The following is a 144,179-nucleotide window of genomic DNA, read 5'->3' on the forward strand; positions in this document are numbered from 1 at the left end:
ACCTAACAATATTGCCTTTTGAATCCCGCTTGGTTTTAAAAATCCATTTACAACCAATCGGTTTTACACCTTTAGGCAACTCTACTAGGTCCCAAACACCATTGTCTTTCATTGATTTCATCTCATCCTTCATGGCTTCTATCCACTTTTTAGAATCAGAACTTTGTTTGACTTGACTTACTGAAATTGGATCGTCTTCCAGACCCATGTCAAACTCATGTTCTTGGAGATATACAACATAATCATCTGAAATTGTACTCCTCCTTTCTCTAGTGGATCTCCTTAGTGGCACTTGTACTTGAGGTTCTTGAGGTTGTTGAGTTACCTCTTGATGAACTTGAATCGGTTCCATAACTTGAGTAGGAGGAATCTCATGTGTGTCTTGAATCCCTGTTATCGACTGTACATTCTGAATAGTGTCATCAAACATAATATGCCCATGTCCAGTCGTAATAATAGGAATATTAACATATTCTTCTTCAAAGACCACCTTTCTTAATGACTCTCTCCCACTTAACTCAACATCCTCAATGAACTTAGCATTGCCCGTTTCAAAGAAGAATCTAGTTGAGGGATCATAAAATTTGAAACCTCTCGACCTTTCAGAATACCCTACAAAGTAGCAGCTCACTGTTCTAGAGTCCAATTTCTTTTCATTTGGCTTGTAAGGCCTAGCTTCAGTTGGACAACCCCAGACATGCAAGTGCCTAATACTAGGTTTCTTGCTAGTCCATAACTCATATGGGGTTTTGGCTACTGCTTTGCTTAATACTCTATTCAAAATATAAACTGTAGTTTTAATGGCTTCGCCCCAAAGTGATTCTGGTAAGGTGGAATGACTGATCATACTTCTTACCATATCCTTAAGAGTATGGTTTCGCCTCTCTGCTACACCATTTTGCCTCGGAGTCCCTGGCATGGTGTATTGAGGAATGATACCACACTCCATCAAATATTTGGAGAATGGCCCTGGACGTTGTTCTCCGGATCCGTCATATCTACCATAATATTCACCTCCACGGTCAGATCTGATGACTTTTATTTTCTTACTTAGTTGGTTCTCAACTTCAGCTTTGAAATTCTTGAACACATCCAATGACTGAGACTTTTCATGAATCAAATAAAGATAGCCATAACGCGAGTAATCGTCAATGAAAGTGATAAAATATTGTTGTCCATTCCAAGAAGGGGTAGGAAATGGACCACAAATGTCTGTATGTATCAATTCCAAGACGTCACTGCACCTATTAGCATTCTTTTTCTTCATATTTGTTTGTTTTCCTTTAATGCACTCTATACAGACTTGAAAGTCTGAGAAATCAAGTGGATCGAGAATTCCATCTGACACAAGTCTTTGTATTCGTTGATTTGAAATATGACCCAAACGTTTGTGCCATAACATTGATGAATTCTCATTTATTAATTTTCGCTTAATGCCATAATTACTTGAATGCAAGGTTTCATTTCCATTAGTGGCCTTTATGTTTAATTTATATAGTTTGTCTGTTAGACTACCTGTACCAATAATATTTGAATTTAGATAAAGACTAACCATTCCATTTCCAAATGAACAACAATATCCAAATTTATCCAAACATGAAACAGAAATTAAATTCCGTCTAAATGACGGTACTACAAAAGTCTCTTCCAAATCCAATGTACATCCAGAGTTTAACTGTAATCTGAAAAGACCAATAGCCTTGACTGCAGCCTTGTTGCCATTTCCCACATAGATGTATCTTTCACCATCAGTTGGCATTCGGCTCCTTAGGCAACCCTGCATAGTGACACTTATGTGAGTAGTTGCACTCGTATCTATCCACCAAGTGTCAGTAGGCACTACAGCTAAATTAATTTCTGAACAAACAAAATTGAGAAGTGTAACTTTCTTTTCACGCCAAGTAGCGTATTTGGTACATGTCTTCTTCATATGACCAACCTTCTTGCAAAAGAAACAAGTGAGCTCCTTATCTTGTTTCTTTTGCTTTGATGTCCTAGAAATTGCAGTTTGTTTTCCTTTATTGTCCCTCTTTCTTTTCTTGTTGGTACCAAATCCCTGAGATGTGGAAGCCAAGTGAGCACTTTCTATCTTTTCTTGCTTCAATCTCTCCTTCTCTTGCACACATTGAGCAATAAGCTCATTCAAAGTCCATTTTTCCTTTTGTGTATTGTAACTGATTTTGAATGGACTAAATTGTGTAGGCAGAGAGATCAAGACCAAGTGCACGAGTATGTCTTCCAACAACTCTAACTTTAGTGCCTTGAGTCTCGTCACAAGATTAGACATTTCCATAATGTACTCCCTGATATTCTCTTTCCCTTTATATCGCATAGAGACAAGCTTACTAAGAATAGTGCTTGTCTCAACCTTTTCGTTTGCAGCGAATCGGTTTGCTATCTGGTCCAAGAATGCCTTGGCTTGGGTTTCCTCAGGTATTGCACCCCTTATTGCTTCTGGAATTGAGTGCTTCATAATCATTAGACTCATACGATTGGATCGCTCCCATTTTTCCATAGTAGACCTTTGCTCAGCAGTGCTGGCACTAGTAAGATCTGAAGGGCGATCCTTCCTTAATGCAAAGTCTAAATTCATGCACCCGAGCATAATTATAACGTGCTCTTTCCATTTCTTGAAATTTGTGCCGTTAAGCACAGGAATGTTATTAACATTTGTAGATATAGAAGATGCTAAATTCATAATAATAAAGCTCACAATCAATCACATAAGCATCATACATACATGAATAAATAAACATCATGCAAAATACCTAGCACAAACATTAATATTCAGTCTTTGGACAAAAAAATATTAACTTGTAATTGGTATCCTTATACAAAATTAATTCATAAATATTGACAACAAAATCGAAAACAATATGTCTGTCTTTGGACTAACATATCGAATGCAAGATAAATATTATATGTCAGATATTTATGACTACTTTATCTATTATTATATTAAAATAATCTTCCTTTGGGCCGATTATTTTAAATAATAATAATATGTTTAGATATTGTAAAATAAATAAATTATATAGTATAAGTTACTTTGGCAACCGATATACATAATTCATTTATTTTAAAATATAAAACACAAATATAACAAAAAATAATTTAATTAAAATTATTCATCTATTTATTTATGCATAAACTTATGTATATATCCATACCAATTGAAGCATAAAAGCACGTATATATATATCAATTAAAGCATAAATACAAGAATATATATATATATATATATATGCATATATACCCATTAATGCATAAAAAATAGAGACTTAGTGTAGTGGTTCAGTTGTGGCCTTGAAAATAAAGAGGAGCAACCCAGGTCATGGGTTCAAGCTCCCTTGGTGGTCTTTCCTCCATTTTCCACCTTTTTTTTTTTTTTAATCAAAAAACGCCATTCATGGCTTTGGGAGCCTGCAACTGCACGCCACCTAAAGTGCGCCCTAAACGGTGCTTAAGACGGAGACTGTGCCTTAACAGTACCAGCGACTGCGCCTTAATAGCGCCGAGAATGGCGCCCAGAGAACACTCTGTCGGCGATGCAGATGGCGCCTCAACGGCGCTTGGAAAAGCGCCCTAATGGCGCCAGAGTGGGTCGCTTGAACCGCGCATGAAGGCGCTAGAATGGCGCGCCTGAAACGTGCCTGAAGGTGTGCCTGAAACGCGCCTGAAGGCGTGCTTGAAATGCGCCTGAAGTCGCACCTGAAAAGCTCCCTTGGTGGCCTTTCCTCCATTTTCCACCTTTTTTTTTTTAAAAATCAAAAAACGCCATTCATGGCTTTGGGAGCCTGCAACTGCACGCCACCTAAAGTGCGCCCTAAACGGTGCTTAAGACGGAGACTGTGCCTTAACAGTACCAGCGACTGCGCCGAGAATGGCGCCCAGAGAACACTCTGTCGGCGATGCAGATGGCGCCTCAACGGCGCTTGGAAAAACGCCCTAATGGCGCCAGAGTGGGTTGCCTGAACCGCACATGAAGGCGCTAGAATGGCGCGCCTGAAACGTGCCTGAAGGTGTGCCTGAAACGCGCCTGAAGGCGTGCTTGAAATGCACCTGAAGTCGCTCCTGAAACGCGCCAGTAGCGCTCCTGAAACACACCTAAACCGCGGCCTTAAGCCGCACCTGCAATGGCGCTGCCTGATCCGCGCCTCAATGGCGCCTAAAGGCGTTGGAATGGTGCGCCTGCAATGGTGCCTACATCGTGCCTCCAAGGCACGTGAACAACGCCTCCAAAAGGCGCCTGAATTGCGCCTTGACTGGCGCCTTAACGCCATAGAAGAGACGCCCTGAAGGCCGCTGCATAATAGCGCCTTTACGGCGCTGAATAGGTGCCTTAACGGCATCTGAGGCACCTGCACTGGCGCCTTCTCTGGTGCCTCCAAATGCACGTGAAACGCACTTCCAATGGTGCTGAATCCAATCAAAAGGAAAAACAAAGGCAGTACAATTTTTATTGCCCTAATTTACCATTTCTAAGTGATTCAACATTGGGCTCTGATACCAATTTGTAAGATTCCATATTCTGAACAATCATCATACAGGATCGCATGTTGAATCACATGAAATTATACCATAAATCTCTATGCCAAATGGTACCTACCTAATTCCATTTGTGTGTTTGATGAAGACGGTATGGATCTTCTAAGAGCAACGGAGGGCACCACCTCTTTCATTGTATTCTCTCAGGCAATGGGAGCGGGAGAGAGAGCGGTTCTGTTCTTTCAAAAAAGATGTGATAGATCCAAAAGACACAAGTCTAAGCCTTTTATACCCTCCTGCCTTAGGGACCATACCCATTGGTTATTAGGCCTCACGGGCCTTAGGCCCATCATTTAAAGCACGTGATGGCATTGGGCTCTACACATTAGGTGGCCTATACTCAAGATTAAATTAGAAATTGCATGTTAAAAGATAGCTTAATCCTGGACAATGTTTAATATATTGTCGGTCCACGTTTATTCTATCAATCCGAAGCATCACAAAGTGTTCGCACACATTCCCTTGTTGGAAAAGAGAAAAGAAGGCTTTTTGAAGTTTCTTTCATGAGTTCCTATGGTCATTTAATGGAAAATAAAGAATATTGGAAGTTCTTGATTTGATATCCTTGGCAGCACAGTTTCGTCATTTTTAACTTAAAATTGGGATGAATTCCCATGAGTTTCTTAGAGCAAGCCACCTATGGTTTTGAATCTTAGGAAGTCACAAATCCAAGGCTTCAAACGGATTGCAATTTGGAGTCGAAAAGAGAGAGTTATAGCTGATTGAATCAAGGTTATGCAGAGAGCATGACAACACAATGATGCTGACTTCAACTCAAAATCGGGGCTACCTCTTGTGAGCTTTTTGGGGCAAACCAGATATGGTTTTAAACTTTAGGATGTCAGGAATCCAGTGTTTCAAATGGATTTCAATTCAGAGTTGAAACTAGGGAGATATGATTAATTGAAGTAAAACTACGTAAATGACATATAATTATGAGATTGAGTTCAGACCAAATTGTTTTCGGTTGTTTGGGCTTAATTTTTGGGTCTCTTTATAGTTTATATCCTTTCTATCAATTATATTATCTGGAAGGATGTTTGACCCATTATGAATAAGTGGACTCCATTAAGAACAATTCTCCCCCCAAAAAATCTAGCATTGCCGTCGACTCCATGTTCAAATCTCGGTGGCCATATCTCCTTAGAACAACAACCATAGAAAAATGAACACCCATCATAACTGGTGGCAACAATCATAGCATTGTCGTCAATTATTTCCTTTTGTTTTTTTTTTTTTTTCTTTGCAAACTAGAATTTTTTGATTTGTCCACCATCTAAATTAAATTTTTTTTGCTTTGATTGCGACTTTAATTGGAAGTGTTAGGGAAAAATTGGTGAAAAGTCACTTAAACATAACTACACACCATGCGTTAGTCAATACAATTTAAATGCTATATAACTAATTGATGTATCATTTCTTTATGTATGTCTTAAAAAAATATTAATTTTATGATCGAATAGACTGATATCTTTCAGGGACTGTCCTTGGACTCCCAAAATAATTTTCTAAAAATACATAAATTTATGTTACAAGATTCATAATTGAATTTAGAAATCAATTTAATATCGTTGACATCACTACATATATATAGATAAGCATAAATTAAATGTTAGTAGTCTCATTCATAAATACAAGTTTCTTAGAGCAAGCCACCTATGGTTTTAAATCTTAGGAAGTCACAAATCCAAGGCTTCAAACGGATTGCAATTTGGAGTCGAAAAGAGAGAGTTATAGCTGATTGAATCAAGGTTATGCAGAGAGCATGACAACACAATGATGCTGACTTCAACTCAAAATTGGGGCTACCTCCTGTGAGCTTTTTGGGGCAAACCAGATATGGTTTTAAACTTTAGGATGTTAGGAATCCAGTGTTTCAAATGGATTTCAATTCAGAATCGAAACTAGGGAGATATGGTTAATTGAAGCAAAACTACGTAAATGACATATAATTATGAGATTGAGTTCAGACCAAATTGTTTTTGGTTGTTTGGGCTTAATTTTTGGGTCTCTTTTTGGTCTCTTTATAGTTTATATCCTTCCTATCAATTATATTATTTGGAAGGATGTTTGACCCATTATGAATAAGTGGACTCCATTAAGAACAATTCTCCCCCCAAAAAATCTAGCATTGCCGTCGACTCCATGTTCAAATCTCGGTGGCCAAATCTCCTTAGAACAACAACCATAGAAAAATGAACACCCATCATAACTGGTGGCAACAATCATAGCATTGTCGTCAATTATTTCCTTTTGTTTTTCTTTTTTTTTTCTTTGCAAACTGGAATTTTTTGACTTGTCCACCATCTAAATTAAATTTTTTTGCTTTGATTGCGACTTTAATTGGACGTGTTGGGGAAAAATTGGTGAAAAGTCACTTAAACATAACTACACACCATGCATTAGTCAATACAATTTAAATGCTATATAACTAATTGATGTATCATTTCTTTATGTATGTCTTAAAAAAATATTAATTTTATGATCGAATAGACTGATATCTATCAGGGACTGTCCCTGGACTCCCAAAATAATTTTCTAAAAATACATAAATTTATGTTACAAGATTCATAATTGAATTTAGAAATCAATTTAGAGCCCGTTTGGCAGTGATTTTTAAAAGTGTTTCTACCCTTAAAAACACTTTTAAGTGTTTTTAGGATGAAAATAAAGTGTTTGGCAAATTTTAAAAAACACTTTTGAAAATCTGGAAAAACACTTGAAGTGATTTTTAGAGAATCACTTGACAGGTGTTTTTTTAAAAAAAAACACTTCAATTTTTTTGAAATATTCCAAAAATGCCCCCCAGTGATTCCCGATATCTTTCTTCCCTTTCGTTCATACCTCTCTCCTTTATTCTCCTCCTCCATCGCTCTCCATCTGAGACAACACAGTAAACCTCTATTTTCATTCGAGATCGTGGATCGAAGGTAACCCTCTATTCTTTTTTTGTTTTCCTTTTCCATTTTTTTTTAATGTCTGATTGCCTTGAAATGTTAGTTAGGGTTTTGGGTTTTAGGATTGTTTGGTTAGGAGGAAAGTATGAGAAAATGAAATCTGTAAATCTTCAAATGTTTTTACACGAAATCTTGATGTTGCCTACGATCACCGTATCTCAGGTATGATTAAAAAAAAAGAATGAAAAATAGAAATCAGGATCTTAACTAACAAAACGGAGAAACTTATCGGCGAAGAGAGAAGATTCAATGCCAAAAACGAAAAGAGAGAAGAAGATTCTTTTTTATTGATTTAGATATTTTTTGTAAATATTTTTAAAAATTTTAGTATATTGATAAAAAAAATTATTATTTTTAATTAGAAATTTTTTTTTTTTTTAGAAATTAATAGGTGGTCATATATTGTTTTACTTTTAAAATTATCTTTTATTCAATGTTCTTTTTTTTTTATTGATTTAGATGTTTTTTGTAAATATTTTTTAAAATTTTAGTATAGTGATAAAAAAATTATTATTTTTAATTAGAAAAGTCTTTTTTTTTTTTTAAAGAAATTAATAGGTAATCATATATTGTTTTAATTTTAAAATTATCTTTTATTCAATGTTATTTTTTTAGTGATTTATATGTTTTTTCATTAATAAAAAGTTTTTTTGTTTATCATACCATTTTTTTTATTAAAATTGTATGTCTTTTTTGGTAATTTATTAATATTAAAAGTGTTTTTATATTTATACAATATATTATCAAAAACACTTTAGAATCGTTTTTTTTTATTATCATAAAAGTGTTTTTCACATAAACACTATAGTAGAAAACACTTTAAATAAAAACACTTCCACTAGAATCACTACCAAACGGGCTCTTAATATCGTTGACATCACTACATATATATAGATAAGCATAAATTAAATGTTAGTAGTCTCATTCATAAATACAAGTCATGGGGGTGGTGATTGACTTGCTTTTGTGCTTCTATATGAATGAGCGATTCCCTCCTGGAACTCGCCCTTCCAAGTTTCTGAAGTTTCTCTTCTCTTCCCACCCAGCACCTATCTCTCTGTCCTTGGTCTGTATCAGTTTAACTTAATTTTATTTCAAAGAAAAGCTTGTCTTACCTTTCTGGTGATTGCATGATCAGCAGGTGTTTTTGGAAGGGAGACACATATTTGCAAACTTATATATATATATATATATATATATATATAGAGAGAGAGAGAGAGAGAGAGAGATATCTCGTCAGTTTGGTGAGTTAGAAAATGTGGAGGCTCAAGGTTGCAGATGGGGGCAATGATCCCTACATCTACAGCACCAACAACTTCGTGGGAAGACAGATATGGGAGTTTGATGCTGATTATGGAACCCCAGAAGAGCGAGCTGAGGTCGAAGCAGCTCGTGAAAATTTCTGGAAAAATCGATTTCCAGTTAAGCCCAGCTGTGATCTTCTCTGGCGAATGCAGGTGATCCCATCTGTGTCAAAATATGCCGGAACACAAAGGAACATGAATATATAGTATATGTAGGGCATGCACGCTTATGTGACTGGAACCAAAGAAATCGTTTAGCTTCAAAGAAAGTCTCCTTATTCTACTTCTTTAATTAGTTAATTTAATACACTGAAGACTAATATAATGAGAAAGTGCCAAGTGGGCATCGGGTGAACACCTTGAGCTTAGATTAATTAATTAGTCTTGTTCTAGCTTACGTCTTCAACTTCTTATATGTACTAGATGAGTGCATATATATAAACAACATGTGAAATGAAGTAGTATATGGAAAGAGAGAAGGAAAACATGAATTTTGGAGTTATGCTTTGTGCAGAGGGTTTGGATTAACTTCATGCTGTACCCTAAACCCAAATCCAGCCCAGCCCAACTGAATTGGACAGATCTAAAGCCCATTGGCCAGAGAGGACTTCTGTGACAACCCATATATATAGAAAATTTAGTACTTGAATTAGAGCTGTTTTGATCTTAGTCCATCTTATATTTATTGTGTGTATGTCTTTAATTGGTAGAGAGACTACAATCTTTTCATATTTAAAGCCAGAAGAATTCTCTTCAATGATTCTTAGAACTTGAGGAAGAAACAAGAACCGAACCTATTGTTGTTTTTTTACTGTTTTTATTGTTATTACCTACTATTATGTCATGATCATGGTCATCAATATGTTAGATTTTAGTTGCTTATAGAATATTCATTTGTTTTGAGGTTTAAAGAACTTTTGCATTGATGCTAATTAATGAAGATGTCTTTTGTAAAGCTTTCAAACGGGTTTCTGACTGCATATGATGCTAAAAGAGAGATGTTTTAGAAATCGGGCTTAGTTATGATGCTAATCTCCAAATTAACTTGATATGCCAAAATATTCCCGTGTAAGAAATGCTAGATTGTATACTTTGAAAAAAATAGCTCACAAACTTGAGAGATATAGACTTCTTTTATGTTGAGGTTTTATCCAAGTTCCTCAATAAAATGAGATCGAACACCAATTTAAGCAAACAAAGAAAAAAAATTCCAGAAATTAGAAAAATAGAGCAAGACAAGTAGAATTTATGTGGTTTGGATCCAAGATTGGAATCTTACATCCACGGATCAAGATCACCTCCAAAAATCCACTAAGAATGAACCATTTTACATCCTTTGGAATCTCTGAAAATTTTCAAGCTCTCTATACAGTACAATGAAGAAGATTCAAACTCTAAAATCCTCTCATTCTTGTTCTATAAATTAGAAAACTCACACCTCTGTTCTGTTTTTTTTTTCTTCTTCTTTCACCCTTTTATACAAGTACATGGAAAAACTAAACAAAACAGGTATGCTTTCAGTTAGTTAATCAACTAACTTTGCTTATGTGGCCAATCACTTTTTGGACCATCAAATTCCACATTCTCCACCTCGGTTCAAAAAATTGAATTTGGATTCTTCAGATGAAGATCTGACTTAAACATTAGTTGCACATTACCTAGACCAAATCCAAGCAATACCTATATTTGCTTACTGGTAGAACTTTAGTTGCCATGTTAGCTGGATTATCAGTTGTAGAAATCTTCTCCAGCTTCATTGCTCCTGAGCTTACAGTTTCTCTAATGAAGTGATATCTAACATCAACATGCTTGGTCCTTTCATGCAACATGAGATTTTTACATAACTCAATTGCACTCTGACTGTCTGAAAATATTTCCACTACAATATTCAGCACTCTAAGCTCCTTAACATGTCCTTGCAACCAGAGAGCTTCTTTCATGGCTTCAGTAGCTGTTATATATTCAACTTCAATTTTTGAAAGTGCCACTATCGATTGTAGTTGTGACTTCTAGCTAATAGGTTCTCCAAATAAGCTGAAAATATAACCTATAGTTGACCTTCTCTTATCAAGATCCCAAGCATAATCTGAATCCACATAACCTGTGATACCAACACCCTCTTTAGAAGATCCAAACTTCAGCCCTACACCAAGAGATCCTCTTACATATTGTAGCAACCATTTAACTCCATTCCAATGTTCTCTACTTGGGTTAGCCGTAAACCTGCTCAAAACACTTATTGAATGAGAAATATTTGGCTGTGAGCACACCATTGCATACATGAGTGACCCTATAGAATTAGCATATGGAACATAATTCATCTCATTCCTTTCAACTTTATATTGAGGACATTGTGTCATTGATAATCTAAAATGTCCTGCTAATGGTATACTTATAGGTTTTGAATTCTCCATGGAAAACCTCTTCAAAACCTTTTCTAAGTAGCCCTTTTGTGAAAAGAATAAAGTAGAATCCTCTTTGTTTCTTACAATTTCCATGCCAAGTATTCTTCTTGCATTCCCAAGATCTATCATATCAAATTCTGACTTTAGAATCCTCTTCACCTCTTGAATTTGTGACTTATCTTTGCAAGCTAATAACATATCATCGACATATATTAGAAGAAACATCATCAGACTTTCTTGTAACTTCTTGTAATAGAAACAATCATCATAACTACTCCTTTTGAAACCAATCTTTAGTATAAAGGTGTCAAACCTTTTATACCACTATCTTGGGGATTGTTTCAATCCATATAAGGATTTTTTAAGTAAACACACTAGATGTTCCTTTTCTAGCTCTTCAAAGCCTTCAGGCCGAGTCTTTAGAATTTTTTCTTCTAAGTCTCCATGTAAAAAGAGAGTTTTAACATCTAGTTGCTCCAATTCCCAATCAAACTGAGCTACAATGGACATCAATACTCTAATTGAGGTATGTTTCACCTCTAGAGAGAATACTTCGATGTAGTCAAGGCCTTCTCTTTGAGTACTCCTCGAGCCACTAATCTAGCTTTAAACCTTATGGGTTCATGCTTAGTGGCACCTTGTTTCCTTTTAAATATCCATTTACAACTTACCACTTTTTGATTTGGCTTTCTTTCTACAAGCACCCAGGTCTGATTTTTTCTGTAAGGATTCAAATTCTTCACTCATTGCTATGAACCATTTCATTGATTCATTGTTGTTTATAACTTCCTGGTAAGAGAGTGACTCACTTTCTTCATATTCCATAGCAGTCAATAAAGCATAGGCAATCAGATCTGCCAAACCATACCTGTTTAGGGGTTTTATGTTCCTTTTAGCTTTATCCCTTGACAAGAGATAATCAAGACCAGCTTCTTGTGAGTTGGTTCCTGCACCACCTTCAACATTTGAACCTGTCACCTTAGTATCTTCTGTCTCTAGGCCACTATGTGCTAAATCATTTTGTTGATCATGACCATCTTGAGATGATAACTCCACCTCAAACTCAAAATGGTCTTTGTCAAGTGTCAAGCTCCTATTTTCAGAATCTTCCTTTGTACCTGCAGTGTTAGTTCTCATAGAAAGCATTTCATTTTCATTAAACACAACATCACGACTTATTATTATTTTAACACCTGGAGATTCCTTATTCCATAGCCTGTAACCTTTAACACCCTCTGGATGACCTAAGAAGATACATTTTATTGACCTTGGTTCTAATTTTCCTTCACTTTGGTGAACATAAGCTGTGCACCCAAAGATTCTAAGGTGTTCATAGTTAGAAGGCTTTCCAGACCAAAGCTATTCTAGAGTTTTAAAGTCTATTGCACTAGATGGAGTTCTATTTACTAAATAGCAAGCTGTCAATACAGCTTCACCCCAAAAATGTTTAGATAAGCTAGAACTATATATTACTCTATCTAACAGTGTCTATTCATACTCTCTGCTAGGCCATTTGGTTGAGGTGTATTCCTTACTATTTTATGTCTTAAAATACCTTGATTTTTACAAAACATTTCAAATTCCTCATTGCAAAACTCTAGCCCATTATCTATTCTTAACACCTTTACTTTTTTATTAGTTTGATTTTCAACTAAACCATTCCACTCCTTAACCTTTGTTAAGACAATATGTTCATCTTTAGTTTTTAACAAGTATAGCCAAACTTTTCTGGAGTAATCATCAATCAAGGATAGAAAGTACCTGTTTCCACAATGAGTAAGACTCTTGCAGACCCCCATAAATCTGATTGCACATATTCCAATACATCCTTTGACTTGTGTATTGCAACTTTGAATGCCAACCTGTGTTGTTTGCTAAGAATACAATACTGACAAAAAATCAATCTTGCTGATGCTATCCCCACATAGTAGGCCATGTTTGTGCAATTCTTTTGGACCTCGATCACTTAAGTGACCAAGTCTTCTATGCCAAAGAATTGTTTTATTAGTTTTAGTTCTTAACACTGATCCTACTAAACCTTTTAATGTGTGACCTTCTAGGCTATATAAGCCATTTCTCTTCTGACCCTTCATGATAACCATGGCACCTTTTGAAATTGTTAATTTCCTATTTTCTGCTTTGAAGTTATAACCTGATTCGTCCAAAGTTCCAAGAGATATTAGATTTATCTTCAGGTCTGGTACATGCCTGACTTCTTTGAGAGTGCTTTTCATTCCGTCAAACATGTTAATAGCCACCGTGCCAATTCCAACCACACTACAGCTCATGTTGTTTCCCAGTAGCACATTTCCACCATTAAATTCTTGATAGGATGAAAACCAATCTATTCTTGGACGCATATGATAGGTGCAACCCGAGTCTAAGACCCATTCTTCATGATTTTGATTCAATGTAATAGTGAGAACCTTTGCACTGTCATAACCATCATCTATAATGGAAAAACTTCCTTATGCTTGAGGTTTTTCTTCTTCTTCTTGTTTATCTGGGCAAATTCTTCTTATATGTCCCATCTTGTTGCAATGATAGCATTTGACATTCCTATAATCTTTCTTGCATTTAGACTTTGATCTTGAATGTGATTTTCCTTATTTTCCATTGTTATTTTTATTCTGAGGTCTTCCTCTAGCAGTTAAACTTTCACCATTGTTAGTTTTGTCAAAGGATTTCATATCTAACACCTTAGCATTCAAATGTAATGGCATCTCTACCATATTTCAAGGTTTCTTTAAAATGCTTCAAAGATTTAGGTAGAGAGTTTAAGAGAATGATTGCCTTATCTTCATCCTCCACCTTGATATCTAAACTCTCTAAATCCAACACCAATTTATTAAACTCATCTAAGGCATCATCGATTGGCTTGGATTCTTCAATCTTGAAACCATATAAATGTTCCTTCAGATAAATGCGATTTGGTAAAGCTCAAGTTCTGTACAGTTCTTCCAGCTTTTTCCAAACCCCAGCAATAGTTTTCTCATGAGATATTTTTCTTAGAACCTGATTAGAAAGACTTAATATGATCGTGCTGTAAGCCTTTCTTTGAAATTCTTACATTTCCTTTTCAGTCACACTTTTTGGAAGATCTTTATCAGGCAGTAAAGCTTTTTCAACGCCCTGTTGAATCAAAATGGCCTTCATATTCATCTTCCACAACTCGAAGTCATTTCTGCCATTGAATTTCTCAATGTCATACTTTGTAGTTGACATTCTTCTTTCTTTGTTCTTGATTCAGCTCTGACACCAAATGTTGAGGTTTTATCCAAGTTCCTTAATAAAATGAGATCAAACACCAATTTAAGAAGACAAAGAATTTTTTTTTTCAAAAATCAGAAAAACAAAGCAAGACAAGTAGAATTTATGTGGTTTGGATTTCCATGTTCAAGTAAAAAACACGTTGGATATTGACACTTCTCTAGCAGACCTTGGGCATGCTTCGAACACACTGTACATGTGTTTCAAGTATTTAAGTTTGTAATTTCCTTGCATTTCTTATTTATGTTTGCATCCTGAATTATTTATATTTATAGAATTTTCTTTCTGAAATATAGTTTGCAAGGGAGAACCCATGTGCCGCAAACTTGCCACAAATCAAAGTTCAAGATTTGGAAGAAGTGACGGAGAAGGTGGTGACGACTACCTTACAAAGGAGCTTAAATTTCTATTCAACTATGCAGGCACACGATGGTCATTGGCCAGGAGATAATGGGGGTCCTATGTTTCTACTACCCGGATTGGTAAGAGCCGACTTTATGAATGACACGAGTTCCTTCATTTGTCAATTAACCAATGTTATTTGTCAGGGTTGAATCTGGTGAGAACCCTTTTTATTTTTTCATTTGATAATATCGTTTCATCTCAATTGAAGTTTATGCAAGTCTTTTCAAAACCTATTGGAGAAGACCAAATATAATTTTTTTCTATATATGATTTATTCATGTGTCTCAATTTCCATTTTATCTAATCCTTATTTCCTCACTGAATAAGTGACAATTGGGTGACAAAATTGCGACAGGTCATTACTTTACATATTACAGGAGCTTTGAATATTGTCTTATCAATAGAACATCAACGTGAAATGTGCAGATACCTTTTCAATAATCAGGCAAGATTATATTCCTATATTTTGGCACTCTTAAAGTATTACGGTCTTTTGTTGTTGTTAAACTACCATTTGCATAAGAACTTTAGCTTTTGGGTCAAATAGTATTCTAACATAATATTAGAGTTCTGGTTCCATGATCTGATACCATGTTAAGCTTTTGTAGAAGTGTGGTTTAACTGTCACTTCTCTTTCATTTTATAGGATTCAGGAATCTGATGATAGAGATATTAACATAAATTATTGTGTTGTCATAATTTTCTTTTGATATCATTTTGAGACGAGTACTTCCTCAACATTATTCTTCCTACATACTGATGTAAAGTGCTATTATTTTGATGGGAAGCTAAAAAATTCAACCAAATGAAGCCTTTTACCATTTACTTGGCTAGCTTTGGCATTTCTAGTGAAGAAACAAAAACAATTAAAGGGATAACACGTTTTGTTGCAGAATGAAGATGGAGGTTGGGGGCTACACATTGAGGGCCCGAGCACCATGTTTGGTACTGTGCTAAGCTATGTTACTCTAAGATTGCTTGGTGAAGGAGGTTTTGGTGTAGAAGGAGCAATGGAAAAGGGACGAAAATGGATCTTGGACCATGGGGGTGCAACTGCAATAACTTCTTGGGGGAAAATGTGGCTTTCTGTATGAACTCAAAAACTTTTGGCTTGACCTAAAATATTAATTTTTTTGCAACTGTGAGTTGACATTTGATTTGCTTCTGATGGCCATAGGTACTTGGTGCATATGAATGGTATGGAAATAATCCACTCCCACCAGAAGTGTGGCTATGTCCTTACATTCTTCCAATTCATCCAGGTTTCTCTCTCTCACTGTGTGTGTGTGTGTAAATATAAATATAAATATAAGTAAGGAGGTGTAAAGGATCATGGTTAATTGCAGAAGAAGTTATTAATCATACCAACTTGATGCATAATAAAGATCCTAACTAGTGGGGAAAGTCAAAGGGTTAGAAAATATAAGTGGAGATGATTGTAACGCATAATGAAGGATTAGAGAATTAAAATTGCTTTTGGAGCACTAGGACAAGAATCTTATGTTAGAGAAAAGTTGTAGTATCGAATTTTATTCTTCATGTTAGAGAATAGAAGCAAACTATGGAGCAAGGTGGCTTCTTTAAATATAATCCTAGCCTTTGAAAGGGCTAGTTTAATTTTTTTTTTTTTAAATGTTTTCCGCTCATATGGGTTCTTGCTAATTTTATTTATATTTTTGGGGATTTTCCCCTAAAGTGTCCTCTTTATTCCTTAATTCATTACCATTAAAGCTTTAACTGATTGTTTAATTACTTTGCTCTGGTTTTTTTCTCCTCTGTTAATAGATCTGGGTTCTGTTTCCACTTTATTAAAGACTTTAACTTTATTCTCCTTGACAAACAAGTTACCAATAAATTAGGCAGCTTTTCAGGTTGATTTTATCTTACTGCAAGCAGGATTTTATTTGTTGGTGATAAACTTTCAAATTTTTATCTATAGGACGAATGTGGTGTCATTGCCGAATGGTGTATTTGCCCATGTCGTACATATATGGGAAGAGGTTTGTTGGTCCAATTACACCTACAATTATTTCTTTGAGAAATGAATTGTACATAGTCCCTTATCAAGAAGTAGATTGGAATCAAGCCCGCAATCAATGTGCCAAGGTTGGTTAGCATATTTTCTCCTTCCGAACTTATATTTTTAACTTTTACCATCCCCTTATGATGCTATTTTAGCCCTTGTACTGTGCTTCTGATCAATATCCTTGCATATTTGGATAATTTACAAGTTTATCCCCTAAAAGTTTATCCTATTAGTTGATGATAGATTTTATGTTAACTATCATCAGGATGTCTATAAGTTTCTCTCCATTCTGAAGCATACTTGTATCTATTAGAAGATCAAGGACAATATCTATTAGAAGTAATTTTCCCCATGTCTTGATCTCATTTCTCCTGTTCCAAGGAGATATTGTAACGACCCACACTCAATCATGTAGATATTGTCCGCTCTAGGCCCAAAGGGGTCCTCACGACTTTAAAACGTGTTTACCAAGTTATGAGAAGCCTCTAGATATATAGCATCATGTGCTTTCTCCCCATCCGATGTGGGATATCACAAACACCTCCCATGTAGACATAATGTGCTCGTTGTGGGGCTAAACAGACAAATACTCTATGCAGGGCCAAAAAAATCCCCAGACCAGGGTTGGGGATCGGCTCCGATACCATTTTTAACAACCTGCTCCCAATCGTGTAGAGATTGTTTGCTCTGGGTTTAAAGAGGTCCTCATGACTTTAAAACATGTCTACAAGGTTAAAATGAGCCTCTACATATATAACGCTATAAAATTTCTCCTCTATCTGATGTGAGGCATCACAAACACTTCCTTATACAGACACAACGTCTTCATTGTGTTCCACAAGATTGAGAGAGCAAATAGACTAACACCCTCTTATGAGGCTAAACAAACCTCCACATTGGGGTCAAGGATTGACTTTGATACCATTTGTAATGACCCACACCCAATTGTATAGATATTGTTTGTTGTGGGCCCAAAGGAGCTCTCACGACTTTAAAACACGTCTATAGGGTTAAGAGAATCCTCTACATATATAACACTAAGAACTTTATCCCATATCTGATGTGGGACATCACAAACACCCCCTATCCAGACACAACGTCCTCATTGTGGGGCCAAACAGATAAATACCCCTTATGAGATCGAGGATTGCCTCTAATACAATTTGTAACGACTTGCTCCAAACCGTGTAGATATTTTTTACTCTAAATCCAAAATGACCCTTTTGGTTTTAAAACACTTCTACATGGTTAAGAGGAGCTTATACATATATAGCACTAGGAACCTTTTTCCCCTATTCGACGTGGGACATCACAAACACCCCCTATGCAGAGAGAACACCCTCGTTATGGGGCCAAATAGACAAATACCTCTTTGGGCCCAGAGTAGACTATTTCTACACGGTTAGGAACGAGTAATTACAAATGGTATTAAAACTAATCGTCAACCCTGGTATGGGGATTTGTTTGGTCCCGTAGAGGGTATTTGTCTATTTAGCCCTACAATGAGGATGTTGTGTTTGTATGGGGGGTGTTCTTGATCTCCCACATCAGATAATGAAACAAGTTCCTAGTACTATATATGTAGAGGCTCATTTTAACCCTATAGACAAGTTTTAAATCCGCGAGGGCCTCTTTAGGTTCAGAGTAGACAATATCTACATGGTTAGGTGCAGGTCATGACAATTTGTATCAGAGTTGATTTTTGACCCTAGTGTGGAGGTTTGTTTGGCCCCATAGGGGTGTTTGTCTATTTGGTCACGTAATCCCATGAGGCATTATAAGGATGTTGTGTTTGCATAAGAGGGTGTTTGTGATGCCTCACATCAGATAAAGGAGAAAGTTTCTGGCGCTATATATGTAGAGGTTCCACTTAACCTTATAGACATATTTTAAAGCCGTAAGGGCCCCTTAGGGTCTAAAGCGGACAATATCTACATGGTGGGTGCAAGTCGTTATAAATACATTGATTGGATCTATGTGAGAAATCCAATAGATGTTTTCCTGACCTTGAAAATTTTATTTTGTGTTGTCAACAAGTATGATAGTCACAAAAGTAGTGGTTCAACTATGGGCTTGTGTTGTATTGTCTAATTGAAACTTGATTGCTAAAAGTACAAAATGTAACACCAAAGTGTGCTTTAGTGGATTGCTTTAAGCCCATACCCTATGCATAACTCTCCTTTCACTAAGAATGAAAAGGTGGTGATAAATACATTGATTGGATCTATGTGAGAAAGCCAATAGATGTTTTCCTGACCTTGAAAATTTTATTTTGTGTTGTCAGCAAGTATGATAGTCAAAAAAGTAGTGGTTCAACTATGGGCTTGTGTTGTATTGCCTAATTGAAACTTGATTGCTAAAAGTACAAAATGTAATACCAAAGTATTCCAATTGTGCTTTAGTGGATTGCTTTAAGCCCATACCCCATGCATAACTCTCCTTTCACTAAGGATGAAAAGGTGGTGGTGGTGCCATATATGCTTCTTCTTGAAAATAACACGAATATAAGCAAGAGTTGCTTTGTCATGTTGACATCTTGATCTAGTTATGAAGTTCTTTTTTGTTTTTTTGTTTTTTTTTTTTTTTTTTTTTGTCATTGTCTATTTTAACTCCATGTGAAGTTTACTATATTTAACATTTATATATATATATATATATATATATATATATATATATATATATATATTTTAACTCCAATAGAGATAATATTTTTAGACTAAAGCTTGTTCCTTGATCAAGTCTTTCTTCTGCAACAAAAAAAAAAAAATTCTTTATGATGGCTTTGATTATTAACATGCGTATGACCCATTTTAAAATATAATATAAGCATTTTATCAATATGTAATTCGATGTGTTTATTGACAGTTTGGTTAGTTAGGTGTAGATGTTAAAATAATATCAATACTTTGCAGATATTAATTAAGACGTCTAACATATTATGAACACCATGATTTTCATTTGTCATTGAAAAAAATCTCTAAAGTAAGGTTATATTCTTGAATTTGGGAATTTAATGGAAATTTACAATGCAACACATATGAATCTTTTTATACATAAATTTCATGTATTTCCTATTGAGTTGTCGATTGCAGTGATACTTTATGAATAATAATTGTAGGGGTTGGTTATATTTTTTTTTTAAGCTTATTGTTGAGTAGCCAAGGGTCTAAGAGAAGTTTTTTGGTTGTTGTGAAAAGAAATAGGTTCTCTTGTAAAGATGAGCCAATATTTTGAAACTTGTTGAGAATCTCAATCAGATCAATTTTTATTTTATTTTATTTTATTTGGTTGTTACCTATTTTTTAAGGGATAATTTGTTGTATTTTTTTAGGGATAAGTTGTATATTTTAAATTTATTTTATTCCTAAAAATCTGGGTGTACAACTGTAGATTTAGTTTTATTTGTTGTAGTTTATCTATAAAAGGAAGCATGTTTCCTTTCCCTATTCAATTAATATGCGATATTTTTTTTACCCTATTCTAGATGGTATCAGAGATAGGTTAATTGGTTATTCCCTTTCTTTTTGCTTTAGTTCTATTCTTCTTCTCTTTCCTTTTCTATTTCTATGTCTTTACCATGTCAGAAATTTATGAATCTACTGATTTCATTATTACTAGTTCCAATTCCTCAAATTACCCACATCCAATTCTCATTCCCACTTTGCCCAAATTACCACATTAGCCTTAATGAGACCAATTTTCTCAGATGGCCACAATCTGTTCAGATGTACATTAGGGGTCGAGGTAAAATTGGTTATTTGACTGGTGACACCTAAGAACCAGCAAATACCGACTATAGCTTTGCCACTTATGATGCAGAAAACTAAATGATCATGGCATGACTAGTAAATTCCATGAAAGAGAATATTAGCTCGAGTTATATGTGTTATCCTACTACCAAGCTCTTTGGGACAACATTATTTAGATGTATTCAAACATTGGAAATCAATCCTAAATCTATGAGTTACAACTTAAATCGGGCAATATTTGTCAAGGTGAGAATTTGGTTACCAAATATTTTAATGTGCTTAGGGTTTTATGGTAAGATCTTGACTAATTCGATGACTATGAGTGGAAAAATCAGGACGATTTTAACTATTTTAAGAAGATGGTAGAAAGTTCACAAATATTAAAATTTTTAGGTAGACTTAATGTTGAGTTAGATGAAGTTTGAGGTAGACTCATTGGTCGACAATCTCTCACTTCTCTAGGTGAAGTGTTCTCTGAAGCGCGTTGAGGGGAAATTTAGAGGAATGTTATACTTAGGAAGAAGCTCTTTGGACCTATGGAAAACTCAACCTTATTAGGCACTGCAACATGGGCTTCTTGCAATCCTAATGACCAACGTTATCCGGATTACAAGCTAAGAGTTTGGTGTGATTATTGTAATCAACCAAGCCACACTTGTGAAACCTACTGGAAATTACATGGGAATCCAATTGGTTGGAAGCCGGTTGAATGGAAGACTAATAAGCAAGGTGACCCTAATCGTTTCCCTACTAAAGCACATGCTGCTAAGACACCCTCATTGAGTAAAAAACAATTAGACTAACTGCTACAACTGCTGAAACCTGCTCCGTTGACTCTTGGTACTCCTATAGCATCTCTAACTCAATCAGGTAGCCTTTTGTGTACATATTCTTTCATTATTTGCACATTGAATCATAGATTCAGGTGCCTCTAACCACATAACTAATTTATCTCATTTGTTTATCTTTTATACACCTTGTTCTGGAAATAAAAAAGTATGTATTACAGATGGAAGCTTATCTTCTATTATTGGGCAAGGCTCTATTCGTTTGTCTAATAAGATTATTTTACAATTCGTTTTACATGTCCTAAGACTCTCTTGTAATCTCTTATCCTTAAGTCGCTTATCTAAGGATTCTAATTGTTATGTTGTTTTTTTTATGAATTCTAGGATTTGAACTCAGGGATGATGATTAGTAGTGCTAGATCGATCAACAATATCTACTATTTTGATGACAACTAGTTTGAGAATAAACAAGCTCAGGGTTTTATTGGTAGTGTTTGTTCAATCTCTATGCATGATCAAATAATGCTATGGCATAACATATTAGGACGTCCTAGTTTTTTCTATTTAAAACATTTGTTTCCAGGTTTATTTAAAGGATTGGATTGTACTTCTTTTGATTGTGAAACTTGTTTTTTTGGCCAAAAGCCATCATAATTCTTATAAAATAAAACTATATTGTACCTCAAAGTTTTTTTCTTTGATACATAGTGATGTTTGGGGTCATTCTAGGATTGCTACTTTAACTAGGAAAAAAATGGTTTATGACTTTTATTGATGATCACAAACGCCTATGCTAGCTTTATCTAATGAACTCTAAATCTGAGGTTGCAAAACTTTTTCAGCATTTTTATTTTATGGTTGAAAACCAATTTCAAACCAAAATAAGTATTTTTCGGAGTGACAATGGAATAAAATTTTATAATGATTGTTTAGGTGATTTTTTATTTATTTATTTTTTATTTTTTTTATAGAGAAAGGTATTTTACATCAATCAACTTGTAAGAACACTCCTCAATAAAATGGAATTGTAGAATGTAAAACAGATATTTACTTGAAGTAGGTAGAGTTCTTATGTTTCATATGAATGTTCCTACACACCTTTGGGGGAATGCAATTTTAACAAGTTGTTTTTTGATTAATAAAATGCCTAAAAGGGTTTTAAACTATGCAACACTTTTACAAACTCTTAAGAATACTTTTCCAAACACACACCTCACTTTAGATTTACCCTTCAAATTTTTGGCTGTATAGTGTTTGTCAATGTGCCAACTCATTTCCGATCCAAATTTGATCCAAGAACCAAAAAAATCATTTTTCTAGGTTATTCTCCTAATAAAAAAAGGTATAAGTGCTTTAATCATACCACTAGGAAAATTCATGTTAGTATGGATGTCAACTTTATTGAAAAAATATATATATTTTTATAACAAAACTACTCTTCAGGGGAAGAGCTCTAATGAAGATCGGTTTTGACAACAAGAACAACCAAAACCTAGTATTTTTCTTTCTAAAATATTTAAAAAAAAATGTTTTAATTAGTGAAAAAGAGGGAAATACTAATTTATTTATGCCAAATAAAATTGCTTCACAAATAGAAGGAGAAACTCTACGACCTATCTTCACTGAGTTTTGTGTTTAAACTAGGCACATGTTTAATTCTAATACTAAGAATAATGAAGTCAATCTTGAGCATGGTCAATCATCATCTCCTAGTTCTCAAAATCATGGTAATCTTGGTAATCTTCCTATGGACTTCACTCTTTTACCTCTTCCTGATCTTGATATCCCTATTGCAATCTGAAAAGGAGTTGGGAATTGTACCAAATATCCCATTTCCAAATATCTGTCTTATCAAAGACTCTAAAAAAAATATAGAGCTTTCACTTCAAATATTTCACTTATTCATTCCTAGAACTATACAGGAAGCACTAGGACACTCGAAGTGGAGGTTAGTAGTTCAAGAAGAAATGAATGCTCTTTTGAAAAATAGAACATGGGAAATTATTGATTTACCTAAGGAGAAGAAGACAATGGGATGCAAGTGGGTTTTCACAATCAAGTGTAAGCCCGATGGTAGCATTGAAAGATATAAAATAATGTTAGTAGCCAAAGGTTTCACACAAACCTATGGAATTGATTACCAAGACACCTTTGCACCTGTTGCAAAGATTAAGTCCATTTAGTTTTTACTTTCTCTTGCAGTACATTTTAATTACCCTTTACACCAATTATATGTGAAGAATGCTTTCTTAAATGGCGATTTGGAGGAAGAAGTGTTTATGGATTTACCACTAGGTTTTGAAGAAAAGTTAGGAAAAGAAAAGGTTTACAAATTGAAGAAGTCCTTCTATGGTTTTAAGCAGTCTCCTAGGGCTTGGTTTTATAGATTTGGAAAGGTAATCAAGCTTCAAGGATATATTCAAAGTCAAGCTAACCTTACAATGTTTTAGAAACACTTAAGAGAAGGAAAGATTGTTGTGTTGATAGTTTATGTGGATGACATTATACTAACTGGTGATGATAGTCTAGAACTTGAGAGATTGAAGAAAGCTTTAACTCGTTAATTTAAGATAAAAGATTGGGGTCCCCTGAAATACTTTCTTGGTATGGAGTTTGCTAGATCCAAGAAAGGTATTTTCATTTCTCAAAGAAAATATATACTTAACTTATTAAGTGAAATAGGTTTACTTGGATGTAAGGCTGTAAAAACTCCTATAGAACCAAATTTGAAACTCCAACCAGCAAGTCCAATAGAGGTGATTGACCAAGAGAAATATCAATGCCTAGTTGGGAGACTTATTTATTTCTCTCATACTCGTCCCGATATTGCATTTGCGGTAAGCATGGTGAGTCAATTCATGCACTCGCCAAATCAGGAACACTTTGATGTTGTGTACAAAATTTTAAGGTACTTAAAAGGGACTCCAGGAAAAGGACTTCTATATGAGAACCAAGGACATCTCCAAGTGTATGTGTTTACTGATGTAGATTTGGCAAGAAGTATAATTGATAGGAGATCAATTTTGGTGTATTGTACTTTTGTTGGAGGCAGTCTTGTCACTTGGTTGAGTAAAAAGCAGAGTGTTGTGGCTAGAAGTAGTGCTGAAGCTGAGTTTAGAGTTGTAGCCCATGACATTTGTGAAGTTTTGTGGATTAAACAATTACTTGAAGAACTTAAGGCTGCTAACCCTTTACCTATGAAGGTCTTTTGTGATAATAAAGTTGTCATTGCCATTGCACATGATCCAGTACTCCATGATAGAACTAAACATGTCAAGGTTGATAAACATTTTATCAAGGAGAAACTAGAAAATGGATTGATTATTATACCTTATATGCCTACAGTTGAACAAGTTGCAAATATACTCACTAAGGGATTGCCAAAGAAGCAGTTTGATGATTTAGTAAGTTGCCATGAATGACATCTTCAAACCAACTTGAGGGGGAGTGTTAAGAATCTTAATTAGATCATAATTTTTCTGATTTGGTTGTTACCTATTTTGTAGGGATAATCTGATTGTTACCTATTTTTTAGGGATAATTTGTTGTTGTTTTTTAAGAATAAGTTATTGTTGTTTTTTAGGGATAACTTGTATATTTTAAATTTATTTTGTTCCTAGAAATTTGGGTGTACAACTGTAGATTTAGTTTGATTTGTTGTAGCTTATAGCTTATCTATAAAAGGAAGCATGTTTCCCTTCCTTATTCAATTAATATAAGACATTTTTTTTCTCCCTATTTTAGAAAACTAATTCACCTAATGAAGAATGAGAGTCTGTTGTATGTAACTTACAACTAAATTCTGGTTTTTGTTGGGGTTCAACTGTTATATTTCCTTAAAATTCTAAATCAAGTCAACCAGAAATATACATTTCGATTAATTTGTATCATTTTTCTCCTTGGAGTTTATTTGATTTGCAGTTTCATGATGATGACATCATTTTAATAAGCATTTAAGACGGAAATTTATGAAGAAGATCAATTTCATCTTTCTTATACTTTTGGCTCCCAGTTGATTTTGATATTTGTCTTTACAATTATTGCCAGGAAGATCTATACTATCCACATCCACTGGTTCAGGATATTCTATGGGAATCTCTTCACAAGGTGCTTGAGCCTATTCTGGGGCATTGGCCCGGAAACAAGTTGAGGGAGAAGGCTTTATGCACTGTAATGCAGCATGTACACTATGAAGATGAGAATACACGGTATATATGCATAGGGCCTGTGAACAAGGTACATGTGAAGTATAGAAAGCTCCTTTGAACTGCAATAAATATACTGATTACTAAGTTCAATAAATGTACGGATTACTATTAATTAAGAATAAAACCAGTTAGCTTCTTTAATTCTACCACTCTACTCAGGTGCACTTGATCTAATTGTCTGTTCTTTTCTGTTTCATGAAGCTCTTGATTTCCTGTTATCTGATTTGTACAGGTGTTAAATATGCTTTGCTGCTGGATTGAAGATCCAAACTCAGAGGCCTTTAAGTTGCATATTCCAAGAATTTTTTATTATTTGTGGATTGCTGAAGACGGCATGAAAATGCAGGTCCGTAAGTAGTCTTAGTCTCTTTCTAGTTTATCTCAGCATGCCATTTCCATTTTATATGTTACGGAGAATTGTGATATTACTTTTTCTGGTGGATGTAGCCATTTATAGTGGTTGTATCCATTCATAGTGGTGTGTTGTAAAGGCAGATTTTGTATTTTATTCCTTGGAAATTATTGAATTTTATTATCTATCTGTTTACTGCAGGGTTCTAATGGAACTCAATTATGGGATACTTGTTTTGCTGTTCAAGCAATTATTTCAACAAACCTATGTGAAGAGTATGGTCTGACTTTAAGGAAGGCACACCAATTCATAAAAAATTCTCAGGTTCATGTTGCTATTGAAGTTTGATCTCATAAATCACCTACATATATTAGCAGTTGTCCATAATGATTTTACTTAACTATTCCTACTTTGTTTTCAAGGTCTTAGAAGATTGTCCTGGAGATCTGAAATTTTGGTATCGTCACATTTCCAAAGGTGCTTGGCCATTCTCAACTGCTGATCATGGATGGGCGGTCTCTGATTGTACAGCAGAAGGATTGAAGGTAACAACTGAACTAACTCAAAATACTTGTTATATGGACACTTTTTATTGTTTATTTCTCGTGCAGGCTGTTCTACTATTATCTAAACTTCCATTGGAAACAGTTGGGGAACCATTAGATATGGAGAAATTATTTGATGCTGTAAATGTTATCCTTTCATTACAGGTATGGACATATTGAGTGGGTATAGGTATGGGTGTTGGAACTGACTTGGAACAATGAGTGTTTTTGCATTTTAAAATTAGGATTTTTGGAAAGTGCAGAATATAGTCTATATTCACGGCAGTGGACAAATAACTTTATATGCATGATTCGGAGTAACTTTATAGACATAGATGCCTCTTCTATACAAAGCTTTACACATTATGAAAAACTGCACATAAAAAGGGATTTGAGCGATTTTCAAGTATCTTCCAATTTCTCTCCTGCAAAATTGTTCAGAAAAGATACAAAAGGGCAGCCAACGCTCTCTCTTATGTCCCTCTCTGACATAGAGTCCATTCCTACTTAACAATTATTGAAGAGTGGATCATGCAATCTATCCCAAACCACTGAAGGTATTATTTTGACCTGTTCTTCTCTAAAAAATTTATTATTGCCTTAAAAGTTCTAGGCCACAAAACTATTCCAATAATTATATGACTTCAGATCAGATTTTACAATACTTGTATACTACAAATTTATGCTTGTTGGCTGAAACTTGTTTTTGAATCTTGCTAGCATACCTAGAATGGGATTCTCAACTCAAGTTTTGTGTTGAAGATTTTTACAAGTGTGTGCTTTGGGAACCAGTTATAATTCCTTGTTCAGCCTGTTCTCCCGTCTTTTCTGATTATCAATATTTAAGATTCCTGCTGTCTGACTTCAGGCAAGTGTTGTACTGATTTTATAGATTTTTCCTTGGAATCTCAACAGAATGCAGATGGTGGTTTTGCATCATACGAATTGACAAGATCTTACCGATGGGTGGAGGTAACTTTGATAAATACTGATGCCATTTTATTATTTTCACCTGAAGCTGCCCCATGAATGTGGCATATACAGTCCATGACACATTCCCTCCCAATAAGTAGGAAATTGGGTTCCAAAATGAATGTCCACATTAAAAGCATCCATGTGAAACGTTTCACTGAGTATGCTAGATTTCTGGCTCTCTTTTTGTGATTTCTGGTAATGAATTCAGTGTTCTATAAATTCTGTTTTTTGCTCATTCTCAATCATCTTCCTTTTAGCAATGAATCTGCTTTTCCATCTTACTGATGATTATTGAACCAGGATAGAAAAATTTTCACAAACTATGTGAACCTTAAAGATAAAGAAAGTTCCATATACCATAACTAGGGAACAACATTATGTAAACTATTGTGACCTTAGTTCTCATGGAGAAGCCTTCTCCACAGCTGATTCTCTAAATAAAATGAGTTGTCATCTAGTTTTATTATTGAAAATAAGGTGAGATGGGCTTGTTATTGAAATCCAAAGATAGATGGAATAGGATTTTTTTTTTCTTTCCCTCTTTTTCCTATCTTTTTTTCCTTTCTTTCTTCTTTTCTTGAAGGCAAAGTTGCACTTGAAACAACACCTTGATTTGCTTATTGATTGAGGAAGGTCATATTACATACAGCAGCTCCATTGCTACTTGATAATATGTGTGGGATTGGAACCGGCCATTAAGTGGTATGTCATACTCCGGAATCTGCTATAATTTGGATAGACTTGCTTAGGTCACTTAGGTCATTTTTGGATTGGTTTTATGTGAGTCAAAAGTTCTTTAAGTCCAGAAAAGAGCTTATATGTGTTTGGATAATTTTAATAAAGCTGCTTCTAACTTTAGGAGCTTAACAGAAAGCAATGGCAATGTCACTTCTTATAAAGCCATTCTTTTAAACTTATATTGTACGCTATTTTATGTTTAATGAAACTTTCATGATTCCAAGATTGCCATTTTAAAATCACGGGTTCAGAATCTCGCTAAAGCTAAAGCTAGAAACTATCCCAACGAGGCCTTAGATAGATACTATATGTCATAAGCTTCATTTGAATAATAGAATGTCTTCTTTCCAATAGTGAAGGATAATGGATAAAGATTATATTTGAATTGCAAGTTTATGTTAATTAGAAGCTTGGGAGCTAAATAGCATATGGCACTCCTAGGAGGGCATTGCAATGAAAGGAGTCCAAAGGAACTAAAGATAAATTGAGATAGAACCTAGGATGGCCTCGCAATGATGGGAGTCCAACGGAACTAAAGATAAAGTGAGATAGAACTCAAGATGGCGTCACAAAGACGGAAATCTGAAGGAACTAATTGAGCAATGATCTTGTTAAGGTTTGTGATAGAACTAAACATTTTAGAAAATTGAAAGTGTATGTGAAAACTATAGTTTTCAACTTTTCTTTTTCTTAATTTCTTTGCATGTTTGCACATTTAGAATGTTCCGAATATTTGCTATGCTGAAGCTGAAGAACTAAACCTCATGTGGGCATACAACACCATTCTTCTCCTTATTTCCATCAACACGTGATCTCATCTTTGCTTGATTAAATAAATTTGTGGTGCTATCAAGGCCCTCCACATCTTAAATTGTAGTTTATTTTAATTGTGTTGGGAATAAATTCAAACTGTTTGTTCTTTTTGTTCTATCTTTCAGTTAATCAATCCTACTGAAACTTTTGGTGACGTTGTCATTGATTATCCGTAAGATTTTAAGCACTCTTTAGTTTCTAATGTTTACTCATAATTCTAGTTTGTTTTCACCCATCTAGAAAAAAAAATGAAGAAAAAAAATAATAAAAAAAGAGGTGGGTTGTTGGGGGAAAGGGGTGGGTGGGGTTGTGGGTTGTCTTGTAGTTCGATTTGATGGAGAAAATCTTATATGCTGTTACCTGGGTGGCACTGCAGATGTGTGGAATGTACCTCAGCTGCAATTCAAGCATTAACATCGTTCAAGAAATTATATCCTGAGCATAGAAGGCACGAAATAGAAAATTGTATTTCTAAGGCTGCCAAGTTCATTGAAGACATACAGGCTCCTGATGGCTCTTGGTTAGTTTTAATTTATTTAATTAATTATTTTTGCATCTCTGCACAAGCCCTTGAAATTGTTCTTTTGCCATAGCTGCATGCTCTTGCTATTTTGTTATATCTGTTGAGTATTAGGAATACTTTCCTTGTATCATTCTTTCCTTGAGGGGGAGTGTTGAGATATTAGGAATGTTTTCCTTGTATCATTCTTTCCTTATATCATTCATTTCCTTGTATCATTATTTCCTTATATCATTCCTTCCTTGTATCATTCTTTCCCATTCTTAGAATGATACTTACCCTTTATATATACTTTGTACATGAATGAATAAAAGTATGAATGAAAAAAAAAAAAAAAAAAACTCATTCATCAATTTGAAGATGGTATCAGAGCCATGAAACTGAAATCTTGGATATTTTGTCAGTAAGGCCAGCCACCACCCAAGATCTAGTTCGACGCCTTAGCTATGGTAGTCCGACAACGATCAACCCAGAATTGGCAGGACCAATCCAAGACCAACCATCCTAAGACATGCCCTAATATTGATAAGTCAATCTTCAAATGCACTCACTACAATAAGACTGGTCATACCAAGAGTCGTTGCTTTGAAATTGTGGGATATCCAGACTGGTGGGATCATAATCATGATCAACAGAAGAAATATTCCAAGAAAACCTCGATTGTAGTTGTTGTCGAAATAAAAACAAAGACTGATTTTACTGAGAATGCCTCTGCATTGGTAGCCACTACAAATTATGATGGTAAGTTTTTAAATACTTCTACACCCGTTATTAATAGTACATGGATAATTGATTCTGGTGCTACAGATCATATGACTTTTGATTCTAGACAAGTCTCACCCCTTAAACCTTCCTCACAAAAAATTGTTTCCACAGCCAATGGTAACACAACACCAGTCATTGGGGAAGAATCCTTAACTCTTATTGATACTTTGAAATTGGATTCTGTTTTAGTTGTTCTATCTTTAGATTACAATCTTTTGTCAGTTTCTCAAATCACTGCAGCCTTATCTTGTATTGTCATTTTTTGGCCTGAATTTTGTGTTTTTAAGGACATCCAAACAAGATAAACGATTGGTTATGGTATTAAGCGGGGAAAACTCTATTACTTGGACTTTCAGTCAAAGGATTCCAATAAGTTGCGACAAGCCTTGATGGCAAATGGATCTGAGGGGGAGAAGAAAAAGTCTGAAATTTGGTTGTGGCATCGACGTTTGGGACATGCTTCCTTTAGTTATTTAAAAAAATTGTTTCCTAGTTTGTTTGCAAGGTGTGATATTTCTGGTGTCCGTTGTGATATTTGTGAAATGGCTAAAAGCCATCGTGCTTCGTTTCCGTTAATTTTGAATAAAAGTCCGCTTCCTTTTATGGTTATACATTTTGATGTTTGGGGCCCATCCAAAGTCCCAACTTTGAGTGGCTCGCGTTGGTTTGTTACCTTTATTGATGATTGTACCAGAATGACCTGGTTATGCTTGATGAAGACCAAAGATGAAATGAACTTGTTATTTCAAAATTTTCATAAAATGATTGAAACTCAGTACAATGCAAAGTTCGGGTTCTACGTAGCGATAATGGTGGAGAATATCATAATTCTGATCTTCAAAAGTATTTGGAAGGACATGGAATCATTCATCAGACTACTTGTTCCAATACACCCTAGCAAAATGGAGTCGCTAAACGAAAAAATCGGCACTTGTTAGAGGTTGTTCGTGCTTCTTTGATAACAGCAAAAATGTCGATATCTTATTGGGGAGAAGCAATCACATCTGTCGTATACTTGATCAATCGGGTACCTTCCAGCTCAATTGACTTCAAAACACATCTCCAAGCTCTTATTAATGTCGTAGTTGCCTCAACCGTCCCAAATCTACCTCCTTGTGTTTTTGGTTGCGTGGCATTTGTGCATCTACACAAACACCAACGCACCAAGTTAACTTCTCGTGCATCGCAATGTGTGTTTGTCGGATATGCATTGCACAAAAAGGGATATCGATGTTACCATCCTCCAACTCGACGAATGTTTATTACAATGGATGTGGTGTTTCATGAAGATTCGATGTATTTTTCATTTGAGTCTGAACTTCAGGGGGAGTACCATAAGGAAATTCAGACTTTCGATTATGATTATCATATCTTTAAGGAGGATGAATCTGGACAATCTGAACTAGTGAACCAAGAAGTGGGTGAACCAAGTAGTAATGACCACCTAGAAGCTGAAGAGGTGATAAAAGAGGGGAAAGATAGTACAATTGAACCATCTGAACAATTTGGGTCCGAAGATGCCTTCACTGAGATACTAAACCAATCGTCGTCTGCTGAGGATGTTCTTAATTTGGAACCTGATCCATTCATGAAACGGTTACCACACCGTCATAATAGAGGTATTCCTAAACCCACATATGAACTTGAATTGTCTACCAAAGTCAAATATCCCATGAGCAACTATGTGTCTAACCATCGTTTGTCTAAATCAAATAAGTCATTTGTAAATCATATCTACTGTAGTTATTCCTAATAGTGTGCAGGAAGCCTTAGCTGATCCAAGGTGGAAAGCAGCCATGAATGAAGAGATGAAATCATTGCAAAAGAATGAAACATGGGAACTCGTAGAATGTCCAGTAAAGAAGCCAGTTGGGTGTCGTTGGATCTATATTGTGAAGTACAAGGCAGATGGTAGTATTGAACGTTTTAAAGCAAGATTGGTAGCAAAAGGGTACACTCAAACTTATGGAATTGACTACACAGAAACATTTGCACTTATAGCTAAAACCAACACAGTTCGAATATTACTGTCTTTAGCTACAAACCTGGATTGGCCATTACAACAATTCGATGTAAAAAATGCCTTTTTGCATGTCGAGTTATCTGAAGAAGTATATATGGATCTTCCACCAGGATGCATGGGGTCAGAAAAGCAATGTCAAAAGGTGTGTAAATTGAAGAAGTCACTGTATGGGTTGAAGCAATCCCTGAGAGCATGGTTTGGAAGGTTCACAAAGTCAATGAGAGCTTTTGGCTATCGTCAAAGTAATTCAGATCGCACTTTGTTCTTGAAAAAGCAACATGGTAAGATTACGAAACTCATCGTATATGTGGATGACATGGTAGTTACAGGAAATGATCCTAAAGAAAGAAAAGCTCTACAAATTATCTATCTAGAGAATTCGAAATGAAAAATCTAGGTCCTCTGAAATACTTTCTTGGGATTGAAGTTTCTCGATTGAGTGAAGGAATTTTTTTGTCTCAAAGAAAGTATGCCTTAGATCTTTTACAAGAGATTGGAATGTCGGGATGTCAACTTGTTGATACACTAATAGAAGAAGGTCTGAAATTGTGTGTTGAGTCTAATCAAGTATCAACCGATAAAGGAAGATACCAGAGACTTGTGGGGAGATTAATGTACTTAGCTCATACAAGACCAGATCTTGCTTATACACTGAGTGTAGTGGTCAATACATGTATAATCCTGGAGAACAACATATGAATGTAGTCGTGCGTATTTTGAGGTATTTGAAGAATGCTCCTGGGAAGAGAATTTTGTTCGCTAAAAATGTTGATCATTGGAGTATAGAAATATATACTGATGCTGATTGGGCCGGTGCAGTGGATGATAGGTGGTCTACATCTGGTTACTTTACCTTTGTAGGTGGTAATCTTGTGACATGGAAAAAGTAAGAAGCAGAATGTCGTCACTCGTTCAAGTGCAGAAGCAGAATTTAGGGGTATGGCTTTAGGACTTTGTGAGGCATTATGGCTAAGACTCCTCTTACAGGAATTAGGTTACCTATCTAGGCAACCAATCTGATTGTTTTGTGACAATAAAGCCGCATGTGACATTGCACATAATCCAGTACAACATGATCATACAAAGCATGTCGAGGTGGACAAATTCTTCATTAAGGAGAAGTTGGATGATAAGATTGTGGAATTGCCTAAAATTCGATCAGAAGATCAATTGGCTAATATCCTCACCAAAGCTGTCTCAAGACAAGTGTTCTAAAAAATTTTAGACAAGTTGGGCATGTGTGACATCTATGCACCAACTTGAGGGGGAGTGTTGAGATATTAGAAATACTTTCCTTGTATCATTCTTTCCTTGAGGGGGAGTGTTGAGATATTAGGAATGTTTTCCTTGTATCATTCTTTCCTTATATCATTCATTTCCTTGTATCATTATTTTCTTATATCATTCCTTCCTTGTATCATTCTTTCTCATTCTTATAATGATACTTAACCTTTATATATACTCTGTACATGAATGAATAAAAGTATGAATGAGAAAAAAAAAAAAAAAAACTCATTCATCAATTTGAAGAATATCAATCTCTTAGCTTAATGTAAGCAGTACCTAATATTTGTAGGGGTTACAGGGCAGTCATTATGTGTGCAATTGATTTTGAGTACTTTTGACAGGTATGGATCGTGGGGAGTTTGTTTCACTTATGGTGCGTGGTTTGGAATAAAGGGATTGATAGCTGCTGGAAACACATACAGTAATTGCCCCTGCATTCGTAAGGCTTGTGATTATCTGTTGTCCAAGGAGCTTGCTTCAGGTGGTTGGGGGGAGAGTTATCTGTCATGCCAGAACAAGGTTTTGATTTCCATTCTATGTGGAATTTCTTTCCTTTATAGTTCTAGTGTGCCTCATGATGTTTGTTCTTAATAAATGCTCCTTATAAATCAGCAAAGTCGAGCTTTTATGAAGATTGCTATCTTCTTCGTGGTAGCTCAGCATAGAATTTATTGCAGAGCACCAATAGTGCACCTTTTCTTTGGAATTAAGTAGAGTTTTTTCCCATAGATCTTACTTGCGTTGAATAACAATAAGAACCTTGATTTATCATGTAACTTGACACAAGTTAATGAACTTCAGTAAGATGTGTTTGGCTGCATTGTAACCAATTTTAGGAATAGCCTAATCCAATTCACATTGATTTATTATCTGTCTTTGTCATCTATCTTGATACTATTTATAATAATTCATATCTTCTACCTTGTATGGTTGATTATTCTAATGCCTCTTTAAACAGGTGTACACAAATCTCCCTGAAGATAAGCCACATAATGTCAATACTGCTTGGGCTATGTTGGTTCTCATTGATGCTGGACAGGTAAAGTTGGAGACTAGTGGTGCTGTTTGATGCTAATTTAGCGTCCTCAAGGTTTTTTATAATGCGTAGTTAATTAAAGCTGCCCATACCATTTTTCTCTGTTTCTCCATATCTGGTATGTTTGTTCTTTGTTGGTGAAAAGAAAAGAATCAATCTATGGTAGGACATTCTAATAAGTTGGGATTTTAGTTAGAAGTCTGGGGTATTATGATAATTTCAGTGGGAGAGGGTCTAAAATATCTAAATTATTTGATTTAGCTCTTGGGCTATGCTGTAGGGATACCTCACTGCAAGATTTCCCTCTTTCTAATAATTTGGAATATTTATATTTAAAGTTGGCTTCTGCGTTTGGTGTTTTGTGCACTAAGGCAGGCATTTGGATCTTTTTCTTTTTGTTCACTGATACAGATTTTGTCGCGATTTTCACCTATAGATGCATACATTTGTTCTGAAGAAATAGTTGCACCAAAAAGAAAGTAGCAGTTATTCTTTCATTAGACATTAATTCTTTGCTCCAAACTGTTTCACCTATAGCCTCATCCCTTGAGTTTCTCTTTCTATTGCTTGCGTGTTCATAGAATGCACCAAACTTATCCAGACTAGGTTAGTTCTTTTTCTATTTTTTATCACTCCAGATTGTAATCTTCTTCAAGTAATTGTATGTTCTTCTAGATTTAGACCATAAATCTTCTTCAATCATTCTAGTGAAACATGAGATATTGTGAAAGTTCCCATAAATTGATGAAATCATTTTGTTTATGAGGCAACTGACTGAAAAATGAGTTCCCTATCAGAAGGTACCTTTGGGAGATATGCAAGCATGGGATATGGGGGGCTTCTCCACCCCCTTCGTTTATATGTCAAATCTGCTTTTCTGCTTTTCCATGACTGGATATGGTTTCAGGGCTTTTGTGAATTCTTAGTTGTTTTTAACTTTATTCAATTCATTGCATTACTTTCTATTTTTTGTTGTTCTTTTCCTTTTGAAAGGCTGGGAGAGATCCAAACCCACTACACCGTGCTGCAAGGATATTAATAAATTCCCAAATGAAGAATGGAGATTTTCCTCAGGAGGTAACTCTTATAAATTCCCAAACATCCTCTTGAATATGCCTTAGTTCTTTTTATTTTATTTTATTTTTAATTTTTTCTGTTGTATGCAAAAACTACAATTATGTGGTCACCTAATGGCTGGTTCCCCCTGTGAGAAATCGAAATTATTTAGAATAGGAAGTTAAGGGCTTATCTGTAGTTATTCCTGCCCCATGCTTCTTCCCTGATTTTCAAATTTTTTTCCCTTTATTTTCTGTAATTTATCTGCACACACCAAATGCCTTTTCTCTGGCATTCTTTTTTCTTTTTTCTTTTTCCTTTTTCATGAACAGGAAACAAGGTTCTAAAAACTGCATCCAAACAGGCCTTTGTCATTCTGTTAAAGTTGCTTGGTAAAAGTTAATGGAATAATTTGACGATTGAGTGTAATACTTCAAAGACATTGTAACAGTATCAGGCTTATGACCATTTAATTGATCCTTTGTAGCTCTTGAAAACGTGTACCAAATGTGAAAGACTTGTCATGAGAATCATTAGGAAAACCCCAGGAAGCTCGAAAACAAATGCTTGGAATTTGGATAAGAAAGTTGATCTGCAACCCCATAAATATTTTAGTAATTTGTTTCAATTATATATATTACATGTCTGGTTAGAAAATGAGTATGCATGCTGATTCCCATTGCAACAACTTTGCTGACTCCCATGCCTGAATAGGTTTAATAGTTTCAACATTTCTTCATACAGGAAATCATGGGAGTCTTCAACAAGAACTGTATGAGCAGCTATTCTGCATATCGGAACATTTTTCCTATATGGGCACTTGGCGAATACCGGTCTCGGGTACTTCATTCTTCCTGAAAATGTAATTATAACGTTCCAAAGAATGAGATGCATGCTTGTCTACTGAGTGTAGCCCTTGTCATGTTTATAGCGAATAAGGGTCCCGGTTGGGACTTTTCTGCTTTGTGTTGCTTGAATTTTCTGGGAAAAGAAACATTATTGGGTTTAAGATAATATGTGGCTATAGGGTCTAAGATAATATGTAAGAAACCTAAGCTTATCTTGATTTTGATCCATGGAAAGGCATGTATGCTGGGGAGGCCCTAGCCATCAAATTTATGTAATTGACAATCGTGGAAAGGGTTGTATGTGTAGTTTGATTAAAAGAATTTCACAGGTCTAGAATGTAAAAATCATGCATAGTTTAAAGGAATTCATTACATCTATGATGCTAGGAACTTTTCTTCCCAATCCCCTTCTTGATAGATATTGTCTGTTTTGAATTTGGATTTTAAAATGTATTTGTAAAGAGAAATTCCATATATATAGTATAAAAAATTTCTCTTTCTAGTCAATGTGGGATTTCATATTAAGCATAATTAAGGGTATTGCCGAGTAATGTTAAACATTGATGGTAATTCAATGCCTAAAAAATGAGTGTGTATGCAAGTTTTGCATAGGTATAGCGCACCAAGGCTTAACAATATTAGGCCATAAGGCATAGTTGATGGGTAACAAATGAAAACTTTCTTATTACCCTTTGTCCTTCTTGAGGGATGAAGGAAGTTAGGAGGTTAGATTAATCAAAAGATGGTTATTATTTTAAAAATAAAAGTTAGGCCTGCGTTTCAAGGTTGAAAAGAGATAGAAATAAAATATCTCAAGTTGATGTTGAAGTACAGAATAATAATATAACCTTTCACATACTCTCAAGTAATGCAAATTATTCATGTGATAAAAGTTATATTTATTTATTTTTTCTTTTTTTAAGTTATAAAAAATGGCATAAAACTTTTGGACATATATGAAAATCAGGTTTTGTGAGGAAGAAGGCGAATTGGGAGGTTCTATGTGGGGAAAGGCATTGGATTCACTACAATCTTCTCATTTGGAGTGAGCTTCTCCCACTTGAAACTCTTCACCAAATGATGCATGAACACAAGTAATCTCCAAACGGTCGTACTCTTTTCTAAGGCACATTTGAGGTCCTCCTCCAAATGGTACAAATGTGTATGGTATAGGCCCTCTCCCTTACAAACCTCGATGGGTTGAATTTTTTGGGGTTTGGGAAGTATTTATGTTATATTTGATTCCCAAGAAGTATTAAGGAAAGAAAAAATAATAATAAAAAAATGAATTTTTTTTATGTTTGGTTTCATTATAAAAAATATGAAAGAAAATAAAATATAAATAAAATTAGTTAAAAATTTATATAAAAAAATAAATTATTGACTTTAGATTTTTTTTTTTCCCTTCACTTTTTCTTTTCTTTACATTCTTCTTTTCTATTTTCTTTTTCTTACATTTTCGCTCACTCGGGAACCAAACATGCTAATGAAGCAAACACAGGAAGAAACAAATAGCAAGACTCAACCACAACTCCTTTGATACTATATTAAGTTGTTGATTAGCATTATGTTTGGTTCCTAAAAAGTATTGAGGAAAAAAATGTTATGAAAAATGATTTTATCATGTTTAGGTTCACTACGAAGATATGGATAAAAACAAATATGATTAAAATTAATTAAAAATTTATGTAATTTTAAATTATTTGATTTTTTTTTACATAAAAGAGAAAAAAAAGTAAAATGAATTTAAAATAACATATAAAAATGATTTATTTACTTTAAATTTATTTTTTCTTTTTCTTTTCTTCTATTTTCCTCTTCATTTTCTTTTCCTCGTATGTTTGTCTTAAATTTTCTAGGAACCAAGCATAGGCTTAGGGATTTTTGGTGTGTTGAATTTATACTGCAATATAAATGCATGGTACTAGTTATATAAATCACAAGTTATAAAGAGCTAAATGAGGGAATAAGCAAACAAATAGATTCAAAGTTGAAGCCCATAGAAATTAACCACCTCTTGTGGTACAATACTAAGTTACTAATTAATGGAAGAACTAATGATATAAGGTAATGATATATATTAAGTTAAATTATTACACAATCATATTAGTATTTCATTGTAATTAGATGGTATGGTTATATAGATCACCAACAATAGATAAATAAATGAAGAAATAAATAAGCAATGAGACTTAAACTTAGGACTTGTAGAAATCATATCTTAATGCTATATATTTTAAGCTAGCAATTCATTTAGAAACCTAAGATATTATGTAATGAACAAAAAATATATATCAAATTAATATAATGATCACATAATTTTATTTTACTTAATGTAATATAACTAAGTGGTAAAGGTTACACAAAATATAAATAATCGAGAAATAAATAGACAGATTAGTAAAAACTAGAACACCTCTAGTAGAATGTTGACTCACTGCTTAACCTAAAAAACTTATTAATAAGGCTTGTCTTCAAGACATCATCGCGTCAACAAGATTCTCATAGGAATTAGGAAGCGAGCAAAGTAGCAGAACAACCTAGTCCTCATCTTCAATCTTTACATTAGCACTCTTCAAATCAAGAATAGTCTTGTTAGATAGATCAAGATGATCCTTAATTGTATTGCCTTCATCCATCTAAAGTTGATACAACTTGTTTGTGAGAGACTTTGTCATGTACAGACTTTTTAGTTTCAACCAAATTCCCAAAATAGTAGTTTCATCTGAAACTTCCCTGAGAATTTCATTTCCCATATGACAAGATGATTGTAGCTTGCATTTTACTCATCAAATCTTTCATCTCATTTTCTAACAAACTATTAGGAAATTTGTCAAACCATCTAATCATTACCTCCCAATGTTGTTTTCTTGGATTACTCATATATTTGCTCACAATTCCCGTTGCATGTGCTATATTCAGTCTAGTGTAAACCATAGCATACATAAGATTGCCAATAGTAAAGGCATAAGACACTTTGGCCATGTGAACTCGCTCTAGTTTAGTTGAGGGTGATTGATCTTTGGATAGATGGAAGTGACTAGCCAAAGGGTACTCACAGGCTTCGCTCCAACCATATTGAATCTACTAAGTACCTTCCTCACATACTCTTCTTGCAATAGTTTAAAGACCTCCCAGTCCTTAGTAATCCTCATCCCAAGGATTTGTTTTGCAGCATCAAAATTCTTCATGCAAACTCCTCTGATAACTCTTTTTTTTTTTTTTTTTTAGTTTGTCAATCTCATGTATGCTAGCTGCCACAATCAACATATCATCAACATAAAATAGTAAAATAATATAAGAGCCATCAAACCTCTTGATATAGTTGTTGGGAGCCCTGGATTACTTCATTCTCATGCCCTAGATCTCATAGGGTGCATGCATTCTATCCTCAAGGCTCTTTAGATCTAACATAGTGAAAAATAATGGCTTCAAAAACCATTATAAAATAAAGATCTAGAGAAAAGTGCTCATATCTAGATCTGGATGTTCCCAAATCAATTCATTGGGGTGAAGAATAGACCTAGAAAAACTAGAGAATCTCTCTTCATGCTATTATCCACATGGGTGTCTTGTGCGATTCCCGTGTGGTTCTCGTGCATACGATCTATGTGATTCTAGTGTGCTTCTCGTACACACAAGAACTTCCGCTTGATGACTCTTTCTTGTGTTTAGGTATTGAGATGGTGGAGATCTCAAGGGTGGAGGTTATGGTTTCCTCTTTGGACTGAAAAATAGAGAATGAGAAGACCTAGATACCCTAACCCCTAAAGGGGTATTTATAGTTTCCCACTAGGCTTAAGTCACATTTGTATGAACCAACTCCAATTTTTCTTCTTTCACCTCCATGTCGACTTTGGAGAAGCTCACCATTTTTTCTTTTCCAAAAATGCAACTCTCGCATAATTTGTGCTCAACAAATTTCAACCTTGACAATTTACCATTTGATATGAGTACTTTCAATCCTTTCTTACTCACATGTCTAAGCCTACAATGCCACAAATTTGAATTAGCATTACTGTCAACTACATAAACCATATTTCCACAATTAGATGTTATGTATAATGTTCCCATTTGTTCCCTTATGCAACAACCATGACACTTTTCGTAACCTTCCACACACCACCGGTGAAGACCACATTATGTCCTTCATTATCAAGCTACCCTACCAAAACAAGATTACACATCAATTTTGGTATATGTCTCACATTATGAATCTTCCACACAACATTGTTTGACATTTTCAGATAAATGTCTCCAATACTCACAATATCCAATGGTTCGCCATATGCTAAATACACCTTCCCATAAACATATTTTTCCATAAATTCTCAATGTGCAGCTGTGTGGAAAGATGCCCTTGAGTCCAAAACCCAAGAATCAATAAAACTATCAACTCACATAAGTAACATATCCTGTATCTCCTCAGTGACTACATTCACAACATTACCTTTGTTTTCTTCTTTCTTTTTCGATGTTCTACAATGCTTCTTTTTGTGACCTATTTTCCCGTAATTCCAACACTACACATTCCGCCCAGTGTAGACCCTCCATTTTGTCCTTTTGGCACTTGCCCTGATTAAGTACTCTTTCAGTACTCCATAGTAATTCCTAGTAGCCCATCACTACCCATATAGCTTATCTCTTTGAGCCACTTTGGATACTAGGTACACTTTTATGACAGCTTGCTTAAACATATTTTGGCTCATTTGGCATCCTAAGCCCATTAGGCACACTTGGCCCATCTAGGTGTACATTGTTTGCTTAGGCTTACCCCAACACTTGTAAGTCATTTCCATGGCTCACATAGCTTGCATGGCTCATGTAACTTGCATAACTTGCATGGCTTACATAGCTTGCATGATCTTCTTTATGAATGTGTCATGTACTTATATTTATTTATTCATTTTCTTATTTACTTTTTGAGTCATTATTTTTTTTATTTTTTGTTATTATCACCATTAAGATTGCTTTTGTTATTATTGTTTCTATTATTCTTATTATTATTATTACTACTACAATTATTATTATTATTCATTTATTTTATTTTATTTATTTATTCATTTTTTTAAATGGTTCTAAAAGAAGACTTACCTTGGAAGCAAGAGAAGATGAAAGAAAGGGAGAGACATCATGGGAAGTGGTGGTTGCATGGGAAAAGGTGGATTCTCTAGGGTGCTGGGGGATTGGAATAAGAAAACTAGGAGAACGTGAGAGGGGAAAAAATATAAAATAAAAAGAAGGAAGACGTTTGGAAAAGTGAAGAAGAAGAGGAGTTGTAAGAGAACATAAAGAGAGACAGGAGGGGACCAGGGGAGAGATCGGCTGGAGGGAAAATAGGAGAGAAAAATTCAAAATTTTCAGTGGAGAGATTGGAAGATGATGATGAGATTTCTCTTGGTGGTAGACTTGTGAACAAGTCATGTTCGAACATGTAACTTAGAAACTTAAAGGTCCTTAACTGCTAGAAACAATTAGAATAGAGTGACCCACAACTTTCCTTACCTTGGCTCATGGTTTCAAGACATAACATCACAAACTAAAACAAACACTGAAAACTAAACAGATAGACAATTTTAATGGAAAACTAAAAATTCTGACCAAATTGGTAGAAGAAATCCAGAAGCTTTAGAGATTGTTGAAATTTTTACCATCAAAAATCAAGAATAAAGACTGAATGCAACTTCTACTTTATTCTATCCTATCCTAGAACAAGGTACAAAGTGCATTCTTTTACACATCTCCCCTCTCTCTGTGCTTTGAACGCACCAACCGCCTCCTACTTGTAGAGAGACTCAGTCAACTTCTCCAAGAAAAAGTAAACAATAGATGAAGAATGGAAAGGATATTTCTATATGAGGTGACATTCACAACTCAAAGTCATATAAGATAGGAGCTGGCAGTGTGGAAGCAGTATAGCAAATTTTTGAAAGTTAGTTGTAGAGGTAGCTAGATGCTTATAGATAAAATTCTGGTCAGCTATGCAACTGCGCTTAGAGTTAGATGTGCAAGTGGTTACAAAAAGTGTGGATGGAGCAAACTGAGAATGGAAGCAAGGAATTCCTAGCAAAGTGGAAAAAGCCCCGTTCATGACAAGGCAAAAGTTTTCCCTATTCAAAATATGCACATTTAGCCTCTATGCTCATATATTACACTTTCCATATCATACAAATATACAACATAACAAACAAATGAATTGCTTGGAGGACCACATCTTAAAGGGGACAATAACGTTCCCTTTCATATCAAACAAAAAACTTCTTTTTTTATTTATTTAAATTATGAGAACCTTATGTATTTCAACTTCAATAAGAAAGCACAAAGAAAATATTCCATATTTAAGTTCAAATTGAGAATCATTGGTAGTTTGCTCCATCTACAAGTGAAAGACTCTTCTTCACAATCTTTAGTGGGAGATAATGGCTAAAATATGCATATCCTCGTAGGTTTTTATTTTTATTTTTTTTTTATTTTTTTTATTTTTATTTTATGGTTTTGACACTTTTAAGTTTTAACTGTAACTTTTACGCCATAATCATCGTTATATTGTAGTTTAGTTACTAATATAGTTTTTGGTGTTTTTAGGAATAAAGAGTGGGAGATCCATGTTGGTTGCAGTGAGAGGCTTGAAAAGTTGTGAAAGATTGCCAAAAAGTTTATGGAAAGTTGAAGAAACGATGGGCTGATTGAGATTGATGAAAGTAGGTGCAACAAGAAACGTAGGGAGTGGAAAAGCATAGTAAGGTAGAATTGTACCCTACAAGGGAGATTGGACATATCTTTTATCACTTTAAAATGCCTTCGTAAGAGGAAAATGCCCATGAGCCAAGAGATCAAGATTTTGGGAAGTTTAAATCACCCTATCAAGGGCAAAAGCATCCTTGAGGGCTTTTGGCATATTTCATCTGAAAAATACAAGTTTGAATATATGCTTCAAATTTTTGGCACATTCTTCCGAACTTGAGATATAATGAGCCAAGCATAGGTTGCCAAGTGGCTACTTTTTCTTCTAAGCAGAGTAATTGCGTATCCATTTAGATACATAGATTAGAGATTAGAAAATGTTAATTTTTAGAGATCAGTTTCTAAGTTCTCTTCTTCACTTCCCTTTTATTTTCTTTCAATCCAAACAAGTCTTTGGAGCCTTTTTCCATGATTGAGATTAGTCTTTCCTTAATGATTTCTAATATCAAATTTTCAAATTCACCTTCTCTTCTTATGAAAATCCTTATAGAAGCTTGAGTGACATTTGTGAGATACAAGGAATACTTAAGAGTTATATGTGGTTTTTGAAATTGATCTCTCAACAACAAAGTTATTTACAAACTAATAATATAATTCATTCATTTAGATTGAAATGTTAACTACTCACCAAGGGAAATTTGAGGCCAGATACTTAGGGAGTCTCCTTCATCAAGTAAAAGGGCAAACAAGGGTATCTCACTAAACAACTATCCTCCTATCTTGTAAAACCAAAATGCAAATTTAAAGGCGTGCATTTCAGAAACTAAAAAGAGTATTTCGATCAGGACTTGGGACCACCATAAAATGTGTCCAACTTTGATCCACCAAGCTCTAAGCAAAATCTACCAAAACCATGAGAGGAGAGAAGAGAAGAGTTGTAGTGGTCTGTGCTTAAATTTTTCCCAATTTCCTCACTGATTTATCTCGGTATTTATTTTTCTTAAATTTGATTAATTGTGCATTAGTTGAATTAATTTCCTAGAAACATGTTCAAAAGAGTAAGAACTCGTATCTAAACATTGAGACCAAATGTGAGCAAACACTAGTTCATATAACCAAAGCAGAAGTTATTTTGCCAACCAAACAGATTCATATAAAATTACACAACTAAGCATTAGAACAGGTGGTATTTTGTGGCTTCTTTGAGGAAGACATTTCCAAGAAAATTTTGCTAGGCAAGTTATTAATCAGCCTCAATAACACAGCCCAAATTTTCTTACATGGAGAAGAAAGAAAAGAAAAAAACTGTATGCTATACCCCCTGAAAGTTACATATAAATATATAATATTAGAAATTAAAAGGGTCCAAATTACAAAATTGAACAAAAAAAAAAGAAGTCAGTTCAGCTCACAAAGCAGAAGTTTCTCATTTTTGAGACCTGCCTCTTTCCTTCCTAACCACAAGAGTATATGATGCTTACAAACCGAAGTCCAGTTCGGCTCGCTTGAGCACAGATGTCACTCTATTAAAATATTCTGGCTCCTTCTCTTTTATATCATCAAGTGTCCTTGATTCATGTTCATCTGCCTGATTAGACAAAAATAAAATAAAATAAATCCTTAGTGTAATAACAAAGTTGGTTTCTCCAAAAATCAATGCAAAATGAGAACAGAAGTCCTAATAAATTTGAAATGAGCATAAAGACCACATCAAAAGTGAGAATAAGAAATTTTCCAATATTAATATATTCACTTCATCTAATCAGTTACTATATCCTGCCTGTTTTTGTCATTGAGGTTGATTTTAAATGGTTAAAATGGCTATGGCCAAAGGTAGACTGATCAATAATCAAAATTTTCTTTATGTAATAATATATTTCTGAGTTTAGAATATTGATTCTGCTGGTCCAGTCAACTGACAACCATGATCAAACAAGTCTTGTTAGTAGTTTTGAATATGATTCTGCTTGTCCAATTAACTGACAGCAAGAATCCATGAACTTTTTACAATGTGTCTTCCGTTCTTGCCCGCACCACACTGCCAGAAGTGAGCTTGACAGAAAAGCAAATGGCAAAATTATTTCCTTGCATTCATTAATAACACCCTCAAGTACCATCATTATTATATGAAATTATCCTTCTTGTTTACAACATTGTCATCTTTATAATTTCTTTAACGTCCTCCATTTCAAACTGCAGTCTCACATAACATTTTCATATTGAAATTTCACATCGTTAAAATTTTTTCTTCAATTCTTTCTCTATACTCACATCAATGGGCCACCTTTTTTTTTTTCTTTTTATTCTCAAAAACCCCATTCTCCCTACATTTATTCAATGGCATCACCAGTGACAATAATATCTACATGTACAATTAGGGCATTGGCTCTTCCAATGGAGGAACTTTTATGAATAAGGTGTCATCACCTTGACTTTTAAAGTAACCTATCTTTCATATATGACTAAGTGAACCTCCTGAACCAAGCCTGTGGTGACTGCTTTAGATCATATAGGGATTTTTTAAGCTTACGTAACTTATTTTTCCAAGATTTCCACTCATACCCAGTGGAATATCCATATCGACTTCTTATTCTAAGTCTCCATGGAGGAAAGCATTCTTCACATCAAACTGATGTAAGGGTCAATCCTTATTTGCTACCAAGGATAAAAGAATTCAGATTGTATTCATTTTTACCACTAGTGCAAACATTTTATAGCAGTCTATTCCATATGTTTGAGTGTACCCCTTGGCCACTAGTCTCACCTTGTATCTGTCCGAAGTGCCATCAGCTTTGTACTTGATTGTAAAAAATCCATTTACCAACCATGATTTTTTTTGCCTTCCAACATTTCCAAGGTCTGATTTTTTTTTCTTTCCCCCAGCACTCTCATCTCCTCGTTCATGACCTCTCTCCATGGTTTTGAGGTTAAAGCTTCTTAGATAGATTTGAGAACTTGCGAGACAGGACTTGAGAAAGAAAAGTTCAATATTAGGGTGATAAGTTCCTTTTTTTTTTTTTTAGGATCAGAAAAAAAAATTCATTAAATAGCAATTGAAATACATAAGAAGGATGAGAAATCCTTCATAGATATACAAACTCTTATCAAAAGAATAGATCAATATGATATTGCCTATATATTCCCAACACTGTATAAAGAAATGTGGTTCTAGTTGTTTAGGGAAAAATACATCTACTAAAAAGGCAGAATCTTTGCCCTAAGATTTTCACTTCTAACCCTTTTAAACACCAAATTCCAATTAAGTTGAATAACAATGAGAAGGGTGCCCTTGAAAGCTGAAGTTGTTGAAGCCCAAAAAGAGGAATAGAAGTATATCCATATCATCTCTAAACTTCTCCACTTTTCCTTAAAAATCTTTCCATTTCTTTCCCGATACACTATCCAGATCAATGTGCAGCATATAAGTGTCATCATGTCATAAATGGACCTAGGAGGGACCCAATCTAGCCTGGCTAGGTTGAATAATCTATGCCAAAATGCCAAAGTTGTCAAACAGTGTTAAAAGAGATGATCAACCAATTCATCGTTCATGCACATAATGCAGCAGTCAAGACTAAGAGCTTTGTGAGGTCTTCTCACTTGTAGCATGTCGTTAGTATTAACCTTCCTATTTTCCATTAGTCATGTGAAACCCTTGACCTTAGATGGGGCTTTAAATTGCCAAATGAGTTTTTCTAGAGAGAGATGAACCCGACAAGGGTGGGAGGAAAGATTTTACAGTGAATATACCTGGATACAAGGCTGAGGGTGATAAGTTTTGCATGGATACAAAGTAACACATGAGGTGTCGAGTACAAGTTTGCCTTCTCTAAAAGCAATGGGCAAATCAATGTTATTATCAGAGTGAATTTCTGAACTAGAACCAACATTTGGATTATTTTTATTGCTTCTCTCAAGGTTGACAATTGGAGCTGGTGAGGTCATGATGGAGTCTTAGGTCTCTCTACTTCAATTTCTTCATTTGTGGGAGGACCAGGAGGACTTTGTGGAGGTGAAATAACAGGTTCATAGTAGGGAAAGGCACTCTGAGGAGGATTAGGAATAGCACTCAAGTTAGGGCCATAGTCTTCGGCACCTTCCAAAGTTTTTGCAACTCTGTTATTTCCATCAGTTTCTCTAGCATCCATATTTTCTAAGTTTTCCAAATTCCACCACCTATCTTCCATTTCTGAATCATCCTTCCCTTGAAGATGGGAGTCCTCAAAGTAAGGCTAATTTTCTACAATTTCACATCCAAAGTGACATATTTCTTCCTTGAGATAGAAAGGGGGTGAGGGGTTTAGGCAGGTGGGGAGGAGTTGATAGCACTTGTATCCTTCTTAGGTGGACGAGTACCCTACGAATATGCATTTTACAACTCAAGGATCCAATTTTTCACGCATGCTGTTGGACCTATAGATAGGAGACAACCAAAGATTTTAGTGATAACAATCCAACTCCTTGTAAGTTTGGAAATAAGGTATTAGCCAATGAGATTTTTTATTGGTGTTTGAAATTCAAGAAATTTTGTTGGCATCCTATTGATAAGATATGCAGCTGTTAGGATAACTTTCCCTAGAGCACCAAATCTACTTCTAATAGATGTCTATTTTTCTTTTCAACCACCTCTATTTGCTAAGGCGTGTCACGCTTGAAGAATGGTGCAATCACATGCCAAGTATCTTACTAATTATTGGTAGAAGTAGTCCTTGCATTATTAGACCTGAGTGTTTGAATTTTGGCCTTAAACTGAGTGCCGGCTAATTTGTGGAAACTAGGAAAAATGGATGAGATTTCCAACTTGAATATCATTAGGTAAATCCAAGTGGTTCTAGTGCAATCATTTATAAAGGTAACAAACCTATGAGTTCCCAAAATATTGTAGCATGAGAGGGGCCACAAACATCCAAATGAATCAAACTCGAGGCAAAATGCAATTCTCTTATTGGAACATTCACTTGACGATGTCTAGCAATGGTATATGATTCACAATGGAAATTACTAACATCATTATTTTCAAACAACGAAGGAAACAACTTTTTCAACAAGGAAATGAGTCATCAGCCCCCCTTTTATTTTTGGTTTTCCTAAACACAGTAAGTAACTAGAGAAAATGGCTGAATTGCTCATCATATGCTCTAAAGCACCTGAATCTATGATCCAAGCATTGGAATAATTTTTGGAGGAAATTTACACTTTTTTAGTTAATTGAACCATGGAACAAGAACCTGAATTTTGAGTTGAGGTCGCGTTGTTGTCTTCAAGTTGGTTGAGCAATCTCCTATGTCTTTCAATGTCAGCTTTGTTGAACCCCAAAGTCTGATTGCTGGTTTTCTTTCATTGTGTTGGTTTGATTGGTCTCCGCCAATTTTGCTGCAGAATTCCCTCCTTTGCTATCAAGACTTTCCAGTTTTTGATGTTTCCTATGTAGCTTCCAGCACATTTCCATCATATGTCTAGGCTTGTGGCAGTAGTCATACCATATCTTCTCTTTGTCTATGGTTCTTGCTGTCTCTTGAATTAGAACCTAGTTTGGCCACTGCAAGGGCTGACTTCTCAGTTGTAGGACCTCTGGAATTACCACCCTTCAGCTCCTTACGACTCCTTTTCCCTCGGATATGAGCAAAAGCTTCATCAATGTTGGGAAAAAGATCTTTGCCCAACATTTGACCACATGCTTGGTCGAATCTAGGATTTAGGTTCAGCAAAAACTGAAAGATCCACTCCCTTTCCCGCGTGTCTTTCATCTTCTCTGTATTTGCAGCTGATTCTATCTCTACATTTTAATAGAGATCTAGTTCTGTCAACACCTTTTAAGAGCTTAATAATACTCGATGACAGTTGAAGAACCTTGTTAAGTTTTGATAACCTGCCACTTGAGTTGAAATATTTGAGATGCAAAGCCTTCCTAGGAGCAAGTTCTTGTGACTCCTTGCCAATATCCTTGGCTGTGGGCAGGAGTAGTTACGCCTTGCTGATCTCCGGTTGCAATGCATGGAGTAGCCAAGACATCACCATTGAGTTCTCAAGCTCCCAACTTTCTTACTTTGGATCATCCTCTGCTGGAGGCTTTACAGATCCAGTTCATACTTAATTTTTCCTTTACTTCTCAGGGGACTCTTTTGCCGATTAAGACCCCTCCATAAAGTTCCTTCCGTTCAACTTGGAAGAAAAGATTTGCATGGTTAGGTTTTTAGAGTGAATGGAAGCCTAGTTGTGGAGGACAACATGATATTTGGGCTGATTGGTTTGGATGTTTAGACATAAATGGACAGATTGATGATGAAGTCCTTTTGAAAAATAAGAAATAAATAAATAAACAACCACAATCGGGGATGAAGACCAAAAAAAAATATGGAAATGACAATGAACTGCAATGAAGGCCATTTGAAAAAAGTTGACAGCAATGAAGGTTGTCAGAAAAACCCCCAAAGAACCTAGGTAGGCTCTAATACCATGTGAGTTTGTGAAGAATGAAAAAATTGATTCTCATTAATCTAAAAGATTTACACAACTATATAAAAATATAAGAGTTGACTTACTTTTTAGGCTGAACTAGGAAACATCCTAATCCCCTTAAATTAAGAGCAAAAAATAGGGCTAAATTACAATCAAATCTGTATAGCCTATTTATATTTGCAAAAAAAGATGATAATAATAATAGTAAGTCAACTATTTCAACAGTAAGTTTACAATATTAAAAACAAATCTATGAGCGAAAAGGTTGTCTCCCTAACTAGCCTTCCATCTTTTTGAGGAGCCTATCTAGAGATTTAGAGATGTTCATTGCTCCTAAGAGCAATTGCTTAGAAATTTCAATGACATTTAATAGCTATGGAGCTCAAGCATACAGAACAGGAATATTAATTGATTGAACTTTCTCTAACATCAACATATCCCTACACTCACTTAAAAGATTAATGCTCCTATGCACCTCAGCATTCAAGCTTTTTCATATTGGTATCCAAATCCTATTCATGGTCCACCCAATGATCATGGCAGAATAACCACTAATATATGACAGCCAGTGAGTTTTCCATGTTACTTAAGCATTCTAGTACCAGATCTGTTTATGGGATATATATGTTACAATGTTTTTTCAACAGTCTTACAGCAATTATAATTAATATTAGACCAAGAACATCCTCACCAAGTTTTACTAGACAACCATTAAACTCTGCAAAACATAAGGTGTTAATTATCAATCAAATGCTCTCCAAAGACTTGTAACCACACCATCCAAGTCCCTAGTCTCCAAATCAAAGAAATAATGGCTTAACTGACATAGCATTTAACGATGTGCCAACATCGGGAAATTGAAGTTCTAGCAGTCCAAAAGACTAATATACCACATACAATCACAAGAGGACAAACTACTATGAGGACTGTTTTGCACAATTAAGCTTTCCAGAAAAGCCAGCATCCATCCCAGGCACATGCACTTTTTCCAGAACATGATTCTGGAGAAGTCCTAAAACATTGAGTGTTAAATAGCACCAAAACTTCAATGCTATTTCTTAAAATTTTACAATGACCAATAAATATATAGCTAATATAACTCCATTAATAGAACCTATGGATCGGGGTTTTTTATTCAAAATACCATTATCAGTGTCAAGATGTAAACAAAAATTTTCAGACCCTGATATTGTCCTCTAGGATAATATGTACCTCAACTTGGCAAGAAACTAGGCAGCCCCAAACAGAGACCAATTTTCTTTCACATGCAATGTTTATAGAGTAGTAAGAGGGTAATGAATTCAATTTTTCTTAAACTCATGGAAGTTCTGAGTTTCATATAAAAGCATGTACAAGCAGATTCACTTCCTAGATCATTAAGGACTATCAATGAAAATTTCACAGCCCCTCTTTTGGTTGTAAGGATTGTTTGGAGAACAGAAATACATAAGTAGATGAAGGCTTAAAATGAATAGTTGAGAAAGTCCCCAAGAACTAACTTTGTTGGACACCTGTTGGGGAATGGAACCATTCTGACAGCACCTCAACTATATTTTATAGCAATAATTTTCAATTAAGGTGCATTGAGACATCTAATGGAGATGGCATGATTTCATTTTATTTTCTGTAGCTTTTAAATGTAAATATTAGAAATTGCAATGGACCCATTCCATGAAATTTAAGATGACCCTTGACACAACTAATGTCAACCAAGCAGTAATTCAAGAAGTTGAAAAACAATATGAAATTGTTTCGAATTTTTTTGCAAACTACATGTAAATCTTCTCATTTATGAGACATTAAAACATGCCCAGAAAAGGGATTACTATTTTAATCTTCTGTTTAGTTTAGAAGCAAAAGTATCCAATAGTTGATTGTAGCTTCCAACCTTTCATATTCCCCAGAAAGAAGATGGATTTGACGTATGAATTAAGAAGTGGAAATAAATGCAACAAGGTGCCACCAACAGCACAAGCTATGCCAAAAAGAAATAATACATGCCTTCCATAATGAAAATAGAGAAAATCTCCAAATATTTTCCAAAACAGAAATGAAACATACCTCTTTAAATTTTAGAAGAATTAAGTTTGACACAGACGCTGGCTTTCTCTGATCCCACCTAAAAGGTGAATATGGATATTAAAAGTAGCATAGAGAAAATGAAACCAAACCCATCATCAAAGAAATATTGAACTTTATTTATAGGCATCATCCTACTTGTTATATGCACATTGGTACACAGGTGAAATACAATAAGTTATATTATACATACTTTTGCTGAACTATTACCAATACATTAAGATTTTCCTATTGTTCTGGGAAAAGATACAAACACAGAGATAGACATGCACAAGCAGAAAATTTCCCTTATTACAATTTATAAGCTCCTACACATTATTTTCCCTCAGGGAACACAATTGCCTAGCTGATCTCCAGATGTAATTACCATTCGTCTTCTCATCACCATTTCATGTACAAAATGACAACCTACCTCAATACGTTCCCAATGCTTGTGGAACATTGGATTATTTACAAGGTCCCCGTCAGATTGTTACTCATGGAATATCTACATTGCATACAAGTCGAGAGATGGAGATGAGTCCTCCAATATCTACCCAATAAAGGAAAATTTTCCCATTTAGGGCTTTAGAGTCATAATTAGTAAATTTACTCTCAAACTTTTCATTGTAATAAGTTTCTATACTTCAAACTTTTCATTTTCCAAGGCTACTATTTTCTAAAAACTTCCACCTCCAAAAGTTTCTATTTTCTAGAAACTTCCATTCTCTGAAAAATCCTTGTTTTTTGAATGTTTCTATTTCTAACAAACCTTCTAGTTTTTAAAAAGTGTCTAGAAAGTTTAATTGTGTCAAGAAAAAGCTAGGAGTTCTGATAATTACCATATAGATTATGTTCCTTTATCTATAGTCTTTTAGGTTTTCTAAAGCCTACAAAGAGGCCATGATGTAACTCAAAAATTAATGAAGGAATGGTAAATAATACCAATTTTCTACATACCTAGTAGGTGTTCATAAGACTAAGGTTTCCTATCTTTTTCTTATTCATCCTTTTCTTTTTCATCTCTTATTTACTTTTTCCCCGCTACCATAACTTTTAATCACACTTGCTCTCCTTAAACCTAATCCAATTAAGGTTTATGCTACCTATTTTATTGTAGAAAACCACCCTTGGTTGTCCTACATCATAGGGCTACTTTCTATCTATTTCAAAAAGATGTGCAGGTAATTCAAATACATGACAAGAAAGGAATACAATCTACAATAAGATAGAGGAGTTGACAACTGTTTGCCATGTAAATATCACAAGTGTAACGGCAGAAAATCCCCAAAAGTTATGTTGTTTTCAGAACTTTGGCCAAGAAATATTGTGAAAGCTAAAGGGTAAAAAGGTTAAAATGTCAAAAAGAAAAAGAAAACCGATACCTAACAAGCATCAATTCATTAACAGATCGCCACATTCCACGCCCTACATGTTCTATAGACTGTTCTCTTGCGCTTCGTCCACGCCACAAATCCTTCACAATGTACATTACTTCTGCAACATCTACCTTAAAAAGGGGTACAAACAAATGGTGAGAATGATATATATCACAATATTTAAGAAAGAAATGGAAGATCATTATCTTGTAAAAACAAGTATGAAAAAATAAAAAATGACAAAGGAAATTTGGTGGTACTAACATAGAGAAGAAGGAGAACGAAAATCTGCAAAATATCATCGAGATATCCTCAAAAGTTTAATGTTTACCAATATTTTGGCAATATTTTTTTAAAATATCAACATGAAAATCAGAGCCTCTTTTGTACCATTTCTAATTGTAACTTTTGACCGTCAACGACTAATTTGGTCTCCAAATTCCTACAAATAAGTATCCTTTCTCATTTTCCTTTCATTTAGCGCTCATCCTCATTTTTCTCACATTTGGCTTCCCTCTTTCATTTTCCTCTCAATTTTTTTTTCATCTTCTTCTCCTTTATTTTCTCAAATAAAGGTTATCGTACTTAAGTCTGCATTTACTAATCAAGGATTTACTAACTAAACAAGGTAAATTACTAATCTTCTAATCTTAATAGATTGATAATCAATTTATAATTAAAGTATTTGTTTTACTAGTTTACTTAATTCGGTTTAAAGGCATAAAGTTCTAGTTAATTTGTTATATAATATATTTTAAAATGGTGTATTCATGTAAGGTGTAGTTTATTTAACATGTAACTATCAAATAAAATGAGAATAATATAACCTAGGCCAATAGAACAAAGACTTATATTACATAAATCACCATCTTCAACCAAAAACCTCAAGAAGGGTAAAAGGCCGATACCAACTTAAAAAAGGTCAAGCTTCCTTTTCAGTAGAAAAGCCAGCTCCCCAATTAGCTTACCAAGGCACCAACTGAGAGGAAATAATGACCTTAGCTAAATCAAGGGATCACTCCATCCAATGGCATATATTCAAAGGCCTCTAAATACCATAGACTCCCAAGACATCACCACCAAGTATTCTCTTTCCCCCATGAGATCCCTAATCCCCATTTTGGCAGGCCTTTCTCAAACCTACAAGTAAGGTTAATATTTTGCTTCAAAGGTGAACCAAGAAGGTCCAAGTTAGCTCATCAATGTGATCTTAAACAATTCCCTCAAAACCCACAAAATAAACATGTTGAGAAATCTTATCTAAATTGGCATAGTATACAGCCAGTACAGCCTAAATTATTTCCTATTAGGCTGATTTCTAAACTCTATATATCTGCAAAAAATTTTCCTTTCTTGTATTCTTTCCTAGCAGATTTCCAGCCTAAAGTTTAGTTAATCTCCTGCATACATTCAGTCATGTATTATGCATCTTTGTTATACAGCAATAAAAAAATTTTCAGTCCCAAAAAATTCCACATGGCATTAAGCACCTTTTATGGGTTCTAGGCAATGTAGATTTCTTAGGTTCTTCCACCAGTTAACCCTCCTTCATTGCTGGTCAAACTGAGACATCTCAATATCTGAGAGTATATCTAACAAATCGAAAACTCCCATGGAGAAATCAAGCTCCAACTGAAGTCCCACTATCCAGATTACAACCCACAAACATAGTGAACAGAGCTTCTCCTATGAAGAGTGCATGATACCAAACAAGGAAACCAGTCTGTGACAACCTATTACAACACTATGAATCAGTTTTAGCAAAAGATGGATCTCTATCAAGATCATGATTGAAAATGCATCAAGGAGAACATGAGGTCTAAAACCATCCATGAAAAAGATAGGGTTTTTTTTTATTTCCTTGCTGGTTTGAATGCAGAATTTGATCAACTTAAGGGGAGACTTCTCAGCACAGAGCTCTTTGAGGGAAGTTTATGATGCAATAAGGAGAGAGGAAAGCAGGCTGATCATCCTGACGAGCAATCCCAACAACGAAAAATCAACCTTGGTCTCTGCCAAATTTGAGAACACTTCCCTTGGCTCAATGGAATTCTAACAGAACGAATGATGATAAGGACAGATTTTGGTGTGATCATTGCAAAAAATCATGCCACACAAGAGATGCATACTAGAAATTTCACGGGAAACCGCAATGATGGGAAAAGGGAAACAAAGTGGGCAGCAATAAAAGCAATAGCCACAGCTTTCAAGCTGTCGCTGATCAGCAAAAGAATCAGAATCAACAACATGGGCCATCCAAACCTCCTGTTTTCAGAAAGGAACAATTTGAATATCTTCATAAGTTCATGATCCCAAATCATTCCCCTTCTCACTACCTCTACTGCAAATGCAGCCCAGGCAAGTAATTTTTGCACCACTTTATACCAAAAATTCAAAATTGAACCTCTAGATCATTGATTCTTGGGTCTCAGATCATATGACAGGTTCTTCAAAAAACGATTTCTCATATGTTCCATGTTCAAGACAACAAAAGATATAAATATTCGATTTTGAAGATTTGGAGAACCTTTGCCATGTTTTATTAGTGATAGTTGGATGGCCTTACTGTATTGCTTTCATAACAGTGGAGCAGATGATTTTCTTTCCTCCGCTGCTGGAAAAGGTTCTATAATCATCTCTAAAAACCTTGTTATAAATTCCATCCTACATATGTAAACATACTCATGATCTAAACTGTGTGGCTAAATTCTCCTAAAATCATTGTGAACATCAGGAACTATGCACAGGGAAGAAGATTGGCAGTGCTAGGGAGATGGAAACCTTGTTTATTCTTGAAGAACTAAAAATCAAGATGGTTCCACGGGCACTAAAGTGTGAGAGTTCTTCAAATCGTAAGGATGAAATAATGTTGTGGAATCTTAGATTAGGACACCCAAGCTTTACCTATTTAAAGATGTTATTTCCCTCTTTACTTAAGAATAAAGATGTTTTGGATTTTAAATGTGAAACTTGTGAACTTTCTAAACATCATTAAGTCTTGTTTCCTGCTCAAATTTATGTTCAATCAAATTTGTTTCTTTTGTAGATGAGCATACCATGTGTTTTAAGGCATATCTCCTTAAAAGACAAATCTGATGCAGCTAAGATCTTTCAAACTTTTCACAAAATGGTTCAAAATCAATTTCAAAAAAGGAAAAAGAAAATCCAAATTCTAAGAACCAACAAGAAAAAAAACTTTTCAGAAATTCTAGGGAAATACCTAGATGAAAATGGGATTATTAATCAATTTCTTGTACAAATACACCACAACAAAATGGAGTGGCAGAGAGGAAAAATAGACATCTTCTTGAAGTGGCTAGGGCTTTATTGTTAAAATGAGTAACACTATTAGGGTGAAGCTGTGTTGATAGCTTCCTACTCAATCAATAGGATACCAACCCATGTTTTAGTATGAAAATCAGAGGAACATGCTAAAAGGGACATTTCCTTCCTTTAGTCATATTCTTTGCTTCCCTTACACCCAAAGTGTTTGATTGCACTACCTTTGTTCATGACTACAACTGCACCAAAAGTAAATTAAACCCAAAGTATATTAAAAGAGCGTTTGGTAGTGATTCTAGAAAGTGTTTCTAGTCTTTTTAACATTTGAAAATTTTTATTTTTCAAGAATTAGAAAGACTAGAAACACTTTTCAGAATCATTACCAAACACACTCTAAGTGTGTATTTGTGCATTTCCCAGTATTGACCTATTCATGAGCACAATAACACCAAAAGTAAATTAAAACCAAAGTTTATTAAGCGTGTGTTCCTCAATATTCATCAACTCAAAAAGAGTATATAAGTGTTTCAATCCCACATCTTGAAACTTCTTTGTTTCTATGGATTTCACTTTCCTTGAGAGTCAACCTTGTTTCACCCAGGCTTTTCTTCAAGGGAAGAGTAATAGAGAGGAAGATTAGTTTTAGGATGTGTTATCGATACTGATTCCTACTCTTACTCCTATTTCTACTTTTATTCCTACTACTACTTCATTTGATAGCCCTAGAAATTTGAGTGAGGAGGAGCACATAAATCAAGAAGAGAAAAGAGAGTGATTCGGGAAAACAAGTGGAGTTAAAGGTCTATGCTACATGGTTCAAAGTCACAATATTGGTTATTGACTCGGAGTTCCTAAGGCACATTGATCTCGGCATCTCAGATCGGTATCAAGTGATATGCAAAAAATTCCAATTTAAAACCTCAAAACAATTTAAAAATATTGTGAAAATAATAATAAAAATAAATACAAATAGGTAGAGTAAAAAATTAATAAAATAAACTTCTATTATATATAAAATTATTTAAATTGTGATAAAAAGCATACCTTCGGGATGATTTATAATAATATTAAAAATCTAAAAATATTTTAATATAATCACTTAATAGTAAATGTTTCTTATTGCAAATGAAAATAATAAAAGGTAAATTTATTTTTTATAAAAAAAGTTGTTTAAATTAAATATTTCGAATTTTTAAAAAATATTTTCAACTATTAAAAAAATACGACCATGAATCATCTTTAAAAAAACATATATTATTTTTCTTATCAAATATATTCATTAATTTTAATTTTTTATATAAATATCATTTCCTATTTATTTGATATAAACCCAAATATTCATTATTCATTTTCTATAATTCTAATTTTCATCAAATTTTCATTATCCATTTAAGGACAAATATCCACCAAATACTTATTATCCACTTAAAAAACAAATACTCACTATTCAAAACCCAAATCCCTAATCCTGTCAAATACCCATAACCCATTCACCCCATCAAATACCAATTTCCTGCACAATACCCATTTCTCCTCTAAATCCACAACTCTTTATTTCTCTGCACAGTACCCATTTTTTAAGGCTCTAAACTAAAGACAAAATAGCCTTATGAAGATGCAGAAGGATGAAGATGCAAATGGTGATGAGGATGCAATGGGTTTGAACTCTTTATACTTCTTCATTTTCATGGGTTTTGATCTTCTCCTCTTTTCCATCATTTCTGCACCAACATTACATTTTTACCATACCCATTACCAAATAGCTTAGTCTTGACATAATCTTGGAGTTGTCGGAGTTGTCAGAGTTGTCTCAAAGTTGACATGTGATTTACTCCAAGATTGCTCATTTATCTTCAATTTAATCAAGTTTATTTGTGAGTCAACCAAATATCCCACATAGTTATCGATTTGGTACCGACCATGGTTGAGGCGGATATGACTCGGCCGAGATCTTAGGTGAGCTCAGTGTTAACAAAGGCAATTGCCCAGGTCGCCTAGCCATTAGGCCAAGCAAGGCAAATAAAAGTTGCCTCTTGAAGACCCAAGCAAGGCAACTTCAAAGAGGCAATGCCTAGACAATTGTTAGGATAAGGAGCAAGGCATAGAGGTGGTCGCCTTTGACCATGAGTTAAGATTAAACATACTTAGATTATAATTTCATTCAATCTAACATTGGATTAAACAAAGTATAAGATAAAATATTAGATTATCAATCATAGAGATATTGAGATGGACGGCTATCAATTAAGTCTTGATAGAATTGATAATAATTTTAATTTCAATAATGACCATGATGATGATGGCCAAAGCTTCTCTAAAATGTTCATTCTCTTATTTTATTTTTTATTTGATTTTTAAATGTCTAAAAAATTAGAATATGCATTTAGATAGGATGAATATATCTAGATGATATGATGTTTCTTATGATGTGGGGTATAATATTTAGTACTTTGAATAATTATTACTATTTTGTTAATTTTATAAGACATCATGAGGGATAAAATATTAATAGTACTGATTGTTGAAGACAACACCTATATTGGTTAAGTATCAAATAGGTAAAAATATGTATATTTTTTATCACCTTGCTTTTCCCCTTTCTCCTTAGGCTAAAAGGAGTCTTATCGCCTTGACATCACCCTGTTCAAGAGTCTTTGTCTGATTAAATATTCTTATTACCCTTAGAAAAGGCATCAGGCCTTGTATGCAGCACCCTATCTTCTAAAAAAGACTCAATTCTTCCTTTAAGACCTTTGCTACTAATATCTTTGGTGCAAGTATTCCTAAGTCCATACATTAAGCTCTAAGAAATCCAAACTGGATAGAAGTTGCTCAAGAAGAAATGAAAGCCCTTTACAAGAATGAAAGATGGAAATTGGTGGACCTCCATCTGGAATGAAGGTTATTGGATGCAAGTGGTTCTTTACTGCAAAGTTCAATACAAGATCTGGCTAGTAACAAAAAGATTCACCCAGACTACAGGGTTAACTATCAGGAAACATTCACACTAGTTGCAAAACCGCACACAGTTCGTGTCCTACTTTCTCTTGCTGCCAATCAGGAGTGGCAACTACATAAACTAGATGTTAAGAATAGTTTCTGTGGAAATATGGGATTATGATTTGTAATTAAGTGCCAAGATTAGAGGGATTGTGTTAGGATATTTTCTATTTTTATGGATGAGAGAATCTCTCCTAATTAGTTATTGTTTCCTTAGAGATAGTGATTGTGCATATTATATGGCTTAGATTAGGAATCTCACTTGTATCTATATAGGTCACTTTGTATTCAGTTTTGACACAGAAAAAAAGAAGAATATTTTATTCATAGTATCAGAGCATTCAGATCTGAACCACGTATAAAAAAAAAATCATCTTTTTCCATGGAGAGCAGAACAGAAGGATCAAACTCGGAGGTGACGTCCAGACCTGAAGCAGTTCACTCCGGCAGTGCCAGCACCACAAACGGCATCATTCTTCCCATAACGGGTCATAAACTCAATGGGCAGAATTTCATTCAATGGGCTCAGTCTGTTCAGATCTTCATCTACGGGAAAGGTAAGGAAGAATACCTTACGGGAACCATTGTTCAGCCGAAGGAAGATGATCCAGGATACCGAACCTGGAAGTTGGAAAATAGTATGGTGATGTCTTGGTTAATTAACTCTATGACCAATGACATAGGAGAAAACTTCATGTATTATGGCACAGCAAAGGAGATATAGGATGCAGCTAGAGAGACCTACTCCAACATCGATAATACCTCGGCGATTTTTGAAATCAAGAGTACTCTCCAAGATCTTCGACAAGGAGATTCAACTGTTACCAAATATTTTAATATCCTTACACGGTATTGGCAACAACTCGATATTTATGAAGAATTGGTTTGGAAGTGTCCCGAAGATGGACTCCTATACAAGAAGGTCATTGAAAAGGAACGCATTTACAAATTTTTACTTAGCCTTAATAAGAATTTAGATAAGGTACATGGAAGAGTTCTAAGTATTAAGCCATTACCTAGTGTTAGGGAAGTTTTTTCTGAAATTCGCAGAGAGGAAAGCAGACAAAAAGTGATGTTGGGAACCCAAAATTCCTCCAAAAATCTTGAGAACTCAGCCCTAGTTGCACGAGGAACCCAATCCAACAACAACAACCACCAAACGAAGAAGAATCGTCCATGGTGCGACCATTGTAGAAAACCTGGACACACGAAAGAGACTTGCTGGCATCTACACGGTAAACCTGCTGATTGGAAACCTTCTCGGCCACAACAAAACAGAGAAGGCCGGGGTTACACAGCTGCAGCCGAAGAAGACACATCTGGCACTATCTCAAATCCTGGTCCATTTAGCAAAGAGCAATTGGAGGCACTACAGAAAATGTTCCAACAGACTCTTCAATCAACTGGAACAACTATTGGTACCGCATCTGTAGCCCAGAAAGGTATTTTTTCCCATGCCCTAAATGTTAGATAGGAAAATCACACTACATGGATAGTGGACTCAGGAGCTTCAAATCACATGACTGGGAATCTCATGGTTTTTCATGAATATACTCCTTGCCATAACAATTCCTCTGTTCGAATTGCTGATGGAACCCTTTCTAGGGTATTCGGCACAGGTTCAGTTATTATTTCCAAGGATATTACTCTTCACTCCGTGCTCTATGTTCCGAAATTGGATTGCAACCTATTGTCTATAAGTAGACTAACACAGGATCTTAATTGTGTTACTAAATTCCTTCCTCACATGAGTGAATTTTGAATTTCAGGCCTTGAACTCTGGGAAGAGGATTGGCAATGCTGAGGTGCGTGCTGGACTTTACCTTCTGAGAGCTGAGGAAATTCGAAGGCTACCAATGAAGACTGCTTGTGTAGTTTCCAACCCTAATACCAAGACGGATAGTGTTGTTATGTTATGGCACTACCGATTAGGTCACCCAAATTTTTCCTATCTTGAAAAACTATATCCATCATTATTCAATAAAAATTCCAAAAATTTTCAATGCGAAATATGTCAATTGTCCAAACATACTCGCAACTCCTATTCCATTCAACCATACAAACCATCTCATCCTTTTTCCTTGATTCACAGTGATGTTTGGGTGGCCTCTAGAATCAACAACATTACAGGTTCTAGATGGTTTGTCACCTTTGTTGATGACCACACTCGAGTGACTTGGGTATTCCTTATGAAGAAGAAATCAGAAGTGAGGGAAATATTTGAAAACTTCAACAACATGGTTCAGATGCAATTTCAGGCAAAAATTCAAGTCCTTCGGACAGATAATGCTCGAGAATACTATCACAACATTCTTGGGTCATATCTTCTGGAGAATGGCATCGTACATCAAAGCTCGTGCATTGATACTCCACAGCAAAATGGAGTTGCAGAAAGGAAAAATAGACATTTGATGGAAGTTGCACGATCCCTCATGATAGCTTCAAACGTGCCTAAACAATTATGGGGTGAAGCTGTACTCACAGCAACCTACTTGATCAACCGAATGCCTTCTAGGATTCTTCAATTTAAAACCCCGTGTCAAATCCTCCTCGCTGCATATCCATCCACTCGAATAATCTCGTCTATCCCAATCAAAGTCTTTGGTTGTACTGCTTTCGTTAACATCCATAAGTCCCAATGTAGTAAACTTGATCCGACAGCCACTAAATGCATCTTTCTCGGGTACTCACCAAACCAAAAAGGATACAAGTGCTACTCTCCAACAACCAAGAAATTCTACACTTCCATGGATGTCACTTTCTTCGAAAATCAACCCTTCTACCCCAAAACTGCAATTCAAGGGGAGAACTGGTCCACAGAAGAATTCAAATTTTGGGAAACCGAAATCAGCACTACTTCTCCTTTGAGTTCATCACTGCCTCCTCAAACAGATAGTACTCTTTTTGTCCCCGAAAACAATTCCTTGGATGTCCCTTCTGTCACACCTGAGTCAACTACACAAGGCAATAAAGAGGTAATAGTTTATTCTAGAAAAAATTTAAAGGAAAAGCCCGAGAAACCTCCTCAAAAGGAGCCCGAGGACAGCACTCCACCTGAGCAGAACCAAGAATTGGACCAGGATCCAAGCAACCCAAACTCACAACCAGGTAACACAATTTATGATCTAGATTCCAGTAATGACCTTGATGATCTTGATCAACCCATTGCTTTAAGGAAAGGTGTAAGATCCTGCACTCAGCATCCAATCAGTAATCATGTGTCCTATGGAAAGTTTTCACAGAATTTCCAAGCGTTCATCACTTCTCTTGAAGATGATCGTATCCCATCCAACATCCAAGAAGCACTTCAACAACCTGAATGGAAGACTGCTGTTCAGGAAGAAATACAAGCCTTGGAGAAAAATGGGACATGGGAAATCTCACAATTACCAGAGGGTAAGAGGCCAGTTGGATGCAAGTGGATATTTACCGTGAAGCACAATCCGGATGGAAGTATAAACAGGTTCAAGGCTCGACTAGTAGCTAAAGGATTTACTCAATCCTATGGCATTGATTATGAAGAAACATTTGCACCAGTAGCAAAGCTCAACTCCATCAGAGTGTTATTGTCAGTTGCAGTAAATTTGGACTGGAATCTGCACCAACTTGATGTCAAAAATGCATTTCTCAACGGAGAACTAGAAGAGGAAGTCTACATGAAGATTCCACCTAGTATGGAAACTTCAGAAAATTCAGGGAAAGTGTGTAAACTGAGAAAGTCCCTATACGGTCTAAAACAGTCACCTAGGGCCTGATTTGATCGACTGGCTAGAGTTGTGAAAAAACATGGGTTCATCCAATGTCAAGCAGATCACACACTATTTATGAAGCACTCTAAGGAAGGTAAAATGACTCTGTTCATTGTCTATGTTGATGATATTATAATTACCGGAGACGATGAAGAAGAGATAGGGAATCTCAAGAAGCTGCTAGCAAGAGAATTTGAAATCAAAGATCTTGGACAACTCAGATACTTTCTTGGCATGGAAGTTGGCAGAACTAAGGAGGGAATTGTGGTCACGCAAAGGAAGTATGTCCTTGATCTACTTCAGGAGACTGGGATGCTAGGTTGTAAGCCAGTGGACACGCCTATGGATCCTATTGGTAAGATTGATAAAGATAATGACATTCATCCAACTGACAGAGACAGGTACCGGAGGTTAGTAGGAAAGTTGATCTACTTAACTCACACAAGGCCCGATATTGGTTTCGCTGTGAGCATGGTAAGCCGCTACATGAACAATCCCACTGAAAGACACATGAAAGCCATATACAGAATTTTACAGTACCTTAAAAAGAGCCCGGGTAGAGGACTCTACTTCAAGAAAACCTCAAGTAGGGAAGTTGAGGTATTCACAGATGCTGATTGGGCAGAATCCTTGACAGATCAGAGGTTGACTACTGGGTATTGTTCCTATGTGTGAGGAAACTTGGTGACTTGGAGAAGCAAGAAGCAGTCCGTAGTGGCGAGAAGCAGTGCAGAGGCAGAATTCAGGGCAATGGCTCATGGGATATGTGAAGGAATGTGGCTCCAAAGAATACTCAAGGAACTTGGAATTATATCAAACTCCACTATGACAGTTTTGTGTGATAACAAGGCTACCATAAGTATTGCAAAGAATCCAGTTCAACACGACAGAACCAAGCACGTGGAGATAGACCGTCACTTCATCAAGGAGAAACTTGAAGAAGGAACAATCAGACTTATGTATATTCCTTCAAGTCGTCAAATAGCAGACATTCTGACAAAGGCACTTCCAAAGGCCACCTGCGAAAACATGAGAAGCAAGTTGGGAATGCTAGACATCTGCTACCCAACTTGAGGGGGAGTGTGGAAATATGGGATTATGATTTATAATTAAGTGCCAAGATTAGAGGGATTGTGTTAGGATATTTTCTATTTTTATAGATGAGAGAATCTCTCTTAATTAGTTATTGTTTCCTTAGAGATAGTGATTGTGCATATTATATGGCTTAGATTAGGAATCCCACTTATATATATATAGGTCACTTTGTATTCAGTTTTGACACAGAAAAAAAGAAGAATATTTTCTTCAGTTTCCTTAATGGAGACCTTGAAGAAGCTACATGGAGTTGCCACTAGGTTTTGAAGAAACACTTGGAAAGAAGAAAATTTTCAAGTTGAGAAAGTCTCTCTATGGATTGAAGCAATCCCCTTTGGCTTGGTTTGAAAAATTTACCAAGTCAATTCGTAACAAGGGATACATGCAAAACCAAGCCAATCATACCATGCTCTACAAACATGCAGAAAGAGGTAAAGTAACTATACAAATTATATACATTGATGATACAGTTGTGACTGACAATGATGTAGCTGAAATGCAAAGTTTAAAGGATTTCCTTGCTAAAGAATTCGAGATCAAGGATCTAGGGAGTCTAAGACATTTCTTAGCAATTGAAGTTGCTTGGTCTAAGAGAGGAATTTTCTGGTCACAAAGAAAAATATGTTTAGAACTATTAAAGGAAACCGGGATACTCAAGTGTGAACCAGGAGATACACTTTTTTTTTTTTGATAAGTGTGAACCAGGAGATACACTGATTGATGTTAATCACAAAATTGGGGTACTCACAACCAAAGCTGCTGTGGATAAAGAAAGGTACTAAAGGTTAGTAGGAAAGTTGATTATTTGTCCCATACAAGGCCTAATATTGTCTTTTCCATTCAGCTTGGTAGTCAATTTATGCATGCTCCAAATGAAGATCATAAAACAAGCAGTGGTAACTGGTAAGAAAATTGAAAAGCATCTCAAAGGGAAAACTCATAAAGGACATATTTTCAAAGAATGCAACTTGGAGATAAAAAAAGACTGGACAATGCTGACTGGGCAGGTTTGCTCAATGATAGGTGGTTCACTTCTAGGTAATGCACATGTATCAGAGGCAATTTACAGAGAAGCAAGAAACAACCAGTGGTGGCAAGGTCAACTGCAGAAGTTGAATCCTAATCCATGGCTTTGGTATTTTGTGAGCTCCTACAGCTAAAATCTTTTCTAAAGAAACTAAAATCCAATCCTATGAAGCTCTATTAAAAAAAAAATCTGCTATTAGCATAGCTCAGAACCTTGTACAACATGATACAATAAGCATGTTGAAGTGTACCGACATTTGATCAAGAACAAGATAGAAGGTGGATTGATTTGCACATTATTCATTCCCTTAGGGAATCAACTCACTGATGTGCTGACTAAATGATTTCCTAAACAACAATTTCAAGTTTTAATAAGCAAGCTGAGAATGATGGACATCTTTGAACCAGCTTGGGAGTAAGTGTTGAGAAATCTTTTCTAGATTAGGTTGACGGACAGTTTGTAGGGATCCCAAACAAGTACCAAACTCATATTTTAACTAGAATGATTTATTTCCTAATTTAGGCTGATTCCCAAGCTATAAAATATCAGTAAAAAAGAAATTCCTTGTATTCTTTCATAGCAAATTTCTAGCCTAGATTTTAGCTAATCTCTTGTATATATTTAGTCATGTATAATGTATCTTTGTAATACAGTAATAATAAAAGTTCAGTCCTAAATTTCCACAAAACATTTATCAAAAAACATACTTAAGATGGCCTACAGGAGCTGCACAACACTTCACAAGCTAGTGCACCAGTATATGTCAGCTTGACTAGAATACCATGAAAAAACCTAATTCCTATTCCTAGTTAAGGTATCATCAAGTTGCCCTACTCAAAATGTCACAAATGAAACAACCATATAAAAGCACTTCCTTATAAGAACTCTTACATAGTTACACAACACTCCCAAGAGAGTCAACTATTGCAAAACTTCAAAGCTTAAAAACTCAGCATAGAAGATTCATTTCTCTCTCCCACGCTTCAATTATGATGTTATCTCTTGAAAAGAAAAACAATTTTTATATAGGAAGAAATAGAAGATTTAATAAATGGAACTTTCATGGAACATACAAAATGAGCTAAATACAGTCATTTGGTACTACCACATGTAGAAAGGGAAAAAAATGAAGAATTTTGTGACTGCATGACCTGTATACCTGGACTTGCATGGCTGTGCCATACAACAACTCCTCATGCTCAATAAGACGTTGATGAAGTATGTGGTAGTGATCAGTATCCAAATTTACCACAGGTTCTGTGTGAACCTGAAAACCAGCGAGTTGCGTCACAACATATGAGGCCATGATCTGTCCAAAAATTGCAGGAATGGTTCCAAGAACTGGTATGATGCGAACCCTAAAACCCGGTACTATCTGTTGTCAGTGCTCCAAAGTTAGAATATCAAACCACTAGATGCTTCGATATTAACACATCATAATTTTTTTTTTTTTTTTTTTTGATAGGAAACGACAAAGGAATATATTGATAAAAAGAAGGTACAATTAGAAGGATGAGGAATCCTCCCACCAAAGAGAAACAAGACTACAAGTAACCAAATATAAGAAATACAAAGAGAGAATAAGCAAACACTCTATTTACACACCGCTAACCAATCAAGTTGTAGCACGTTAAGAGGTATCCCCTTAAAAACCTTAGAACAAAAAGCCCAAAGAGAAGCCAGAAAACGAATAGAATCCCAAAGATACTCTGAATTCCTTGCTTTATCCTCAAAAATCCTTGCATTTCTTTCCCGCCACACCACCCACATTAACGCGATGCACGCGTCTTGCCATAAAACAATCCCTCTCTTAGAAGATCCAAAACCATTAAAATTAGTAGAGAACATGTCAGAGATGCTCCTTGGGGAAACCCAATCCATCTTTGCTAATTGAAATAATCTGTGCCACAACCCCATGGTCAAAGAGCAATGGAGGAAAAGGTGATCTACTGTTTCTCCATGCTTCATGCACAACATACATATGTCGGGACTAAGTGCTTTGTGGGGTCTTCTCAATTGTAGCAAGTCATTAGTATTAACCTTCTTGTGAGCCACCAACCAGACAAAGGATTTGACTTTGAAGGGGACTTGAGAATTCCAGACAAACTTGGTAGGAAAAACTGGAGGCGACTCAGAATATTGGGATAAGGCCAGAAAGAAAGATTTGACTGTGAAAAGACCTGAAGGAGATAAGGACCAGGATCTCTTATCTGGAACCAAAGGTGATATGTGTAGACGATCAAGAGACCGCATAAGGCCTTCTAAATCTTCTATCTCAGAATCAGTAAGATTTTGACGAAAATTGAAATTCTAAGAGAAATGGCGGGAATATCCAAGAATTGATGAAATAGAAGCATTTTTATCCATGACTACGCTAAGTAATCTTGGATATTGGACTCCCAAAGGTTGATCCCCCCACCACAAGTCATCCCAGAACCGAATTCTATCCCCATCACCTACCACAAACCGGGTAAACTTGGAAAACTCTTGGAAGACTAGTGCAATGGCCTTACAAGGACAACGATGAGACCATCTAACTATATTGTTGACATCCCAGCCATTGGAGTGTGATCCATAAATGCTTAAGATAATCTGATGCCACAGAGCTGAACCCTCCCTAGGATATCTCTACAACCACTTCCCTAAAAGAGCGACATTCCTTATAAAAATCTTTCCAAAACTCAATCCCCCTCTCGACTTCGGCTTACACAGTACGTCCCAATTAACCAAATGGTCTCTTTTGCCTTCCCCTACGCCTGACCATAAAAAATCTCTTTGCATTCTCTCAATTTTTGCTGCCATTGAGGTGGGAATCTTAAACAAGGAGAGAAAGTAACATGGCATATGGGTGAGACAAGATTGAATGAGGGTTATCCTGCTTCCAAAAGATAAATACGCCTTCTGCCACCCATCTAATCTCCTTGATATCCTCTCAATCACAGGATCCCAAAAGCCACACGCCTTAGGATTCCCTCCCAGAGGAAGACCCAGGTAAAGTATAGGCCACCCAGAAGCCTTGCAGTCAAGCATCTCGGCCAACCTAGAAAGGTGATTCTGTTCAAGATTAATGCCATAGATATTGCTTTTGTCAAGATTAACTTTCAAACCGGAAATATGCCCAAACACTAGCAGAACATTCTTAAGCGTCATCATATCCTCTTCTCGACTACTGGAAAAGAAAATGGTATCATCTGCAAATTGTAAATGGGATACCCTTATTCTGTTCCCACCCACCCTGAAACCCTCCAAGACGTTTCTCTCCTCAGCTTTCAATAACATCCTACTCAATACATCTGCCACTATAGTGAACAAAAAAGGTGATAAAGGGTCGCCTTGTCTTAAACCTCTAGATGCCTTAACCCACCCTTTCGCATTACCGTTCACTAGGACTGCAAAAGAAACCGAGGACAAGCAACCTCTCATCCATTTCCTCCATCTAAGACTAAACTCTTTCATCTCCAACACATGATCCAAAAAATCCCAACTCACATGGTCATAGGCCTTTTCAAAGTCAATTTTGAATACAACTCCTTTCTCCCCTGATCTTCTTTTCTCATCCACTATCTCATTGGCTATAAGAACTGCATCCAAAATTTGTCTCCCTTGAACGAAGGCTCCTTGAGTAGAATGGATGGTCTCGTGAAGTACCCCTCTTAGACGCCCTGCTAACACTTTGGCTATTATTTTGTAGAGACTAGTGATCAAGCTAATAGGTCTAAAGTCTGAGATTCTCCTTGACATGCTTTTTTTGGGTAACAGAACTATAAAGGAAGCGTTGGTGCCTTGATTGATAATTCCGCTCCTATGAAATTCTGCAAACACTTTCACTAGATCCTCCTTTATCACTTCCCAACAATCTTGAAACACTGCAATGGTAAATCCATCCGGCCCCGGAGCCTTATCCCTATCCATCTGAAAAATGGCCTTAAAAATCTCTTCTTCAGTAAAGAGGGATTCCAACCTAGACGCACTCTCACCAGAAATAGGGGACCAATCCAAGCCTTCCACTCTCCAAGATTCTCCAGAAGGACTCGCGTAAAGCTTTTCGAAATACCTTAAAATCTATTCTTTTATGCTCTCTGAATTATTCAACATTAAGCCACTTTCATTCTCCAACTCCTTGATAAATTTCCTATTTCGCCTGCCATTGGCCACCTTATGAAAAAATTTTGAGTTACAATCCCCTTCTTTTACCCATTTCACCCTAACTTTTTGTCTCCAATGTATTTCTTCCCTCAAAATCAACTCCTCTAGCTCCCCTTTTCTTAAAGCTCTTTGGACTAAAAGTTCATGGGATAGGCCCCCTTCTTGCTCCAAGGAATCAAAGTTAGCTAAATCAGATAAGATATCTTTTTTCCTTTTACTTAGCTCTCCAAAAGAAGCCTTATTCCACTCTTCCAATTTGGCTTTAACGAACTGTAATTTTCTCATGAACTTGTGCCCTTCCCACCCATTTCCTTGAAACTCTCTCCACCATTTTCCAAAACTCTCCTTAAAACTAGGATGTTGCAACCACATATTCTCAAACCTGAACGGTGTTGGTCCCCACTTGAACGAATTGGTTTCCAAAACAATCGGCCAATGATCCGATGTCCATCTTGGTAGTACTTCTTGAAGACTTTGAGGAAATACTTGTTCCCACTCATTTGAGTACAGGAAACGATCTAATCTCTTACATACTGGATTCTCTTGCATGTTTGACCAAGTATATGATGCGCTCCTTAAAGGTGAATCTATCAATTCGCAATCTCTTATGAAGTCATCAAAATCCTTCATGCTTGGGGTTAATCTAGAACCTCCCAATTTTTCTGAACTTCTCCTTATGACATTAAAGTCGCCGCCCACACACCAACGCAGATAAGAAAGCCCAACAATGTCTGAAAGCTCCACCCAAAAATCCTTCCTGAGAGCTGAGTTGTTTGGGCCATAAACTGCAGATAGCCACAATGATTCGCATTCGTCCAGTGCGAACTTGATTGAGACCGAAAAAGAGCCTAACACTACCTCCTCCCTACGCAATTTTTTAGAGTCCCATATGATCAAAATCCCACCCGAAGCCCCACTCGCCGGAAGGGCTGCCCAATCCTTATTTCTGGCTATCCAAACGCTACCCACGAACCTTCTATCACACTCCTCCTTTTTTGTTTCCTGAATCATCACTACATTCGGCTTTTCTGATCTCAGAAAATCCTTAACCACCCTTCTCTTTTTCTTTGAACCCAAACCCCTGGTATTCCAACTGATTATCTTCATGTGAAACTCTCTGACCCTGATCTCCAAACCAAATCCAATTGGTCTCACAATCCTGTGGAGCATCTGCTCTTCCTCCTGGAATATACCTTGATATCCAAAGTCTTTAAAACCTCACGTACTTTTGCCATTTTCCTAGGGGACAGTCCTTCTATTTGGAACTCACCCGAAGGAGAGCCCGCAATACCTCCCATGTTAACTGCAGCCTTACTGGACTCCTTGATAGGCGATCTTATATTAGCAGAGAGAGAGTTGACACTCTCGAACATCTAGTAGGGACAAGCAGGCTGGATCACCTCCATTTCTAAATTAGGGATATCAACAGGAATTTGACCTTCGAAAGCATCGTCGACTTTTTTGAAAAAAAATTCAGAATTTACTCGGTTTTCCATAGGAGCCAGAGATTGAGAAACTGAACCGGGAAGCATGAGGGTAGAAGGACTCAGAATGGGGACGGAAGGATTCATGAGGGAATTAGTGAAGCCACTAGAAGAGGGAATATATGGCTGGGTAGACTGAAAAAGTGAAGGCGTTACCTCTAGAATTTCCGCAACCATCGAACCACAATTCCCCAACAAGTTAGGCCCTTTACCTCTGGTTTCTGGCGAAGAAGGCATAATCATGACTGCTGAGCCACGAGGATCAGACCCCACTTGGCCCAAAAATCCTTCCATATCTTCGTCAGATGAAACATTGTTCAGATTCGTTTCCTTTCTCGACGACGAAGCCCTTTCCCCTAAATTCTTCTTGAGAAGCCTTGGAAATCGACGAGAAAAGAGAGATCTTGCACTTAATCCTCTGTTCGCCTGAGATTCGACACCTGAATCCTCTGCCTTTGGGTCCTCTTCGCTGTCCACCTTGATCTTTCCGCGCTAAATGGGCTCGCTGCTACACCGGATTCCCTGTCGGTGCTCTGAGCTTGGGGGAAAGAAGGTTGACCACAGCTTCCTTGAACCGTGCAACACCTTCTTCTTCGCTAGCCTGCTCGACTGAACCTCGAGGAGTCCAGGAGCTGATTTCCCCTTTTCGTTTGCAGAAGATGAGTCTTCTTCCTTGCGTAACGATGCCACAGTCTCAAATGGGGAAAACTCTTCTGGGCTTAGGCCCAACCCCAACGGGCCTTTAAGCTTGCAGCCCATTATATCTGCTCTTGGACCAGGCTTTGCCAGCGACTGGGCCTTCCTCTCACAGGCCTAACAGCCCACATCGGTGATAGCCTCGTCTTCTCCGACCCAATCTCCTCCTGCTTCTTCGATGTCGTCCAGCCCATTTGTTGACTTATTTGAATTTAAACGAGACTGCGACGGGAGCTGGCAGCCCTTGCCACGTTTGCCGGCTAAGGTAAGCACAAACTTACCCCTTTCTCCCTCCTTCCTTTGTCTGCTATCTTCCCCGACACGGTATCTTCCCCCTGCCGTTGATCTGCCACTCTCCCCTCGTCTTCCTCCACCTGTCCCCGAGTGAGAAGCGATAGCCACCCGAGTCGGCTCACCTTTTTCGCTACCTCTCCGTCTTTCTTCATCTCCGACCACTACGACGACGACTGTAAACACCCAATCCCCATCAGTCACTTCTAACAGAGCTGGAAGGATTGCCCTATCTTTCATTGCGATCTTTAACCTCGCTCTGCTGAGATCAAACAGCTTCAACGTGCGCCAATCGATTTCATTTACCGTCCCCCATTGCTCCACAATCCTCTTCAGGTGTACCTCCGACCATAGATGAAATGGCAGCCCCCGTAATTCGATCCAGCCTTCTCTAAACTTCCCGTCTATTTCCGCATTTTCCTTCGACGACCATCTTCGCAACTGGATGATGTTCCTTTCCCCAACCCTTAACTTCCTCAAATCATGGAGAAATATGGCTTCCTCAATTGTTTCAACGAAGAATACACCATTTCCAGCTGAAATTGGTACAATCGTTACAACGCCTTTCTTCCTTAAGCTTCTCGCCACTGATCTTCCAACCTCAGCCCAATTCTCCCTGTCAAACTTGATTTCACATACCACAGCTCGCGCCCACCTCCCAACTGGAACTAAACCACCTCCTCTTGGTCCTTCATCACTGGCTGCCTTCACATAGGATCTGTGCATCGAGCCCACGTTATTGTGAGGCCAGCTTTCCCCTCTTATATTCCTTCCTTTTTCTATTGCATTCGGATAGGGGACCACCAACATTGAAGATAACGCTTTTTTGATATTCTCCCAACCTCTACCCTTGTCGCCCTCAGGAATGATCAGAACGGAAGGTTTTCTGTTGGTAGCAAACTCCGAGATCCTTATTGTTGAAAGAGAGAGAGAAAGGAGAAAAACCTTATTTTCATTCATATAATTTCTACTTACAATTGAGAGATATATATATATACAAGGCTAGGAGTCCTAACTACCATACATATGACCTATATTAATAAGGAAAGATAGTATACTATACATACATTATATTCAACACTCCCCCTCAAGCTGGAGCATATACGTCATATGCACCAAGCTTGTTACAAATATATTTAATCCTAGGACCTCTGAGAGATTTAGTGAAGATGTCTGCTAGTTGATCATTTGAATTGACAAAACTTGTAGCAACACATCCTGATGCGATCTTCTCTCTAATGAAATGACAGTCAACTTCAATATGCTTGGTCCTTTCATGAAAGACTGGATTGGATGCAATATGTAATGCGGCCTGGTTATCACAGATGAGTTTCATCTGTTCATCCTTTCCAAATCGCAACTCCTGAAGAAGATGTCTCAACCATATGAGTTCACATGTTGCCAAAGCCATAGCTCGATACTCGGCTTCAGCGCTAGATCTGGCCACTACATCTTGTTTCTTACTCTTCCAAGATATTAGATTACCTCCAATAAAAACACAGTACCCTGAAGTGGAACGTCTATCTGTGGGTGAGCCAGCCCAATCTGCATCTGTGTAACCAACAACTTGAGTATGACCTCTGTTCTCGTACAATACACCTTGGCCTGGTGTACTTTTGATATATCGAAGAATACGGATTACGGCATCCCAATGGCTATCACATGGTGACTGTAGGAATTGACTAACAACACTCACAGGAAAAGAAATGTCTGGACGAGTAATGGTGAGATAGTTCAATTTACCTACGAGTCGTCGATATCTCCCGGGGTCTCCTAAAGGCTCCCCCTGTCCTGGTACAAGTTTGACATTCGGATCCATAGGTGTGTCTACCGGTTTACAGTCTAACATACCGGTTTCTTCCAGGATGTCTAAAGCATACTTCCTTTGGGAAAGGACCACACCAGAACTAGATTGAGCTATCTCAATTCCCAAGAAATACTTGAGTTTCCCCAAGTCTTTGGTCTGAAAGTGGGTAAAAAGATGTTGCTTTAGTTTCTGTATACCATCCTGATCACTGCCTGTAATGACGATGTCGTCCACATAAACAACCAGATAAATACACTGCCCCAAGGAGTTATGATGATAAAAAACTGAATGGTCTGCTGTACTGCGAAGCATGCCAAACTCTTGAACAACAGAACTAAAACGGCTAAACCATGCTCGAGGAGATTGTTTCAAGCCATATAGAGAACGGCGTAACCTGCACACTAAACCAGACTCCCCCTGAGCAACAAAACCAGGAGGTTGCTCCATATAAACTTCCTCGGCAAGATCACCATGAAGGAAGGCATTTTTAATATCCAACTGATAAAGAGGCCAAGAACACATAGCAGCCATGGAGAGAAGCAAGCGGACAGAAGCAATCTTGGCAACAGGGGAGAATGTGTCACCATAATCAGAACCATAAACTTGAGTATAGCCTTTAGCAACTAAGCGGGCCTTAAGGCGATCAACCTGACCATCAGGACCAACCTTAACTGCATAGACCCAACGACAACCAACTGTAGATTTACCAGGGGGTAAAACAACAAGATCCCAAGTGCCATTAGAGTGCAGAGCAGCCATTTCATCCACCATTGCCTGTCGCCAGCCTGGATGGGAAAGAGCTTCATGGGTGCTCTTGGGAAGAGAAACAAAGGATATAGCAGAAACAAAAGCAGAATAGGGTGAAGATAATCGATGATAACTCAAAAAATTGTAAATAGGATGAGGATTACGAGTAGAGCGATTACCTTTCCGAACAGCAATGGGTAAGTCATTAGGAGAAGGCAGAGCCGGGGCAGGTGAAGCCGAAGGGATAGGAAGTGAGTCAGCAGGTGCCTCAGGAAAAGGGAGAGGAGCAACGACACGAGGACGACGATGATAAACCTGAAGTGGTCGAGGGGGCATAGCTTCAGGTGGGGAGACAATGGGAATGGGCAAGACTTCAGAAACAGGAAGAGACTCAGAAGTGGTGGAAAAGAAGGGTGAGTCCTCAAAAAAGGTGACATCAGCGGAGATAAAGTACCGATGAGTCTCAAGGGAATAACAACGATAACCCTTCTGAAGTCTGGAATATCCCAAGAAGAGGCACTTCATGGCTTTGGCGGAAAGCTTGTCCTGTCCAGGAGTGAGAATATGAACAAAGCAAGTACAACCAAAGACACGAGGAGGAAGGAAATAAAGTGGTTGGTCAGGGAAAAGAAGGGAGTGAGGAATCTGATCATGTAAGACAGAGGAGGGCATACGATTAATCAAATAACAAGCGGTAAGAACAGCGTCCCCCCAAAAGCGAAAAGGAACGTGACTATGGAGGAGGAGAGTACGAGCTGTCTCAACAAGATGTCGATTCTTGCGTTCAGCTACCCCATTTTGTTGAGGAGTATGAGCACAAGAAGATTGATGAAGAATCCCATGATGAGACATAAACGAAGTAAATTGGGCTGAAAAATATTCCCTGGCATTGTCACTGCGTAACACACGAATAGAAATATTGAACTGGGTTTGGATTTCAGTATAAAATTTCTGGAAAATTGAGAATAACTCAGCTCGATTTTTCATTAAAAATAACCAAGTACATCGAGAATAGTCATCAATGAAAGTGACAAAATACTGAAATCCTAAAGTAGACGCAGTCCGACAAGGACCCCAAACATCAGTGTGGACAAGCTCAAAAGGAGACTTTGCCCGATTATTCAAACGCTTTGGGAACGAGACACGAGTATGTTTCCCAAGCTGACATGACTCACACGGAAGCGACGACAAAGTGGAAAAACGAGGAACCATCTTCTGGAACTTGGAGAGACTAGGGTGGCCCAGACGATTGTGAATGAGGAGAGGAGCATCAGTGGAAATGCAAACTGCAGGAGATGAATCTGAGGTGAGGTGATAGAGGCCTTGAGACTCACGTCCTATGCCAATCGTCTTCCCCGTACTCCGGTCCTGCAAGGTCACAAATTTATCAGAAAATGTAATAGAGCAATTAAGAGTACGAGTGATTTTGCTGATGGAAATAAGATTAAAAGGACATTCAGGAGTATAAAGGACAGAAGTGAGAGGTAGAGAAGGCAGAGGAAGGGCCAAACCAATACCTTTAGCCACAGTTTGAGAACCATTAGCTAAGGTAACAGTAGGTAAATCAGAGGTAGTAGTAATAGAGGAGAAAAGATCCTTATTACCAGATAGGTGATCAGATGCTCCAGAATCTAGAATCCAGGGTCCAAGAGAAGATGTGTGGGTAAGGCAGGCAGAGGCATTACCAGGCTGGGCAACAGAAGCCTGAGATGTCTGAGATGCGGAGGAGCTCGGAGGCTGAGGCAACAGAGAATCAGAGGACTGGGCCATATGGGCAGTGCGAGGAGGTCTTCCATGTAACTGATAGCAACGATCGCGAGTGTGGCCAAGTTTATTGCAATAGGTGCATTGAGGACGTTGGCCTCTACCTCGGGTACCACTGCGTCCTCCTCGAGAGGTAGTTTGAGAAACTAACACAGAAGAATCTGAAGCGCTATCAGATGTCAAAGTCTGAGTGGACGAGATACGCAGGAGGCGAGCAAACACATCATCCAAGGACGGAACTGATGAACTGCCAAGAATCTGATCACGAATAGGCTCAAGATCCGGACGGAGGCCAATAAGAGTAAGAACCATGAAGAACTTGTCAAGTTGTGTTTGTTGAGCCCCAACATCAGGAGTAAGAGGCATCACAGTCAGGAACTGCTCCTTAAGAGAGGCAATCTGACCAATATAAGTAGATAGGTCCAAGTCCTGTTGGCTGAGATGGACAATAGCAGAAGCCACCTTATAAAGACGCTGGATATCATTCGTGTATAATCCTTTGGCCTGAGTCCAAAACTTAAAACAAGTTTTATAGGCTTGAAGATGAAGAAGAATCCGGGGATCAACCGATTGCCATAATACACTACATAACTGTGCATCTATCTTCCGCCACTGTACGCGGTCAACCTCAGGGATATCTGCCTCCTGGGTAACCAAGTGATCCTCATATCCTTGACCCATAAACCAAAGTTCAACAGAAGCAGACCAGGAGAGATAATTCTCACTGCCAACCAATTTCTCTGAGGTAATCATAGGAGATCCAGAGATAACAGAGGTAAAGATCTGATTTTTGGTGGTCATATTCACGTATTTGGATCGAAGAGAGCCCTAAGATGGGTTCAGATTTCGGCGGAGAGAGAAAAAAAGTGAAACCATGGCTGTGAGAGGTGCAATCAATGGAGAAAAGGTTCGTGACGTGCCTGGAGAGGAAGAGAAGCAGCACCCAAGCCTCGGAGATGGAGGGGGAGCCCTGTCGGAGGTGGCCGGAATGGCAAGAAAGCCAAAAACAGGGAAAAAAATGGAGATGCAGGGCTCGGGGAGGACTGCCGGGGGGCTAGAAGGCCAAGACGGCGCCGGACGAGCCTGGAGAGGTGTCGGAAGTGGCCGGAATATGCCTCACGCGCCCCCACGCGCCGGTGCGTGAGATGCAGCCGCCGACCGAAAATCGCGCGTGGACGGCGCGTGGCTCCTCTTTTGGTGCTGGTGTCTTCACAAAAGGTGGAGATCTTCTCCAGGCGCTCCTTCTGGTATGGTCGGTGTCGGAAAAATAGGTCGCCGGGAGTTCGCCGGAAGTTCGCCGGAAAGTTCGCCGGAAAATTTCGCCGGAAAATTTCGCCGGCGGTGAGTGGTTTCTAACGACGATCCGACTGACCGGAAAGTATTGGGAGATGGGAAAGGTGACCGGAAAGAAACACGGTGACCGGAAAGAAACACGGTCACCGGAAGGTTTCCCGGAGTTGATGACACGGAAAAACAGGAAAGAATTAGGTTTTCTTCCTTGGCTCTGATACCATGTTGAAAGAGAGAGAGAAAGGAGAAAAACCTTATTTTCATTCATATAATTTCTACTTACAATTGAGAGATATATATATATACAAGGCTAGGAGTCCTAACTACCATACATATGACCTATATTAATAAGGAAAGATAGTATACTATACATACATTATATTCAACACTTATGAACCTTCCATGGTTGTTGAAGCCAACTTCCATCAGATGAACCCTGCATTTTCCCCTGAATTTTTTGTTGAAACCCATATGACTCTTCAATGCTAAGGTTTTCGTCAAGTATTCAACCAACCACCCAACTGCTTCCTTTTCAAAACCTAATGCAAAAACAGAGCCTTTACTTATCTCTATCATCGAACACCATTCGCCTCCTTGCTCACCTTCCAACCTAATCAAGAAGGTCTTCCTCTCAACCAAGACCTCCAACGTCTTCCTTTCCATTTTTTCTACAGTGCCTAGGAGTTTATCTAATGGAAGGGATTCATCAGTTATTATCTCTTAACACATCATAATTAAACCACTAACTGTTTTTTTAATTAGAATAAACATTTTCATAGCAATGGAATGGTAAATACAAAGAAGGATGAGGAATCCTTCCAAAATGTAACATTAAGAAGTAGCATAAAAGCACTATAAACTTCCTTTAAAACAGTTTAGGAACTAAAGCCCCATTATGAATGGAAAACAAAAGGCAATTAATACTTCAAAGTAACAAGCTATCATCCTCACTTGGTAATCTGAAGGATTCTCTTCTTCTCCGTTGGACCCTTTAAAAGGCAGCAGCTTTACTTTAGGTTTCTCCAAAGAAAATACTACAGGAATGCCACCTTCTATGCCGTAATCTTTTCTCAAACGATGCCTTACCTGAAAAAAAAAAAATAAGTTGCCATATGGACACAATTCCATATGGAAGAAGAAAGGAAATAGAAAAGGTTTACTAATGTTAAAAATGAATATTATTAAAGAAGCATCAAGTTTAATATTGAGAAACAAGTATAACCTTAAGAACCACACATCATGAAACCTGTTCATAGAAGAGAAATAATGAAGCATACAGAGGGAAAGAAACATCTCTTAATTATTGATAAAATAAATAAACATTGAAGCACAAAAACTGTTTATTTTACAAATTTACCCTTTATGCATATGACTCAAAAAATACGTTATAAATTTGAACATAACCCATTTAAAGATCATGTTATTTTAATATAATAATATGTTGATCCATGCAAGGCCACTACAAAATTGTTTAAGATTCTTCTTTTTCTCTTCGAAAAACAGGAGTTCTTAAACTGATACAAAGTTTTTGTTTAAAGTTTTACATTTAAATATAATATATTAAAATCAAAATTTTTGCTATATAAATATATAGAATGAAAACAGGTTCACCAATAATGAAGCATACAGAAGGGAAGAAACATCTCTTAACTATTGATAAAATAAATAAAAATTAAAGCACAAAAACTGTTTATTTTACGAATTTACCCTGTATGAATATGACTCAAAAAAAACCATTATAAATTTGTGCATAACCCATTTAAAGATCATGTTATTTTAATATAATAATATGTTGATCCATGTAAGGCCACTATAAAATTGTTTAAGATTCTTCTTTTTTCTAGGTTTACTGATATAATATGTATTTCACTTATAATTTATATGACACATAAGGGTCTAAAAATTATCCACAAATTCCTTTTTCCTTTTTTATCTTTCTTGCCCTTTTTAGGGCTAGTTCTTCATCATAGATTTGTCCCACATGGCATACAGTTACAAGGAGACCACATTGTAATCAGTTACAGATCAAGTAGGGGGCAATTTTTTTGTGAGCACTCAAGTCAAACGATGAAGCCTATTCAGCTTAGAGTAGGTAAATTAACTTGGTCACTTCTTCAGCAATGACTAGCATTTGGTATGGCCAACCCTACATCAGCTATAGTTCCAAGTTGCAAAGTGAATCCTCACTACAACTACATTATGATTACTATAATTCATTTCTTATAACTACTATTTTATTATTATTATTATTATTACTAGTAGTATTATTCTTACTACTATTGTTATGATTGGAAGAATTGGGATTGGGTCATAGACTAATATAGTTTCTGTAGTTAAGTGTTGCATAGTTGATTGTTTCCTTGTTAGATTCTTCGTTTCCTTGTTTAGATTCCATGGTAAGAACTTTTGTTCAATATATAGCCTTGTACCAATACCTTAGAATGAAAAAGAAAGAATTATTTTCTCTCCATTTATCAAAGCCCATCTAGGGTTTCTAGGAGTTTCTAATTACTCTTCTAGTGACCTTCATTGCCATCACCCGGCAGCGTCCTTCATCGCCATCACTTTTAGCATTATTTGTGAAGGGTCTTGTTAGCTCTATTTCACACTGTTATTTGATCGATTTTTATCACTTATGTCTGAAATATCCAAGTTTGTTACTTCAATCAATATGTCATCCTCCAACAAGGCTTCCATTCACAATGAAAACCTAATCCTTCGAATCACCACCTCCAAGTTGAATGGGAGAAACTTCACGGAGTGGTCACAATGAGCAAAAATATTCGAGAGCAAGGGAAAGGTCACTATGTGATGGGGACTGCAAAATCACTAGCAGAGGATGACCCAGAATATGAAGTTTGGGATGCAGAGAATTCCATGGTGATTTCATGGTTGCTCCACTCAATGCAACTAGAAATCAATAAGACTTATCTACTTCTATCTACTGCTAAATTTAGGTAGCAATGTCAAAAACTTACTCCAAGGTAGGTATTTCTTCTCAAATATTTGAGTTGAAACGGCAGATTATCAACTCCTAACAAGGGTCCTAAACTGTTACAAAGCACTACAATACCCTCAAAGGTTTGTTAATGGAACAATATTTGTACTAGAACCTAGAGATGGAATCAACCACTCACACAAAGAAATTGAGAGAAATAATGGAAAGGGATAGAGCATTCCAGTTTTTAGTGGGTCTTAAACCAAAGTTTGATCTGCCAATGATTAACGTTAGGCATAGAACCATTTCCATCTCTGGATGAAGTGAAGCATTTGTCCATTTTTGAGGGGAAGAGAGTCGCAAGGAACTCATGATTGGAAATTTAGAAAGCCTACACTTGATTTTTTTATTTTATTTTAATAGGCCATGATGAATTTCATTAAAAAAAAAAAAAAAAAGTAATAGAACAACAAGTATACTGGAAGTATACAAAGAGCGCCAAAGAAAACAACAAAAAAGAGCCAAGAAGCAACCAAGACATTGCATATCAACAAATCAATTCATCAAGGCAACTATCAACAAATGATGGGAAAAAGCTAATATACTTGTAACATAAGAGACCAGACATTTCATATGTCATGAGTGTAGTAAGTCAATTTATGCATGCTCCACTTAAACCCCACTGAGAAGTTGTATACTGAATTTTGAGGTATCTGAAGGCAGCCTCTCGCAAGGATATCATGTTTAAGAAGGGTAGAGAGTTATAGTTGAAAGCTTACACAGATATAGATTGGGTTGGATCTATTATGGATAGACAATCAACTACTGGATATTGTACTCTCTTAAGAGGTCATCTTATCACTTAGAGAAGTAAGAAACAATTATTAAAAGCATGTTCAAGCACAGAAGCAAAATTTAGAGTTACAACACAAGGAATTTGTAAACTTCTTTGGATTAAGATCGTACATATGGATCTTAAGATCAAATTTAAGGAACCTATGATATTGTATTACGATTTGAAACTATCCTCTAAGCTAAGCTGCAAAGAAACTAGAACAGAACAATTTCTCTAACATTGTTAGCAATCATCAATGGAGCCTTATTTAGGATTCTCAGAATATTTCTAGGATTTTTATTAATAAGAAACTGGATAGTAATTGCAAAGGAAAGGAAAGATCTGAGAAGGATGCAAAATCCTTCAAGAGAAAGGAGAACCAAAAAAAGAAAATGTATAGACCAAGATCACTTTGTAGCTGAGATTGTACTCAGGCCCCTCTCTTCAGCTATGTTCATAGATTCAATTCCAATCTTAGTAGCAGCAGCAAAATATGAACAAACAATATTTCTAGTGTAGTGGAAATCGAGGAATTCATACCCTATTTTTTATGGAAAAATATCCTATTCTTCAATTCAGTAAAGATATATTGCATATTGTAATATATTGGGAAATTTAACCATGATTAGACAATAGAGCCATTGCAAAGGCAGAAGTGCATCCTTCACAAAACACAAGGGAATGGGACTAGCAAAACACTTAGCTGAGAAACATTAATTCTGGAGTGTCCTATCATGTGAAATCAGTATTCACATGAAAATGGTTTCCTAATGCTGTTTTCAAGTCAAGAAAACAGAAAAAAAATAAAAAAATAAAAAACAAAACAAAAAAGAAAAAAAAAAAAAAAAGAGCCTACTGCAGCATAGTCAACAAAATGATAAATGCACAAGGGAAATTAAAATCATACTTCAACAATATTTTTTGATAGGTAACTACATCAACAATATGATAGACATATAATGCAAATTAAAATCCATAACCACAATCAAAATGATAAGCATGAAAGAAACTATCAACAGAGTCAACAAATTATATGTTTTTTTTTATGAAAAACCAAGAGAAAAGCATTACTGATCGAGACAGTGGGTCATTTGTTGACTCTCTTAAATCAGCCACACGAATTCTTGTTGGATCAGCTCTAGCACCAGCTCCAGTTGCAGACAGAACCTTCAGACCCCTACGTACACATGCAGCAAGAAGTGCCACCTAGTACATTTGACAGGTCAAGCACTTTAAAATTGAAAGGTGAAACAATGTAACTTATCATAGTTCAATACTTGGATATATGAATTATACATATGAATGGGATTAAGTGAAAGAAATTCCTTTTGGTTTCTCCACAAATTCATTAGCTCATGCCATGACTCAAGTGATGTGCAAATAATACCAACTTACTAGAATCCTTCTAAGATACACCTAAATATAGTCCTACTAGTGCAACCATTCCCAAATTGAAAACTGATACCCTAGTACAAGCTACCAAAGAGAAGCTCCCTACAATTGAATATCTCACATGTGGTCATTAAATAATACCATTCACCAGAACAATAAACCTAGAAAAACATAAAATGGATAAATTTCTTATAATGGATACTATAGACCAGCAACCTATCACTTCACAACAAATTATTATAGTTAAGGACCAAATATACAAATGCATACATATGTATGTGCACTTCTTTTCCTTATTTGAAAAGCCCGAAAAAGGAAGAAAGAAAGAAGAGAACTTAAATCAAAAAGATAGTAAGTACAAAAATAAAAGCTACCACATTACACAAATATCCTCTCCTATCATTAGCCCATTATTATTATCATTACACAAATATCATTATTAGCCCATTCTTCTTCAATATCCTCTCCTATATCAAACACATGATCTAGAGGTTCATAAATTTGATTGCTATCTTCACCATTTTGTGAATCTTCAGACTCTTATTCTCTAGTTAGAGTGCAATGTGGCCAGCATGATGCTATATAATCCCTTGACTGGAATTGTTACTGCCACAAGAAGTAATTTGACTGGCTTTACCACTTCTGCTAGCCCTCAAGTTGTTCCTAACCTATCATGAGAGAAACCTTGACAATGATAAGACTCCCAGTTTGAGAAGTTATATGTCTCTTACTAGGATCCCAATCTCTAAAGCCTTGTGATAGGCTTCATCTAAAGTTTCAGGAGAATTAAGGTTTATCTCTCTTCTAATTCCTGATCTTAACCCATTAATGAATTTTTCCATGGTTAGCCAAGATTCCGCCCTCACATCAGATCTCAACTAAAGCTCCTCAAGGTGACCTAAGTAGTCTACCACACTAGAGGAAATTTCCTAGGGTTAACCCACTGATCTAGCAACTGCCTCGTATGATATGTAAGGTTAAACCGCCGATCTAACAACCACCACGATTACCCAAGATTCCTCCTTCACATTGCATCTCAACTAAAGCTCCTTAAAGCAAGCTAAGTAGTCGATCACACTAGGGAATAATAGCTTAGGGTTAATCTACTGATCTATCAACTGCTTCTTTTGATATATAGGGAGATATTTCTGTTTCAATTGTTGTTTCATTTCAACCCAAAGGATGATTGGTTCCTTGACTAAATGCTTCAAGTTAGATTGAACACTTTGCCAATGCTGCTTAGCAGGAACAAGAAGTTTTATTCTGATAAAGCAAATACATTGGGTGCCTAAAACATTATAACATTCACAGTAATTATTAAGATCAGCTAACTAATCAAAGAAAATCTTAGGCTCTCTCTAACCATCCATCATAACTAAGGGCATCTAAATTAACCTTCTTAATTATATCCTTTGAATTATCATGTGGCTTAGCAAACATTTCAAAGGTATGCGCTTAATAATTGACAAAAGGGCTTATGATAACCCTCCCTTTGTTCTAGCATGAGCAGGTCATTCTCAACTAGGTCTCTTATTCTATTATTAATATCATTATTGAATTTATCAGATCATTGTTGAATGTACCATTTTAGACTTTACTTCCCTTTATGATCCTCTAAGGTTCTCAAGTAGTGCAATAGTGGGTGTTGATCAGAGGCTTGGGCATGAAGACATTCTAACACAAGAATTTCCTCCTTTTTTGTCCTAAGATATAAGAACTAGGTGGCTTACATTAATGTCCTTAAGTTGGACACAGTCCTGATTTTCCTAGCCATCTCAAAACGAAATTTGATCAACTCAAAACAAAATTCAGCCTGAAGGTCACTACAAAGGCGGTCTATAGAGTTCTAATGAGACTAATGGGATCTTATATTGGATTATCCACTATGTATATACATACATACGTACATATATATATATATATATATATATATATTTTCTTATTAAAGTGCAATTAAGTAGATAAACGAAAACTACCAAGACATGATGTGAAAATCAAAATTTAACAAAAGCATTTTTTTATTTTTTTTATTTTTTTGGTTAGGGTGGGAGGAAAAAGACTAGCAAATGGTTCAAATAGAAGAATGAAGGTTTCAAAGTGATTCACTAATCAGATCTCAAGATGGGTTCATAAATTATTGATTTTTCTAATTAATAAAAAATATTAACCAAAAAATTCAGCAAAAGAATGCATGCTGAAGCATGGTTTCAAAAGGCACAAGCTGCACCTAAGGCACAAAAGTATCCTTTAGCTTAGGTGCAAAATGCAACACAAAGCGTGTGCCTAAGTGAAGTGAAACCTAACCTAGTATGCATATCAATTTTATAAAATATGATTCAAAATCCAATCCAGTCGATACAAAATTTAAGACTTCAAACGTTTAAAAGAAGCATTGAACAAAAAAAGTAATAAAATTATATAAATTTCAATATACAATTAGAAATTCAAAGAATAAAAGTGTTTAAAAATGAAAAGTAAAGTAGACAAAGTGTGCCTCTTCAACAAGGCGCATGTCTTGGCAAGCAAGGCACTATGGCTAGGGAGTGGCTGCGCCTTAAGCCTAGGCACTCTTTAAAAGCACCTTTTAAAACTATGTGCTAAACAAAAATGGCACCTTTGAGAAAACCTCACTTTTTCTCATGATCTTTCTATATATAGATGAGCCCTTTTATAAACTAGTTACAAAAGGTAAACTAGAAAATAGAAAACTAAATTTGTATAGATAGAGTATAAAATCCTAACTAATTTTCCATTCTTATCCTATAAAATTTGAACCTAAAAAATAGGAGAAAAAATCCATCAATGACAGGATTTTCCACTCTCTCTCAAGTTAGCTCAAAAGATATCAATCATTCCCAACTTGTAAGTTAATGACTGGAATTAATCTCCTCGAAGTCCATTTGTAAGCATATCTATCAATTGCTTCTTTGCAGGAATGTAAGGCTTACAAATTAGTCCATTTGTAAGAATATCTATCAATTGCTTCTTTTTATGAATAACAAATTATTCTACTTTTTATGTTTTTCGTAATGAAATTTTTGTCCATTATAACATGCTTGGTTTTGTCATGATATATAAGATTTTGAATGATATTGATTGCTAACTTATTGTCACAATATAACTTCATAAGAGTTTCAATTGGTATCCTTAGTTCTTATAGGAGTCTTCTTAGCCACGAGTTCACAAATGTCAAACGTTAATGCTCTAACTCTGCTTTAGCACAACTTCTAGCAACATCTAACTTCTTCTTGCTCCTCCATGTGACCAAATTACCCCAAACAGAGGTGCAATACTCTGAAATTGACCTCCTATCACTCACCAATCCAACCCAATCAACATCAGTTAATGCTTCAACACTCATATGATCTCCCTTTTTGAATAACAATCCCTTACTTGGACTTTAGATAACTAAGAATCTTGTACACCACTTAGATGTTCTTCATAAGGGGAATGTATAAATTGGCTAACCATACTCACTACAAATGCCAAGTCGATTGAGTATGAGCAAGGAAGTTCAACTTTCCTACCAACCTTTGATATCTTCCTATATCTACTATAGCTCCTTGCGACAATCTCAACCTGTGATTAACATCAATTAGAGTATCAATAGGTTTGCAACCAAGCATTCCTGTTTCTTTCATGAAACCTAAGGTGTACTTCCTTTGTGAGACAAAGATCTCAATTTTTATCCAGTTATCTCCATGCCCAAGAAGTATCTTAGCCAACCAAGATCCTTTATTTCAAAAACTTTGGCTAGGATCTACTTTAGTCTCTCCATCTCTATAACATCATTGTCAATCATCATAATTTCATTTATATAAACAATGAGAATAGAAATACCTCTACTGTTTGAATGTTTGTTGAACATTATGTGGTCTGATTGACTTTGAATTTAACCAAGGTCACGAACTGACTTTATGAAACTCTCAAACCAAGCACATGGAGATTAGAATCCTCCCAACCCCGACTATAAAAAATCTCTATGCAATTTCTCAATCTTTGATGCTACTGATGTTGGAATCTTGAAAAAGATCAAAAATAGCTCAAGATGTGAAACAAGCAAAACTAAATTAGAGTTGGAATGTGAGACAAGCAAGATTGAATTAGAGTTGTTCTACCCCTTAGAGACAAGAAAGCTTTTTTTCACTCATCCAATCTCCTTAAGATTCTATCAATCACTCAATCTCAAAATGTGTTCCCTTTTGGATTCCCCCTAATGGAAGACCCAAGTATGTTAAGGTTAGAGACTATACATTCAAGCCTTGATTTGTGTTGATACCAAAAAGAGTGCTCTTGTCTAAATTGATCCTAGGCCCTAATAAGCACCTAAAAATCAGCAATATTAACTTGAGATTTTGTAATTCTTCCAAAGAAGCTCTAGAGAAAAAAATGATGTCATTTGCAAATTGTAAACGACACATTCTAGTCCTATTTTTGTCTACTAGGAAGCCCTCTAAAAATCACTCTCCTCCACTCTCAACAGTATCCTACTTAAAACATTAGCTACAATGACAAAAAGAAATGAGGAATGAGGATCTACTTCTCTTAAGCCTCTAGTTGCCTTAATTTAATCTTTGGTATTTCTATTCACTAAGACCACAAAACTTACTAAGGACAAGCATCCTCTCATCCAAGACCTCCGTTTCGAATTGAACCCTTTTCTCTCTAGTATATAGTCCAGAAAACCCTAATCTAAATGGTGATAGGCCTTTACAAAATCAATTTTGAAGACTGGTACTTCCCCTCCTAATCTCCTTTTCTCATCCACCAACTCATTGATAATCAGAATAGTATCCAAAACTACCTCCCCTCAACAAATGCAAATTGGGAAATGTATACGTCCTGTATGCCTTGTGGCTTTTTGCCTACTTTAATATATTTGCGCGCACTTATCATAAAAAAAAAACAAATGCAAATTGGGAAATAAAGATAGTATCATGGAGGACTCTTCGGATACGCCTTGATAAGACCTTAGCCATGATCTTGTACAAACTACTCACCATGCTAATAGATCTAAGATCTAAGATTTTGTTGGTTTGACTCTTTTTTGGCACAAGAGCAATAAAGGTAGAATTGGTACTTTGATTTATTACCACATTATTGTGAAACTCCAAGAACACTCTTACAAGAGCCTCCTTACTCACATCCCAACACTCTTGCTACTATGGAATGAGTTTTTATATAGGTCCTAATACACTGGAATTGTAAAACCATTAGGCATGAGACCCTTTTCCTTGTTTAATTGAAACATAGCATTGTAAATCTCCTCTTCTAAAAAAAGGCGGCCTAGCCATGCAAGACTATCTGCTGAAATGGGAGACCAATCCAATCCAATCCAATCCAATCCAATCCAATCCTTATAACCTCCAAGAATGACCGGAGGCTTGGAGTATAACTTTCCAAAAAAAATGCATTATCCTCCAAGATGTTTGTGAAATTCTTTGAAAACTGCCATATTATCCTATGAAAAAATCTCCCAAAAATCCTAATAAAAAACCATTGTAAAAAGCATATAACCAAGAGGCACTCCCCTCCAAGAGAGGGTGCCATCAAAACCTTCTAACCTAAAATTCATAGAACCTCCGTTTTAATAAAAAATAATAGAAATTCTCAAAATCTCACTACCAATAAAACCCTAGTCTTCTAAAAATTTTCCAGCTTCAAAATGTTAGTCTTGGTTACTTTTCCACACTTAGTCATTACCATACGAAAGACAGATACATATAAGCATGCATGCATGCACACATGGTTTTATTGATGTATCCATATAGATAAGTAAAAAGAAGTGACCAAGAATTCTTTCTACAAAGTTATACCAAGAACATTAGACTCAAAGAACAAAAGGTCGTTATTTGCTATTAGTTACATTGTTTATTTTGCCTATCAAAAAAAGGTCACACGCAGTCTAGGCGAATTAATTTATAGGAATGATGTAGCACCAGGAACCGGTGCCGTTAGTCTAAGCTAAACCATATTAAGTAGATACCAACTAAGGAGCAGTACCTTTGAATTATTACATGATCCTTTACATATATGATATCTCAGAAATTAAAGAGGACCTGGTTTTTGCTCTAAATTGCTGACCAGGTAAAGAAGCAAAAAATGAAAATATTGTACGATGCGAGTAATAAATTAATATGCTATCAAGAAAATTTGATTGTAGCCAAAAAAAAAAATTTAAAAAAAGAAAAAAAAGAAAAAAAAAAAAAGAAAAAAGGGTTTGTTATAAGTAACCAAAATTATTAAGCAAGTTGAGGTACCTTCGTATCAATGTTATCGATGCAGTCCAAAACAAAATCAGGATGGCCAGAAAGAATATCTTCCTCAGATGATGCATCATATAATAACACTCTTGCATCTATCTGGCACTCTGGAAAAATTGCAGAAAAATGCTTCTTGAGGCACTGTGCTTTTGGAATACCAACATCTTCCCTTGTTGCAACAGCATGTCGATTCAGTGATGAAAGTGATACCTTTTCATGCAATCAACAAATGAGGATGATATTAATGCAGATAATCAGCGGATTAAACCCGATTATGTTTTCCTGTTGTTCTTTGCTTCCAATTCAAGAAAACTTGAGTGATAGAATAATGTTTAAAGCAGCTAAAACATTTCCAATCAAAATGCAAGGTTAACTAAAAGAGGCAAAAGGAGTCATATAATCATGGTACACAATTAATGGCATCATGCATTTGCCACAGAGTTGACGTTGTTTATTCGTGACATCAAGGCTCTTGAAGCAATAGTAATAAAAATGTTGTTTATTCCCCTTTTTCTTTTTTCTTTTTTGTGATAAGTAAGGAGACAATAAATTAAAAAGTGCCAAAAGAAGGGCGTGCAAAGTACAATGTTGTTTATTTCTTTGATGACAACTTAATCAAACTCCCACAGGATTCATTAGGTGTACCATGACTTTTATCATGTAATAGATTAAACTTTTTCTTGATCCAAACTTGTTTTTGCCCAAATTGCAGCAGTTTTAGCAGAAGCATTGTAGACGAGCAATTTCAGTTTTTTTATTTGCTCATTACAACAAGTATAAAATATACAAATTTTCTCAAAACTTTCAGCCACAAATTTATTGTTAAAACAAAAATCAATATGGAACAAATATTTAATTAAAAGAAATAACATTCTTTGTAGCAGCTACATAATTTCTGCCAAAACTTGGCTTCAATTCAATTTGAGTACCCAGTTCAAGCTATATGTTTTGTAACTTCTCAAGATAGCATCTTATCGAGTTCATGCTCAATTTGAAGGGGGGATTTAAAATACCTCCCATTCTAGAAGTTGGAGGAAAAGGGGAAAGAAACAATATTTTAGGTTCATTTCCTTGATGGCCTCACATGGGCGTTCAATATAAACGTGCACTTCAAGATAACAACCTGGAATTGCAATAGTACATAGACCTTAAATAATGGGGGTGACCAGATGGCATCTAAGGATGTTTAGCTTTGCTCAGAAAGCAAAGAAACCAAGGGGAGCATTGATGAGGATGAATCTCTAAGATATCCACCAAGAAAGGGAATCTGTATTAGTTACAATTAAAGTAGAATTAGTATTACTTGGAATTAAATTAGGATTAATATTAGTTGGAATTAAATTAGAATTAGTATTAGTTGGAATTGAAGTAGGATTAGTATTTGTTATAGTCAAATTAAGATTAGTGAATTAAGTTATAAGATAATTAGAATTAGAGTCATAATAGACTATTAGAATCCTAGTAAACTTTGGATGTTACAATAAGAATTAGAGTCATAATAGATTATTAGAATCTTAGAAGACTTTGGATTTCTTAAAAAAACCTATAAATAAGGCTAATCGATGTAAATCAAAGAATGAATTGATTGATATTAATAATATTATTTTTTTTCATTGCAAGTGTTGCAATTATTAATAGTGAGACTCCATTGATTTTCTTCTAGGTGAGGCTCCTAGAAGGCCTTAGTGAGACTTTAAGGTTTCCATCTTTTCTTTATCTTTTATTCTTTCTCTTTATTTTTTTATTTTATTTTTTCTCTACTTACACTCGAAAAATGAAAACCCTAACCCACCTACTTTGAGTGCAGGCAACCATCTCAGGGTTGTCCAACATCAAGCATACTGTAGGGTAGCAAACTGGCAGTAGTAACAAGATCAGGATGTGCTCTCACAGCTATCTCTCAACCCAATACCTACCTGAGTTAAAAGGATGATGAAAAACCCTCTTGAATGTCTTTTAACTCCTAAATACCTGTTGTTATAAAGAGCATCAAATCAAAAGCTTTTTCTCTGCAATTTAGTTTCTTCGAATCATCAATTTAAAAGGACCTCAAAACCAAAAACAATCTATGAATACGATACCAATGGATATGAGCATTACCCAAACAAGTCAACCTCTATTAAAGACTAAGAACTTCTGTAAAGCCATAATTTAATGGTAATGCTACCATGGTTACAGACACTATCAATGTGTACAAATTTTATCATTCTAATAGCTTACGAGTAGCTTACAAAACAATCCCAAACATTTTTCATCCAAGATTATTCTTTTCTTTGCTACCAAAGACATGTTAAAGGGGAAATGTAACGACCCACTCTCAATCTTGTAGATTTGTCCGCTCTAGACCCTAGAAGAGTCCTCACCAATTTAAAACGCATTGACAAGGTTAAGAAAAACCCATACTTATATAATGTCAGGAACTTTCTCCTCAATCCAATGTGGGATATCACAATCACCCTCTCATGTAGACACAACGTCCTCGTTGTGTCCCACGGCATTACAAGGCCAAACAGACAGTCATTCCTCATAGGGCCAAACAAAACCCCACATCAAGGTCGAGGATCGACTCTAATACCATTTGTAATGACCCACTCTTAACCATATAGATATTGTCTGTTTTAGGCCCCAAATGAGCTCTCAGCAATAAAGCACATCTATAAGGTTAAAAGGAGTCCATACTTATACAATATCAGGAACTTTTTCCTTTATCCGATGTGGGAGTGACTGTGATATCCCACATCAAACAAGAGAAAAAGTTATTGATATTATATATGTATGGGTTTCTCTTAAACTTGTAGACGCGTTTTAAAGCCATAAGGGCCCATTTGGGGCTCAAAGCGAACAATATCTACACAATTAAGAGTGAATCATTATAGGAAAACTAGCAAGTATACATAAAATCTACCATCAAATTCTATTGACAACAGCCTCTATGATTTCAAACAAACATATAAAATCACCAAGGTTGGTGGACAAAACCCCATCAAAAATCCCTTAGGAGTATCTTTAAGGTGAAAATGAGCCTCAAAGTACTTTCAAAAACTTAAATACATTTATATGCTTTGGTTTATCTAAATATATAATTAAAAAAATTATAAATGTTCCTAATTACTTAAGAACCGCAATGTACAAGGCACATATTAGGTGCCCTAATCAACCTAGGTTAAGGCCTATTGCCTCCTTTAATTAACACGTAGTCCTACCAAAGTGGATATTTAGTGGATTTGTAAATTCAAGTCCAAATGACCACAAATTTCATGATCCCCAAACATTTCATGCTACCTGCACATGATAATGCCTCTCAAGTTTAACATGAATGCACACATGAACAACTCATCACTTCATGTATAGAGATACCATAGACAACACAGACCCTCCTCTTCGACTCTCATTGTTGGAATGACTGAAAGCTTGAACCATAACTATCTAAATATTATGTAGAAAGCAACATTGAAGTTGATCCTTATTTTAGTACATACTGTAGAAAAAGAGAGATGGAAGGAATAAAAAGTATCAAATTCTTTTCCTTGATTTTCAACCTGTACAAAGACCCACATATATACAAAAATTCCTAGCACCAAAATTAGGAACTTTCCTAACCTAATTACACCAAATCCCTTTTATCACAGGATTGCCTAATTCTCTCCTCAATTACAAAATCATGGTTTTCCTAATTTCATTCATCCATACTCCCCCTCAAGCTAGTGAATAGATATTTTTCATTCCCCACTTGAATACACTTGTTTGAAATGTTGTACTGTTTAAACCTTTTGGGAGTATATTTGCAAGTTAACGGTCAATAGATACTAGTGTTATCTAAGGCGATCGCCTAGGTCGCCTAAGCCATCAGGCTAGGCGGGGCAAATAAAAGTCGCCTCTTAAAGACCCAGGCAAGGCAGCTTCAAAAAGGCGACGCCTAGGCAGTCGCCTTGGGATAAGGCACAAGGTATAGAGGCCGCCTTTGACAATAAGTTAAGATTAAACATATTTAGATTATAATTTCATTCAATCTAACATAAAATGAAATATTATATTATCAATCATAGTGATAATGAGATGGAGGGTTATCAATCTAGTCTTAATGGAAGTAATGACAATTTTAATTTCAATGACGATTATGATGGTGATGTCCATAACTTCTGTAAGATGTTTATTTTCTTATTTTGTTTTTTAATCTGATTTTTAGATATCTGAAAAATTAGAATATGTATTTAGACAAGACGAATATCTTTAAACAATATGATGCTTTTTTCGATGTGGGGTATAATATTTAACACTTTGAATAGCTTTTTTAAATAATTATTACAATTTTGTTAATTTTATAAGATATCATGACAGATGGAAAATTAATAGTATTGATTGTTGAAGAAGACGTTTATATTTGTTAAGTATCGAATAGGTAAATATATGTATATTTTTTATTGCCTTACTATAATCAGGTTATCGTCTTATTTTTCACCTTTCACCTTTGGCTAAAAGGAGTCCTATCGCCTTGACATCCCCTTTTGCTTTTGACAACACTAATAAATACATACGGAACACATATCAATCCACTATCTAGTTTCTCCTTAATAAATTGTGTTTTGTTCAATCATGTTGCATTGGATTATGTGTAATACTGATTGTAGATTTATTGTCGCAATAAAGTCTCATTAGGTTATCCCCTTTAATCTTCGAATCTTCTAAAATAATCTTCAACATACTAGTTGATAAACTCCTTGGGCTATTGCCCAAAATTTTGCTTCCACACTAGACCTTGCCACCAAACTCTACTTTCACTTCTCAATGTCACTAGATTCCTACCAAGAAAGGTGCAATACCCAATGGTTGATCTTTTGTCAACCATAAATTCCGCATAATTTGCATTTATGTATACTTCAAATACTAGTCCCAAGATTCATTTAAATAGGATACCCTTTCCTGAAGACTCCTTAAGGTACTGTAGCACCCAATTAGCAGCTTATAAATGAACCCCTTTTAAACTATCCATGAACTAGTTAATCACACTCACAGCATATGCTATATCCAGTCTTGTGTGAGAGAGATAAATGAGTATTCCTACCAAACATTAATACATCTCTCTATGTACTGCAGCATCTTTCTCAGCCTCCCCAAGCTTATGATTAGGATCTATTAGTGTGCTTGTTGGTTTACACACCAACTTCCCTATTTCCTTGAGAAGGTCATTACATATTTTTGCTAAAAAATAAAAATTCCTTGCTTAGAACGTGCAACCTCAATTCCTAGGAAGTATTTCAACATTCCTAACTCTTTAACCTTCAATTCCTTCGTCAAGTATTGCCTCAAGTCTGTCTCTCCTTTTCATCATTTCCCATCATGATGATACATATACCAACAGGGTTGTAACTCCCATTGAATCTAAATGTTTGATGAACAACGTATGATCTCCTTGACTTTGTCTGTATCCCATGTTTTTCATCACTTTAGCAAACCTTCCAAACCATGGCCTTGGAGACTGTTTTAGCCCATATAGAGTTTTTTTCAGTTTACACATCTTTTTAATGGCTAGGTTACTTCCAAATCCATGAGGGACTTCCATATAAATTTCTTCTTCCAGATCTCCATTTAGAAATGCATTTTTTACATCGAACTATTATAGATTCCAATTATAATTTTCTGTCAATGATAACAAAATTCTAACTATGTTCATCTTGGAAACTGGAGCAAATATCTTTAGATAATCCACACCATATGTCTGAGTGTATCATTTAGCCACCATATCGCCTTGTACCTCTCTAATGTCCCATCTACTTTATACTTAACAATATAAACCCACTAACCTTTTTCCTGCAAGCAAATCTACCAACTCCCAAGTTTTTTTCTTCTTCAAGGCCTCCATTTCTGCATTCATGACTTCTCTCCAATTTTCATTAAATAAAACCTTGGATAGAGTGGTAAGAATATAAATATTGTTTAAACTTATAAGAAAACTCTTATAGAATGGAGACAACTTTTCAAATGACACAACATAGGAAAGTAAATATAAAGGACGTTTAGTGCATTCCCCCATTCCCTTATTGATGGCAATAAGGAGGTTTTGATCTATGGGTTTTATAGACTAAAGTTTTGACTTAGTTTGTAAGGGTTCTAAGGAAGGATGAGACACTGTTACCTCATTTCCAGAAGCCGGTTCAGATTCTTGAACTTGTATAAATCTAGGGACTACAACTTTCTTCCTTGAGGACACTGTACTAGTCATTCAATTCTCAAGAGCAAGCTCAATGGATAACGACTCAGGTTCAAAGAAGAAGGGTACAAATACTGGATCAAACACTTTAGGAGGATCAATGAGAAAGGGCTCAATGAAACAGGAATCTCAATCCTTGTCTTCCTCAATGGAATTCCCCCATAAAGATAAGGAGTGGAAAAATAAAACTCACTTTCGTTGAAAATAACATCAACTAAGATAAAAATAAAAAATAAAATAAAATAAAATTGGATGATGGATGGTAACACTTATATCCCTTTAGAGTTCAAGAATATCTCACAAAAATGCATTTGACTACTTTTAGGTCCAATTTTCCCTTGTTTGGAATGTGAACATACACAAAGGACACACACCCAAATATCTTAGGAATGAAATTATTATTATTTTTTTTTTTTATAAGTAAACCAGAAATTCATTAAAGAAGAGACAAAAAGCCACACAGCATACAGGTGGTATACAAGGCGGCTAATGCCTCTAAAACAAAAAACCAAGAGAGACTCACCACCTCTTAAGTGGATGCTAACCACTCCAAAAAGCCTATATGGGAGAGAGACTCCTCACCTATATAGAATTTAGCCCAGCTCCATAAATTACAAACAAAAAAATTCTTGAGTTTCTGGATATTCAACACACCCCCCCTAAAGGCTAATTTATTCCTCTTCTTCCAAACCGTCCAAAAAATACACAACAGGATGGATTTCCAAACCTTTTTTCTTTTCTTCCCCACAAAAGGGCCCCTCCAACTAATTAAGACCTCCTTTACAGTTTCTGGAAAGACCCACTTAACATCTACTAACCCAAGAACAATATCCCACAGGACTCTGACCACTATACAGTGTATAAGAATATGATTTACATTTTCTTCTTCACAACTACACAAAAAACAGCAATTTGGGAGTTGTAACCCTCTTTTCTGGAGCCTATCAAGAGTAAGCTCCTTCCCCCACATCGCCTCCCAAGCGAAGAAAGCGACTTTGGTTGGAACTCTATCCACCCAGATACACCTTGAAGGGAAAGCGGTGTCATTAGGATTCACCAGCAGGCTATACGCTTCTTTGATCTTGAACTGTCTATTTCTTCCTCCCTTCCAAAAACTGAGTCTTCTTCCAAAGAAGGCCTATGACCCCTCAAAACATGGATCAAATCCCCTACCATATCCAACTCCCAATCATTAAAGTCCCTCAAAAAAATTAGATTCCAACCTCCTTGACCAGAATTTTGGTCCCACATTTCCTCCACCGTTGCATTCCTATGAGCAACCATGGTGGGGGAAAACAATGGGACAGCGTTGTACCAGTACACCAAATATCTGTCCAGAATCTGATTTTGGTACCCTTCCTAGCTAAGAACGCCATATTATCCTAGCACCAAGCAGATTCTTTCAAGATCTCCTTCCAAACCCCTACTCCAACCGCCCCATTGGCCTTCTTTGTCCTCCATCCAAGACCCTCTTGCCCATACTTCGTCATGATTACTTGTTTCCAAAGACTGTCTTTTTCACAAGCATACCTCCATATCCACTTACTTAGCAAGGCTTTGTTCAACAGGGCTAGCTTCCTTAGGCCTAGCCCCCCCCCAAAAACAGGAAGTCCCTTTGCACTTTCTCTAACCTTCTAGCAACAATCTTGGGCATCCGGAAAAGAGACATTTGATAGATTGGCATGCTAGCCAAAGTACTTTTTATGAGGGTAACTCTCCCCCCTTTGGAAATATACTGCCGTTTTCAAAGCGCAAGTTTCCTCCTCACTCTCTCTTCCACCCCATCCCACACAGAGGTAGCCCTATTAGGAACCCCTAAAGGCAGCCCCAAGTACTGAGAGGGCAAGGATCCCACCCTGCATCCTAACTCCACTGCCAACTCTTCAACCTCATCCACCTCACCAACTGGGATGATTTCACTTTTGGCCAAGTTAATCCTTAGACCTGAAGCAGCTTCAAACCAGAATAGGATCCAACTTAAATGAGTTAAGTGTTGTTTGCTAGCCTCACAGAACACAATTGTATCATCAGCAAAGAATAAATGGGAGATGTTCATAGGGGATCTTCTACCACCCCGAATGCTACATTCTGATAGGAATCCCCCCTCAACAGCTCTCCTAATGAGAACATCTAGCACTTCCATTCCCATCACAAAGAGGTAAGGAAATAAGGGATCTCCTTGTCTACGCCCCTTAGAACTTGGGAAAAAGCCAGTTGGAACCCCATTAACCAGTACTGAAAATTTGGCGACGATAAGCAACTCCACATCCACCCCAACCACTTTGACCCAAAGCCCATTTTTTGCAATACCTTCAACAAAAACTGTCAGTTAATGTTGTCATAGGCTTTCTCTATATCCAATTTGCAGATGAGCCCCTTCTCTTTTCTTTTCTACCACGAGTCTATCACCTCATTTGCAATTAAGGAAGCATCAAGAATTTGTCTTCCCATCACAAAGGCATTCTGGGCAGGGGAAACCACCTTTCCTACCACTTTCTTGAGCCTATTAGCTAGCACTTTAGCCAACAATTTATAGAGTCCCCCCAAAAGGCTAATAGGTCTAAAGTCTCCCAGGTTCTCAACCCCACTTTTCTTAGGAATCAGGACCAGGAAAGTGTTATTGAGACTCTTAAGAAAAGAACTATGCTCGTGGAATTCCTTAAACATTTCCAGAATCTCCTCTTTAGCGAAGTCCCAACAGCTTTGCTAAAAGGCCACAGTAAAGTCATCCGGCCCAGGGGCTTTGTCCCCATTCATCTCCATCAAGGCCGAATGAACCTCAGCCTCTGAAAAAGGAATCTCCAAATTCTCCGCTTCATGTTGATTGATCTGATCTAGCTGAAGCCTCTCAATATCCGCCTTCCATCCCGTATCTTCTGAAAGAGACTGTTGGAAAGCATTAGCAACTCCTTCCCTCACTTCCTGCTCCTCTGAGAGCCACTCCCCATTAATCTTAACTCTGTCCAGGGAGTTGTTTCTACGATAGGCATTTGTCATACGATGGAAAAAGCCCATATTTTTGTCCCCTTCCCTTAGTCAGACGTCCTTTGAAAGTTGTCTCCAATGAATTTCTTCTAGAAGCACCCACTTTTTATAACTTTCTTTTGCTTCCTTTTTTAACTCTATTTCCTCCACTATCAGACTTCTCTCACTTTCCACCCAGTCTAGCCCAGGACTGGTTATTAGGACCCCCACTCCAAGTGAACTCTCCCCCCTGTAACAAAAGATCCACCAGCCCTAATTCATCAACAATCTCAGCAAATCTCCTCATCTCTGAAGTTATTCTCCTCTGATTGTTCCTTTCCCTTTGGAGGAGGGTGATGTTAAAATCCCCCCCTAGGCACCAAGGGTCTTCCCATAGACCTCTAATCGCCCCAAATTCTTCCCACAGGCATTCCCTTTCCACTTTGGTGAACGGACCATAAACTCCTGTGAAAACCCAGACAGCCCCATCTTCTACATTCCTAAACCTGTAGGATAAGGAGAATTGGCCCTCCTCCCAATCCATAAGGAGAATTGGCCCTCCTCCCAATCCAAAATGTCCAGCGACCTTTTGTCCCAGCAGATCAGGATACCTCCCGCAGCCCCCTCCGCATCCAGAGCTATCCAACCTAAAAATTTCCCCAAGCCTAAACTTCTCACAACACCCTTCGACATAGGTTGAATTTTTGTCTCCTGGATACATAGTAAATCAACCTTCTGATTCCTTATGAAAGTCTTGATAATTTTCCTTTTGGAGCTATCGTTTGCTCCCCTCACATTCCAACTCAGAACCTTTAACTTCATTGGACTACTGCGATTTGACTCCTTTTGCCCTGTGAGAGGTCTTTCTACTTATTTCCCCCCTCATAATTTATAAAGCACTCCAACCTCTTTAACTCCCTTTCAAACTTTGACTTCTCCAAAAGCTCTTTGTTGTGTATCCTCTCCCGTCTCTTTCTGATTTTAATCAAGAAGTTCAGGATTTCCTTTTCCAATCCCTCCGTCAAGAACCCCAAAAAATGGTTAAACTTTGCCAAGCTACTTTCCTCCCATTTTTCTTCATTCTCGTTTCTCACAACTTGGGCCTCAGGCATGCCAGAATCCCCCTCTGCACCCCTGGCCTTATCACTGATTCTATTAGCTTCTCCCAAGTCCCAGCAACCATTACCATCCTCATTAGACCCCTCCTCCACTGTCAACCACATTGTGTTCTCACTCCGGAATTCCTCCCTTATAACCCCAGAACGATCGTAAAACTCCCCCTCCGGAGCCCAATCAAAAGAAAGAGAATTAAGATGAGAAACCATTCCTCAAAGCTTCCTCTTCGAGAGCCCAGTCTGTCGCTGAGTAGCTAACTTTCAATTGCTGCTTCCTGAAGTCCTCAGTTTCCCAGGCAACTAGGGGCTCCGTCTCTGAGAAGTTCACACTTCTAGTAATATTGCAGTCCAGAAGACAGGCCTTCTCCTGGGGGCCTCTGCTTAATGCTTGGGCTAGGGGCATGACTAGGCTGGCCCTTTCCAGGCTATCTAACCCAACCAGTTTTAGGCAGTCCACCATTTCAGCCCGCCACCTAGTCGATGGGCCTGCCTCTGGCCCATCTGCGACAACCACTTCTTTTAACTTTAAGCCTAAAGATGTATTTTGCAAGATAGGCCCACCAACCCTCCTCGCATCTTTTGAGCCCACGGTCGGGCCTGACGTAGGAGGCCCATGCGCCAACTCATCGGGGGAGCCCAGTCCCGGATCGCCGAGTCTTGAACCACGTTTGCAGACGCCTCCCGGCCCAACCCACTCTCCTGCGCACCCATCAGTTCAACTGGCAGAGTCAATGTCTCAAGCCTCGCGCTCTCCGACTCTTCCTCCACGCGCAACCCCACGCGTGAATCGGCTTCACCCCTAACCTCACCACTTTTTTGCCCGGACGCTTCACCACAATCCACCAAGTTCTTCCTCAGCACCGGTCTGAGCTCCCACCAAAGAGTAAGGTAGTAGACAACCTCCTCAACTTCGATCTCCAACACACTCGACATAATATCTCCTTTCGTTTTGACCAAGATTTAAGCCCACTGAAGCTCCCCCAACGTCTCCATCTGAGGATCGATTGCAACGAAACCCCCACACTCTTCCCCCATTCTTCTCAAAATCGTCGGGTTCCACAGCGAGATTGGGAGTCCAACGATTTAGACCCAGACTTCCTTTCTTAACTCCACCTCTACCCAGTAGCCGGTCCTAGGGTTCTAGTGTTCCAGCCCCAACTGGAGCCCTCCTAACTATTGTTTCGCCGAGGATAGAACACGTCTTGCTTCTTCCAGAGCTTCAAACTCCAGCAAAACCCTATTCTTCTCCAATCTTGCCAGCCATAATTTTCCTTTCAGCCCCTAAGAGTTTGCCAATAATCTCCCCAGTTTCTCCAGGTCCGCTCCTCCTGTTGCACTAGATTTCCAACTCACAACAATGCAATGTTCCAATTTCCACAGATTTCTGAGTGTTTCCTCCCTTCTAACCTTCACTCTGACTGAATTATTAACCCTCCAACTTGGTCTCTTCACTACTTCCGCATACGATCTCTCCAAGGCAGATTTCCCCACAACCCTTGCTTCTTGATTATTTGCTTTTCTGCCCATAGCTCCTTCCATTTGTAGTAGTTTCTCCGCCATAGTCACTCATCCCCCTTTGTCCCCTCTGCCTTTCGGAATGAATATACTGAAACTCTTCATTTCCGAATCGACAACCCCTAACCAGAGAAACCACCCTGCTTTGTTGGTACCTCGCATCAGGGAGTACGATCTCCCATTTTCCTTCCACCCCCTTCCCCATTTTCCCTCTTTCTCGTCCTTAATGCAATGGTTTAGACCCTCCACGAAGAACCCTAAGCTGTCCAGTCCTAGTCGGACCTATGACAAGACCCCTCTCTTCTTCTCCACAATGATTACTTGGAGTTTTCCTTTTCTTTCTTCTAATACGATCTCAAACACCTTGGACTCCACTACAAAACTGCTCTCCTTCCTTCTTCTTCGATTCGCTGCACTATCTTCTCCCTCCTCACCGTATGAAATTATTGATGGTTCTCATATTAGGATAAACCAATGAGAGTATTTCCATGAGACTTTGAAACCTAAGATTTTGGAAGCTAATTGATTTATGACATGTGTGGTGGTTAGGCCAGCTCCCCCCCAATAAGATTTAGGCACATGCTTTTGGAACAAAAAAGTTTGTGTTGTTGTATCAAAGAAGTGGTCATTCTTCCTCTCAACAACTCCATATTGTTGTGGAGTGTTTACACATAATAACTCATGAATTATTCCCTCAAGTTGAAAGTATGGAGTTAGGACTTGATTGAAATAATCTCTAGCATTGTCAAACCAAAACCTCTTGATAGTGACACCAAACTAGTTTTTTATCATGTTATGGAAATTTGGAAGAACAAAACTCACATCAAATTTGTGTTTAAGTAAAAAGATCCAAAAGACCCTGGTACAATCATTGATAAAAAACACAAACCAACGTGCCCCAGATATATTAGATATAGGGAAGGACCCCAAATATCACTAGGAATTAGATGAAAAGGCTTTGAACTTCTTTTATTATTGGTGAGAAATGTTGAATGCTTATGTTTGGCAAGTTCACATACATCACAATGAAAGTTGTCGACATCTAGTTTCCTAAATAAAGAAGGAAACAAAATCTTAAGAGTTCTAAATGACAGATATCCAAGTCTAAAATGATCAAGTCAGATTTTTTCTTTATTAAAAAAGTGGTGCTCAAAAAGAAAATATATGGATGACTTGCTTGGTGTCTCAAGGTAGTATAGCTCATTTCGTTCCCTAGCAAGTTGAATCATCTTCCCCGAGTCCTGGTCCTAAAATACATAGTGAGTAGAGTAAGAAATCACATTACAACCCAAATCTTATGTAAGCTTTCGTATGGATACAAGATTAGTGGACAACTTTAGAACATGAAGCACATTTCTAAGTGTGATGTAGGACTAATTTGGACATCTCCTACACCTGCAACATAGGTAAATGAACCATCAATTGTGGCTATTTTCCTACTGTTTGGACAAGGTTTATAGTCATTAAATTGGTGTAATGAATGAGTCATGTGATCTATGGCACCTAAATCTATAACCTATGAATTGGCAAATGTTTCATCCAAGACTTTAAAACTAATGGAAAAAGGAAACTTACCTGAAAGTGTCAGTGAGTAGGTACCTACAGGTTTCTCAAGAGTTTCTAACAAAGTTCCCAATTTTTCAATCTTCTCCTGATTAAATCCACCTTATTCTAAAGATTTTTCTTCAACTAGTTGAACAAAGACAGGTGTTCTTGCCCATTATCCCTCTACTGCCCTCCATTGTAACCCCACTTTTTGCTAGATGTGGTTGGCTTGCCATGAAGTTTTCAGCATTTCTCACATGTGTGTCTAGCCTTATGGCAATAAGTGCACCATAAGTTCTTCCCATTATCACAGTTTGAAGCCCTTTGACCAATCGGTCCTTTTGTTATCAGTAGTGTTAGCCTTTTGATCTCTACCCTTATTAGCAACCATAGCTAAGCCTTCATATTCTGAGGTTCAGGCATGACACTTCTCCTGCTTTCTTTTGCTCGAATAATAGAGATAGTCACATTCAAAGTTGGGGGCTCTTTGCTAAGTATGTGAACTCTAACTTGGTCAAACTTAGCATTAAGAACAACTAAGAAATTATAAACTCAATCCTTTTCAATATAATTCTTCAAGATTGTTGCATCCTCAAGACATTTTGTCTCAATGCATTGATAATGATCAAGTTCTTACCATAGATTTTTTAACATATTGCCATACTTTGTGACTGTCTTGTTTCCCTGTTTCACTGCTTCGGTCTTAACCTTTATTTCGTACACTTGGGCTGCATCTATTGCCTTCAAGTATGTTTAGTGAACTACATCCCAAATGTCTTTAGCATTTGTAAAAAACATACATGTATCACTGATTTCAAGCGTCATTAAGTTCCATAATCATGTCATAATCATTAAGTCTTGCTCATCCCAGGCATCAAACCGAGGGTCTCCTCTCCTTGGTCCAATTCCCAAAAGATGACTGACTTTCCCTTTTTCCTTCAAAGAGGTATGAACAAGTTGTGACCATTTCAAGTAATTTTTCCCATTAACCATATTTGCCACTTGAATATTCTACAATTCTCCTATGTTGCGATTGGTTATCACCCCTTCATATTAAGCAATGATAACGGTAGTTTTTGATACCACTGACATATTATATAATTTTTTTTTTCTTTTTCCCTTTTTTTTTAAGATGTAAAAAACAAACCTAAAGATTTAAATAAAACGTTGAGTCGAGTTATAAACCTAATCGATAGCAATCAGTGTTAGCCATGGTAGCAATGGTCTTCATCGGAGATCCTAAGGTCTCGATCTCTGGTTGTATCAATGGTGCAAGGATGATAGGTCACGACCTGTGACGATAGTCATGAAGATGGGTGGAGAGGCTATGCAAGTTGTAGTTGCAATGATGGCTCGAAGACGGGGGTGCAAGGCAGAGATGAGAGTTGCGACGCAATCTCAATTGTGCGACAATGGTGCAAGGCAAAGATAAAGGCCACAAGATCTGTCAACAACAATTTATCTTGCAATAGTGGCATAACACGATCTTTGTGTGGCGCAACATCAATGCAAGGCAAAGACAGAGATGTCTTATAGTATTGGTGTGATGGCGTGATGGCGTGATGACAATGGCATGACAACAATTGCTTTGGCATTGCGTTCACGATCTAGGTTTGCTACAATGGCTTGACTCAAACAAGAGGAAACTTTAAAGTCGACAATGAAGGTCAATTTTGGTCTCCAACTCGGCAATGAAGGCTAAAAAAAAAATTCTTCTCTTCCCAGATTTATGAGCCTAAAGCTCAGAAAAAAAAAAAAGATGAAAGGAATAAAAGGTATAAAATTCTTTTCCTTGATTTTTAGCCTGTACAGAGACCCACATATATACAAAAATTCCTAACACCAAAATTAGGAACTTTCCTAACTTAATTACACCAGATCTCTTAGATTACAGGATTGCCTAATTCTCTCCTTAATTACAAAATCATGGCTTTCCTAATTTTATTCTTCCATACATACTAAAACTTGCTTTAGATAAATGTGTGAAATAATATACCCAATAAATTAATGTTTTCACTTAATGAATTTTTGCCACTATAGAAGCATTCTAGGCCTCAGGTATTTTTTAAATTGACAATTTTTCGCTCTCACTCCCTGCTCTAGTTATTTAAGTGCACATATCTGGAACAGAAGACAAGACTGAAGAAGTGTAAGCCTCCATGAAATTTCCATGTCCAAGGTTACGCCTCAAAGCACTTGAGCTCCAGAAGCAAGCAAAGAAGTAGTCAACTCAAAACATTCTCACATAAAAAGATTGAATAAAATGATTAAACAGAAAAACAAAAACCTTGAGAGATGGCCATAGACTAGTGAGATAAGATTCCAAACACGATGGATAGGACAATGAGAATTATCCATGACATGTAAGTACAATACAAGGAGATAAATCCAACAGTAAAAAGCTAATAAAAAATAGAAAACTGTATAAAGAAGATACCTGATCAAAGTCAACAAGAAGGAGTCGTCCCACCCCTGATCTTAAAAGCATAGATGCAGCATGACTTCCAACCCCTCCAAGACCAATTATTACAACGTATGATGCAGTCACTTTCTGTTGGAACTCAAGACCAAAGAATTGGATGTTCCTGATAATAGCACAAAAATAATGGCAGGAAAAATGCATATCATTATGATCAAAATAACAAGACTTAAAATTAAACTAAATCACATAAAAGGATATGAACAAAACCCATCAGGCCTCACCCAACCAGCCACAAATTTGTCTGCATATAACTATTCTCTATGATATATAGATTCCTACATTAATTTCCTGCCCAAATCTAGATTAAATCCCCAAATTTCCTCAGTTATTCATTACACAAAAGTTATACCTAAATGAAATTGGTTGAAATCTTCTAATCAAAAAAATTGGTTGAAATCTAACAAATTCCCAACATCTCTAGCATGATGATAATGAGATATAACTACCAAAAGGCAAGGTTTCATGGAAGTGAAAAGTTAGCATTAAAAATTTTAAGCTGAATTGATATGGCCAAAAGTTTTAGGTGCTAACTTTGCAGAAATGAGAAGCCTATTTTTTTTTTTTTTTGATAAATAAACAAGGAGTATAATAACAAAAGGCAAGCAGCCACAAAGCATACAGGATGTATACAAGGAAGCCTAAACCTCTAAGAGCAAGCTAAGAAACAAAAAACCTCACCAGCCCTTAAATGGATGTTAACCACTCCAAAAAGCCTATAAGAGAAAAAGACTCCTCTCCAATATACAATCTAGCCCAACTCCACAAATTACAAATAAAAGAATTTTTGAGTTTCTGAACTGCTAAAGAGCCCCCCCTAAAAGCTAACCTATTCTTTTCCTTCCAAACCGTCCAAAAAATGCACAACGGAATGGATTTCCAAATTTTTTTCCCTTTTTTATCCACAAAAGGACCCCTCCAACTAATTAACACCTCTTTTACTGTTTCTGGGAAGACCCACTGAATGCCAAACAAGACAAGTACAATTTCCCAAAGAACTCTGACCACTATACAGTGTACAAGTATATGATTTACAGTTTCTTCTTCACAACCACACAAAAAACAACGATTTGGGAGCTGCCACCCTCTTTTTGGGAGTCTATCTAGGGTAAGAACCTTCCCCCACGTAGCCTCCCAAGCGAAAAAAAGCAACTTTGGTTGGGATCCTATCCACCCAAATGCAATTCTTTGGGAAGGATATGTCATTGGGTGTAATCAGCAAGTTGTATGCTTCCTTAACACCAAACTGCCCATGTCTACCGCCCTTCCAAGAAACTGAATCCTCCTCCAAAGTTAGCCTGTAACCCCTCAAAACAGTTAGCTAATCTCCTACCAAATCCAACTCCCAATCATTAAAAGCTCTAAAGAATCTTAGATTCCATCCTCCCTGACCAAAATTTTGATCCTAAACTTCATCCACTGTTACATTCCTATGGACAGCCAAAGCATATAATTGGGGAAAACTTTGGGACAGCGCAGCAAGGCCACACCAGTGATCAGTCCATAATCTAATTTTAGTACCATTACCAACCGTGAACACTATATTTTCCCAACACCAATTTGTTTCCTTCAAAATCTCCTTCCAAACATCTCATTAGCCTCATTTGTCCTCCAACCAAGGCCCTCTTGCCCATACTTCACCAAAATCACCTTCTTCCAAAGGTTTTCCTTATCACAGGAAAATCTCCATATCCATTTGCCAAGCAAGGCCTTATTCAAAAGAGCTAGCTTCCTTATGCCTAGCCCACCCTTCTCCTTATATGCACACACCACCTCCCAATTAACTAGGTGGGCTTTCCTCTCCAAATTTCCCCCTCCCCAAAGAAAATCTCTTTGTAATTTTTCTAGTCTTCTTGCTACTACCTTGGGCATTCGAAAAAGAGACATCTCATAAATGGGCATACTAGCCATCATACTCTTTATGAAAGTGATTCTCCCACCTTTGGAAATATAATGTCTTTTTCCAAAGTGTTAGTCTCCTCCGCACTCTCTCTTCCACCCCATCCCACATAGATAGAGACTTATGAGGAGCCCCTAAAGGCAGTCCCAAGTAAGATGAGGGCAAAGACCCCACCCTGCACCTTAACTCCATAGCCAAAACATCAACCTCTTCCACCTCACCGACTGGAATGATTTCACTTTTGGCCAGCAGAAATGAGAAGCCTATTAAATCATCTCTATGTTTGTGGAAGTGAAAAGTCTATTGGAATTCCATGATAATATGTCTGAGTCACTGATTATAGGTGCTAGGAGGGAGAACTCCTCCAGCAAAGTGCTTCCACAGGTGCTCTGCTCACCAATCTTTAGTTATTTGGCTTGAGGATAATGCTTGGATTTATGGCAAATGAATGCCTATCAAGCACTTTTAGATATGTTTGCCACTGTTCTCCCTTTCATGGATCAAATGATTAAGATTTATAGGGCATTCCATTTACTAGAAGTGTGTTGGATGATAGAAAAGTGGATGGTGCTAATAGAAAGATGTTGGTTGGAGGATTTATAGGACACTCATGGCCCCATCTCATATCCATTAGGTTGTCTTAATCTTAACTTTGATGGTTGCTCAATTGGCAACTTAGGAGTCAGGACCAATGAAATTGGAGGTCATCGAAGATTCAAACGGCAACAGTGTTAAAGCATTCTCCAAGCTAGCTTTTTTTTTTTCAATTAGAAAAAAAAATGTATAAAATAAGGATCATGAATATAAAAGGATGAGGAATCCTCCCTAAAATACAATAAACTAATCAAAAAGTCTGTTTGAAACATCCAAAATACTAAGTAGACCTATATATCAGTATAGTTCCACATGGGAATATCCAAAAAACAACTCAATGAGAGGAATGCTCCTCTCCTTGCTACCCCAAACCTTTCAATCTGCAAACCGAATACCAATTGATCTAGACCACATTGAGAAAGCTGGAGCAAGATGCCTAAAAGGAGTAGAAATGAATGAGTCCATGCTAGCTATTTTTCCCTATTGGGTGTCTCAATTGAAGTGGTGGCCCTGAAATTGGATGCTTGGATTTACAAGATACTTGGTATCTTTAGATGCATGGGGTGTCCATTCATTTAGAGGCCTAGATAGCTAATAAGGTGACCGCAGGTTGGCAAACTGTGGAGCCTTGACAGAAAAAGTTTTTTTGTCGGGTTTCTGCTTTGAGTTTTGATTTTCCTCATGTATACTATATTACTATTTGCCACTTGGTCTTTCAATTTTTTTTTTTTTTTTTTTTTTTTTGTGTAATGCTTATTTTGCTTGTGTCTTCTCTTTTTTTTAACACGTATGGCATGAAGGTACTTCATCTTTCTTTTGCACATTTCTTCCTTTTAATAAATTGTTGTCTCCTATCAAAAGAAGGAATATCAATTGGTGTACCTTGTAAGTTGTTCAGAAACTATTTCATCTTTTAGAAGGTCTTGACCATCCATCCCACCATCCCTGTCCTCGACAACCTTGCAGTTTTTTATGGTCGGTGCAGCTTTAAATTCTTTTCCTGTTCATAAAGATTAACAATATGTTTGGTTCTTAAAAATTTTGAGGGAAAGTGTGCAGAAAAGAAAATAGAGAGGAAAATAAAATGAAAGAAAAAGGAAGGAAACATGAAAAATAGATTTGACATTAATAAATCATTTTTCCACAATTTCTCAAATTCATTTCACCTATTTTTCCCCTTTATAAATACATAAGTTCATAACTAATTTTAATTATAGTTGATTTTCATGGTAAACCAAATATGAAAAAATCATTTTCCTTATCAATTTTTTTTCCTTATCATTTTTTTTTTCCTTTCTTTACCTACTTTTCGAGGATCAAACATGGCCTAAAAATATGACCAACAATTTTTAGTCAAAAAATGGAGAGGGATTAACAAAGGGGTAACAGACAAAATCATATATCAAATGATGTAGGTTATATCAAAACCAATGGCCAATATCAACTCAATTATCCAGCGGGCCATACTAGTCAATAATCTTGAATCTATAAATACAATTGCTCTCCACATAATTCTTAAAAATATACCAATAAATCCTATGATTACTTTCCCTCTAAATAAGAAACTTTGCAATAATCCATGGCAGTAGCAATTTGATATAGACCACATGTTTTATATAAAATTTACAAATGATACACTAAGACATGTAGGAAATTTACCACTTAATGCTCAAATAATACTAATAAAACTATAATAAACCAAATTGACTCATCATATTCCTCCTTGCATGTTTTAATATAAAGTTTATTTGTCTCTAGTACCCAAAAAAATCCAAAGGCAAATTTTGGAGGTAGCAGCAAGGAGGAAATCAGTAACCACAGATATATTTGAAGCAGCATGTTTTGTGTTAAATGACACACCACCTGATTGGCAATATACATCTTGTGAAGCAGTATACATTTCGACCTTTTGATCAACAATTGTAAATCTTGGCAGGATTGCTCATCTTTCTTTGTATTTGTTATTCAATGAAATGAATATATTATGTTTCTAAAAAAAATGACACACCACTTGAGAGAATATCTTCATGACTTTATCTCAACTAATGGTCCAATTCCATCTCATGTGCAATCTTGAGAATATCTCTCCCTCCAGAAGATCAAATTTCCTCCAACTAATAAGTTTGTCCAAAATTATCGCACATGTCCAAGGAACAGCAATAACCTTGTGGATATTTTGTCCTCCTCTACATTTCAATTCTCTAAATTAATGAATGCAACCTTACCAGGTGCGGATGAGCTAACCACCATTTACAAGAAATCAATTAAAAAGTAAAGTAGGAATAACAACAAAATAACAGCATATTTAAGTTGCAGAAAAATTTATAGTGAAACCAAATAATAATCTTCAAATCTTTACTATTACAAAGTATTTATACTCTTTCTAGCATGGAAATCATAGGGTCATAGTTCTAATCATAATTGGTTTAATTACCTTATGATAACTGTTGAAAGAGAGAGAGAGAAAACCTTAATGAGAAATTAAAACGCCCAAACCATGCCCGAGGAGACTATTTCAAGTCATATAGAGAGCGGCATAACTTGCACACTAAACCAGACTCCCCTTGAGCAACAAAACCAACTGGTTGCTCCATATACAGAGATAATTCTCACTACCAATCAATTTTTCTGATGTGATAGTAGGAGATCCAGAGATGACGGATGTAAAAATAGGATTTTTAGTCGCCATATCCACTTCACCTGAGATTGAATCACGTTTGGATCGAAGAGAGCCCTAAAAGGAGGTCGGATCACAGCTATGGAAGAAGAACCTGGTATGTTGGGACCCAAACAAAGGAGAAAAGTGATTGGAGATGAAGAAGAGACCTTCCTAAGGCAAACACAGGTCTCGGCCAAGGAAGGGAGCTGCCGTCGGAGGCCGAAGGAGGCTGAAAGAAGACCTGCGGAGGCTGAAATGCCAAAAAAATAGAGAAGCAGGGTTCGGAGAGGACTAATGGAGGCTTAGAAGTGCAAGACAGCGCCGGACGAGCCTGCTGGTAGAAGCTCGACACCAGAAAGTGGGCCACACGCCCTCACACACCGGCGCATGGGATTCAGGCCGCCAGAGAAAAACGGCGCGTGGAGGCACGCGGATCAGTTTTTTGCTCCGGTGCTTTGAGAAAAGTTGTAGATCTCCTCTTTGCGCTCTTGATGATGTGGTCAGTGTCGGAAAATATCACCGGAAAAAAAAAGTAGCCGGAAAAGTCGCCAGAAAATATTGCCGGAAAAATGTTGACGGTGATGAGGGTTTTCTGACCACAATATGGTTGACCGGAAAGCTTTGGGAGATGGAAAAGGTGGCCGAAATGAAACACGGTCACTGGACGGATTCCCGGAATTAATTACATGGGTAAACCAGAAAGAATAAAGTTTTCTCCCTTGACTCTGATACCATGTTGAAAGAGAGAGAGAGAGAAAAAACCTTAATTCTCATTCATATCATTAGCTTCTTACAATAGAGAAATATATATACACGGCTAGGTTGAACTAACTACCATATATGTGACCTATATTAAGAAAGGAAAGAAAGATTTTACACTATAAATACATTATATTCAACAATAACCATGAAGATAAGATAGGAAATCTAAAAATAAGGAACCTGAAAAATAGGAAATTACACAACAATAAGAAACCAATCCAAATTTATGTGGACAAGGGATGAAGTAGTTCCCCAAGTTGTGAGGTAGTTGCCTAGAGTTGATAGAATTAATTTTTACTCAATAATAAACTTATTCAAAAATATGATTTTGATGTACAAATGAAGAAGTTCTTCCAAAATAAACAAATTCTAATAAAAAGGAAAAAAGAGAATGAGCTTCTTGAAAAGAACAAAAGGACATCAAATACATTTTAGGAATACAATGTGAGCATGTACAAGTTAGAAAAACTCAACACCGCTCAATCAATAAAAAAATCCACTATCGCTCAATCAGTAAAAAAAAATCCACTACACATGGAGCCATTGCTTGGTGCCTGATTTTGCTAATTGATCAGCAGCATGATTTAGTAAAACAAGGAGATCAAGTGATGAACAACATAAGTCATTTAAAATTTGTTCGAAGCATTCAATTATACTCCCAAGGACTGATGTTTAATTTACACACTCAAAATATCACAATAGCAGTATCTCCTTCTACCTATAAGCTAGATAAACAAAAAGCTTTAGCCTCTAGCAAACTATCTAAAAGGGTTAAAATCTCTGCCTTGATGATGAAGCCTTTCCCACTAGTTTTGAAAAAACTCTTAATGAAACTCAAACACCATAGTCTCTTATCACACTTCCAGTCCCTAACTGACCTAAGTCATCTAAAGCACATCAACCAAAATTTACCACAAATGAACCAATTAATATATTAATTTAGATTGACAATTTTGTTCTATTTCTCATTGAATTTGATGCAGCATGCTTCTAAGGGTCTTACCAGTTTCCTGTTAACTTTGAGTGGCTTCAGAGTTGATGGATTTTAAGGCATGCATCTATTTGGTGTTATTGGTGCTTAAAAAGAATGGTTACTATGTTCATAATATGGATATTTTGGAGAATGTTTGGAAAAATGAAGTCGAGAAGTTGAATATGGGTAGAGTGTTTGACCGACCAAAGGAAGCATTCATATGTCTTGGAGGATATTCAAGCACTAAACAAGGAACATTTGAAATATCCCCCTTTATGAGTTCGAATATTCGGCAATTTTTTGCTTTCTTTAATCCATTCTTTTAATTTCAAGGGTATTTTTGTAAAATTAAAGTTATAATTATTTTCCAAAAGTTGATCCAAGATTTTGGTATAAATACTTAATTTTATTAAAATTGAATTTCAAGCATAAGAGAATAGTCATCCCTTAGTCCTTAGTACTCCATCTCTGAACCTTTCAAGAGCAATCTTGAAAGATCTTGTCAACAAGAAAAAAAGAGGTGTTCATTCTACTAGCCCTAACATGGGTTGAGGTACCACTAAGGAGCATGAGGTCTACATCAAGGACATGAAGAAAGAATGTAAGTACTAACTAGTATAAGACCCTAGGAAGTAGGCATATCTGATCAAAGTAAAACTATGTGCCTTTTTGTTAGAGTTAATGAATTATTTATAGTCGATCAACCATCCAAGGTTTCTTACATCCACAAAGTTTTTGGAGAACTCAAAAGGTGGTTTTTCCATGATAAATCATGTGTTCAACCGTGTGATTGATCATTATTCTAAAGATCTCTAAATTAGATTTTCAATCAATCTTACCTAGGTTTCAATATCCTTAAGGACATAACATTTAATAGGATTCTAGGATATTCCATGTATCATATGTCAATGAAAGAACAACTAACTCCACCTTTAGCCAAAAAACTTTTTCCAATCCTTTTGTTAGTTATGTTTTCCTTAATGATTCCAGAAATCTCAACCTTAGGTCTTCCAACCTATGCTTTAAGACCACTTATTATGCTAGAAAAAACTATAATATTACTTTTTATGCAAATAGAAGCTCTGATACCACTTTTTGTACTAAAACATACTTTGTATCACTTGTTCTGTAAACAAAAACTCTAATACCACCTATTAGTATAATAAACATAAAGATAAAAATAAATTATTTATACAAGGTTTTAACATGATTTGGTTAACCACAACTACATTGACAAATGAGAGAGAGTCAATCACTATATCATAGAGGATATCTTTATAAATATTTCAAGTTATTATGCCCTGAAACATCTCATATTTCACTACTCCTTGTATCTATGTCCTATACCACAAGTCCTCACTCCACCAAAAGTCTCCCATTATTCTTGACATCTCTACCTATTTGAATAAGCTTTATATTTTCATCTCCATCTCATAACTTTTTTCCCTTCATAACCTAAAATATGTACAAAAATATTTTTAGCAAGTTTCCTTATTCTCTAAGGAAACCAATTTTCACATGTAATTAACAATACATGAAATATCTTATACAATATTCTTTTTTCAAAAAGAATATATACCATATTATTCAATTCAATTCTTTCTACCGTCATGGTATCAAAGCTAGAAAGAATTTTCTGGAAATCAATTCTTGGCCTTCATTGCCATTGAAGTTCTTCATTTCCAATCAAGTTCTTCATTTCTTTTTATCTAATCTTTACTTTGTATCTTTGATCTCCATTGCTTATCAGCAATCTCGTTCTTTTCTCTCTTAATCATGTTAGAAGTCATTAACAAATCCTCTTCAAGTACTCCCTCGGATCTGCCAAAAGAATATCAATAACTTTGACAACCCAATACTCCATATCACCACTAAAAAGTTGAATGAAGAAAACTTCCTCTCATGGTCTCAATTTGCAAAAACTTTCATGAAGAGTAAGGGAAAAATAAAGTATATGCACTATGAGTGTTCTAAAAGAATTTGATCTAGCCTTTAAACCTTAAAATGAAAATAACTCCATGGTCATGGCATGGCTTCTCAATCCTATGCAACCAAAAATTGGAAAGCCAGTTTTATATCTCTATTGCTAAGGAGATTTGGGAGGCAATGTCAAAAACATACTCAAAAAATGATAATGTTGCCCGAATCTATGAATTAAAGGTTGCAATTCATAATACAAAACAACAAGATCTCTCAATGATAGCCTATTACAACACCCTAAAAGTGTTGTGGTAAGAGTTGGATCTTCATCAACAATTTGTAATGGTCTTTGCTAAAAATGTTGCCACTCTTACAAAAATAATATAGTTTCATCAAGTCTTTGAATTCTTAGGAAAGACCTAATTACACAAAGTAAGAAGCAAAGTTCTTGGAAAAGACCTATACCCTATCTAAGTGAAGCATATTCCTATGCGCATGATGAAGAAAGTAGGAGTGTTATGATGGGACCAATTGCTCAAGAGACCTTCGCATTAAAGGCCATCCAAAAGAATCTCCAAACAATGGGAAAGAAAACCTAGAGAAAAGGAGACTCGATGGTGTGATTGCTGCTATAAGCCAAGGCACACTCAAGAAATCTATTGGAAGTTGAATGGGAACACCCCACTTGGCGATAAAGGGAATAAACAACCTAAAAAGAAGGACTATTAAGGGACTACATCAAAAAATCCAAAACCAGAACCTCTTATACAACTAGAGAAAAATCCTTTCACTAAGGATCAAATGGAGCTTTTAGAAAAGACTCAATCTCAATTTCATCATTGTTGACATTAGATTTTGTCCTTCATGTCCCTAAAGTTCTTACATTCTCTTGTCCATTAGTAAAGTTACAAAATCTCTAAATTGTTGTGTAACATTTTACCCTACTCATTGCATTTTTCAAGACCTAGCTATGGGTAAGAAGATTGGTAGTGCTAAGGAGAGAAAAGGATTGTACTATTTCAACTCGAAGCCAAGTAAGAGTAACCAAGCTTATGTGTCATAAGCTACTAAAGAAAAAGAAAAGGGAATCTAGTTATTACATTTTAGATACATCCATCCTAATTTCATATCTCTTAAAACCATGTTTCATATTTATTTGTTAAGTTGATCTCTTAAAATTTCATTGTCAAATCTGTGAACTTTCCAAAAGTCATCATGTACCCATTCCTTTGAGCATAAAAGTCCAAAATTCCTTTTTCCATGGTTCACAATGATGTGTGGGGTCCTTCTCAAACTGTTTCAAAATCAGGGTATAAGTGGTTTGTTACCTTTATTGATGATTGCACAAGATTAACATGGATTTACCTTCTCAAAGAAAAATCAGAAGTTGTTGTGTCTTTCCAAAATTTTCACAAAATGATATGAACCCAATTTCAAAGTAAGTTCATGTTTTTAGAACAGACAATGGGAATGAATACTTTAGTTCAATTCTAAACCCCTATCTAGTTGAAAATGGGATAGTTCACTTCTCATCATGCATTGATACCCCTAGCAAAATGGAGTTGCTGAGAGAAAAAATAAGCATCCACCAAAAATAGAAAGAGCCTTGATGTTCTCAAAAAATGTCCCTACAACCTATTGGAGTAATGTTGTTTTGATTATTGATTATCTCATAAATAATATGCCCTCAAAAACTCTTGACTCAAAGGTTCTAGTTAACTTACGAAAAACCTTTCTTCCACATGTTAATCTGTTCAGGTCTCTACCCCTCAAAATCTTTGGATGTGTGGCATTTGTATATGTACACAGTAGAGAAAGGTCAAAATTAGATCCTAGAGCCCTAAATGCATTTTCTTGGGTTATTCACATACCCAAAAAGGCTTAGTGCTTTCACCCTCTGACCAAGAAAGCCTCTCTCTCAATGGATTTTAAGTTCTTTGAAAATCTATCCTATTCCTCACAGACAGATCTTCAAGGGGAGAAATATAAAACAGAACATTTGTCCTTCCCTAATCAGCAATCATTGACACTTGTCTACCCATTGTTGAACGATTTTATCCAAACAAAACCTGATCAACTCCGATAATTAATAACCAAGTACCCAATCTAGGAATTGAACATGGTTTAGACCCGACTATACAAGGAAATGAAAATGAGGCAACAATCACAAAGGAGAATGAAAAAAACTCCTTTGTTTTACTCAAGAAGGAAACGGGATAATATTGCAATCCTTATCTCTCCTTCAATCAACCAACCTACATCTCTAAAGACAAGTATTAAAAACTCTCCTCCTTCTTCAAATCTTTTATCTGAAATTGATTTAGATATTCCTATTGCTATTTGGAAAGGTGTTAAAACTTGTACCAAACAACCCTTGTCCAACCATGTGCCACATCATTGTCTATGACCCACAATAAAGCATTTACAACTAACCTATCCCTAGATTCTATTCCTAACAATATACAAGAAGCTCTAGCAATTCCTAAGTTGAAGGAAGTTGTGTCTAAGGAAATGAAAGGAGACTTGGGAAGTGGTAGACTTGCCTTCTGCAAAAAAAAAACCAGTGGAATGTAAATAGGTTTTCTCTATCAAATAAAAAGCAGATGGCTACATAAAAGGGCACAAGGCCAAGTAAGTGGCAAAAGGATACACTTAGACCCTTGGTATTGATTACCAAGAAACTTTTGCTCCAATTTCCAAAATGAACTCAATCAAAATATTGTTATCCCTAACTGTCAACCTCGATTGGACTCTACATCAGTTTGATGTGAGAAATGCCTTTTTGCAGGGAAACCTTGAAGAAGAAATCTATTTGGATGTTCCACCTAGTTTTAAAATTTTGTTCAATAAAAGAAGAGTTTGTAAATCTAAAAAGTCCCTATATGGTCTCAAACAATCTCCTATAACTTGGTTTGAGAGATTCACTAAGTCCTTTAGGAGATATGGTTTTACTCAAAGCCAAAGAGATCACACATTGTTTTTTAAATGATCGTCACTAATGAAACTTATTGTGCTTACTGTCTATGTAGTGACATAATTGTAATAGGTGATGATTTAAAAGAAACAAAAAATTTGAAGACTCTCTTGGCAAAAGCATTTGAAATCAAGGACCTAGGAACCTTGAGATACTTTATGGGCATGGAAATGGCTAGATGAAGACAAGACATATTTGTTTCCCAACAAAAGTATGTCTTGGATCTTCTACAAAAGACTAAATGACTAGTTTGAGTCTGAGTCTACTTAGAGAGCTAAGCTTTGAACCTAAAGAACCATGAAGATTTGTGATAGCAAAGTTGTAGTCAGCATTGTTCAAAACCCAATTCAACATGATTGAACCAAATATGTTCAAGTCGATAGACACTTAATAAGAGAAAAAAATTGAAGTTAAATAGATTGCCACTCCTTTTGTGACTACTAAACAGCAGCCAGCTGACATCTTCACAAAAGGAATTCTAACACCACATTTAACTTTATTGTGTGCAAGCAATGCATAACATCTATGCACCAACTTGACATGGGAATGTTCGAAAATGTGGTTGGTTTCCTGATACTTTTTCTATTTTAAGTCTTGTTGATTTAAATTAGAATTAATTAATTATTATACATATTTTTTAGAAAAGGTCAACAATTTTGAGTAATTATAGGGATTGTCTTTGTAATATTTCCCTTGTATAGTTTATTCTTATGTCACTCCAGGAGGATAGGAGGATAGGTGTGTATATTAAGCTCTTATAACCTAGTTGATCAATATAGAATTATTCAATTAAATTCTTTCTGCCTTCATTAATGATAGGAGATATCTTATATAATATACTTTTACTAAAAGAAACATATAACCCATACAAATTTGAGACACTTCCCAACCAAATATTTTTTTTAGAAACCTTTCTAGGAAGAATGCCATTGATATGATAGATGTTTGTTAAAGGACTAAGGGTAAATAGAAAGACAGAAAATGACAATTATCTGAAAAAGCCTAAAGAAAATAATTGATATGTCAAACTTACCATCGAATTCAATAGCCTTTACACTACTGCACTGGCTTTCAAGCTTCCTGAAACACGGAAATTCAAGAAACAGAAGGAATATTAACAAAATTTCACATAAATATTGGGATTCAGAAACAATTTTTTCTGTCCTCTTGTGCTTGGAAAGAAAAAAATTAGGAGAAAAACAAGTATTAAATTTTGAACATTAGATTTGCCCACCATTGAGGATGGAGAGACAAAACCCTCCGCTGAACTAAGAACTGAGCCCAATACAATTGTCCAGCTTGTCAAGTTTTCACCAAACAAAACGAAATGAAATTTAAGATGCAAACTTTATTCTTATTTTAGTTTCTTTTCTTTCTGTCAACGTACGGACGAAAATAAAACTAATAAGAAAAAGGCAAATTAAGCCTCTGTTTGGCCGCTGAGAAAACAAGGGGAAAATATAAGAAAACAGAATTCTGATTCTTATACTGCACATAAAACTAAGCTGAATACTTGTAGTAAGATCCCCAAACATGAAAATCTAATATTGAGAATTTTGGTTTGCCACATTTTCTCCTCAACCAAACACGCAGTTAGAGAAGATGAAAGCAGCAATGAGATTGGTAAAGGACCTGCGAAGAAGCTTGAGAAGAAAGAGAGTAGAAACAGAGCCCAAAAGAGCTCCACCTCCCACCAAAGCCATGCACTTGAGCCGCTCTTCCATGTCTGTCCGATATTCTCTCTCTCAATTCTGAGACTGTTCTACAAGGCTCGATCGTTTTTGTGCATTCATACTAAAGGTTCCCTCCGTTGGGATTTAGGGGAAGGCCTGATGAAGCATTTTGGGCCGGGTCCTCCGACCACGGGCCGACTAATTGCGGCACAGAAGAGGTCCGCCTTCTTAAATAGATTTAAAAGTAATTTAAAAAAAATAAAATATGATTTTATTTTTAATAAATATATGATATGAAAAATGTAGAATAGGCCAAGTATTCCAAACTAAAGCCCTCCTTTGCTTTCTGCTCTTAAATCTAAACAGATGTTACTTTAATTTAAACAATACAGTGTTAAGTATTAAGTTTTTTCTTGACCTATGCCTTAGTAATCATTTTGTAGAATAGGCCACATTTTGAAAATTGTTTGTTTTTTTAACTTATTCATTTTGTACTATGTTTGGTTCCTAGAAAATTCGAGGGAAAATGTAAGGGAGAAAAAATACAAATGAAAAGTAAAAGGAAAGAAAAAGTGAAGGAAAATAAAAAAATAAATTAAAAATGGATAAATTATTTTTTTTGTTACTTCAAACTCATTTTATTTATTTTAACTATTCAATATAAAGATTAAATAATTTAAAAATACATAAATTTTTAATTAGTTTTAATTATATTTGATTTTCTTTTATATTTTTCATAAGATAATCAAATATGAAAAAAATCATTTTCCTTTACATTTTTTTTTCTTTTCTTAGTATTTTCCGGGAACCAAACATAATTAATGAAAATTTTGAATTTTTTTTTTTACTTTATCTTAAATCTTAAAAAAGATTGTCTTAAGACTTAAGGAAAAAAAATTCTAAATGTCAAGAATAATCATTAAAAATATAACTTTTGCACGATAATTAATTACCTTTGTTAGTGAGATAAAAGATGTTTTTTTTTTAATCTAACTAGACTTTAATTTAAGTTTATATATTACTTAATAATATTAAATGTTATGGTTTTTTTTAACTTAACTCTTAAAGTAAATTGCTTTAAAACTTAAGTCATTTTTAAAATTGTTTATTTTTAAGCACATCAATTTTGTCTGGAAGTTATTTTATGTTAATGGAAAAAGTATAATTTTTTATCTGTATCTTAAATCTTAAAGCAATTTGCTTTGAGAATTCAAGTAAAACAAAAAAACAAAAAAAAAAACCCTAGATAGATGAGGTTGCAATTTTGTACCAAACATTCTTAAATCCAATTCACATATTGGAACTTTCAATTGGTATTAGAGTAAGAAAATAAATTATTTTTATTCTTACTTGATCTTGATTCATGGAACCACAATAAGCGGAATATTTTATTAATAATCCACCCTACTTTGGAAAGAAGTTTCTAGCTTACTATAAGTCAAGTGTTTTCACTTGAAAGAAGATTTTTATGTAAGATCATCTTCATTTCATTTTCTTGGATTTATTCTTAGTTAAATTCAATTTCCTTAGTTTCTTGAGATAATATGTATATTGAGTATGGGTATTAAAAGGTCACACACTTGGCTTGTTGGGTTTTCTCTTCATCTATGGATTCTCATTTTCTTTTCTTTATTTTGTATGCTTGATGAAATGGTTTTTCTCTTATTTAAGTAATTGATGAGTTGGTTTCAAGCCTTGCTTGCTTTTGGTTATATTCACTTCTTAATTTCTTCTCTTTTGGACCCATAGACTAAATCATGACATGGGATTTATTTGGATTTGAAAATTTTAATTTTTTATTGATTCATCTTTTGGGGATTTCACTTTTTCTCCTTTATTTAAATAGGTTTTGAAAGTTTGTGACTGATTTTAAAATATATCTTGAGAACTACAAAATATTTGTTTATCTACTAAAAGGATTTTCTCTACAGAAGGACCTTTCAGCCTATTTTTGCCCTTCTTGGTTTTTCTTGCAAATCTAATTGTAGAACCCATTTTCAAACTCTTTTTGGATAAATTTTAAGCATCTTTCAATAGTTAATTTCGTTGCCAAAGGTTAAGCCTCTTACCATAGTCTTCCGTCTTACCATTATGCTTGACAAAATTGATTATTGTTCTCATTATTTTTATGATTTTTGAAATTTTTTCTAAACTAATTTTTAGAGGATCTTTTTTTAGTCCTTATGAATCCCCTTTCATGGTCATTAGGGGCTTGAGATAATGGATATTTTATGGTCATTAATGGTTGTCACTAGCTTTGGCAAACATAGCTTAGATTTAGATAGAGGCATACCTCCTTATGGAGCTTTTAATGTATATTTTAGCCTTCTTTCATACCTGAGTATTAATTTGGCATTCCATGCCTCATGTGAAACTAATATCATATTTATTTGAAGGTTGAGGAGTGTTAGCCTTGTAGTTAACCTATGACTCACTTATTTAGCCCACATCACTCATTTCTCTAAGTGATTTTCAGATTTTTTAAATTTTTTTGGTGACATGGTCCATTCTTACAAACCTTATATTGATGGGATTATCTTCAGCCCTTATAAACTTTTTCTCATGTTCATTAGAGAGTTAGGATGTGGATTTGACCATGGAAATTAATTTAGATTTATATCAAAGCCTACATATATTGATTGTTAAGATTTGGTTATTTATTATCCTATTTCGACCTTCAACATGTTTTTGCAAATCCAAACTTTTTTTATTTATTCTAAAATATTTTTAGGCCTGAGATGTGTTTTGGACTTCTTAAATGTGTCAAAAAAAATTGTTTTGTTAAAAAACCCTTCTCCAAGCTTGTTGAATAAATCGATTTTATTAAATGTTCTAATGTTGCCTTATTTTTAACTCTCAAAATATTTTTGTAAATCAAATTTACTTCTTGGGTATTTAATCAATTTTGATATTTTCCCTGCATTCTAGACTTCTTAGATAAGCTTAAGAGCTTTAGCCTTACTCAAAAATCTTTTGTTAAGCTTGAGAATTAATTTAGTCTTTGCATGTTTACTATGTTGATTTGATTTAGGGTTGTGAGATGTTCTTATAAATCTTGATTATTCAGTACATGTTTGGGCCTTTTTGGCTTTTGAAATATGATTTAGACATCTCATATATGTTGCAAAATTTTTGTTTTGATTTTTATCTCCTCCCTAACTATTTTATTTAGATTTATTTTATAAATGCTTGCTTTTTGTCCTATTTCTATGCCTCTTGCATGTTTTGTTAATTTAGTCCTTTTGGCATGTTTTTCGCCTTTGATGACTCCTGATATGTAATTTAGACTTTTTATATATGTCAGACAAGTCTTCCCCTATAGCACGATCACCCTTTAAATATTTTATTTGGAATTATTTTGTAACTACATGTTTGCTATCTTCTTCTTATCTCTTTGCATGTTTAATAAACTAACCCATTTTGATGTTGGTTTAACCATCTTTGACTTTTGATTTTGGTTGTGTACATCTTGTAAATATTAGGAGGCCCTTATTTTGATATTATATCCTTACTTTGTTTGTGACCAAATTGTCTTTTCCTTATATAAGCAAGCTGCCCTATTTTGGGCATTATTAAGGTACAATCCCTTCCTTCTTAGATTGCTTGTTTTATTTAATATGAATGTTATACATTGAGTGTTTATTACCATGTTTTGTTGCATATTCTATTGTCATATTTTAGTATCTATGGTTTATTAGTCAATTGCCTTAATTTCCTCCACTTGTTTAATAGAAACCTATTTAGGGCTTAGCAAGATTATATCCTATGGTACCTTCCTAATAAGTAACTCATCCTCCGGATCTAGACTTGGTTTTCACAAACTTTACTTTTCCTTAAAAAAAAGTCACTTAAGGTTTTATTTTTTATTTTGTTTTCCCTTTAAAAATAAACAAAAATAAGTGAATGACTCCAGCTTTTTCAAAAGCCAATTTTTTTTACAATAAAAAGATATTATATTCATCGAGTGAGAATGCATGTGAAAAATGTGGGTTCACAATTATGTTTCATTTTTAAATTTTGGATGATATCAAAACAAATTTACTAATCAAATATTTAAAAAATTGAGGGTTATTTCAATAAGTAAAAATAATAGCAAATAAACATCAATCTAGCAACCAAAATGAAAATCAAACTTTAAGATTTTTTCACTTTCAAAAGTAAAAATACTAAATATGTTCATTCCTTAATTATTTTAAGTCTAAACTTTTTATATATATTTTTTTGGGCTAAATGAAGCATTGTTGGGTTTTTACCATGTAAAAATTCCTTAGTTGATTTTTTTTTCTTCAATGAGGTAAAATTTAGGAGGTTAATAAAGTCTTGCAATATTTTGGATTATGTTAATATTATAAATATTTCATACTCAAGATAATGAACATATTTCTAATAGAAACTTAAAGAATATGACTTTAGTTGGTAATTCCATACTTTTGTCTATCCCTTTTCTTACATTCAAATGTGTTGATTATATCTAAAAATCGCAAAGATCTACTCAACTAAGGAAGCAATTAACATATTAAATAGACATGTTTTTATCAATCCATCAACCCAAGGTTCAATATCCAGTTAAACATTAATATTTTTTCTATAATAATTAAGTCTAATAACCATATGCTCTCAACCTAAATCGAAATCCAAAACTAACATAATTTAATAAAAAATCATTTAGAAATCTCAAACATGACAATTTAAATTATGAAACTATCAATTCTTGGTTGAAAGTTTATTTTAAAAATGAACTCTTTATAATCTTTAGGGAATACATTTAGTAGTGATCTTGAAGAAGTTGTTTTTAAAAAAAAAGAACTTATAGATTAATATGTTCATATAGATGATTTTTTTTTGCTAGGAATAATCTCCAAATCATTTATAATAAAGATTTAACACATATATGGAGTGATTTATCTTGATTTTTTCTCTTTTATTTTGTGATAATAATTATACGTGAATTAAAAAGTCATTGTTGATTTGAAGTTTGAGTTTCAATTACATTTTAACCATAAAATCTAAAATAGGGAAAAACAAAAATTCAAATTTCATTCATGAACAACTGGTAAATAAAATATAATAGAGAGGAAATAAAACAATGTGGTGAGATTTATGAAAACAATACCTTGAAAACAAATACAAAGAAACAAATATAAAGGAAGCCACAACAAGAGCCACGAGAGAGACGAAACAAAGAGGGTTGCACAAATTTATGAAATGTGAAAATGATCTATATAATATACATTACCAAAATTATATTAATAAAGACGCAACACATAACTGTTTATGGTAAATGCACCATCTATTCCTTCATATTTAAGATTGTAAAAACTCACATTATAATAAACAATTGGAGTTTATTACACTTTACTCCGTCAACTTATACTATGTTTTGCACATTGCTTCCTCAAGTTTAAAATCGAGCAATGTACCATTCATGCTTTATAATTACATGCAATGTACATTTTTTAAGTCCCAACATTACTTTTTAGGACGGAATGACATATGCTCTCCACGTGACTGAAGGCAAAAGGGTCATTTGCTTTTTAAACCCCCAATCTACATCCCTCCTCTTGATTGTTACTCTCCTGTGGAATCCTCAAATTGAAGCCTACTTTTTCTCTTGTTCTTCCTTCCTTCGAAGCCTTACAATCCCAATCCCACAAAGCTTCTACTAAAACCCTTCATAATTTCTCCTTGTCCTTTGTTCCTTTTTGTCTGTGGGGTGGAAATTTAAAATCCCCAAATAATTTCTCCAATCCTAGAATCCCACATAGCTTCATGAAGTGACCGTTGAAGGTTGAAGCTGAAGATTTGTCCCTTGAGGCTGAAGATTTATGAAGGCAAACGATAGCTGGAAGATTATTGGATCATCCAGTTCATTGTTATTATAGTAATGAGGTTCATGTTATGACATTGTGGACAAATTTAAATCTTGAAAAAAAAAGTTTCTAGGATGTCAAAAATACAAGGTAATGTTGTGTTTGTCAAATTTTTCAAATTTATCCTTCGTGTTTTTGTAAACATGTGTTCAATTTGTTGGTACAAAAATATGAAGGCTATGAATTCTTCTTGTGGTATGATGGTCCCATGTATGATAGATTGAAGCAAATAATTCCTGAATTGTTGAATGTTGTGAAGAAGAATGAAAATGTGGTGAATAGAAGAAAAGTTGAATGCATGTTTTAGATGATGATGATACCATGCACAATCTGTTTGCTTCTTCTGGTCGTCCTGATATGAAGAAAATATGGTCTTTTGGATGAAGGCTTCCTAAAGTTACCTGAAAATTAGAAGGCTCCCAACTTGGTTTTAATTTTGTGTTTTTTGTAAACCATTTGAATGGTTGAAGGCTTTCTACTTGGGGGCCTTGATGGAAGGGGCCTTGATTGAATTACTTTGTAATTTTGTAGCTAATGGAATGAACAAATTGAATTACAAATTTGATTTTAGGTTTTTTACATGTCGATTCTTAAGTCATGGTGTTCAAATGATTTATTTTGGCATGTGAAATATGCATTTTGAGCAAATGCAGCTCTTTGGAATATGTAGCTCATTTCCAGGTTTAATATGCAACTCTCTAATTTATTTCCTTAAGCTACAACAAATTTTCAAGTGTTCATATTGCTATTAGCTTTTGGAAGGGGCCTTGTTGGAAAGGGCATTGATGGAATTATTGTGTAATTTTGTAGTTAATGAAATTAAGAAACTTGATTGGAATGAACAAATTGAATTGCAAATTTGATTTTCGATTTATTACACTTTGATTTTTAATTCATGATTTTGAAATGATTTATTTTGGCACTACACATTATTCATTTTAAGAAAATGTTGGAGCTTGATTTATGGACTATTCCATCTCAAATGTTGCCATCTATTACTACAATTAAGGTTGTAAAGAAAGACAGTTCTTGGAAAATCCACACATAGGTTTGGGAAAGGCATAATTTTAAGAGACCTTAGCTTATAATTTTGGGGCAAAAATATAATAGAGACATACATAACCAAAAGCCCAGCTTGCACTAGACAACCTTCACAATTAACATACAAAAAAATAGCCTACACCAAACTAGATACCATCCAATCCCATATAACACAAAAAAAATAAAAATAAAAATAGCTTATACCAAACTAGATACTATCCAATCCCACACAACACAAAAAAATTAGCCTTAACCAAACTAGATACCATCCAATCCCACACAACACAAAAAACAATTTGCACCAATTTCTATACAATCCAATCCTATATAGCACAAAGAAAACACTTTGTAGAAAACAAGATACAATCCAATACCACATAGCACAAAAAAATAGTTTGCACTAAACTAGAGACCATCCAATCCCACATAGTAGAAAAAATAGTAGGCACCAAACAAGGCCAAATATTGATAGCAAAAAAAACCTATGTTAAGTACATAATCAATATTAGTTGTTCATCCTATGTCACTTACAAAATCATGTAATGCATTTGCATCTTATGACATATAACTATAGCATATAACTATAGCACATGTTACTGACAAAATAGACATACCATGATAATACAAAAAAAAAAAAAAAGTTTCCATGGTGTCTAACAAGTATAAACCTATAATAGAAAAGTAGCCTTCCCCAAATATTGTCCTTCTCACCCAATGCAACAATTCTATACATTCATACAAAATAAATAAAAAAAACTATCCCACAAAATTAAAAAAAAAAAAAAAGTGTTCCTAACCATCTAGTCCATATCACTTTGGAATGCTCAAGGTTATAGTTGATTGTTTAGTGTCATGTTATAGTTGTGTCTTATTTGAACCTCTCCTTGATTTACAAGTTATTTTGTTATGATCTTGCTTGCCACATGTCCTATACTTCATCACCAAATAATTCATTTTTAGTTTGGACACATTCTGACTTGGTTCATCAAGTTCTCTTCTTTTTAATGTCTTTGGTCTTTCGGGTTGTTTGTGATAGTGTGAAGGATGTACTATAGGCAGTCCTTGTTTTGGCCACATATCAATTCCATCCATTGGATTGACAAAGTGTTGATAAGCCCTTTTATATGCTGCCACATGAAAGCATGGATGCACAAAGTTTTCTACTTCCAAATTCCTATTAAATATGGTTGCCACTGCATGTGAACAAAGGATACCAGTTAATTCTTATCTTCTACATTTGTATGTTTAATTGGCAAGATCGACAAAAATCTAGCCCCATGCATGCAATTGATTTCAAACTTCAATCCACCAACCCAAGTAGGGATGCAAGCAACTGCCTCAACCTTATTCTTCTCTAAAATCTTATGGATTTTGGGACATAACAATCTATCCCACTTAGTCATGTAAATCCTCACTTCGTTCATCATTCTCATCAAATATACCCTTATGTCCTCCAACATACTTAATATTGGCTTCTATCTTGCTTTAACAAGAGTTGCATTAAACAACTCACAAATTGTTTAATAAGATATCACATTCAAGGATGAAAATATCAGTAATCAATGATATATCGGTACTTTGATTTTATGGATATATTGGAGATATATCAATGGATATTTTGAAAAAAATATCGGTAGATTTAAAATTGATCAAAATTCATGGAAATGTAAGTAAAATCTCATAGAAATATAATTAAAAGTATAATAAACATTTTAAAGTTATTTTATTCAAAAAATTGATATATGTATGATATGATTTATTACATTTAATAATAATAGTGTATGTATCGATAAAATTTTTTTTTTTTATAAGTGTACATTTATTATTAAATTATATTAAATATTATTTCATAATGATATTGTGATATTTAATTATAATATGTCTAATTTTAAAATATATTTAATATTAAAAGTATGATCCATTTAATTTAATTATATTAAACAATATAAAATAAAAGATAATATATGTACAATTTTTTTTATATTTAATTAATCTATTAATGATATTAAAAACATTATGAAAAAAATTATGATGATGATTTTTATATTTTTGATAATAAATTAAATGAGATTTTTTCATTTAATTATAATTAATTTGTTCTCTAAAATATTCTTTTAATATTTTGTTTATATGTTGAGTTTTAATATACATATGTTTGGTACACTGATATTTACAAAGGGCATAGTTGCCCTAGTAGTAGATATGTGTTGTAGTATGGGGTTCGAGTCCCCTTGCAAACAATTGGAAGGCGTTTTTTGAGTTGCAAAAAATTAATAGCAGGAGTAGGCTTTGACAGACTAGAGCGCATGTTTTTTTATTTTCCCCGAAATATCGCCAAAAAATTTGTGATAAATTGCCGAAATATCGGCGATTTTCTGTCATGACATCCGATTAATTGGAAAATCGACGATTTCTCACCTCCAACCGATATATTGGCGATATATGGGCGATTTTTTTATGATATTTACCAAATTTTCTCTTCTCCTATATATCACCATTATATATCGTGTTGAAGCCTTCCAATAAACAATATATCGACGATATATTGTCGATATATCGTGATATTTTCATCACTGATCACACTTAAATGATGTGCTGAATTGGGATCTTGACTAGTGAATTGCCAACGTGGAGGCTAACCAGTTATAAGCATCTTCATTTTCTTTTTTCATCCAATCCATGTGTCTATTAAAACTAGGGACATTAGAAGCTGTGGACCTCGTATTTCTGCTCATGCGCTTCCACTCGATGGCGAACTTGCTTTTTATTTGAAAATGATTTATTGATTAAAAAAAAAGACTTGGAGTCGCCACTTATTTTTGTTTTATTTTTAAAGGGTAAACAAAGTAAGAAAGAAAACTCTAAGTGTGACTCCTTATTCGGAAAAAGTGGTATGTAAAAAACCAAATATGGGCTCAGGGGTCAAGTTACTTATTGGGAAGGTACGGTAAGGATCGTAGCACCCCTCTAAATCCCTAATAATAAAATGAAGCAATCATGGCAATTGGTAAGGAAATTGATGGATACTAAAAAGTGATCATACATTGGGAACCAAAATGCATGGAGAGCGATCAAAGTGAGAGTGAGTGTGTACCTTAGTAGCAAGCCACAGTGCGTTATGATGAAATGGGATTAGTACACAATAACGAGCATAAAATAAGTCGCACATGTCACTAAATAGAGTAGGAAATCATCATCTATCACACTTCACTCAACTTTGTTTTTAAATCTTGGATGTTGGGCCCCCACCAAAAATATCTCACTCTTTCTCCATCTTACAAACTACTCTCCTCTGTGTCCTTCCTAGAAAAAATATCTTCCTCCTCAAGCAACAACCAACTTCCCCCTGAATCAGTCGACCCACCCAACTTTCTTTTCATGCCAGCCTTCCACCGGCTCCCTGCTCAGATCAGATCATCATTTGAAGCTTCAACCACCACCATGGCGGGGTGGTCACGTCCAAGGCCACACGTCCCATGTAGTTGAGCATGGGAGCCGTCCCCTACCTCTCCAAAAAAAATTTAAATGTTTGGCTCCTCTCCCAGCTATTCCTCAAAGGTGACGGGAAAAGCTAAGATAAAAAAAAGAGGTCTACAAATATGCCCCTCTTCGGTAGAGTTTACGAGTGTAAGGAATATGAGCACTGGAGTGAAAAGAAAGTGTGAAAAGTGAGTGAAATGAAGTGAACTCTACCGAAGAAAAAGAAAGACCCCTAAAGGTACATAAGTAGAACACAAGCTCGCACAAGGTTCTAAAATCCTAAGAGAAAGGTAGCTCTCAGAATGCTTCCAAAGCTGCATTAGGGATTCATACTCTATTTAAGATTTCTCCAAAAGCAACTCGAAAATCGATGTCAAAGATGAGTAACGGTTGAACTAACTAGGAGTACAGAAAAGAATGCACTTAAAAGGGACTACCCTATGTGAACCACATGAGAACGCTAAGTGTAGGGTGTCGAACAACATGATCGAAATGTGTTGTGAACTCAAAGGACTATGTCATGTGCAATGGAATGGGAAGTCTAGAAAAACATGATGAACAAGCGATAAGCACAAGGTGGCGAGGTGAGGAAAATCGCGAAAGCCAGATGTGCAATGCCAGTGAGTATGAATGCCAGAAGCTATGACTATGAATGACAAGGCTGAGGAAAAACGACTTTGAACACCAAAAGAAAGAAAGATAGTGACTCTAAATGCCTAAATGAGTGTGCACAACTACTCTGAACGCCAAAACTAAAAGGAGATGGTGGCACCGAATGCTAAGCTGGACAATGGCTCTGAATGTCAAAGTGAAGACGCGACTCTGAACGCCAAACTGAAGAAGATGGTGGCTCTAAATGCCAAACTGAAGACATGGCTCTGAACGCCTAAAACCGATGAAAGTGGCCTTGAATGGTAAGAATGACTCTAAATGTTAAACTAAAAGAAAATGACAATCTTAAATGCTAGTAATGTGGCTCTAAACACTGAACTAAAAGGGAAAGATGACTCTAAATGCTAGGAATGTGGCTCTGAACGCCGAACTAAAAGAGAAAGACGACTCTAAATGCTAGGAATGTGGCTCTAAACATCGAACTAAAAGAGAAAGACAACTTTAAATGCTAGGAACTCTAAATGCTAGGAATGTGGCTCTGAACGACGAACCTAAGATATGATAGCTCTAAACTCCAGGAATGAACGACGACTCTGAACTCCAAACTATGAACAAAGGCTCTAAACACCAAACTAAAGATACGACTCTGAACGCCAAATCGAACAATGGCTCTGAATGCCAAACTAAAAACACGACCTTAAATGTTAAATTGAAACAAACAACGGCTCTGAACGCCAAAATGAAGATGCAGCTCTAAACGTTGAACTGAAGATATGGTGGATCTGAACGCCTAATTGAAGAAAGACATGATGACTTTGAATGTCGAATTGAAGACGTGGCTCTGAACGTTGGACTAAAAAAAGAAAAAAAACGGATACCACTGAAAACTAAAGACGAAGCTCTAAATGCTCAAACTGAACTGACAGCTCTGAAAGCTAGGAACGTAGCTCTGAACGCCAAAAATATGGCTATGAATGCCCGACCATGATAGGATGATAGCTCTGAACGTTAAACTGGGAAGGATAGTGACTCTGAACATCAAACTGGAGATGTGGCTTTGAATGTCAAACTGAAAACATGACTCTGAACACCAAACTGAGAATATATGGCGACTCTGAATGCCAAACTGAGAATTGATACCCCCGAATGTCAAATTGAGAAGGACGACTCTGAACGTCGTAACTGAGAAATGATGATGGCCTTGAACGCCGAGCTGTAAGGAGATGGTGGCTCTGAATGTCAAAACTGAGAACTAATATCTCTGAATGTCAAACTGAGAAGGACAACTCTGAACGTCGTAGCTGAGAAGCGATGATGGCTCTAATCGTTGAGCTCAAGGAGATGGTGGCTCTTAACACCAAATTGAGAAGAGATGGTGGCTCTGAACGCCAAACTGAGAAGAGATGGTGGCTCTGAACGCCAAACTGAAAAGGGATGGTGGCTCTGAATGCCCAAACTGAGCAGGGATGGTGGCTTTGAACGCCCAAACTAAGAAGGAATAGTGACTTTGAACACCAAACTAAAGATGCGGCTTTGAATGCCCAAACTAAGAAAAGATGGTGGCTTTGAACGGCGAAATTGAGAAGAGATGGTGGCTATGAATGCACAAACTGAGAAGATATGGTGGCTTTGAACGCCTAAACCGAGAAGAGATGGTGGTTCTAAACGCCAAATTGGAGATGCGGCTCTGAACGCCCAAACTGAGAAAAGATGGTGGCTTTAAACACTGAAACTGAGAAGAGATGGTGGCTCTGAATGCTGAAATTGAGAAAAGATGGTGACTCTGAACACCCAAACCGAGAAGAGATGGTGGCTTTTAACGCCCAAACTAAGAAGATATGGTGACTCTAAATGTCAAACTGGAGATGCGGCTCTGAACGCCCAAACTGAAAAAGATAAAGGCTTTGAACGCCAAGAATGTCGAACTAAGGACAAATGACGGATCAAAATGCCGAAACTGAGAATGTGACTCTAAACGTCAAAATGAAAATGCGACTCTGAACGTCAAATGGAAAAAAGAAATGATGGCTCTGAATGCCAAACTAAGGACAAATGACGGCTTTGAATGTCGAAACTGAGAATGCGACTTTGAACGCTAAACGGAAAAGAGACATGATGGCTTTGTATGCCAAGTTGAAAATGCAAGGAGATAATGAGAGGGAAATATGCCCCAGTGTAGCGTGTCGCTACAACTCTCAATCCACAAGAAGGGGGGGTCTTAAAGAGACTTCATGAGTCTAAAAATATGCTCCGTTGATAAGTCGGAACAGTCAAATCGACTATAAATATGGCCTCATAGCCCATCTGACTGAATCACGAGACCTAATGACGTCTCACAATGAGTCCAACGCCTCTAACTCGACATGCTCTACTAGAGGAATCCATCGTCATCTCAAAGGAATGATCCACTAGGAAGTCTTAAGAGAATAGTCCGCTAGGGTAATTGCCACAATCTTAATCTACTGAAGAGTCATGGATAGTAGGACGGTCAAACCCCTGAGGTCGTGTTCTATTGAAGGCTCGTCTCTGCAAAAATCATCGAAACTGTGGCCAGTAATGTAAATAAACATCCATCGGCCGAATAATGGAGATTGTGACAAGTCTGTGATAAAACAATCATCTCCATAGCTAAAATAGGGAAATATGCCCCAGTATAGCAACTAAGGCATCTGGTATGCCCTAATGACTCGAGAATAACTCAACGGGGATGTATAGGAGATCTGACCTATACTCCACTGAAATGATGATGTGGGAGTCTATGCACCTAGGATAACTTCATCCAAGAATCACAACAATATCATAAAGCACAAGCCTGACTGAATGACTCAAGGAAGGCTCCATTGGAGAATCGGGATAAAATGAAAGCAAATCATCAGCCCGATGTGTATTTCATAAATAGGGATGATCATTCAAATCAATGGTGACCTACAAATCTCAACCAAAAAGGAAATATGCCCTAGTATGGCATCAAATGTATGGTAGATAAAAAAATTAGACAATATCGAATCATCCATCATCAAATGTGTAATCCCAATCATCCATATCACAACTGGATCTGGTCCAACAGATCAAGGAGGCGTATCCTAAAGGGAGAAGCATGATGACATCCAAATGCCGAAAAATGTGGGTTTAACTAAATGGCTCAAGAGAGGCTCCCATGGGAGATCATGATAAGATAACAAACAGGTCATCGTCTCGGCGTGTATCTCGTAAGCGGGGATGATCACGCAAATCAATGGAGATCCACTAATCTCAACCAAAACGAAAATTTGCCCCAGTATGACATAAGATGTATGGTAGATCGAAAAATCGGACAACATCGGATCACCCATCATCAAATGTACAATCCCAGTCATCCACATCTGCAATTGAATTGGGTCCAAACATCAAAGAGGCATCTCCCAAAAGAAGAAGCATGATGATATCTAAATATCAATCAAATCTCAAATACCTGTCCAAGTAGGGGTTGTCGAAGACGAAATCTAATCCCATGGCCTCAGGGTGGTCTTAAGACACGGGACGTAACGTAGGTTAGGGTGATAAGGTAATATAAATGAAGGGAAACTAGACCCAAATACCCAATGATAAAAAACCCTTGCCTTCATGTATAAAATGCAACATGTATAGAAAAGCTCGTGAGCCATGGACCTGAAGGTGCCTAATGTGAATATAATATCAATAATGAGACAATGAAGTAAGTCAAACTGATAGTGAGATATGCAAGAGTGATGCAAGGGAAATATCAAACCTGGAATAGGTCGGTGTAAGAAAAGAACAAGGAAATGAAGTGAATGGGATGAATCACAAGCGATGACGAAGATGATAGCGAAACAATGAATATAAAAAGAAAAGTGATGATCAACTCAAGTCAAACATGGAGTGAAGTCACATCAATAATGAATGTAATGATGGAAAGGACAATGACCCAGAGTCCCTATGATAAGGTCACTCATCTCACTCTAAAAGAAATATGACAAAGTGAATACAAAGAAAAGAGGATATCAGAAAGCTCACATACGAATTCTCAATAACAAACATACTCGGTAAAATGACCCTCAAATATCAATATACACGCTCAATGATGGAGAATACTATGCACATACACACATGCACTTATTTTTCTTTTTTCTTTTTTCAGATTTTTTTTTACATATATACAAATGCACATACCCTGAACATAAACAAATGAACCCCAAAGATGATATCAATAATGGATGGACACACTCTCAAGTTCTAAGGTAACAAAAACACTCTGACGAGATGACCTTCTCAAACCAAGGATCTCTAAATCAATGTCCGTAGAATAGATAGTGGAAATGATGTGACTATCCTCCATGTAATGAATTGAGGAAGATCACTACTCAGGGTGGAGAGAATATGAAACAAAACAAATAGTAGATAGAATAAAGATGAAGAGATGAAGAACACAACCAATGGGATATGAAGGAATGCAGTAGTGCGATGGTAGGAAAAATAATGAGAGAAAGATGAAGCTCCTGAATGAAGCATGCATACACTAAAGGGTCCCTATCCCGGTATAGAAATGTAAGCAAGACAATAAGAAAGAAAGACTCTGATGCATATGCGAGGCTCAATGGGCTAACAACAATCTGTGTGTCAAAAGGGAATAACAAGGTATATAGCTAACCGAAATGATGGCCACTCATCTTGCGACCATGGTCTCAAACATAGTACCTCTTTAGCTGATCTACATTGGTCGGCTCCGAGAATCGGTTTGCATCTAGATCCATCAACCATGCAGCGCTTTCTAGGGTTAGCTCCCTAATGAAATAAAGTTCGCTCCAATTGGGTATGAACTTCCCTCTGGGATCTCTGATCAATCCCCTGATGACCTTTAGGACCAAGTCACCTCTTTGTAGTGGTCTAGCTTAACCCGTTTTTTGAATGCACGGGCCATCTTCTTCTGATAAGCACAAACATGGTCTGCTGGCTTCAACCTCCTCTCATCTAGGAGATTGAGCTGGTCTAATAGAGCCTAAGCCCAATTTGCCTCTGGAATCTACTGCTCTAATGTTACTCTCAATGAACTCATCTTAATCTAAGCCCACAATGCGAAAGAGAGCTTCTCTGGCCAATCCTGAGAAGTCTCAACCATCCTCCACAAGATCCTCTTAATATTCTTATTCGCAGCTTCTACAACTCCGTTAGTCTATGGCTTGTATGCAAATGATCCATGATGCTGAATACCGTATCTCTGTAATAAAGCGTCAATATCTGCTCTGAAATGCACTCCTTTGTCCGAAATCAGCTCATGAAGGACTCCATAGCGACAGATAATGTCTGATATGATGAAACTAGCCACTCCAGATGATGTCAATCTCGCATATGAGGTAGCCTCCACCCACTTGGTGAAGTAATCGATGGCGACCAAGATGAACTCATAACCACTAGAAGAATTTGGCGAAATCTTCCCAATAATGTCTATACCCCATACTGAAAATGGCCATGGTGAAGCCAGTGCATGTAACTCTAAAGGTGGCACATGAATGAGGTCTCCATGTATCTGACACTCTGGACATCTCTGAACAAACTGGCAACAATCTGTCTCCATAGTCAACCAGAAATACCTGATCCTCATGATCTTACGAGCTAACATATGTCATCCCATATGTGGTCCACTAACTCCCGCATGAACCTCTCTCATCACTCGATCGACAGAGGTGCGGTCCAAGCACAATAATAACATCCCATTAGTTGATCATCTGTACAATGTCTCTCCATAAATCACAAATCGAGTGGCCAACTATCTCAATGCTCTCTTATCCTTGGTCGTGGCGGCCTCAAGATATGCACCAAGTCTCAGAAACTGGTATATGTCATGATACCAAGGTAAGCCATCATCAAACTCTGCCTCATCAATCAAGCAATAATAGGTAGGAATAGATTTTGACTTAATAAGTAAATGGTGAATAGTGGTCTCGACAGGAATATCAATCATGGAAGCTAAAGAAGCTAAGGCATCAACGAACTGGTTCTACGCTCTAGGCAGATGCATATATCTCAAATCATCAAATCTCCTAACCAGTAGTTCCAAGTAAGCATGGTAAGGCCTAAGCTTCACATTCTAGTCTTCCATTCACCCTGAATCTATCTCAATACAAGATTGGAGTCACCAAACACCTCCATCTGTCTGATCCAGAGCTCAAGAGTTTTCTCTAATCCCAAGATGCAAGCCTCATACTCAACAATATTGTTCGTGGCAGGATGTCGATCCGAGAATGCCAAACAAATAGATCTAGGAATGTGGTCACCATGAGGGGATATCAACAAGACACCTATCCCGTATTTAGAATTGTTGGTCACACCATCAAAGTACATACACCAACCTGACGAACTAGTCATAGTAACAACATCCTCATATGGGAAATCATCATCAATAGCTCTACCATCAGAAACCGGTAATGAAGCTAAGTGATCTGCAACAATGCTCTCTCTGATAGACTTCCAAGTGACATAATAATGTCAAACTCAATCAGAAGTGCCAACCATCTCATGAGTCATCTGACCAAAGCCGACCTATCAAACAAATATCTCAGAGGATCCAGGAGAGATATCAAATGCACTGAATACTCGGTCATGTATTGTCTCAGTCTTCGAGTAGCCTAAACCAATGCCAAACAGTAGCGCTCAATCATGACATACCTCGTCTCATAATCTAACATCCTCTTACTCAAATAATAAATAGCTCGCTCCTTGCTTGAATCATCGGGCTGAGACAACATGCAACCCAAAGCTACGTCTGAAACAGACAAGTATAGGAGTAAAGGATGACCTGGTGTAGGAGGCACTAAGACTAGTGGTAACAACAAGTACTCTCTCATCATCTCAAATGCGCGTTGGCACTGATCATCCCAAAAGGTAGGTTGACTCTTCCTCAAGAGTTAGAAAATGGGCTCGTAGATGTCTGTCAATTTAGCAATGAATCTGCTGATGTACAGAAGTCTACCCAAGAAGCCTTTGATCTCTCTCTCAGTCTTTGGCACAAGCATGTCAACGATGACTCTGATCTTATCTGGATCCGCCTCTATACCTTTCTTATTGACCATGTATCCCAGCAGTTTTCTAAAAGTCATTCCAAAAGTGCACTTCTTGGGATTTAGTCTCAATCTGAACTGCCTAATCCTCTCGAAGAATCTCTCCAAAGCTGTTAGGTGATCTGCTCTATTTCGAGATTTCACTATCATGTCATCTACATAGACCTCGACATCCTGATGCATTATGTCATGGAAGAGGGTGGTCGTTACTCCTTGATAGATCGTTCTTGCATTCTTCAATCCGAATGGCATGACTCGATAGAAGTAAGTAAGTCTTCTCCATGTCTTCTAGAGCCATCAGAATTTGACTGTACCCAAAAAATCTGTCCATAAATGACAACATCGAATGACCTGCCGTATTGTCAACTAGCTTGTCAATGTGTGGGAGAGGAAAATCATCCTTAGGACTAGCCTTATTGAGATCTCGGAAATCAACACAAACTCTCACCTTGCCGTCTTTTTTGGGGACAGGGACGACTTTGGCTAGCCACTTGGGATACTCTACCATTGATAAAAATCCCACACTGAGTTGCTTCTAAATCTCTTCCACCTGCAAACTCCAACAAGGGTGCAATCATCTCAACTTCTGCTTAACCGGTCTAGCATGGGGCAGAAGTGGCAAATGATGTTGGACGATAGATGGATCAAGGCACGACATGTCCTCATAAGACCATGCGAAAACATCCAAATATGATCTAAGCAGCTGGATGAGACTATCTCTCTCATCTGTAGATAAATCTGATCTGATCCTCAACTCCTTGCGTTGTTCTGCTATGCCGAAAACAACAATCTTTGTGTCTCCTATAGCAGGTGCAACTCTCTGATCAATGGGGTCCGAATCAGAAGCAGAAGATGAGTCATCATCTGAATGTCATCATTTATAGAAAATATCTGTAATGTGGGTGAAGAGTGTGCCGATAAAGTAATATCATAAGAGACAGACAGATACTAAAAAAATGCTCAAATCCATAGATGAAGAGTCATGAACATTATCAGAACGGGAGACAAATCTCGATAAAACATCAAATGAAAGAGGTGAGTCTACAAAGTCAGACGCTCCCTCAACTGGGCCAATAGTGCTCTCAAACAAATCATCAACAAATATAACATCCTCTAAAAACTCCGAAGTAGGAGCAATCTGATCTCCTCAGCAATCTCGATGGCGGACACCTTAAAAGGTCAAATGGTGAAGCTAGCTCAAGCTGAATCGTCCCATCGATTTGGCTCATACTTACCACGAGCATCTCATCAATATACTCGTCGCATGGAATAACTTCATCCACTATGTCTCTGATCTCGGCAAATGTCTCGTCCTCATCGACCTCATCCGGGAAATAAAGCGTCATAAGGCTCATACGCTTTAAAGACGATGGGGCAGCCAACGCAGATGCCTAAGTGCCAAGAGTTCCATCACTCAACTATAGCCGATGGACAAGTCGCTGAAGCTCGGCCTCCTGAACAGTGTTGAGTCCCCCGATGATCCCGTCCGAATGCGTCTGTAGTTCTGACGCCCTCACAAAATAGTTCGATAAGCTCATGGTATATGGGCGAACATGATAATCAAACGGTGTATGAGTCAGTTGAGCCCTCACCTACTCATGGCGCAATCGCGCCATATATTGATAGTCAGCCTCAGTGGGAATGAACCCAAGTCCGAACGGTACATCATGATCTAGGATAGCCATGAACTCACTGGGCCCCTACTGACATCGCCCCAACCCCATGCCAGGTAGATAAAACATGCTCCTCATCATGTTGAGCACCATCGTGCTGCAATGTTGGTTAAATGACATAGCCATGAAATCTCGGCAAAAATACTTCATCTCCACGGTCTGCATCTCGTCGAATGTGAACCCAGACAGAAATAAGTCGTCATCACTGTGACTAATCTGAAGCACTGGCTCAGAAGAAATGAACATATCTCCCACAGACTGCACTGTGACGACCTGCCCATCGTGAATAAATTTAACCTTCTGATGAAGGGAATAACGAATGGTCCCAGCCCTGTGAATCCAAGGTCGGCCCAATAGCAAGTTAAAGGATGTAGGAATCCTCAAAACCTGGAACAAAGTGGGAAAAGTGGTCAGACCTATCAACAGTTCAATCTCCAAAGTGCCCATGACCTCCCTCCTAGTGCTATAATAGGCTCGGATTATCTGAGTGGAGGGACCAAAGTCAGAGGGCGCATAGTCGAGGGCAATGGCAATAGCTAGAGGGCAGACATTTAGGGCTGAGCCATTGTCCAAAAGGACAGATGGGACTCAGCGGCTGAACAACCAACTGAGATATACAATGGACGTGTATGGTCCGAACCATCGGGTGTCATCATCCGAGAATACTATGCAAGTGGTTCTGCCAACCATCACCATGTGAATCAATCCCTCCGAGGTGGTGGTAGTCTCAACTCTGATCTAGCTCAAGGCTTGAATCAATGCGTCTCTGTGAGAACTAGAAGATTTCAACAAGCTCTAAATAGAAATACGAGCTTGAGTGCTCTATAATTGTCTCAAAATCTCATCATCCTCTCTCCTGACCTCCTCATGGGAGGATGTCACTTCTAAGGGCCTAGTGGCTGCGGGGGGCTGCTGTCGTACCACTCTATCCCTGCGGATAACATACTGTATATCAGGAGTCTGAGAAACATCAACATACGGAGTCTGAACCTTCTCAACATCCAGAATCAAGACGAATGGTGTTTGAACACAGTAATGTGAGAAAGTCAATGGCTCGACAGTGGCTGTCTGTACTAATGCCACCTCAAGGATCGGTCTGAATGGTGTGGACATCTGAGGACCTAAAGTCACTTTACCTATCTCATAAATCTTGTCCAATACTACGGGTTGTGGCTCTGACTTATCCCAACTCAGCATATGGATGTGATCATCAAGCTCAGCGAAGTCAATGGAGTGCATGCCATCAACCGGAGGGGGAACCGCGCGTGTAGTGTGAGCTGGTAATGGGTTTGTGGTTACACTTGGCTGACCCAAGTGAACCAAACTCTGATCAATCGAATATTGGATAGCATGTCTCAAAGCAATACAACGGTCAGTCTCGTGTCCTAGTCCCTGATGATATGCACAGTGTAGATCCATCTTGAACTGATGGGGGATAAGCTGAGGCAATGGTCTGGGAGTGAGAGCCGTCAATAATCTAGCCTCAATGAGTTTCCGAAAAGCCTGGCTCAACGACATACCCAACTGTGAAAACTTTCTTTGGGTCCTCAAAGCAAAAAGAGCAGAGGTCTATTGAACTATGGTTATAAGATAAGATGTTGTAGGTCTCGTGACAAACTGTACTGCATAGCATGGCTACCTTGTGGCAGAATATGAAATAGGAGGCCTCTCTATGCCCTGTACATCGTGGTAAGGCAGTGCTAATACGGGAGGCATATAGGCCTAATCATACGACTGTGAAGGTGCTCGTGACCTATACTGTTTAGGTGGTGGTGAGTAGTAGGGTCCAGAAGTCTGCCCAACCGTCTGATAGCGTCTAGGAGGTCTCAATCCTGCTAAACTGACAACACCAACATCTCTTGATCTCTGTCTCCTATAGGCTTCTTCCCCTTAGAGTCAGTAGGAGAAGACTCGAACCATAGTCTTCTAGCTATGCCCTCCTCTATACCATACAATGTCTGCGCCAATGAGCCAAAGTCAGTATGAGGAAATCTTATCAAGTGCCTAGTAAATCAAGGCTACAAACTCCTCATAATCATGTCGATCTGATCCATCTCAAAAGGCCTATCAATAACCTATAAAATCTTCTCCCTTCAGCGGGAAATAAATGAGGTGACTGATTCATCTAGTCTCTGCCTCAAAGCCTCAAACTCTCTCCTCGAAACATCAATGACAGTGTTAAATGCGAACTGTCTCAAAAACGCCTAGGCCAAATCATCTCAAGTCCAACGGCGTGATACATCCAATGAAGCAAACCAACGTTGTGCCACGCCACTCAGGGGCATAGGGAAAAACATAACCATCTGGGCCTTATCTAGTCCATGGGCCCTCATGATCGTACTGTAAAGTGTCAAATGGATGCAAGGACAGCCAATGCCAGTGTATCTCTCAATCTCAGGCATCCTAAACTTGATCGGTAAACTGGCCACTAGTGCTCCATCAAAATCCTCCCAAGTAATAGCTCCGTCTGAAGCCCTCATCTGCCTTAACCTCTGCTCAAGTCTATCCATACGTGCATGTGGGTCCTCTGAGGTTAGGACAGACAATGTGACAGGAAGTGGGACAACCTCGGTCTGACTATACAAAATGAAAGGTATAGCCTGTGGTGTTAACTGACTAGTTGGAGGGGGTGGTTGTACCGTAGGGTCATACTGTGCACCATCCTGAGGCGAGACCTGTTGGATTGCTACCCATCTATCCTCTAGCAAAGGCCAGCTATAGCCTCCTGAATTGAAGCCATGACTGAAGCAAACTGATCGACGGTAACCACCTGTGAATCCATATCTCTCTGATCTAGTATCTGCTATGACTGGCCTGATACTCTGATCAATTTACCTCTAATTCTGATCCAAGAAGCTGAATCTAGACTGAATGTATCAATACTCCTACAATAGTGGAAATACTAGGTAAGATAAGGTGTAAGGGAAACTTCATAAGAAATGTTTGTCAAATATGCTGAAAGGTAACCCGAAAGTAATCAAAATAATATCTAATCCTGAGCAAATATGTAAGAGACTACCACGAAGGTAACTAAATCTATCACTACTAACTCGGCTCTGGAGGCCCACAAATGCACCCACGTGTAGAAAAGAAAATCTTGATCGAAGAATCTAAGGCTCAACTTACAAGGTCAAGGTGGCTCTAAAAAGAAAAGAGATGGACTTTAAAGGATCCCTAGCAAAGACGATCATACCCTTAGGCGGTACGTAACCCTCTGCACACCTCCAAAAGAGACGGGATCCTTCCATGCAAGGTGGTCATCACCTCTACACATGCATTACCTCGACATCCTAGGGGGCTTCCTATGGTGAAAATCTCTCAAAACTCTCAACACTCAATGGTCAACTAGAATGTACAGTGAGCGGTGTGGGTGCATCCGAAAACCCTATGAAGCTAGAGCAGAAAAAGAAAACACACTGGTCGCACAAATATCCATGAAACCTAGCTCTGGGTTATACAGGTCTTCAATGATCGAACTCCAATCAGCATTGATATGTCGGTCTCCTCCAGAATGCTCCCGAACATCGATATAGCCCGTCGCTAGACCCTACTCCTAACCTCTAACTCGGTTAGAGAAGCAAGCACACACAAGGCCTCACACTTGCAAAAATAAGAGTCGGAATGAAAGAAATGACCGAAACCAGAGGGTTGGAGGTGAATGGATAGATGTACGGCCCACACAGACAAGCGACATGCAATCATACAGGAGAAGAGCAGTCATGCAACAGGCAGTCTAACAGAATGTATGTATATCATCTGTGTCCACATACAAGCTAAATAAGAATATGACAATCAAAATGAATAGCAACAAGGATAGTATGCTCAAATATGATCAAGATAATATACAAGCAAATGAGTCAATCACTAAGACAACAAGATATACAATAATGTGAACATACATGTCAAAGTGAATAGGATAATCATGGCAAGAGTAAAATCAATATGCTAAGACAATAAAAAAATTCGATCAGCATGTCAATGTCTAAAAGCGATATAACGATCAAGCATAGAAAATCGCCGTATCAAAATCATCAATGTGCTATGATCACTCAAGCATGGAGAAGCATAGAGGGAAGGTATCCATCAATCGCCTAATCAAACGCCACATTTGCTTTATCTTAAGTTCAAGTTTGACCATCTAAATCTTTCCTAGTAGAGTCACCATTTTGGGGACCCCGCATTTCTGCTCATATGCTTCTACTCAATGGCGAACTCGTTTTTTATTTGAAAATGATTTATTGATTAAGAAAAAGACTTGGAGTCACCACTTATTTTTTTATTTTTTTTTAAAGGGTAAACAAAGTAAGTAAGAAAACCCTAAGTGTGACTCCTTATTCGGAAAATGTGGTTTATAAAAAACCAAATATGGGCTCGAGGGTCAGGTTACTTATTGGAAATGTACGGTAAGGACCGTAGCACTCCTCTAAGTCCCTAAAAATGGGTCTCTACTAATAAAATGAAGTAATCATGACAAGTGGTAAGGAAATTGATGGATACCAAAAAGTGATCATACACTGGGAACCAAAAACATGCATGGAAAGTGATCAAAGTGAGAGTGAGTGCGTACCTTAGTAGCAGGCCACAATGCATTATCATGAAATGGGATTAGTACACAATAACGAGCATAAAATAAGTCGCACATGTCACTAAATAGAGTAAGAAATCATCAGATATCACACTTCACTCAACGTTATTTTTAAATCTCGGATATTGGGCCCCCACCAAAAATATCTCATTCTCCATCCAGCTTGCAGACTACTCCCCTCTGTGTCCTTCCTAGAAAAAATATCTTATTCCTCAAGCAACAACCAACTTCTCCTTGAATCAGCCGACCCACCCAACTTTCTTTTCATGCTAGCCTCCCACCGGCTCCCTGCTCAGATCATATCATCATTTGAAGCTTCAACTACCACCATGGCGGGGTGATCACGTCCAAGGCCACGCGTCCCATGCAGCTGAGCATGGGAGCCATCCCCCACCTCTCTAAAAAAAATAAAAAATGTTTGGCTCCTCCCCCAGCTATTCTTCAAAGGTGTCGGGAAAAGCTAAGATAAAAAAGGGGGTCTACAAAGCAATAACTACTTTCCAAACTTTATCTTTCAATGCTAGTCCCTTGAATTTTTGTTTGAAATTGTTATATAAGTGTTTCAAACAATGTTTATGCTCTGAGTTGCGCAACAACTCCTCAATAGCAAGCACTAACCCTACACACAAAAATTACATCACTGTTAAAGAAGAAAGGAAATGGAAAACAAATGAAAAGCACAAAAAAAATTAACCTTAAAACTTAAAACATGCTACCATGTATACAAAAATTAACAATGTACCATACATACATTTGAAGACTCAATAGAAAACAAATGGATAGAAAAAAAATACACTTAAAACAATCATATTCAAACATCAAATATAGTTAAGTCTAAATAGAAATCAATCAGAAAGACAAAAAATTAACCGTAAAACTTAAAACATGCTATCTGCATACAGAAATTAACAATATATCATGCATGCATTTGAAGACCCAATAGAAAACAAATAATAGAAAAAAAAAATACACTTAAAACAATCATATTCAACCATCAAATATAGTTGAGCCAAAATATAAATTAAATGGAAAGACAAAAAAAATTCTACTTAAATCATCAAATATAACTGGGGCTAAATAGAAAATAAATGGAAGGACAATAAAAAATTACACTTAAACCACCAAATATAGCTAGGGCTAAATAGAGAACACAAGTTCATAATATCTTTTGTTTATCGTTGATGAAAGCCCAAACCTCTAAATTTTTTATGGAGAGGATTTCAATCAATAACTGTAGAAACCAAAACCAACTATCTTTGGACTCCACCACCACAATAGCATAACATATTGGAAAGATCTTATTATTTGGGTTAATGCCAATAACTTTTAATAGTTGCCCAGGGTGTGGCCCTTTAAAATGGCACCCATCAAGACCAACCATTGCCCTACACCCGATAAAAACCCCTTCTTGCATGCATCGCAACATATATATATATATTTCAAACACGAGCTTATCATAAACCAATTCTATTTTCATAATCAGTGTTGAACTCAGATTTGTTCTTTTGATCTCAGCACAGTAGTTTGAAAGCTTAGCATATTGTTCAATATAGGTTCCTTGTATTTGTTTCAGTGGTT

The 144,179-nt window shown here is 36.4% G+C and overlaps 3 protein-coding genes across 6 annotated transcripts; 2 read left to right on the top strand and 1 right to left on the bottom strand.

Annotated features, from left to right (window-relative positions):
• Window positions 1–8,711: 8,711 nt before the first annotated feature.
• On the top strand, window positions 8,712–37,004 carry LOC100255370 (cycloartenol Synthase). The gene is made up of 18 exons (XM_002262924.4): window positions 8,712–8,962; window positions 14,781–14,966; window positions 15,245–15,334; window positions 15,783–15,977; window positions 16,067–16,151; window positions 16,829–16,995; window positions 25,500–25,688; window positions 25,893–26,006; window positions 26,214–26,336; window positions 26,435–26,557; window positions 26,624–26,722; window positions 27,473–27,529; window positions 29,209–29,255; window positions 29,460–29,603; window positions 34,020–34,197; window positions 34,637–34,717; window positions 35,708–35,791; window positions 36,515–37,004. The coding sequence occupies exons 1-18, from the start codon at window positions 8,762–8,764 to the stop codon at window positions 36,626–36,628; spliced, it is 2,277 nt and encodes a 758-aa protein (XP_002262960.1). The 5' UTR covers window positions 8,712–8,761; the 3' UTR covers window positions 36,629–37,004.
• Window positions 37,005–44,450: 7,446 nt separating this feature from the next.
• LOC100263875 (tRNA threonylcarbamoyladenosine dehydratase) lies at window positions 44,451–118,485 on the bottom strand. Of its 4 annotated transcripts, none has more exons than XM_010656797.3 (11): window positions 118,245–118,485; window positions 117,646–117,692; window positions 108,207–108,324; window positions 104,789–104,936; window positions 89,002–89,214; window positions 82,421–82,555; window positions 78,528–78,662; window positions 66,511–66,618; window positions 53,205–53,329; window positions 51,823–51,880; window positions 44,451–44,890 (listed from the first exon to the last, which is right to left on the bottom strand). In XM_010656797.3, the coding sequence occupies exons 1-11, from the start codon at window positions 118,334–118,336 to the stop codon at window positions 44,780–44,782; spliced, it is 1,290 nt and encodes a 429-aa protein (XP_010655099.1). In that variant the 5' UTR covers window positions 118,337–118,485; the 3' UTR covers window positions 44,451–44,779. The 4 variants fall into 4 exon arrangements, with proteins under 4 accessions (XP_010655099.1, XP_002263272.2, XP_019077917.1 ...); XM_002263236.5 differs by having other exon boundaries at window positions 66,511–66,726; XM_019222372.2 differs by lacking the exon at window positions 66,511–66,618.
• LOC132254323 (uncharacterized) lies at window positions 60,474–61,875 on the top strand. Its single transcript, XM_059739710.1, has 2 exons — window positions 60,474–60,922; window positions 61,250–61,875. Exons 1-2 carry the CDS (start codon window positions 60,553–60,555, stop codon window positions 61,282–61,284), a joined length of 405 nt encoding a protein of 134 aa, XP_059595693.1. The 5' UTR covers window positions 60,474–60,552; the 3' UTR covers window positions 61,285–61,875.
• Window positions 118,486–144,179: the final 25,694 nt, after the last annotated feature.

This window comes from Vitis vinifera, chromosome 9, assembly GCF_030704535.1.
Source record: "Vitis vinifera cultivar Pinot Noir 40024 chromosome 9, ASM3070453v1".
Classification (NCBI taxonomy): domain Eukaryota; kingdom Viridiplantae; phylum Streptophyta; class Magnoliopsida; order Vitales; family Vitaceae; genus Vitis; species Vitis vinifera.

Coding starts and splice junctions, on each gene's coding strand:
- LOC100255370 (XM_002262924.4), top strand. CDS start 8,762: ATGTGGAGGCTCAAGGTTGCAGATGGGGGCAATGATCCCTACATCTAC. Junction 26,337..26,434: donor AATTCATAAAAAATTCTCAG/GTTCATGTTGCT, acceptor TTTGTTTTCAAG/GTCTTAGAAGATTGTCCTGG. Junction 35,792..36,514: donor ATGGAGATTTTCCTCAGGAG/GTAACTCTTATA, acceptor TTCTTCATACAG/GAAATCATGGGAGTCTTCAA.
- LOC132254323 (XM_059739710.1), top strand. CDS start 60,553: ATGTTGGGAACCCAAAATTCCTCCAAAAATCTTGAGAACTCAGCCCTA. Junction 60,923..61,249: donor CGCATCTGTAGCCCAGAAAG/GTATTTTTTCCC, acceptor TTTGAATTTCAG/GCCTTGAACTCTGGGAAGAG.
- LOC100263875 (XM_059739711.1), bottom strand. CDS start 118,336: ATGGAAGAGCGGCTCAAGTGCATGGCTTTGGTGGGAGGTGGAGCTCTT. Junction 66,727..78,527: donor AGAATCCTTCAGATTACCAA/GTGAGGATGATA, acceptor CACTGACAACAG/ATAGTACCGGGTTTTAGGGT. Junction 51,881..53,204: donor AATGAATTGATGCTTGTTAG/GTATCGGTTTTC, acceptor TTCACCTTTTAG/GTGGGATCAGAGAAAGCCAG.